The 144,179-nt window shown below is 37.7% G+C and overlaps 1 protein-coding gene and 1 non-coding gene across 6 annotated transcripts; one reads left to right on the top strand and one right to left on the bottom strand.

Moving 5' to 3' along the window:
• The first annotated feature begins 6,231 nt into the window (after window positions 1–6,231).
• Window positions 6,232–6,304, top strand: TRNAC-ACA (transfer RNA cysteine (anticodon ACA)). The gene has a single exon. It is a non-coding gene; the product is annotated as a tRNA-Cys (tRNA).
• Window positions 6,305–22,795: 16,491 nt separating this feature from the next.
• Window positions 22,796–98,446, bottom strand: MTX2 (metaxin 2). Of its 5 annotated transcripts, XM_070803059.1 has the most exons (11): window positions 74,602–75,195; window positions 65,209–65,256; window positions 63,961–64,007; window positions 41,340–41,417; window positions 38,415–38,487; window positions 35,633–35,709; window positions 33,674–33,766; window positions 33,149–33,187; window positions 32,670–32,795; window positions 31,601–31,677; window positions 22,796–23,257 (listed from the first exon to the last, which is right to left on the bottom strand). In XM_070803059.1, exons 5-11 carry the CDS (start codon window positions 38,473–38,475, stop codon window positions 23,083–23,085), a joined length of 648 nt encoding a protein of 215 aa, XP_070659160.1. In that variant the 5' UTR covers window positions 38,476–38,487; window positions 41,340–41,417; window positions 63,961–64,007; window positions 65,209–65,256; window positions 74,602–75,195; the 3' UTR covers window positions 22,796–23,082. The 5 variants fall into 5 exon arrangements, with proteins under 5 accessions (XP_070659160.1, XP_019825910.1, XP_019825919.1 ...); XM_019970351.2 differs by lacking the exons at window positions 41,340–41,417; window positions 74,602–75,195 and adding an exon at window positions 98,194–98,446; XM_019970360.2 differs by lacking the exons at window positions 41,340–41,417; window positions 74,602–75,195 and adding an exon at window positions 98,194–98,446 and having other exon boundaries at window positions 38,415–38,505.
• Window positions 98,447–144,179: the final 45,733 nt, after the last annotated feature.

Consider the following 144,179-nt stretch of genomic DNA (forward strand, 5'->3'; position numbering starts at 1 on the left):
TATAGTAAGAAACAAAGTCAATACTCTAAAAAATCACCTCACCAACTTGAAAAATGAAGTAAAGTTGACTAATGGTGTGGATGGAAAGGTTTATTTAACTACCGCCTCACTGAGACATGGAATGGAAGACTGCCTCAAGATCCCCATGCCACAGAAAGCACATTTTTATTTTTATCTAAGCAGTGTGCAGGATACAGTCCATGACTAAACATAATCCAATTTGATTTGTGTTGCCGTGGTTCTCCAAAGAACAAATCTGTAAAATTACAACATGTGAAAGCTTAACACAGTGATATAAAATGGCAGTGGCACGGTTCATATCTTAAACTGACAGACTGATGGTGATTATTGCAAGGACAATGCCCTGCATATGTCAAACGATTTGCAAATAATTTATGTCACCTTCCCCTCCATTATTGTTTTTGCAGAGGACATAAACTGTGTCACCAATATTAAACTGTCTGCAAAAAGAGCAGAGCTCAGCTCTCTCCTCTCTGAGAACGCAGAGCCATCTGCACCCAGACAAACATGCATATGGCCATCATTTGTCCAACATCTTACACAGTGTGAAGGTTTTTTACTTGAAATGCCAACCTGGGTGGCAGATGATGTATGTGTTTCCTCAGTCCTGTGATTACCGGGCCCGCGCCTCTGTGCCGCGCTCTCACCTCATCAGTTCCACAAGCTGCGCTCCAAGGTGGGTGAGGCATTTGCCGCAATATGGCTTCTGACACGCGCGCGGCGGAGGCGCTCTGGTGTGAATATCCGACTCCGGGTTTGTTCTAATCAGGGTCAAAGTCTGACCCGCAGAAATTAGTGTGGGTAGGGATTTAGGACTCAAAAACGGCAATTTGAAAACTGGAATGAATGTATTTTGATAAAGGGAAAAGTAAAGGGCACTTTGCCATCCCCTGGTTAACTGCTGTGCCAAATGCCTGGGAAAACGGCCTGTTTTGTTCCTTTGGAGGAGAACGCGGTGTAAGGCATACTTGAAATCACTGGTGGTACCGAACCAGCTCCACCTACAACCAGAAGGTGTTGTATTTGTCATTACTATAGACAGGAAGGAGAGGGAAGAATCATCCCTGCAAAATCACACACACACGCGCGCACAAGAATGAGATCATAAAACATAATTTCTGAACTATTAAGATATCTTTTCTTTTAAGAGCTCTCCAGAATCCAGACACTCGATTCAAGGTAGAATACAGCATTTTCCTCTGCTTTTATCAGGGAGGAAGAGGGAGCCATAGAGGAGAACTAAGAAGTTTAAAGATTGTCCCAAAGGGATCTATTTAGACATCAAATAGCTTTTACAAAACCACACATTTTGATGAGTTAACTGTAAGTTCATCAGAAACACATGGGTTTATTTTCCTATAAAATTCACATGGACATAAAATATCTCCCCAGCCTCCCTCTTTCAGTGAAGGGTGGGCAGCGGGGAGTGGGAGGGGCACTAAAAGAAGACATGACATTTAGTTCTCCTCCTTTACCATTTATCAGGCTTGGACATAAAAAGTCTGTGAACATGGACTTTGAAAATTCAACCAAAATACCTTTTAATTTAAAAAAACAATCTCTCACAATTAATTTATAAAACAAAAAAATCTGTGTACTTGCCAAAATGAAACATCCCCCTTAGGACCAGCTACGCTTATGGGAGTTCATGAAAGAGAAGCCATCAAGGCCATCTTCATAGTGACACAAATGATATGATTTCCAGAAACTGAATACTGTCTATTGAAAATAACAGGCAGTTAACAGAATTTCCATCAATATTTGCCACTTCTGATTACCTATAATTCTTTCCATTAATGACAAAATGGAAGAAAATGGAAACATACCTATGTTAATAATAAAATTATAGAAAACAAGCATGATGGAGTTTGTGAATTTACATTTGGGGAGTTTTTAAGATGTGGCCAGCAGCTCCTCAGGAGTTTATTCTGACAAGTTTAATTTGCATGTTTTAAAATGAGCATTGTCAAGGTTGGCAGAGCTAAATTATACCCAACTTACCCTTTCCCTAGCCCCAGGCTGTTTGTTCTCCTATACCCTAAAAATACCAAGGAAATAGTTATTAAATTTTTCTGTACATACAGAAGATTCTTCAAGAGATCCATTAAATTTGAATTGTAAATGTCTTTGTAAACTGCCTACTGGACACTTTCATCTGGATGTTCAGGGTACCAGACCTAAATTGACCTTCAAACTGTCAGCAACTCATGAGACTGCTTTCTAGAAACTATAACTTTTCTGCCATTGAGATGAAAAACCTTTGATGCTTTTTTTTTTCTCCACATCTGATTAGCTATCAGCCTTGTTAGCTTTTCCTTCTACATTTTTCTCAGATCTGCCCTCTGTTTCCTTTTACTTGGCGACCTTCCTAATCCAGGTCTCATTACCTCACTTTAAATTAATGAAACAGCCTTTCATTTTTGTCTCCTAGCTGCAGGAAGCATCTGACACCTCACTTCCTGATCAAACTTGCTCAACAGCCAATTTAATCATATTTTATTCTTCTCTCCAATAAAAATAACACTTTAGATTTGTGGAGTGCTTCATAATCCACAAAGCATTTTCACATTAATTAATTTGTTTGATCTTCATACCAAGGCTGGAGGTTGGCAGAAAAGGTATTCACATTTCCATTTTGTAAACCAGGAAACTAAAACTTGGAGAGGGAGTGACTTGCCTGAAACTATGTGCATAGCTACTACCTGAGGCCAAGAATCTAAATCAAATCTTTTGATTCCTAGCCTGGAGCAATTTCCATTACCTTCTGTGTAGGATCAGTGCAAGTTGCCTCAATGTTGAAATTTCTGAAGTGCACTCAAGACCTTTTATAATCTAGTCTAAATTTACATTTATTACTTCATCTTTCATGACTATCCCATAGAAATCTTCTGATCCAACCACATTTATTTACCTATTGTCCGCGAACTTGCTGGGTATTTTTGACTAATACTGTGACCTTCTAATGAGAGTTTCCACTCATTCAAAGTCTAGCATAATTTAGTTGACTTTATCCATGAATCTTTCTACAACCAACCCATTAATAACTTTTCACGTTTAAGCTGTGTCATTTTTAAATACTTAACTATATATAACCATGTCCCTTCTTAAATTGTTGCTTTTTTGTACTCTCATTTAACTTCACACATCTTTGTGTGATCTACCCATATAGATTACAATCTTCTTGATAGCAGAAGCTATGTCTACCTTTGTATCTCCTTAAGAACTTAATAAATGCAATATTAAAATGTTCAAATATTTTTAACTGAATTCATTTTGATTGAGTTTTGTTAGTAGATGGTTTTTAAATTTGGAATTTCCATTCTGGCATTAAAATAGGTCTCCATATTCAGATATCCTAACAACCCTCTCTTAAATGCTGTCGACTTGACATATTCTTTTACATTTTATTTTAAATACTATATATATTATTAATCATCATTAAATGAGGAGTTTAAAATAAAGTAACTTATTTCTTGGTCTCTTTTAGAAACCAAATTTTCTTGTGACATTATGTTCTAATTAGGTTTTACACAGAGATAGTGTTCACTGACTCCTGTTAGAAAACCACTTGTAACAACTTCTATAGGGGAAATGTGTCACTAATCAATAGTAATTATTAAATATATTATAAAGTTTTGATGGTACACCAAATGAAGAGGACATAAGCCTGCATTTTTATCTCTTTGCATATTTTTAATCATTTTAGGATAATTTTTAACACAAGCATAAAGTTCAGCATTTCAATTTACTATTCAGGATAATTTTCTTCTCCTATTGTTTAGAAATACAAATAACAAAATTTTCAAGGCTTTCTCTACTTATTAAAATGCATCTTCTGAAAAGTTAATCATATTTATCCTGCTTATTTGCACCGATTCAGTCCTTAGCACCTTTTCAAAGCTCTGCCATCAATTGTCAACCTAAAATAACACTTATTTTACATAACATTCTCTCATCTACCTTCTTGTATATAGGGAGTATAGGGATATGTTTATAATAACTATAACATCCTTGTGCACTAATACTGTCATCTGTGTCATTTCTGGGTCTATTTCTACTGACTAATATTTCTCACATTTCTTTGCATGCCTGGTAATTTTTTTTTTTTCTTGCATGCCTGACATTGTGAATTTTACATTATTGGGTGGTGGAGATATTTATGTTCCTTTAATATTTTAAGGTTTTGTTCTGGGATGCAGTTATTTGAAATTCAGTTCTTTTGAGGCTTGTTTTGAAGTTATATTAGGCAGGTCCACACAGCTTGGTCTGACCTTTCCACCCTGATCTGGTGGGAACACAAACTCTTCCCAATCCTCTAGGTGCTCCAAAGATTGCTCCGCTTGTTCTTTTCCATGTTCCCCCAACCCCACCCCGGAGTCTTGGTAGTTTCTTCATATGCATGTGGTGATCAACACTCAATTGGACACGAGAAGTGGAACCATCTCCAGCTCTCTAGAGTTCTCTTTCTGCAGTTGGCTTATCTCCAGCACTCTACTTTTGAATTCTAGCTACCTTGGCCTTCCTGAACTCTCAGCTCTTATCTTCTCAGTTCTGCTTGGCTCTGTTTGGATTCCTCTTTCCTTCATTGCAGCATGGAGATGTTTTCTAGGCAGAAACTGAGGCAACTGAGGGTCTCACCTGTGTTTCCCTTCATGCAAGGATCACTGTCCTAAACTATGTTTCATGTCTGAAAGCCATTGTTTCACCTATTTTGTCTGCTTTCTTTAGTTGTTTAAGTTAGGAGAATAAACCCAATCTCTCTTAGTCCCATTATGACTAGAAGCAGTAGCTCGTTGGTGGCATTAATGAAAGTTAAAGATTGCTTTAGAAGTCAGAGTCCAAGTGAGTCTTTCTTCTTTGGAATATGTTTTTTAAAAAAAGAAACCTAACCAATAGAGATGAAAATTTATTCTTTCTAAAATAAGCCCTTCAGAAATGGTATTTAGTTCAAAGTAGAAAAAGTAAAATATGTCGTCTTCTACGTATAAATTAAAAACCTTTAATTTATACATGTATGAGGAGATAATTCAACATTTAAAATGTAATTTACCTAACCTCTTTCAAAGTCACTTTAATTTCTTAAAGGTCACAAAAAACATTGCTGATGTACTATTCAAATATAAAGTATTTGTCCATTTGTGTTATTTGGTAGCAAAAATAAACAAAAAATATTGTGATTGGCTACGGAAGTCTGTTCATAGAAAAAAGAGAGAGAAAGAGAATGGGGAAAGAACAAGAAAGGAATGAAATAAACAGACAAACTGGCCTGAGCAAGCTGGTATATTTTTTTCTTACATGCCCCACTTTGTATTGGTAAGACCAGATAATGAGTAGCGCTTTTTCTTTGTAACAATTCATTAATCAGAGAAATGATCCTTGCTAGTGTTTAGATGTTTTACTTAATTTGGTACCTCTGGCCTGCTGCCCCACTAGTGCCAAAATTATTATTTCTCACCCAGCAGGTGATAAATAACAACTTCAGTGGTGATTAATACCATGAATCCTTCAACCTGACTAATGCAAAAAACTTGAGACCTACAGAACAAGTGGGTGATAATTGTTGTGAGAACTGTTGAAGCTCTGCTCAGCTTGTGAGGAAAGAAATCCATAGGAAATGATGCGTTTGCTAGCAGTCCAGCTGATCCTAAGAGGCTTCATTAAGCCCATCTCAGCGACATTCGCCATTTGAATACCAGGGCTGGATTTTCTCCCAAACGACACTAAGTTTTAAGTATCTTCAGAGAAAAGAAGCCACTAACTCATTTTTGCATACATTTAAATATTTATTGAATAAATGGATAAATGAATAATAAATGAGAAAATAGAATTCTTGCCCAAGTACTCACCATAGTAATATGAGTCATTTGAGAGCTGCATATGGTTATCTCTGCTTTTCAAGATGCTATCTATGGTTATCTCTTGTCATTTCTCTAATAATGCAATTGTGCCCAATGTAGTTTTGCTAAAACCCATAGCAAAATTAACATTCTCTGCTGGCAAAAGGAAAACTGTTAGTAATGGCCAGTAACTAAAGCTGCATGGGGCCATCAACTTGATTATTATCATTTAGCACTGAATACCAAGGTAGTCTACTAGTCACCCTCAATTAAGCAGATAGTAAGGGGAATATGTATTGTTTGAAAAGCTTTCCAGGATATTCCTTGTCTCCAAATTGAGAAACTTCTTTAAATGAAACCATATATTTGGGCTTCCCTGGTAGCTCAGACGGTAAAGTGTCTGCCTACAATGCAGGAGACCTGGGTTCAATCCCCAGGTCAGGAAGATCCCCTGGAGAGGGAAATGGCAACCCACTCTAGTACTTTTGCCTGGAAAACTCCATGGATGGAGGAGCCTGGTAGGCTACAGTCCATGGGATTGCAAAGAGTCGGACACAACTGAGCAACTTCACTGGTTCACTGATATATCTTAAGTCACAAGTCTATGGATTCATAATGGTGTCGATCTGTTGAACATGGTCTAAAAATATATTTGTTTGGCAGGCATGTTGTTTTAATTTTTTTATGTTATTTAAAGGCCTTAAGTAGAAGGATACATTCTTCAGTTTGGCACAGCCCCCACTATTCCCTATTGTCTTAATATCCTGTCTCTCTTCATTCTAACTTTTGAATTGAGTTTGTGATCCCTAGCTAAATGGAGAGATATAAATAATAACCAAGAAAAAAAAAAAAACAACTAAGAAAATGACTTGGATGAAAATATGTGGCTAAATATATCAATAGAGTTTTCAAGAATCACAAATTATCTAAGCATCAATTTCTTCAGTTAAGAAATATTCTATCTCTGTTGTATCTAAATAAGCAATGCCTGGCATGGTATCAAGATCTCTTGAAAACTGCTCAGTATTATAAGTGATATGGAAACACAGAAGAGGGGAATGTAACCCACTGTAGATCTCAGGATAACTCTAAAGAACAGTTTTAGCCAAGATTTGAAATAAATGGAGAAAAACAGAATGAAACAAGAACGCTCTTCACTCAGTAACCAAATATCTTACAATTTTTAATAAAAAGTGAAGAAAAGTACCTGGAATTGAAATTCTAGACTATTGATTTACCACTGATTTGCTCTTTGAGAGAAAAATCTAAATAAATTAATGACAAAAAATATAAATTGAATTGGTAGTCAAAAATCTACTCCACTCCCAAGTCTAATAAACTTTAAGAATAACAATCACTATATCATGTAAGTTGCAGAGAACAGAGTGTTATCGAATTCACCATTGTTGTTTAGTTGTTGTTGTTTAGTCACTAAGTCATGTCAAACTCTTACGACTCCATGGACTGTAGCCCACCAGGCTCCTCTGTCCATGGGACTTTCCCAGCAAGAATACTGGAGTGGGTTGTCATTTTCTTCTCCAGAGGATCCTCCTGACCCAGGGATTGAATCTGTGTCTCTTACATTGGCAGGCTGATTCTTTACCACTGAGCCACCAGGGAAGCCCCCATCTAATTCATTACTTTATATCAACTTTATCCAGGTATAACTTGCATAGGAAAAAAATAGTTTGGTGAGGTTTGACAAATGCATACAATTTACAAACAACATCATAATACAGAATTTTTTCATCCCTCCCAGAAGTTCTCTTGTGCCCCTCTGTATTCAATCAAAAAGAAAAACAAATACCCCTCAAAACCAAATTATCTCACCCCAGGTAACCATTGATCTGTTGTCACTATAAGTTAACTTCTCGTGTTCTAGAATTTCATTTATCCATACATAGAGTATATATTTTCACTTCTGGCCTCTTACCTTCAGCATAGGTAATGATACTGAGATTCATCAAGAGTGCTGCAAGTTATAGTACTTTGTCTCTTTTATTCCAAGTTGTATTCCATTGTTTGAATAAACCATAATTTTTATCTATTCATCTGTGGAGGGAATTTTGAGATTTTTTTTCAAATTCCATGCTATTATGAATTAAACTGCTGTGAACATTCACATACAAATCTTTAAATGGACATGGTTTCATTCCTCTAGGGCATACACTTAGAAGTGGATTTGCTTAGTCATATAGTAAATGTATATTTAAGAAACTTAGTTTTCCAAAATGCTTGCACCAATTTATATTCTCATGGCAACGCACTTCAGTATTCTTGCCTGGAGAATCCCCACGAATATAGGAGCCTGGAAGGCTACACCCCATGGGTTGCAAAGAGTTGGACACGACTGAGCAACTAAGCAAAGCACGTCAGTGTATGAGAATTCCAATTATTCCACATCTATTTATTTATTTACTTATTTTTAGCCACACTGTGCAGCAAGTGGAACCCTAGTTCCCTGGCCAGGAATCAAACCCATGCCCTCCACACTGGGAGGGCAGAGTCCCAACCACCGGACCACCAGCAAAGTGCCCTATTCCACATCTTTGTCAACACTTGATAATGTAAAACTTTCCAATTTTAGCCATTTTAATAGGTGTATAGTGGTATCTCATGGATTAATTTACTTTCACCTGATAACTAATGACATTAAGCTTGTTTTATGTATTTATTAGCCGTTTATATCCTCTCTTTTGTATAATGTCTGTGTATGTATTTTGTTCACTTTTTAATCTGGGTTGTCTTTTTATTAAATTCTAAGAGTTCTCTATCTGTTTTGGATGCAAGACTTTTAATAGATACATTATTACAAAATGGTTTCTCCATCTGTTGCAAGCCTTTTCATTTTACAAAGTCTCTTTAGAAGAGCAGAATTTTAAATGAAGTTCAATTTTTCAATATTTTCTTTTTTCATAAGTGCTTTCTCTGTCCTATCTATAAAACTGTTGCCTACCCAAGGACACAAAGATTCCTTCCTTCTAGAAGTGTTTTCTTCTAGTTTTAAACTTTTACATTTAGCTCTATAATACATTTTGGGTTAATTTTTGTGAATGATCAAAGTAATACTGGGTTGGTTTTTTTTCCATATGATATTGAGTTATTCCAGAATCATCTGTCTAAAACATCCATTCTCCCCTTTGGAAATGTCTAGGGTTTTGATTTTCTCCATTTCATCTGTTTTCTGGACTTACCTGGTAGCTCAGCTGGTAAAGAATCCACCTGCAATATAGGAGATCCTGGTTTGATTCCTGGGTCAGGAAGATCCCCTGGAGAAGGGATAGGCTACCCACTGCAGTGTTCTTGGGTTTCCCCAGTGGCTTAGATGGTAAAGAAACTGCCTTATATGTGGGAGAACTGGGTTTGACCCCTGTGTTGGGAAGATCTCCTGGAGGAGGGCATGACAGCCCATTCTAGTATTTGAACTGTCTATAGAGTTCTTTGATTTTCTGTATTTTGTCTCTGCTTTCTATGTCATTTTGGGTTTATTTTCTCTATTGTTTGCCCACTTCCTATATTATTGATTTTCACTGTTATTTCCTTCATTGTATTTATTGGGTGGGGGTTAATTGTTCTTCTTTTTTTCTGGATTCTAAAGGTAGAAGCTTAGATAACCGACTGAAAACTTTTTTCCTTTTCTAATATGAGAATGTAAACCCATAGTTTTCCCTCTACGCACTGCTTAAATTAAATGCCACAAGCGTGGGTATATTTTCATTATTCCTAAATTCAAAATATTTTCTAACATTCTTTGGATTTCTTCTTTGGCATGGATTATTTCTAAGTGCTCTGTTTAATTTCCAAGCATCAGGAGATCATCCGTGACCTAAATTTACTCAGTTACTATTTGCTGAGCACCTGCCATATATGCTCAACAAGTAATTAAGTGTCTGGAGGCAACAGGACAGGAAAACAGCAGATCTCTATCCAGACTACTTAACCTGGCACGGTACCTGGCAAATTAAAGGTGTTTACTGAATGAATGAATATAGCACTTTGGGGGATACGAAAATGAAATTTAATTAGAACTTAACTCTCAAGCGTATTCAGTTCAGTTCAGTTCAGTCGCTCAGCTGTGTCCGACTGTTTGCGACCCCATGAATTGCAGCACGCCAACTCCCGGAGTTCACTCAAACTCACGTCCATCGAGTCGGTGATGCCATCCAGCCATCTCATCCTCTGTCGTCCCCTTCTCCTCCTGCCCCCAATCCCTCCCAGCATCAAGGTCTTTTAGAATGAGTCAACTCTTCACATGAGGTGGCCAAAGTATTAGAGTTTCAGCTTCAACATCAGTCCTTCCAATGAACACCCAGGACTGATCTCCTTTAGGATGGACTGGTTGGATCTCCTTGCAGTCCATGGGATTCTCAAGTCTTCTCCAGCACCACAGGTCAAAAGCATCGATTCTTTGGCACTCAGCTTTCTTCACAGTCCAACTCTCACACTCATACATGACCACTGGAAAAACCATAGCCTTGACTAGATGGACCTTTGTCAGCAAAGTAGTATCTCTGCTTTTGAATATACTATCTAGGCTGGTCATAACTTTCCTTCCAAGGAGTAAGCATCTTTTAATTTCATGGCTGCAGCCACCATCTGCAGTGATTTTGGAGCCCAGAAAAATAAAGTCTGACACTGTTTCCACATCTATTTCCCATGAAGAGATGGGACCAGATGCCATGATCTTAGTTTTCTGAATGTTGAGCTTTAAGCAAACTTTTTCACTCTCCTCTTTCACTTTTATCAAGAGGCTTTTTAGTTCCTCTTCACTTTCTGCCATAAGGGTGGTGTCATCTGCATATCTGAGGTTATTGATATTTCTCCCGGCAATCTTGATTCCAGCTTGTGCTTCTTCCAGCCCAGCGTTTCTCATGATGTACTCTGCATATAAGTTAAATAAGCAGGGTGACAATATACAGCCTTGACGTACTCCTTTTCCTATTTGGAACCAGTCTGTTGTTCCATGTCCAGTTCTAACTGTTGCTTCCTGATCTGCATACAGGTTTCTCAAGAGGCAGGTCAGGTGGTCTGGTATTCCCATCTCTTTCAGAATTTTTCACAGTTTATTGTGGTCCACACAAAGGCTTTGGCAGTCAATAAAACAGAAGTAAATGTTTTTCTGGAACTCTCTTGCTTTTTCCATGATCCAGCGGATGTTGGCAATTTGATCTCTGGTTCCTCTGCCTTTTCTAAAACCAGCTTGAACATGTGGAAATTCACGGTTCACATACTGCTGAAGCCTGGCTTGTAGAATTTTGAGCATTACTTTACTAGTGTGTGAAACAAGTGCAATTGTGTGGCAGTTTGAGCATTCTTTAGTCTAGTGATAAACAATATGATTGATAACAAGGCATAAAGACTACTTGGGTATTTAAGAACTTGCCAAAATAATGCTTCCTGTGCTAATGAGAAATTCAGCACTTCTAAATTCTCCAAAAGAGAACAGATAAAGGATGCCTAATCTGTTATTTTCACCCTGCTTATTTAACTTATATGCAGAGTATGTCATGAGAAACGCTGGACTAGATGAAGCACAAGCTGGAATCAGATTGCCAGGAGAAATATCAATAACCTCAGACATGCAGATGATACTACCCTTATGGGAGAAAGTGAAGAAAAACTAAAGAGCCTCTTGATGAAAGTGAAAGAGGAGAGTGAAAAAGTTGGCTTAAAGCTCAACATTCAGAAAACTAAGATCATGGCATCTGGCCCCATCACTTCATGGCAAATAGGTGAGGAAACAGTGAAACAGTGTCAGACTTTATTTTTCTGGGCTCCAAAATCACTGCAGATGGTGGCTGCAGCCATGAAATTAAAAGATGCTTACTCCTTGGAAGGAAAGTTATGACCAACCTAGACAGCATATTAAAAAGCAGAGACATTACTTTGCCAACAAAGGTCTGTCTAGTCAAGGCTATGGTTTTTCCAGTAGTCATGTATGGTTGTAAGAGTTGGACTATAAAGAAAGCTGAGTGCAGAAGAATTGATGCTTCTGAACTGTGGTGTTGGAGAAGACTCTTGAGAGTCCCGTGGACTGCAAGGAGATCCAACCAGTCCATTCTAAAGGAGATCAGTCCTGGGGGTTCATTGGAAGGACTTATGTTGAAGCTGAAACTCCAATACTTTGGCCACCTGACGCGAAGAGCTGACTCATTTGAAAAGACCCTGATGCTGGGAAAAATTGAGGGCAGGAGGAGAAGGGGACAAGAGAGGGTAAGATGGTTGGATGGTATCACCGACTCAATGGATATGAGTTTGGGTAAACTCCGGGAGTTGGTGATGAACAGGGAGGCCTGGCGTGCTGCGGTTCATGGGGTTGCAAAGAGTTGGACGTGACTGAGTGACTGAACTGAACTGAATCTTATTGCTTTTAGTTAGAAAAAGCTTGTAACATCACATAGTCAAATGACTGTCAATAAATAATACCATGGATCCACCCAATATCGCTAGTGGGTTAAATTACTGTTTACACAATTTCAGGTTTATTTGCAAGAACATATCATAGATTGTTAACTAATTTTCCAGTCTATTTAAAAAATCAACTATCATAATAAACAACTAGCTAGAGAATTATCTTTCCTACTTTTTACATAGACATTTTAAAAATTCATTAATTTACTTAATTTCATTCATTAGCTTTGTCTTTTCAAAAAGACAAAAGAGTGTCTTTTGAAACTCCATACATGGTCAGTAATGAGACTGTCATATGTTTTTCCTCATGGTACATTCTACTTCTCTTTCAGTTTCCCTGTTTGTGATAAAAATTCTCAATAATATCCTTAAGTACATATCTTATTTAGTCCAACAGAAAAAAAGTCAATTCAACTGGGAATTCAAACTAAATATGTACAACAAAAAGCTAAAAATAGCAACATCTTTATTGTTTTTTCATTTCTTTCTGATTTTATAGGAATGAAACATTACATTGATGAAGTATATTATATTAAACTCAGTGAGCCAATGTTTCTGATTTAAAGGAAAAAAAATCACCATAAAATTAATCATTTTCCTGATCTAAGCTACACTGTAGTCTTTCATATATTAGCTTTAAAATAACTTTAGTTTTAAAACCTAGGCAATGAAAAACATGGAGCTAAACCCAAGAAACAACTTTGTACCTATGAATGGTATCTCTTTTAAATGTATGATTAAACCAAAATGAAATAATTACATGTTCAAAATGAACAAAATGCACATGTTATGTGGAGGCAGAGAGATTTAAATATGCTCTCTCCTCCAGAGTACAATTTCAACCCAGCAGTTACTGAAAGTGCATACATTACATATTTGCATATGAAACCCACATACTGAATAATATCTAACACATCAAACTTAAGACATTGATCTGATAGTCAGCATAGATCAACATCACCTAAGATATTAGGTAATATGTTAATTTGACATACTTTGTAAAAATTTTCAAAATACCTAGTAAATAAAAGGGTATGTTTTTTAACGTAAAGCCTTTTCTATCACTCATTAATGGAGGAAATTAGGAATCAGGAAGGATAAACACTGTTTTTCAAATTAGAATCAATATTTTATCCTCTAATATAATCTCATCAAGTAGGCAGGTGAGGATAAAATGAATACTATATACCTTTTGAGTTTAAATAGAATGTGAGCAAATCAAATAAGCTGTGTTTCAGAACTTCATAAAGATTAGTAATTATGATATAAACAAATATATCTATCATTCAAGCAATAAATGTTATCAATTGGCACTAAACTTCTTCATCCTAACTAATCTTAACAAAAACCATCTGAAGCATTACAATATCTTAAAATACTTTCTAATTCATTCTGAGTAATTAAAGTTATACCTGATGCTATTTCACTATTAATTACAATCTACTGCATTTTAATTATTTGAAAGCTGAAAACATATTAAAATAATTTTAACTTACTTCTGGAAAAAGAGAAAGCGAAAGTTGCTCAGCCATGTCCAACTCTTTGCGAACCCATGGACTGTAGCCTGTCAGGCTCCTCTGCCCATGGGAGTTTCCAGGCAAGAATACTGGAGTGGGTAGCTTATCCCTCCTCCAGGGGGTCTTCCCAACTCAGGGATCAAACCTGAGGGTCTCTTGCATTGCAGGAAAAATGAAGTCAAAAGTGAATGGCAAGCTGAGGACAAAGATCCACAGTCTCTATGAACACAGTGGGTTAATTTATGCATGATACAAAGATCACGTGTAAATCAATAAAGAAAAGAAACAATCCAATTGGCTACAGATAAAATCCAAGATTACAAATAACTAATAAAGATATGAAAATGTTTAATCTCACTTATATAAAGACACAAAGTCAAAAAGTTAATGAAATGTTACTTTTCACTTAGATTGGCAAATATTTAAGTGTTTCATGGTGAAACACAGTTTTGTGGGATGTAAACTGACTTAATTTAGCTATATAACCTTGAACAAATTTCTTAATTTCTCTGTAAGCCCTTAGTTTTCTCATCTCTAATATGGGGATAATATTACATCAGAGAGCTACTGTGATGAACATATTTTTAATATCAGTAAAGAACTTAGAATAATGCCTCAAAACTGCAAGTACTATAAGTCTTTACTCAATAAATACACTATTAAAAAATCAAAATAATTTTTTAGAGCAATTTTAGGTTCACAGCAAAACTGAAGAGAAAATACAAAGACTTCCCTTATACTCCCTGCCCCCACATATGCGTAGCTTCTCCCCCATTATCAACATCCCTCAACACAGTGGGGTACGATTGTTACAACTAATGAACCCACAATGACACATCGTAGTCACTCAGAGTCCACTGTTTGCAGTTCATTCTTGGTATTATATATTCTATGGGTTTGGACAAGTATACATTTTTTTTAGGATAATTTGACAATGTAAACTCTTAAAACTTACCAAAAGCAAGAACAACAAATTTCCACCATTAAAAATTAACACTTCAGAAATATTTACATATTTAAAGATATATGTTCAAGAATGTTTATTACACTATAACATATACAGTAAACCAAGTCCCTTATTAATGAGGGTGATAAACACTTACTATATGCCTTGATATAATGAACATGTAACTGCCAGCCATATGTCCATAATATTCTACCCAAAAGCCCACAAACTGTCAGAATATCAGATCAGATCAGTCGCTCAGTTGTGTCTGACTCTTTGTGACCCCATGAATCGCAGCACGCCAGGCCTCCCTGTCCATCACCAGCTCCCGGAGTTCACTCAGTCTCACGTCCATCAAGTCAGTGATGCCATCCAGCCATCTCATCCTCTGTCGTCCCCTTCTCCTCCTGCCCCCAATCCCTCCCAGCATCAGAGTCTTTTCCAATGAGTCAACTCTTCGCATGAGGTGGCCAAAGTACTGGAGTTTCAGCTTTAGCATCATTCCTTCCAAAGAAATCCCAGGGCTGATCTCCTTCAGAATGGACTGGTTGGATCTCCTGCAGTCCAAGGGGACTCTCAAGAGTCTACTCCAACACCACAGTTCAAAAGCATCAATTCTTCGGCGCTCAGCCTTCTACACAGTCCAACTCTCACATCCATACATGACCACAGGAAAAACCATAGCCTTGACTAGATGAACCTTGTATTTTAAAAGAATATATCTATAGCAACAGTGGAAAACAAACACACACAAAAGGGCTACTAAGGAGCACAAATTCTGAAGAATTTCTGATTAAAAAAATGATGCAGATGGCATAAAATTTATACAGAAATAAGTTTGGAGGAAACCAAAGCTCCAAGTCGAAGCAGAAAGTTATCTCAGAAAAATGGCAGGAATCTAAGGAAACTCCAGGCATCTTAAACTCCTGGCAGGTGGCACCTTAAACAAAGTGCAGGAAGGATTTTAGGGATTCAAGAGGTTAATTAGGAAAATGAATTCAGAGCAGTTGGGCTAGTGGGGCTCTCCTTCAACTTTGGCTAAGGAGCAAGTGCTCAACAGCAGTTGAGTATTTGCTCTCAGAATGATGTAGCGAGCACAGATCTGAGGTTAGAGACAGTGAGGCACACAAACAACTAATCCCAAGGAGGAGAAACAACACACTCACACACTGCCACCACACTCTATTTAGAAGCACATTGTGAAAATGAAAAGAACCAGATAAAGTAAGGTAACGAGCATCCACAAAGAAATGCATACCAATACTCAAAGACAGATAAGCAGACAACCAAGAACTGGCAAACATACAAAGAAAACCAATTCCATGGGAGAAAGACTCCAAAATTCAACAGAAAACCATCCCAGAACAGTGCTCACGAATATTCATTGAAATAAATAATCCAGGCCCTCAAAAGACAAAATTAACATTATCCAACATCAAAAAGTTACCAGATATGCAAAGAAGCAGGGAAATACAACCTGTAATAAGGGGGAAAATCAGTTTATATGCAGCAAGATATAAAACTTTCAAGAAGTACTTAAAAGAAAATTATAAATGAATGGAGATGTTTACCATGTTTTAAGAGCAGAAATAATATGTTTAAGCTTGTCAACTCCCATCTAATTTATCTACAAAAAAGGATATTCCATTTTTATTTAACATTAATGTAAGGTGCAGGTTACCACAATCTGACAAGTAAAAAACAAAAGTTTGAAAGAAATACAACTTCCATTATCTAGGAATTATATTATCTACAGAAAACCAAAAAGGATGCTTAGAAAGACCATTAGAATAAAAACATTCAACAAGATGACTGGATAGATTACATACAAAAATCATGAAGATTTTTTATATCAACAATTTGCATTTGGAATTATTTATAATGGCTAAAAACAGAAAGAGGGAGAGAGAACATAGAAACGAAATCAACAAAAGATTTTCAAAACCTCTATGAAGAAAACCTTACTGAAGGACATTAAAGAGATTTGTGGCAGCATGACATATTCATGAATATAAAAATTGAATTTCGTGATCCTTCCCAAAATAATTCAGAGATTCAATGTAAATGCAATCAAAATTTCACTTTTTGTTTTTGATGGAATTTTAAAAATTGATTCTAAAACTTACACTGACGTGCAAAGGTCCAACTTCAATTTATGAAGGTGAAGAAGAAAATGGGGGACTTGCCTTATCACATATCAAAATTTGACATAAAATATAGTAACTAAGAGAATTTGATTTTGTTGCCAAATAGGATAGCCATACATGGACTAGACCATGTAACAAAACAACCAAGAAACAATCCTATGTGCAAACTGATAATACAGTTGGGATTGTGGACCAGTAGGAAAAAGTCAAACCAGATAATAAAATCAGTAAATGATGCTAAGAAAATTAGTTATCCGTTTGAGACAAGAAAGAAATTAAACAGCCACCTCAATTAAAAAAGAATATTCCAGATACATTAAAAAATTTAGTATGAGAGGCAAAACTTGTATAGGAATATGATGGGGAGTAGTTTTATAAACTCCAGGGTGATGAATACAGTGTGGATTGGTGTTCAACATTCACGATATCACCCTTTCCTACAGAAGCTAGAAAGTTAAAACCTACATCTTCCAGACGCTTTACAAATAGGGTTTTGGATATTATTTAGAGTAAGCCAATCAGATGCATTTGTGAAAGATCTGAAAGGCAAAAGTGAGGTGAGAGGTACGATTCTACTCTTTCTCTGGTAGCATTATCATATAGGCTCTGTTTCTTTTGTAGTAGCATCAGTAGGGACTTCCCTTGTGGCTCAGCTGGTCAAGAATCCACCTGCAATTCAGGAGACCTGGGTTCGATCCCTGGGTTGGGAAGATCCCCTGGAGATGGGAATGGCTACCGACTCGAGTATTCTGGCTTGGAGAATTCCATGGACTGTATAGTCTGTGGGGTCGCAAAGAGTCTGACACGACGGAGCATCAGTAGAGGCTCTGGTATCTAGCCACTAGCTTTGTGAAGTTAAGAGGAAGGGTGTTAAGAAGCATCTGTTTTTGCTAACGCTTACTACAGCAAGCATTATCTGATTCTTGCTCAGAATGCTGCAGCAGTGACCAAAGCATTCCAATCATGGTAGCTTCTTGATCACAACAGTGAGAAATGGCTGTGGAGCCCGTGGCTTCCTGACCATAGAAGAGGCAAGAGCTTCACTGATGACCCAGTTCTGTGGAGTCGTTACTGCAAGTACAGCCTAGTGTTTCTTCAGTACTCTCAGTGATCCTGTAAGCCATTTAATACCTTACAATAAATGCTCTCCCGCTTGAACACTCTAAAGTGAATTCTGTTGGGATTTTTGTTTTTTAATGTTTTAGATTAATGGAGTCATCATAAATTATGCCAAAAAAGTCTACAGAACACAGGAGCCAGGTAGGCAGAGTTTAGATGGGCTTTTGTAGAAGTTCTTCAAGCTAACCAATCCCTGAGGAATTTAACTTTTTCTTTCTTTCAGGTTGAATATAGGAGTGCTGTGCAGGTGAGATTATACTTTTCTCAACATGTCTGCTGTCAGTTTCACATTGTCTTTCTCTACAAATTTTTACAAAAAGTAAACTGAATGTGCCTAGGAATTTCACAAAGTGTTCTTTTGGTGTTACTTTGACATCTTGTTTTTAACGTCTCCCCCTCTGTTGATGTAAGTAGGCAAGAACTTACAAGGGGAACACCAAAATAAGTTCACAGAAGTATTTTGTTTAACATCATACAATGGGTGGGTATAGTTTTCAGTTACCTGCTCCGTGATACTGAAATATACCATAACCATACTGGTTCCCAAGACTGTGTCCACTGGATTGATTAAAATACAGAAAATAAGCCCAGCACATGGACTCAGGAGTCACTTCCCATGGAAAGGAAATAAGGCAGTATTCTGGAGTCCCATGAATGACAGGACTGTAACACTGAAGCCTGACTCATATATAATGATTGGGAAGGATGTTCTGCATAAACACAGGACAAAAAGCTCAAATCATGAAGGTAAAGATTGATCATCACCGACTATATAAAAATTAAGAACTTCTGTACATTAGAATACATCATAAAGGGAGTGAAAAGACAACAAACTAGGAGATATCTATAACATTTATAATCAAGTAGACATTAATATCAATGATACAAATAGGATTCTGATAAGTCGTAAGAGTAGCAAACAACCCAATAGAAAAAGTCTCCAAAACTCTGGCCCCTGATGCGAAGAGCCAACTCACTGGAAAAGACCTTGTATGCTGGGAAGGATGGAGAGCAGAAGGGGATGACAGAGGATAAGCTGGTTGGATGGCATCACCGACTCGGTGGACATGAATTTGAGCAACCTCAGAGAGATGGTGAAGGCCAGGGAAGCCTGGCATGCTGCAGTCCACAGGGTCACAAAGAGTCAGACACGACTGAGTGACTGAACAGCAAGTAATCACTTCAAAAAAAAAAAGAAAATGCCCAATAAACACCGATGTAGGGGCTTCACTGCTGGCTCAGGGGCAAAGAATCCACCTGCCAATGCAGGAGACACAGGTTCGTTCCCTGATCCAGGAAGATTCCACATGCCTCGGAACAACTAAGCCTGTGTACCACAACCACTGAGCCTGTGCTCTAAAGCCTGGGAGCGGCAACTACTCAGCCCATGTGCCAAAACTACTGACGTCCATGAGCCCTAGAGCCTGTGCTCCACAAAAGAGAAGCCACAGAAACAAGAAGCCCACACACTGCAACTAGAGAGTAGCCTTCACAGCCAGGAAGACCCAGAACAGCTAAGAATAGATAAATAAACATAACTGTATCAACTCATTGATGTCACCTGGAAAATACTAATTAAAAACCAATTAGCGAAAAAAACTAATAATTCCAAATGTTTGCAAAGTAGCTAAGTGTAAGAGTGTAAACTGGCACAAATATTTAGGAAGACGATTTGGAATTACCTAGAGAAGTTAAACAGACACATACCTGACAACCCAGCGATTATATGCCTAAGTATATACCCTGGAAAACTTCATACATATTTATACCAGGACATATGCACAGAATTGTTCATAAGCAGCATTTTTTATAACAGCAAATTTCTGTAACAACCAAAATGTCCACTGACAAAAGAACACAGAAAAGAAGTGCTATGTTTGCATATAAAAGAATACTATGTAAAAAAGTTGGCTTAAAGCTCAACATTCAGAAAACTAAGATCATGGCATCTGGCCCCATCACTTCATGGCAAATAGGTGGGGAAACAGTGGAAACAGTGGCTGACTTTATTTTGGGGGGCTCCAAAATCACTGCAGATTGTGACTTCAGCCAAGAAATTAAAAGATGCTTACTCCTTGGAAGGAAAGTTATGACGAACCTAGACAGCATATTCAAAAGCAGAGATATTGCTTTGTCAAAGGTCCGTCTAGTCAAGGCTATGGTTTTTCCAGTAGTCATGTATGGATGTGAGAGTTGGACTATAAAGAAAGCTGAGTGCCAAAGAATTGACGCTTTCTAACTGTGGTGTTGGAGAAGACTCTTGACAGTCCCTTGGACTGCAAGGAGATCCAACCAGTCCATCCTAAAGGAGATCAGTCCTGGGGGTTCATTTGAAGGACTGATGTTGAAGCTGAAACTTCAATACTTTGGCCACCTGATGCAAAGAGCTGAATCATTTGAAAAGACCCTGATGCTGGGGAAGATTGAGGGCAGGAGGAGAAGGGGACAACAGAGGATGAGATGGTTGGATGGCATCACCGACTCAATGGACATGGATATGGGTAGACTCCAGCAGTTGGTGATGGACAGGGAGGCCTGGCGTGCTATGCTTCATGAGGTCGCAAAGAGTCGGACATGACTGAGCGACTGAACTGAACTGAACTGAACCACTGCTAGGTACAACAAAATGAGTGAAAATTTTAAATGTAATATTGTGTGAAAGAAACAAAACAGAAAATGCATAGATTGTGGTTCCATTTATATAAACATCAAAAGCAAAAAATTAAATCATGGGAATGGTTAACACAAAATTCACTATAATGGCAACTTTCAGTGGTAGAAAGGGACTGGGATTAGATGAACACAGTGTGAAATAACAAAGAAATATTTTTAAGAATTTGTTTCTATATTACATCTTCAAAAGCAGACTTATATGAACTTTTGTGCAACATATATTATAAAGCATATAAAAAAAAGCAATATATATTATAAAGCAACTGAGTTGCTAACTGTTGAAGTGAGGTAGGTTCATAGGTACATGGGAATTCTTTTTATTTTCTCATGTTTGAAATTTTTCATAATAAAGCCACTTTAAAAATTCAGCACTTTTAATTCTTAATGGGCATTTCTTACCTCAAGAATAAAAAGCAACCCAGATTCCCAGATTTCCCATTTCAGAATGTAAAGAAAAGCATTGCTCCCTGTCTTGTAATAATGATAAACACCATACAAAAATTCATTCTGGTTCTTGAACCCAGCCGAAAGCTGAGGTTGCAGGGCCAACTAACCCAAATCTAAGGAGAGAAGGGACATGAGCACCAGTTTACCTGAAAAAGATACTACTGGACAATAGTAACTTAGCTAATACTTTAATGACTAAAGGCAGAGTGTGAGCTAACAAAAGACCATCAAAACCTTGGAGGCCACAAACCAAGACGAATTCACATTTACTCACAGGATTTTCTCAAAGGACCTCAAAGGAAGTTCACCAAAAAAAAAAAAGGAAAAAGAAAAACAAAAAATGGGGGACATGGCAGGAAACTTAGAAACTGTCCCTTATGGTTCCTTGGAGAGAACAGCAGCATTTACAAGAATGCATTAATTTCCTTTAATAATGGTATTATTAAAAGAAAAGAATCTTATCCAGTATAAAAAAACCATACAAAAATACAGAGCCAAAAAACCTGTCATAAAAATTACACAAGAGCACACATAAATTGGAATTTTTTAAAATAATAATACAAATTACAAAATTAGTTCAGGAAAGCTATAATAAATAGTACTACAGTCAAACGGGAGAACCCAATGTTTATGTGGGACTTGGGTTAAGGAGAACCTAATACATTCCTTAAAAGGTATAAATCTATCATCTTAAAAAAATTATAGTGTTCTTTAAAAAAGCCAAACAGATGCCAAGACCGCCTGGGTCTGAATTCCAATTCTACCACTTACTAACTCCATGACTTTCTTATTCTTTTTGTGTCTCCATTTCCTCTTGTGTGAACTGGGAATAATAACCTTCATGGTTTTTGTAAGGATTAAATGAGTTAAAATGTCTGGTACATAAACATAAGAGTACTACTATTCTAGACTACTTTAAGAAACGATTTTTACATCTGACTCTTACAGCATCCCTGATTTTACATAAAATATTCAAAAAACTGAAAGAAATACAGCATATAATCCTAGTGTCTAGGTATAAATAAATACTTCTGTGAAAACTATCCTCAGAAAACAAAAGTATAAAGAAAGTGTTAGTCTCTCAGTTGTGTCGGACTCTTTCTAACCACCTGGAATGTAGCCAGCAGGCCCCTCTGTTCATGGAATTCTCCAGACAAGAATACTGACATGGGTTGCCACTTCCGACTGCAGGGGATCTTCCCGACCCAGGGATCAAATCTGGGTCTCCTGCATTGCAGGCAGACTCTTTACCATCTAAGCCTACAGGGAAGCCTCAACTTCACCACAAAAGGAATAAAACAGCAATATTAAAATATTCTATTCCAAAAGAAGTTTAAAAAAAACTTCTTAAACTTAAAAAAAGTTAAGTTCTTAAAACTATCTTTTTATCAAATGTAAATTATAGCTGCTCTGATAAAATGTTTTTAAGTTCAATAAAGTTGAGGTAAGAAAAATGCTCTTAAATCTGTTGCAGGATTTAAATGCTTTGTAATCATTTGCATTTTCTAAGTACACTGTTAAGAACGTATTTCCCATGACCAGGTTCATCATGTATCTAGTAATCTTGGGAGTATGGAACACAAATTACTGCCTTAGAAAAGACACTGCTTATTACACGTATAAAGCTCAAAGAGCAGCTTTTAGAAAGATGGAAAGTATTAATAAATACACCAGCCATATAGTTGTTTGAGCTTTATTTTTATATGCATACATGTGCCAAAAACACAAAAATTTCAAAGATATGGGGTACAACATATCAAATGAAATCATTTAAAATTATTTTAATGTATACACAAGGAACAGTATAAAGTACAGGTATATGATACATTATATAATTTGTTCTGAGGTTTTGAAAAGCAGTATTTGGGGCTTTGAATTCTGATACTATTATCTATTACATCATTCAAGAAACACATATTTCAAAAGTTTAAATTTTTTAATAATAACTAAATTAACAAATAACTCTAAGACAATCTGATAGATGAGCTGCCTTTGCCAAAATAGTGTTGTTCAATTCTTCTACAGAAAGCAAGGAGGTTGCTGTAGTTTTTCACCTTCTCAGAAAGTTCATCATTGGTCATTTGTGTAGTAAGAATGGTATACAGATGGCCGAACACCAGCGCGTCTAGTTCAGTAGGCCTAAGACAAAAGCAGAAATGAGAGCAACATGAACAGCGTTTAACTTACAAGGCAGAATATACACTATTTTTTTAAAAAACACTTTATTATATTTAAAAGAAAAAACTAACTTAAGAAATAAATCCTACCCCAACCTGATAGAATTTATTCTATTTTACTAGAGTTTCTGTTAAAAATTATGAAAACTTTTGAACCATGATTTGCTAGTTATGTGACTTGCTTTCTTAAATACTGTGTGTGTGCGTGTGTTAGTCACTCAGTTGTGTCCAACTCTTTGCGATCCCATGCACTGTAGCCCACCAGACTCCTCTGTCCATGAAATTCTCCAGGCAAGAACACTGGAGTGGGTTGCCATTCCCTTCTCCAGGAGATCTTCCCAACCCATCGATTTAACCCAGGTCTCCCATATTGTGGGAAGATTCTTTACCGTCTGAGCCACCAGAGAAGCCCAAAGTTGCTCAGTCATGTTCAACTCTTTACAACTCCATAGACTACACAATCCATGGAATTCTCTAGGCCAGAATACTGGAGTGGGTGGCCTTTTCCTTCTCGAGGGGATCTTCCCAACCCAGGGATCAAATCCAGGTCTCCCACACTGCAGGGGGTCCCACAGCTGAGCCACAGGGAAACCCAAGAATAATGGAGTGGGTAGCCTATCCCTTCTCCAGTGGATCTTCCTGACCCAGGAATCAAACTGGGGTCTCCCGCACTGCAGGCAGATTCTTTACCAACTGAGCTATCAGGGAAGCCCTTCTTAAATAGTAGTATCATTTAAATGTGTTAAAATAATACTAGTGTAAATAATCCCATTCATTTTATTAAGTTATTTACTAAACATACAACAGTTCTCCAATGAGCTAGTAACTGTGACAGATGCTAAAGATATAAAAAAGTAAGAAAGCAAGTTTACTTACCCTTTTTAAAATAAATTTAGCTTTCTGAAGGATATACAAGAATGGCTTCAACAAAAATTTTTCTAGGGTTTCCCCCCCCCTTTAATTAAATATTCCTAACAAAAAGATGAAATTTATCTACCTTGCTACCAATGGTCTATATATGGGATATCACAAATTTACATTATATGAAAACAATTACAGTAGACCTGTGAACAACACTGGCTGGAATTGTTGTTAAGGCCCACTTATATGCCAAGTTTTTTTTTTCAATAAATAGATACTACATTACTACACAATCCATGGTTGGTTGAATCAGTTTGTGGATGTGGAGCCACAGACACAAAGGCCTGACTCTAAAGTTATACATGGACTTTCAACTGTAGCAGAGGGTCAGCACCTCGAACCCTCTCATTATACTGCATTAGCACAATACTGGGCTTCCCTGGTGGCTCAGACGGTAAAGAATCTGCCTGCAATGGGGAAGACATGGGTTCAATCCCTGGGTCAGGAAGATTCCCTGGAGGAGGGCATGGCAACCCACTCCAGTATCCTTGCCTGGAGAATCCCCATGGACAGAGGAGCCTGGAGGGCTACAGTCCATGGGGTTGCACAGAGTCAAACACGACTGAGTGACTAAGCACAGCACAATATTACTAAAAGGAGAAAATACATCATTATATGCCATCAGTAATTATTGCTGTCAATCCTACAGTGGTAGTCCTAAATTATAGAGAAAACATGTTAATCCACCTGAAATGTAAAAATATGTTGCAGTAACCTGGTTTGGCAAAACAGACCTTTTTAGTTCAGTTCAGTCGCTCAGTCATGTCTGACTTCTTTGCGACCCAATGGACTGCAGCACACTGGCCCTCCCTGTCCATCACCAACTCCCGGAGTTTACTCAAACTCATGTCCATTGAGTTGGTGATCCCAACCAACCATCTCATCCTCTGTCATCTCATTCTCCTCCCACCTTTGGTCTTTTCCATCTTTCCCAGCATTAGGATCTTTTCAAATGAGTCAATTCTTCACATCAGGTGGCCAAAGTATTGGAGTTTCAGCTTCAGCATCAGTCTTCCAGTGAATATTCAGGACTGATCTTCTTTAGGATGGACTGGTTGGATCTCCTTGCAGTCCAAGGGACTCTCAAGAGTCTTCTCCAACACCACAGTTCAAAAGCATCAATTTTTCAGTGCTCAGCTTTCTTTCTAGTCTAACTCTCACATCCATACATGACTACTGAAAAAATCGTAGCTTTGACTAGACGGACCTTTGCTGGCAAAGTAATATCTCTGCTTTTTAATATGCTGTCTAGGTTGGTCATAACTTTTCTTCCAAGGAGCAAGTGTCTTTTAATATCATGGCTGCAGTTCACCATCTGCAGTGATTTTGGAGCCCCCCAAAATAAAGTCTGTCACTGTCTCCACTGTTTTCCCATCTAATTACCATGAAATGATGGGACCAGATGCCATGATCTTAGTTTTCTGAATGCTGAGTTTTAAGCCAACTTCTTCACTCTCCTCTTTCACTTTCATCAAAAGCCTCTTTAGTTCTTCGTTTTCTGCCATAAGGGTTATGTCATCTGCATATCTGAGGTTACTGATATTTCTCCCAGCAATGGGGTTCTGTCAAATCCTAATTCTGCCACTAACTTACTAGCTATGTAGCCTTGATCGCCACTCATGAACGACCTCTTGTAGTTGCATGGCTTTATATGTCTTCATGTCACTAATTCCTAAATATTTATCTCCAGCCTGAGTCTGTCCCCTGAAGTCCAGAATAATACGTTCAAATATCTCCACATGAATGTTCAATAAGGACCTCAAATCAGCTTGTCTCCTCATCTTCTCAAAATAAAAGTCTATATGCACCTATATGCACCACCTGTTCAAGCCAAAAATGTGAGCTCTGCTTGAGTTTTCTCTTATCCTCACATCTATTAGCAAGCCGGGTGAGACATAACCACCAAAATACATCCTGAATACCACCACTTATCTATTATTATCTCCTCCTCTGAGCCACCATCATCTCACCAAGACCACTGTACTACCTTCCTACTGTATCTCCCTGCTTCTACTTAACTGCTCTGCTACTTTTTAAAAAATATCACCAGCTCATACCACGCCAAGCATAAAACATTCCAATGAATTTCCACTCTACTTACACTAACATGCAAACTCTTTACCCAAAGCATACAAGTCTCAGATGATCTGGCTCTGGCTTACCTCTTCAGCCGTACCTCCTACCATTTTCAACACACAACCATAAATGGCTTTGCTTCTTCCATCTGAACATAAACTAGCCAATTTTAGGGACTTGACCCAACTGGCTCCTCCTTGTTTTTCAGAATACAGCTTAAATGTCACATCTGAAAGTCTCCCCTGACCATGCAAACTAAAGTGGGCATATAGTCACTTACTGTGATGTGATCCTATTTTAATTCTCTATATGGCACTTAAAACTTTCTCGTATTTGTTTTTAATCATCTGTCTCCTTCCACCAGGACACTGTCTACTTGTTTCCTGTTATGTCCCCATTATCTAGAACAACGCCTGGCCCAAAGTAAGTTCTCAATAAGTATGTGTTTAATGAATCAATAAAAAGGTGAAGTACTTTTCATACCACATTATAACTATTTACTTAATGTTTCCCTCTTATACTCTAAGTTCTCTAAAAGTAACAAAGCATATATCTTTATAACCCCAGTTTTTAGTAAGGAAATCTAAGGAACTGAATGGTTATATGCTGAATCAATAACGAAACAAAAAAGAAAGCATCCAAAGCTGTATAGGATGTTTAATTTTTCAATAGTAGTTATTCACATTCTTCCAAAGCCTTCCCTCTTTTGACACATTCATGAACTATTAATCAAAGTCAAATGTGCAATTTATGGCCATGTTTAAGAAGGTAGTCAACAGGATAGTTTTAAAAAAATCACAAGTGTGCTGGGACTTAATAGCACTATGATCTAACATCACAGATTAAGAATTAATAACAAATGAACACCTGAAAAAAACCAAAGATGCAGAAGGTAGATAAATGTAGAGCTGAGGCACTCTATGAGAAGTAATACGAACACCAATCCTTCCAGATGCCTAAACATATTTCTTAAAATGTGTATCTTACCAATTTAGGATTTAGTTTTCTAATCTTAGGATTAACTACCCTCTGTTTCTTGTACTAGAGCCTAAAAGAGATGAATATATTCTGTGACGCAACTTCTAGTAGTAGGGCATCTTTTATCAATAAATGAAGGCTCTGAATGAGCTTGGGTATGAAGTATGTTTAAACCAGAGTGGTCTAGTAGTATCCCTGAAGTGGTCAAAATGTCATCTGTTGCAAATGTAATCTATATAACTCAAAAGGTGCTGAATTATATACAGGTAACAAGCATATAAAAATTGATCTGATGTTTCCTAAAGACAGCAACTTCATGACCAATCACTTTTAGAACATCTAACAGGAAGTAGGATACACTACACTAAATCAAAACACACACATAACTTCCAATGCATATTTTTTGCAATCCTTCAGCAACTACTTACATTAGCTGACTCGACATATGTTATCAATTCCCACAATACTCTTTTTAAAGAGTACACTGTGTATGTGCTGTTACTCTTCTCTATTGTTTCTATTTCTCTTTCCTTTTTATGACTATTGAAATATTGATATTGTTAAAAAATAAACAGAGTACACTGTGGTAGTGGGACACAACCATAGAGCACTGCTATAACTCACAAAACTATATACACATAAAAGTGCCAATTCTACTTTTTGTAAATTATACCACAAACTTGACTTTTAAAAAAAAGCAATAAACTCAGAAAAATGTTTGCAACTCCTATGAGAGATCCAGTATTTCTATTGAATCATGTAATCAAGCCAAGATTTCACGTACCTCCAGCTTTAATTACCTTTTCTATATAATATGGAGAGAAAACATAACATTACTACCCTTCTGCCCACTAAGTAGTTTGTGGATTATAATTTGGATATAAATAGCAACCCCCCTCCTAAGACCTTTAACATCTTTCATAATGTTGCCTTCTCATCTTGCATTATCATTCTTTCTACTTTTCTGTTGGTTATCCACTATTCTTTTTTTTCCAGTTTTACTGAAAAATAATTAACATACATCACTGTATAAGTTTAAAGTTTACAGCATGATAGCTTGATTTACATATATTATAAAATTGCTATCAATAGGTTCCACTAATGAGCATCAGTTACCTACTAGTCTTTCATTTGCATATCAAAATAAAAACAGTAGCATAAAATATGAATGTTTTCCTAACCTTTCCCATTAAAAAATTTTGCACTCATCCTTTTCATTTTCTTCAATTGTTATGGTTCCACATTTCTTTCTTTCTGATACCTTTCATAGTCTAGTTTCGAAAACATTAATTTTGTCTGAGTGTTCTCTAATTTTTCTTTCTAAAAACATTAATTTTGTCTGGGTATTTCCTTATTTTTCTTTCCTGTTATACTATTACTTTGTCATTTCTTCATACTAACAGAAATAATTTACATATCCTTTCTTTATATCAATCACTGATCTTTAGGACTATCACTCAAATTTGTAAATCAAGCTTCTTGCCATTAACTTTGCTATATTTTGCCTTTGGGTATTTTGCCTGTGGGTATTTTTGAGCAATTTCTCCTTAATTTTCTTAGCTGGTGATTTCTTAATTTAAAAAACCTCAATGAAATCCTACTTCCCCCTGAAATTTTTCTTAAGGTTCCCAAGTATAATTTTTGCATTTCCAATCTGTATATGAAGGTATAATTTTCAAATTTTACCATTTACTTAATGGTTAACAGAAGTATTTTTTTCTTTTTCAAATCTAACTCTTTTTCAATTTATCATTCAATTTAATCTAGTTTTAACCAACATCTACTGAGCTTCCTCTAACATTTTATTTGGAAAACACTTAGACCTGCAAGGAGCTCCTAAATGCTTTACAGCAGTGTAACTCTTACTATCCTGATTACATTTCTAAAAACTACTTTTTTTCTACTTCTTCTTCCTCTTTATTAAAAAGTAAAAGGAAAATATCACTTTAAGAAAACTTTTAGGTTTTTATTTCAAATCCACTCACCAGGTGAAAGGGAACAAATGACTCAGTCTTTGTATAAGTGTCTTAACAGGTATCACATCAGCAAGGTTGTGTGTATACAACAGATAGCACAGATTTTGACTTTCATTTTAGAAATATGAATTTCCCTGGTGGCTCAGATGGTAAAGAATCTGCCTGCAATGCAGGAGACCCCTGCATTGCAGGGTTCAATCTCTGGGTTGGGAGGATCTCCTGGAAAAGGGCATGGCAACCCATTCCAGTTTTCTTGCCTGGAGAATCGCCATGGACAAAGGGGCCTGCCGGGCTACAGTCCATGGGGTCCAAAGAGTTGGACACGACTGAGAGACTAAGCACACAGCAACACTATGTATCATGAAGGATAAAAAGGCCAACAATCATGAGTATCTACTTTGTATTATTTCTAATTTGTTTTCAAATTCACTATCCTTTTTCCTTTCCACCATTGAGCTTCTTTGTCTCCTTTTCCCAATTACTATTCTTGCTGCAGGGCTTCCCTGGTAGCTCCATGGTAAAGAATCCGTCTGCAATGCATGAGACGCAGGTTCAATCCCTGGGTCAGGAAGATCCCCTGGAGAAGGAAATGGCAACCCACTCCAATCTTCCTGCCTGGAGAATCCCATGAACCAGAGGAGCCTGATGGGCTACAGTCCATGGGGTCGCAAAAGAGTCAGATACAATCTAGCACTAAACAGCAACACCAAATTCTCGCAAGATCTCCCTCAACTCTCTTTCTCTTTCTTCTCAAGAGTGACTGAGTTTCTTTCATGAGGCCTCTCAACATGTCCAGTACGTAAGCTAGAAGAAAAGCTGATTCTAATTTTAGAGGGTAAGCAGAGGATTCACAGGGAAATAAATTTTAATATTATTAAACAATTGTGTAAAATTAAATTAAACCAATTCTATACTTCAAAAATAAAAATGTTTAAGTCTCATATAAGATAAAATTATTTCAAAAACCTAAATCTTAATACCAGTTACACAGTTTCTCAGTTACAAATCTTATTTTTACACCTATTCTAAACTTTGAATTTTCAATTACAAGTTTAAAAATAATTACACCCTAGTAAAGTAACGCTCAAAATTCTCCAGGCCAGGATTCAACATTATACAAACTGTGAACTTCCAGATGTTCAAGCTGGATTAATAAAATACACCCTTTTTGAGCTTTTCAGCTCCTATGAATTCCTGTATCAGAGAGAAAAGGAACTACATAATAGTAACATTTTGATACATTTCTTTTGTATTAGAGACTAAACAACTAGAATCAGTATAGCAAACATCACTAGAAATAAGAACATATAGAAGCTTCACCTACCAGGATTTCACGGTTTGAACACTATGACATTTTCTGCTTCAAAGATCAACAGACTCCAATTTTATTTGAATATCAATTGTATAGCATATACATTAATATAACTTAAATATTTCCAAGCTATCATCATTGTCATTTTTGCTACAAATATTAATATCTCTACCAAAAGATGTTTGATATAGCTACAGATGAATGCCTATAAAGATATAATAAATAATAGCAAATAAATCTTTTTAAAAATTATCAATCTAAAAGTCAAGGGATTTTTATTAAAGCTAAAAAAAGATTCGATTCCAAGCAAACCACTGAGGTTAAAATGCTTATTGAAACCCATCTTAAACTAGATCACAGGATAACTGATTCTGATATAGTAAAATAGTAACTTTTAAAAAAAAAGGAAAAATTCATTCTTTGCCAACATTAGATATTATTTTCCAAATTACAAGAAATTCTATCTTAATGAAACATGAAATACTCAATTCACATATATACATACATATTTTAAATCTATATCCTTCACAATCATTTCTATGCTTTACAAATATTTTCATTAAATTTTAAAAAGAGAAGTTTCTAATAATGTTTGTCCATCCAACAATATTTTTTACTGTTTAGTTTTATTCACTTTTCTAGTCCTCGGGGAATTATCCTATACAGACAATGGCTACACTTCATGTTTTAATAGTACTTTGCAAGCTCAGAATTTTAAGATATCATAGTTCCATACAAAGCACCTTGATGTGTTTCTAGTAGAACCTCTATACCATTCTATAATGACAGGTTTACACGTCTGCTTTCAGGAGAAAATTCTTAACGGCTAGCACCACATTTAAAAAATCTTAGTCTCCCAGAAGCTAGTTCTGTGCCTGATACTCAAGAAATTAAATGTTTAATGAATGCAAAAATAAATTTTAATGTAACTGTTTTCATAAATATTTCTTGATAAAACAATTCTCTATGACAAAATGATATTACATATATGATAAAATAACAATATAGAAAAGAAACTAACTAAAAAGAATAAAATCCTTACTGTTTATTGAAGAAATATGGCTGTGTTCCCAGTCTTTGAGAAAGAGCTTGACAGCACTGGTCTACATCTTCTAAGACCTAACACAAGCAACAGACCCCAAAGAAAAACATTTAAATTAGCAAGCAATAAAATGTGTCTAAAACTTCATTTGTAACATAGCTTATAATAAATTTAGGTAAAGAGACCACATAGAGAGCATAAGTAATACTTTCTATATAAGAAATAGGAAAATTTGAGAACAAATTTCCTTTCGTAAGGATTATGATCAAGAAAGTTTTTATCTCAATACTCTACTCCCTATAAAAGTTTTCCTGAATCCGTATAATCAAATGATTTCACATATATTAAAAAATCTGCTTCATAAAGATGACACTACTCATCTACCATGAATAAGAAGCATTTGAGTTGTTTTCCACTAGTGGAAACGTTTTATTTCCTCTGTTCCTTTCAATTACCCAATCCTCCTCATGGCCAGTGGCACAAATCAATGGTTGGCTTGCTAGGACTAGGGGGATCCTTGAAAGAGAGACATTAATAAGCTTAATGATACTCAAACTCATATTTTTATAATTTTTCTACTTCAGTAAATTTAAGACCAAAGAAAAGTGGGCATTTTAAGCACTGCATTTAACAGGGTTTTGTTTTTTTTAAAGCCCTGATGCTGCAGATCTATATTTACTGGCATAAAAAATGCTCACAGTGTATTGTTGAATGGAAAAAAAATTAGGTTAGAGAGTGGCAAGTATAATATGATTCCACTTTTTAAAAATGTTATTAAGAGACATCTAGAAGAATGTTCTTCACATAGTTAACAGTGGCAATTTCTAGGTGGTAGGATCCAAAGCAATTTTTACTGCCTTTTTGAAGTCTTCTGTATTACATAATTTGTCTTACAATAAGCATGTGTGATTTTTACAAAACAATACACTACTTCCTATCAGACAAAATAAGAACAAATGTTTTGTTAATTTTATTATGTTGGGATTTTTTTTAAGGATTATGAACTTAAAAAATTCTTTTTCTTTATGCATTAAAGTTGAGGGTTTTATCATCTTCAACCTGAACTGACCTGGTCCAGAGTCTTGTTACCCCATCCAATAGCTTTCATCTTACGTTTGACTTCCCACTGTTTCTGATAGGCCAAAATATGATTCAGAGGCCAAGGGTAAGGAGATCCATACCTAGCATGAGTGATCTAAAGCAAAAAGATTATGTTAAAATTGCGGTCCTAAAAATATTTTCACAAATAGATTTCTAAAGGAAATATATTTTCAGAGAAACACAAACATAGCTTGCAATCTTAAAATTAAAATTTTAAACGATTCCCTTTAAAAATATATAAACTTTTATGTACTTTGCAACCAGTTATATCAAACAACACATAGCTTCCCTAAAATGTATGTGCAAGCAAAATTAAAGTTAAGTGAAAAACTATATCACTAATGGTACAAACCACAATGTTTCATTTATGAGCAGGGACTTATGATTCTGAGCAAAAGTGTTTTTTCATTAAATTTTAATTAAGATAAATGCTGCAGAACCACTCACCTCTCCTACAGTAGCATCATCACACCACTGAAGATACAGCTAGGAAAAAAAAAAAAGTCACCAAAACTTTAGACTATCAAAGAGAAAATGGATAAAGTAAGTTATTTCTTGCCAGAGTAATTTTTATAAACCAATATCATAGAAGTCATATATGTGAGCATTTCCCCCCACCCCTTGGCTAATGTTCTACATAGAATTATTAAGCTTAATGATAGTACCTAAAAAATATTTTTTATTCATAAAATATATCTCTAAATGCCATTAGAGTATTTTATGGATATTATTTAAGAAAACTTCACAAGACCAAAATAAAATGATCACTCCTGTTTACAAAAAGAAAAAACTAGAAATGAAAAAACAGGCAACTTATTCAAACATAATGACCAAATAATCTGGGTAACCATACTAGCCCTAGAGTTTACTTGACTATTTTCTTTTATTTCAGTAACTTTAAAATAAGCCATAAGAAAGATAGTCTTTTATGAGAGAAAAAGCATATTTTCAAGGCCTATTATCTTGTTATACCTCTGCAGTCAACAGCATATTGTTGACTAATTCCATGTAGGCTTTCATTTCTGCTTTCTGGACTTCATCCAGCCCATCACTAAGAGAATGGCCCTAAAGGGAATTTAAAAAAATTTTAAAGAGCATCATATTAAACATACAAAAACTTTCAGTTATCTTACTACCAAGTAATAAACATCAATGTTTTACTGCAGATGTCCAAAGGATTAGTTTTCAAAATGCCCCTAAAACATGATTATTTTATGTGAAAATTATGAAAAAATAATACTTTGCTATGACTACAAAATATTAATAAGAAGTATTTACTTGTCATTATAAAAATGTATCATTCAAGAGATAAAATTTATTATTTCACCAAAAAAGAAAACAAGGATGGTCAGTAAACTGTTTTTTTAAGACACTAAACCTTAGTAATAAAATAAATTCTAAAAGATTGACATGTGTTACTTATAAAGTAGTCAAAGATTTTTTTTAAGTGTTATTAGTAAAGGATAGGGAAATAGACACTAATTTTTAAATTCTAATATACTACAGTAATGAGTAGACTTATAAAATAGTATAAACTTTAGTTCAATCTGATGATGTTATAAAATTTTTAAAATGTATACCCTGTAACACTGTAATATCACTCTTAGGAATTTATGCTAAGGAGATAATTTAACAAGTGTACAAAGGTGTATATAAAAGAATACTTATCTTGGCACTCAATAACAGCAAAAAGTTGCCAACAACTTAAACTGAAAACTGATGTCGCTCAGTCGTGTCCGACTCTTTGCGATGCCATGGACTGTAGCCTACCAGGCTCCTCAGTCCATGGAATTGTCCAGGCAGGAGTACTGGAGTGGGTTGCCATTGCCTTCTCCAGGGGATCTTCCCAACCCAGGGATCAAACCCTGGTCTCCTGCACTGCAGGCAGACACTTTACCGTCTGAGCCACAAACAATTTAAATGTCCATCAATAAAGAATTAAGTAAAAAAATTCTAATACAAAAGATGCTTTTGAATTGTGGTGTTGGAGAAGACTCTTCAGAGTTCCTTGGACGGGAAGGAGATCCAACCAGTCCATCCTAAAGGAAATCAGTCCTAAATAGTCATTGGAAAGACTGATGCTGAAGCTGAAACTCCAATACTTTGGCCACCTGATGCGAAGAACTGACTCACTGGAAAAGAACCTGATGTTGGGAAAGATTGAAGGCAGAAGAAAAAGGGGACGACAGAGGATGAGATGGTTGGATGGCATCACCGACTCAATGGACATAGGTTTGAGTAGACTCTGGGAGTTGGTGATGGACAGGGAAGCCTGGCGTGCTACAGTCCATGGGGTTGCAAAGAGTCAGACACGACCGAGGGACTGAACTGAACTGAATACAAAAGAATACTATACAACAATTTAAAAGGATAATACATATCTATAGTCATTAACATGGAAGAATTTCTAAACATAATGATGATCTATATAATGATGATCTTAAAAGGCAGGTTTCAAAATAATACTAATAGTATTACCTATATTTTTCTACATATGCAAAAAAAATTCTAGATGGATGTCCCCCAAAATGTTAATAGAGGTTGTTCTTTGATAACTATTAAAATCTACACTGAATAACGGGTAAAGGAGTACATTCAACTTGTAAACATTCTATAACTCCCTTCTCAAAAGTTAACCTGATATTTTACAACAACCTAATTGTTTTCATTTGTGACCAAAATTTCTCATAAACATGAGTGAGAAAATTATCTCATTTTGTAAAGATCAAACAGCCTCTTTTGCCATTGATTTACATTATAAAAGGAAAAAAAAAAAAAACTTACACTTTAGAAATATTTCTCCAGTAGTTTATTATCATCATTTTATAAAACTAGGTTAAAATCAATGTAAATGCTACAACACTCTAAAGATGATGAATGATCTATTTAAGAGTAACTGGGATCAAATCCATTTAATATCTTTTTTATTACCTTGGCTTTAACGAATTGGACTATTGGACCAAGTTCTGATACTACTTGATTTCCTACATGAATAAAAGGTACTTTACCTGTGGAAGGGGAAAAACAATGTGAGAACATGACCAGTAAATTAAAGTTTGTGCTAAAAAGGAAATCAACACAAAACTTGTTATGTCTTATTAATACAGAGTTTTGTAACATTATGACTTTTTAAAATTACAGTTAAGCATGTATATTAAATTCTAAAAATTTTCTAACATTAATTACTAATTTTAAAATAAAAGAAAGAAACAAGATTCATTTCTAGAGCTCTCACTTGCATATAATAACATAATACTCCCTTTTCAGAGCTAACACTAACAAATCACTATGCAGCAGTAAATACTAATTATTCAAATTATATGAACTAAGCCTGGACATTGTTTCATGACTGATAGATTTTTAAAACTTTAACTAGGCCTTCCCTTCAGATTACAATAAATCAACCTGTATGTAAACAATATTTATAAAGACTTTTTTTTTTTTACATGTACTACTTTCATATCTCAGACAACCATTGAGGTCAATTGTTTAAGCACATAATGGTGCATTAATGAATGTATCTGACTCAAAAAATATCAGGAATTAAGTGAATAACAATCTTTGAAGGTATGCTAACTTATGAATTATAACACAAAGTTTGCTCCCAACACATGTGGGAAAAAAAGAATAAATAGTATGCTTATAAAAACTGGCTTCTCCACTGTTTACTATAGCCAGGACATGGAAGCAACCTAGATGTCCATTGGCAGACGAATGGATAAGAAAGCTGTGGTACATATACACAACGGAATATTACTCAGCTATTAAAAAGAATGCATTTGAATCAGTTCTAATGAGGTGGATGAAACTGGAGCCTATTATACAGAGTGAAGTAAGTCAGAAAGAAAAACACCAATACAGTATATTAACGCATATAGGTAGAATTTAGAAAGATGGTAACGATGACCCTATATGCGAGACAGCAAGAGAGACAGATGTAAAGAATAGTATTTTGGACTCTGTGGGAGAAGGCAAGGGTAGGATGATTTGAGAAAATAGCATTGAAACATGTATATTACCATATGTGAAATAGATCACTAGTCCAGGTTTGATGCTTGAGACAGGATGCTCAGGGCTGGTGCACTGGGATGACCCAGAGGGATGGGATGGGGAGGGAGGTGGGAGGGGGGTTCAGGATGGGGAACACATGTATACCCATGGCTGATTCATGTCAATGTATGGCAAAAACCACTACAATATTGTAAAGTAATTAGCCTCCAATTAAAATAAATAATTTAATTTAAAGAAAAACTGACTTCTCTGAGTAAATATCACATTAAAGAGTAATATTTTAATTTTATAAATACTAATAACTGGTGAAATTATCAGAGATGACAATCTCCAAATAGTAATAAAGTCTACCTCAAATGCTAGAGGATGAAACTCTGTCAGACCTAGTTCAAATAGAGTTCACACTAACAGCGAGCTTCTTCATGGTCCTTTTCAATAGATTCACTCCTCTCCGGCTCAGACAGACTGAGGGTAATGGATGAGGTGCACTGCACCAACAAAAGCTTCATCTGCATCCATAGGATAACATTACAAAGGAAACACAGGCCTTTTGGAATACAACTCAGCAAATGAATTTAGAAGACATTTCCATTTACCAATATAAAAACACTGAATTCTGCATTCTTTTTTTCTACTGCTTTATAAATCTTGCAAAAGAGAAAAAAAAATCTTATCTGCACAAGCATTAGATCACACTCTTTTTTTAACTTGGGATAAAATCTTTACAACTACTATACTGCTAGAAATAGTGCAGGTCCTCTGAGATAATATGATTACAGAATGAAAAATACTTGTGAATGAATGTCCAGACTGAAGAGTATTTTGGGGGGGTACATTTTGAGAGCAAAGTGTTATTTCGCATTTCCAATATCCAGTCTGGAGTTCTTGGAAGAGTTTCTATGTACCTCATCTTACTGCACTTTCATTGCGCTTTGCAAATACTGAGCAGTTTTACAGCAGCAACCCTGCACTAAGTACACTGGTGCCATTTTCCCAACAGCATTTGCTTACTTTATGTCTCTGTATCACATTTTAGTAATTTTCACAATAATTCAAACATTTTTATTATTGTTCTGTTATAAAACTTTAAAGGATGAAGAGCTGCTGCTTATAGATGAGCAAAGAAAGCAGTTTCTTGAAATGGAATATACTCTTTAGTGAAGATGTTGTGAAGACTGTTGAAATGACAATAAAGGAGTGAGAATACTACATAAACTTAGTTTATAAAGGAGCACCAGGATTTGAGAAGACTGACTCCAGCTCTGAAAGAAGCTCTACTGTGGGGTAAAATGCTATCAAACAGCACTACATGCTACAGAGAAATGGTTTGTGAAAGGAAGTCAATCAATGAGGCAAACTTCAGTGTTGCCTTACTTTGAGAAATGGACACAGCTAACCCAGCCTTTAGCAACCACCACCCTGATCAGTTAGCAGCCATCAACACGGAGGAAAGATCCTCCACCAGCAAAAAGGTTTTGACTCATGAAAGGCTCAGACAATGGTTAGCACTTTTTTTTAGCAATAAAGTATTTCTAATTGAAATATGTATATTGTTTTTCTTAGCCACAATGCTATTATACACTTAACAAACTACAGGATAATGTAGGCATTTTTTTTTAAAAATCTAGGTACAAATTGGACTATCACTGCAATTTTATCAATGCAGAGTATTAACAGAGGAGGGAAAAAAAAAAACACTTACCAGATGGAGACATATATTCTGCATTTGCCCTGCAGACCACTTTGATAGGCAGATTACACATTTGCAAAAAGGCCTGTCAATCAAAAGAAATCTAATGAAAGTCTAATGAAAGTATATGCATATTAGAACACAACGTTTTATTTCTTTTCTAAACTTAAGTAAAGCTCAGGAAAAGGAAAAGAATAAATCAATTTAAAGTGAAAGATTTGTACTCTAAAACAAAAATAAAATGTCATTTCAATACTAAAAGATCAATACATATGACTCAGACTCAAATAAATGTATGAAGCTTAACGCATTTATATACTCAAATGTAAGTTATCCACATTTTACTGCATTAGTTTAGGTAAGTCAGCAATACTGTGTATTTCTTTAATTTTCTACAACAGATGACTAAAAGTCCAAACTTTGTAAGTTATTACTTAATTCCACTACTCTCTTAGGATTCTTATCTTCGTCTTAGGCAGAAACTCTCAAACTTATTTTTTTACTACTTCAAAGTTCTCTCCAATAATACTCAATATCTTAACATGTAGCTTTTATGCTCACTAATTGACTTTTTAAAGACAGAGAATTGTTTATTTTTACTTTGTTTATAGCAACAAAAATTTTATAAGGGACTTTATTTTCTTGGGCTCCAAAATCCCTGTGGATAGTGACTGCAGCCATGAATTTAAAAGATGCTTGCTCCTTGGAAGAAAAGTTATGACAAACCTAGACAGTGTATTAAAAAGCAGAGATGTGACTTTGCAGACAAAGCTCCATAGAGTCAAAGCTATGGTTTTTCCAGTAGTCACATACGGATATGAGAGCTGGATCATAAAGAAGGCTGAGCACCAAAGAATTGATGCCTTTGAACTGTGGTTCTGGAGAAGACTCTTGAGAGTCCCTTAGACTGCAAGGAGATCAAACTAGTCAATCCTAAGGGCAATCAACCCTGAATACTCATTGGAAGGACTGATGCTGAAACTGAAGCTCCAATACTTTCGTCACCTAATGCGAAGAGCCAACTCACTGGAAAAGACCCTGATGTTGGGAAAGATTGAGGGCAGGAGGAAAAGGGAGCGGCAGAGGATGAGATGGTTAGATGGCATCATCGACTCAATGGACATGAGTCTGAGCAAACTCCAGGAGACAGTGAAGGACAGGAAAGCCTGGCGTGCTGCAGTACATGGGGTCGCAAGGAGTAGGACATGATGGAGCAACTGAACAACAAAAATAGCAACAAAAATTTTATAAGCAACTTAACTGTCTAACAACAGGGAATTGGTAAATCATTTACGGTAAATGCAAACCACATAATGCTATACAATTTTTTAAATCATTAATTATATTTTCACACAAGGCTGCCTGAAATAACAACTTTATTTCCAAAGCTTCCTTACAACTGGGTGTGACCAGTGTCTAAATTCTGGCTTATGGAGCTTAAAGTCTGGGCAACTGCCTGTGAAGTGTCTTTAAAAAGAAGAGATATGACCACTCCTCTTTTTCCTTCATGCTGACTAGAATGTGAAAAGGCTGATCAGCCACAGTAGCCAAACTGAATCACACCAGAAGCTGTGTTGAAGGTGGTAGAGCAACAATAAGAGTAAAGAAGCTTAAGTCTTTGAAAATCATGCAGTCACCAAACCTGGATTACTTGTATTAAAAAAGAAAGAGAGAAAGAGAAAGAAAGAAAGAATCCTCTTTTTTAAGCCACTGCTATTTTGGGCTTTCCAAAACTAACAGCCAAACTTAATCCTACCTAATTGACCAACAATTAACTGCTTCCAGGTTTAAAGAACAACTCATCCAACCATAGACTCTCTCTGTCTATATAAGTATACATTAACAGTCCTCTAAAAACTATAACCTATGCTCCCAATTTATAACAATAATAGTGAGTTTCTTGGTTAATTCACAAGTATGGACTGCAGGCAGTGGTTCTCACGCTTCAGTGTGCATCACAATCATGCGGAAGGCTTGTTAAAACACAGACTGCTAAGGAAAGAATTAAAATAAGTATAAAGAGATCTTTTGAGAAGACTGAGAAAAAAAGGGAGAAAGGAATTAAGAAGGATCAACTCTCTTCATTACATATGTATCTGTACCCAATGATACAAAAAAGTTGAGCTCATTAAACCATATATAGCAGGAAAAAACAGTGGAAATAGGCTGAAATGACAAGAACCAGGTAATAACTGATATACAAGTAACAGAAGATAAAACGTAGTGAATTAAGAGCATAGGTGGAAACATCTTTTTTGCGCCTCCAGGAAACAGGACACTTTTTCACTGTACTTGCAAGGGGTGGTCAGAATCAGCGATGATGACTATAAGCTGATAAGTGAGGATGGGAAAATGAGGGAGTGCCACATTCTGTGAAATGGGAGGAGAATCTGTCTGAGAATGAAGGACCTGGAGGAGTTTTAGGCTTCAGAAGAACAAAAAGAACTGGAAAGAACTGCTTGAAGTATCTTCTTGAAGATTATAATAAATATTCAGTTGTTACTTAGGTCATGAAAGTGAGAGTCGCTCAGTCGTGTACGACTTCTTGCAACCCCATGGACTATACAGCCCATGGAGTTCTCTAGGCCAGAATACTGGAGTGGGTAGCCTTTCCCTTCTCCAAGGGATCTCCCCAACCCAGGTATTGAACCCAGGTCTCCTGCATTGCAGGCAAATTCTTTACCAGCTGATCCACAAGGGAAGCCACAGTCATAATACTATATAAAATAGCAAATACAGTATATTTTGCTAACCTCCATGTATTATATTGGTAACTATACTAATCATTATTCCAAAAAGTTCTGTTTCACCAGAAAAAGGTTAAGCAAAACTGTAATGCTCTACAATCAAAGCCATGTTTTCAGTCTTATGAAATTTTTACTGCTTTACTAAAAAATAACTGACTTAATTTTGACCAATTTAACAATATTAACTTACCACAGACCTCAACTGATGCCAAAATTCTACTTAGCCAAAGATTAATGTTATAGCATTCACTGCGATTATTCTTCATCCCTGATTCAAAAGAAATTTTCTGAATTAATCTGAATTAATCACAAAGACATCTGAGGTCATAAACACAGTATTTTCATCTAAACATTAAAAATGCAAAACAAAACATTACCATGACTGTCTTTAAGAATATAAAAACTCTAAATCCAAACCAGACTTTGATTCAGCAGTATTTCTCCTTTCTCTTGCAGGCTAGGAGAAAAATCTCTGAGGTTTCAAAACAGTACTTTCACCTTTCACTTGCATTTTCAATCTCTTATCTCACCTCAAATACTCCAAATAAAACAAGCATGACACACCAACCTAAAACACATTTTATTTTAAATTCTGAAATAGCAATCTGCATATTTTTATTCTTATGTAAATCCAAAGAAAAATGTAGTTCCAATAATAATAAGGAAAGTCAGGATAACTCAGTCAACTCCTATTCCTCTGTTGGAAACATTATTCCAAACTAATTCAAGTGACTGACAACATAAAATAACTTAAATCAAAAAGTTAGCACATCCTATAAGAACAATGACTTATAACTGTGCTGTCTAATATGGAAGCCACTAGTCACCTGTGGCTATTTAACATAAATTTAAATTGACTAAAGTTGAAAAGTTTATTTCAGATCCCCAATTGTACTAGCCATTTCATGTGCTCAACAGCTACATGTGGCTAGTGGCTATCACACTTATTGAACAGTATAAATAACAGAACATTTCCATCATTACAGAAAGTTCTATTGGACAGCATGGGTCTATTGCAATGGCAATCAGTGCATAAAAGACATCTAAGCAAAAGAGGCTGACATCATCTGAGAGAGATTAGGCTAAATATTATTAAAACAGGCTGCATAGTATTACAGTGTCCACAAATCCTGCAAGTGATCAATCACCTTTTGATGACAGTGACACATTAAATACCATAATATTTTCAATTTCAGAAAGACCTAGTATAGGGTTTACTCATTTGCTGAGCAATCCCAATTGACAAAATGGTCAGGTAAGTTTATTACAAAGTGAAAACTAAGACTTTAGAATGAATAAATTAAATAAAACCACGGCTATTAAATGTATTAATTCTTTGAATATAAATTTACTGAGTGTCTGAACACATGACATAGTAGGAATTTTTTAACACACACACACACACAATACCCAGCACCTAACTGCTGAGACCCTGAAATTTAATAAGCTTGATGTAGTTTCAACATATTGAATGAATTAATTAAATTCATAACACAAAAAAAAATTCATTGAAGGGGTAGAGTGTTGGTATATTTTTTTATTTCTGAAAAAAACTCAAAGGAAAAAGTAACACTAGATCATCGATAATCAGTTAAATATGAAGGATTGAACTTCTATATTTATCTCTTCAACCTTTCAAAAAACTCCAGTGAAATAACAGTGAAGAATCAGAAAGCATACAAACTCAGAAAAACACGAAGAATGGAAGAGGAGACCAAAGCAGACCAGAGATGTCAACCCGTTTTTGTAAGACGAAAAGCAGACTTAGCAGGGCAGAGGAAGCTGAAACCTAAGAGCACAAAGAGGAGAAAAGCAATACATTTGCATCACAGAAACTAGGAAGACTCCAAAACTGGAGGCCAAGTACCACAGAAGGCAGAGGTGAGATAAAGCAGTAAAAACAGGAGAACTGCATCAAAGTCATCAGCCAGCCAGCCCATCCCCAATCTGGCAAAATTCACAGGTTCATCCTCCGGAAGAACTAAACCAGAGACTCCACTCAGAATCCAAGCAAAGCAGATGGCCCTGAGTGGCGAGAAACAATGAAAATAAAGTGAAGGGAAAGTATGTACACTGAAGGTAGAGACCCACAGTGTCCCTCTCTCTCTAAGCTCCCAAACACTGGCAGCCAAATTTAGTCCTTATAGACTATCTCTCCATAGACACACACACACAGAAGTCGCTCAGTCGTGTCCGACTCTTTGCGACCCCATGGATTGTAGCCCACCAGGCTCCTCGGGCACCTGCAAATACTGATGGGTAGGTGGCCATTTAAGGTAATGGCCAAAAAAATAGTAGCTAACTGTGCAATCAGTCTACAATGAAGCCCACATGTCAAAAATCCCCCATCAGCTTTTTAGTGCCTCACTCTTATATATAAATTGTTAGCAGAGATCAAGAGATATTTGAGAATAGCCTCAAACATACAGAGCCAAAACAAACCACAAAAAAAGGAGGGGAGAAGAAACAGAAAATGCAGAAAGCAGAAAGCAACTTCAAAAAAAATTTATAATGGTTAATATTTATTGAGTGTTTACTATGTCCCAGGTACTTACATAAAAGCTTTCCTCTATGGGGTATATATAAAAAAAAAAAAATCCCTATTTTAAGATAAGAAAACAGAAGTACAGCGAGATTAAGGAATCTACTTAAGGCATATAGGTAGAAAGGAAAGGAGGGAGGGAGGGAAGAAAGAAGAAAAAAAGGAAAAGGAAAAAAGGAAACAAAGAAAAGGAGGGAAAAAGAAAAAAAGCAAAGCATACACGGGACTGAGATGACACTGAATATCTTAACAGCAATTCCAAATGCTGGAAGATGACAAAAGGCCTTCCAAATTCTAAGGGAAAACCTTGCCAACCTAAAATTCTCCATGTGGCTAAGGTATCAATCGAGTGTGGATAGAATAAAAACAACACAAGCAAGGTCTTTTAAAAAGCCAAAATAAAAATAATAAACCAAGAAAAAATGAGCACAGAATGCAGAAAATTAGGGGATCCAACATTAAAAAAAAAAAAAGGAAAAGAGAATTCCCTGAATGATAATGAATAGCAGTCATAGGAAAACATTTCTGAAGCCTACCAAGAAAGGAACCATTCCATTTAAAGTAGAAAGGTAATATTTCCAAGAAATAAATAAATAAAAGACATGATGTGTTTGACTACTGTGAGGGAAAGTTTTACAGTTCAAAGAGTATAAGAGAGAAAATTACCCAAATGAATTAGACAAAGCAATTATTTACTCAAAGGAAAAAAAATCATATAGAAAGAATATGTCCATTGTACACCAAGCCACTCAGCTAGGATCAATATTTACATTCCAATTATAATATAAACTACTGAATATTAATTTAACCCCAAAGTTAGAGAACTATTGGGAAGATGGGACAGAGTTGTAAAAGGGAAATTAAATTTCACAGTGAAATTCAATAGATAAATTTAAATTAAAAAATGAAATAGGAACATGTCAGGGAATAGTTAACAGGAAGATTCCTACCTGCTGTTTTTCATAAATCCTCTGTTCCTTATCAGTTTCTATTACCAGAAACCAGTGGAATGGCAAGCCACTCCCAGGACTAAGGTCATAGGATGAGACAGGCTTGAATCTCCTTCAGTAAACATTCTCCTTACGACAAAACTGCTTAGTCTCGATCCTCTTTCTTGAGATATGGATTGTCTCCTGATCGATCCTCTTTCTTGAGATATGGATTGTCTCCTGACTTTGTGACCATTATTAATCCCTTGTTCCGTTGGTAACGGTTGCTGTACGTTTGGTTTTCTGATCTTTATCATTGTCGAAAGAAATTTCTTGTACAACAGCCTACATATACTCACAGAAACATCATTAAAGCACCTCTGCTCCATCAGAGCTTGGGTCCCCGTGTCTTGCTTTCTTTCTCTCTTTCTCTCTCTCCCCCCTTCCCTCCCTCCAGCTCTCTCACTTTCTTATCAATGACTCTGGACCACCAGGTTCCGATACATTAAAGGACCCCAAGAAGTGGGCCCGAACAGCAACAGATAAAAACCATTTAAAAAGGGACTGCCCTAAGAAGGCAAATAAAAAAACCTACAAAAATCTGCCCTCATTGTCATAGAGGAATGCATTGGGCCAAAGATTGTAAATCTAAATTTGATATTGAAAGAAAACCTATTCCAGGAAACTCCAAGCAGGGGACCCCCAGGTCCCCTTCAACAAAAACCAGGGGCAAATGCTATATTTTCCCTCACACCCTCAACATCCGGCAGTGCTGCCGTCGATATACCAGCCCTAAATGATTTTTTCCTTTACCCTCAAGCAGTCCCTTCTAAAATACCTTCTGGACTTTCTGGACCCCTGCCCCCACAAACCTTCGGTCTTTTACTTGGCCAATCTAGTTTGACTTCTAAAGGAATTACTGTTCACCCTGGAATAATTGATTCAAATTATAAAGAGAGATTCAAATTATGACGTCATCTCAGATTCTATGACAATTCAAAAAAGGGGACAAAATTGCTCAATTACTTCTTTTACCTTACGTCTCTATTAACTCCTCTAAGTGTACGGACAGGTGGATTCGGCAGTACAGATCAAAAACAATCCTTATGGACATCATTGGTATCTGAATACGCCCGACCAAATATAAATATCAACATTAATGGTAAAAGATTTTCTGGTCTCCTCAACACTGGATCTAATATTAATATAACTATTATTTCCAAACACTTATGGCCCACATCCTGGCCTATACAAAAAATCTCTTGCCAAATTGCAGGAATTTCTCAAACCAAAGTACAAGAAATTTATCAAAATGTTCAAATCTACCCATGTGAAGGACCAAAAGGCCAGTCTGCAACATTAAGACCTTATGTGATAGATGCACCCCTTAATCTAATAGGAAGGGACTTACTTATGCAATGGCAAACTCAGAAATACATTTCACATTTTTCCTAAGGGCCACTGCTCATTTAACAAACAAAGCAATTATTAAAATAACTTGGAAGAATGACAAGCCTATTTGGACAGAGCAATGGCCCCTTACAAAAGAAAAATTATAGGCTACTAAAGAACTTATAGACACACAATTAGAATTAAAACATATTGAGAAATCTTGCTCTCCTTGGAACTCTCCTATTTTTGTTATAAAAAAGAAATCTAACAAATGGCATCTCTTAACAGACCTTAGAAAAGTTAATGCATCTATGAAACCTATGGGTGCATTACAACCAGGGATCCCATCACCTACTATTCCTCAAAATTGGTACATTATTATTACTGATTTACAAGATTGCTTTTTTAATATACCTTTGCACCCTTTAGACTGGGAGAGATTCACTTTCTCTCTCCCTTATTCTAATCATATCGGGCCTCATAAAAGATTTCAATAGACTGTGTTACTCAAGGTATGCTTAATAGTCCTACTATTTGTCAAAATTTTGTAGCCAAGGCTTTACATCCAATGTGACAGCAATGCCCTCATGCATATATCATTAATAATATACTGTAACTACAAAAAGGAGAAATGATGTTTCTGACACTGAATGGCCATGATATTCTTTAGACTCCAGAGAAAACTGACTAAAATAAAATCTTTTCTGAAATTGCAAAACTAGTTCTTCTTACACGTGCAGTAAGGAAAAGGTTAACTTCTTAAAATACTTTTTTGGAGCTCCAATTCTGCCTGGGAAACAAAAAATGCCTAAGAAAAAAACCTCAAGTTAACTCTTATCATGTCCTTGGGATACACAGCCCACTCTATCTGGGACTCCAGCCATAAACAAATTGGTGGAACTCAGGAAAAAAAAATATATATATATATATACATATATAAAAGATATTTTAAACTTCAAGCAGAAAACTATATCTGTTTATCTAAAATTATCTATGTCTCAATGTATGTCTTTGTTTTTGGATAATATGAAGTTAATGAACTCTATTTAAATTCAACTTCACGTGACCTGAAAAATATTCAATATTAAACATGTTTATTTAAATATAAATATAATTTAAATATAATTGTTTGCTAATCTAATTAACTCATGTCTTAAATCATCAACATTACATAATACTTTCATCGTGCCTAGATTTAAGGTAAACTAAATTTGTCAACAAAAAAGTAACTCTATATATATATATAAATATCAGATCAGATCAGTCGCTCAGTCATGTCCGACTCTTTGCGACCCCATGAATATATATATAAATATATAAAAGAGGAAAATCTAGATAAACTCTATTAAAAATAATTGTATTTTTTAAAATGTCTATCTAAAATAATCTCGTAGGATTGGGGTAACTTAAATTTCTAGAATTGTACTAAACTAAATGATAAAAGTTTATTAAATAGCTAGGTCATTTCCAAGTAAACTAAGATTTTAAAACATTAATTACTGAATACTAACTTCCTCTTACAAAAAGTTTTTCTTACAGAAAAACTAAAGAGATTTTAGACTATTAATAAATATATATATTATTAAGAAATATATAATATATATAATATAATAAATATATTCACCAATCTAGAAAATGCTAATATGCAAGACACTTCATAGTTGCTAAAGAAAAGATATATGCTTTAATAAAAAGATATAAGAAATAGCAAATAAAATGATGAATACAGAAATATAAAGAAGGTTTATGACAAATGAAAGAGAATTTTATGGCAAATGGATGTAACTCATTGCCCTGAACTTTCTTCCTCTTCCTTCTTACATGTCTTGATGGATACAAATTCTTCTTTTATATGGGCCACACCTCTCCGAGGTGAAACCACACAACATGTTATAACCCACCTGTTAGCTTACTTTGCAATAATGAGAACACCTAATTCTATAACAGAAAATGGCCCTGCCTATACTTCTAAGCAGTTCAGACAATTTTTACTTTCATTCTCTATTAAACAGATTACAGACATTCCTTATAATCCACAAACACAAGACATAATTAAACAAACACATTACACACTGAAACTACAAATAAAAAATTAAATAAGGGAGAATACACAGGAACACTTTTATCTTCCTTATCCAGAGCAGACTTTACTAGATTCCAACGCAAATATTCTTTAAGCCTATAGCTATTGTTAATATAGCCTCATCTGTTTTAAATTTTTTAAGCTTACCACAAGGAGATATTTTCACAAAAGCAGAAAAACATTCAAGACATTGAAGGACACCTCCCTTCCTTTGCCCATTTGGTATCAGGACGGGTTAACTAATCAATGGAAATCTAGGAAACTAATCTTACAGGGAAAGGGGTATGCTTGTATTTCTCCAGATGGATCCAACAAACTCACATGGCTTCCTCTTTGGAAGATTTAACCTAAGGGGGCCCCCGCATCCCAAGAGGAAGAAATTCCAATACAAGCCATGGTGGCTTTAAGAATTTCCAAAAAACGCCGCACTCATCATCAACCTTATGATCTCCCTATTTGGGGACAGATAAAAACCCTTACTAAAGGCCTGGCGTGCTGCAATTCATGGGGTCACAAAGAGTCAGTCACGACTGAGCGACTGAACTGAACTGAACTGAATCAAGCTGAAAATCTGATTTCTCAACAGGGAATGCCTCCGAATCCTGAAAATATTTTTTCGCTATGCTTGCTTTGTTTGCTTTTGCTTCCCCCACTCAGACTCACTTGATTGATCACACTTATTGGGCTTATATACCTAACCCCTCCCCCCTTTTATTGTAGGTTATAGAATGGACAGATATAGGACCAATCATATCCACTAATGACTCAACACATATGCCCCCTCCTTGGAGCTTGGAGGGGACCTCTCATTCTGACGAAGACGACTAATTAACATTTCTCTAGGCTATGAAATCCTTCCTTTATGCATGGGCCCAACAAAATTATGTATTAATGTTAGTCGACAAACATGGGCTTTCGTCCTGCCTCCAAAAAGGAACTTCCACACATTGCTTGGACCGTTTACTGCCCTGTCCTTTTATAAAAACCATGTCAATACTACCAAAACTCTAGGGAAAGGACAAAAGTTAAAATGTAAGGGGTTTACTTATAAAAACTTTAAATATACTTCTGTTTATTGAGATGAATGTCAAGCTAAATTAGGGAAATTAATGTTTACAGCCAATTACACCATTGTTGACTGGGGACCCACGGTATGTGGGTATGTACCTGCTCAGATGATATTAACAGCACTATGTGTGACTATGCTACTCAAGTAGCATCAGTTCAGTTCAGTTCAGTTGCTCAGTCGTGTCTGACTCTTTGCGACCCCATAAATCACAGCACGCCAGGCCTCCCTGTCTATCACCAACTCCCAGAGTTCACTCAAACTCATGTCCATCGAGTCAGTGATGCCATTAAGTCATCTCATCCTCTGTCGTCCCCTTCTCCTCCTGCCCCCAATCCCTCCCAGCATCAGAGTCTTTTCCAATGAGTCAACTCTTCGTATGAGGTGGCCAAAGTATTAGAGTTTCAGCTTTAGCATTATTCCTTCCAAAGAACACCCAGGACTGATCTCCTTTAGTATGGACTGGTTGGATCTCCTTGCAGTCCAAGGGACTCTTAAGAGTCTTCTCCAACACCACAATTCAAAAGCATCAATTCTTCGGCGCTCAGCTTTCTTCACAGTCCAATTCTCATATCCATACATGACCACTGAAAAAACCATAGCCTTGACTAGACGGACCTTTGCTGGCAAAGTAATGTCTTGCTTTTAATATGCTATCTAGGTTGGTCATAATTTTTCTTCCAAGGAGTAAGCATCTTTTAATTTCATGGCTGCAATCACCATCTGCAGTGATTTTGGAGCCCCAAAAAATAAATTCTGAACCTGTTTCCACTGTTTCCCCATCTATTTCCCATGAAGTGATGGGACCGGATGCCATGATCTTCATTTTCTGAATGTTGAGCTTTAAGCAAACTTTTTCACTCTCCTCTTTCACTTTCATCAAGAGGCTTTTTAGTTCCTCTTCACTTTCTGCCATAAGGGTGGTGTCATCTGCATATCTGAGGTTATTAATATTTCTCCCGGCAATCTTGATTCCAGCTTGTGCTTCCTCCAGCCCAGCATTTCTCATGATGTACTCTGCATATAAGTTAAATAAACAGGGTGACAATATACAGCCTTGACGTACTCCTTTTCCTATTTGGAACCAGTCTGTTGTCCCATGTCCGGTTCTAACTGTTGCTTCCTGACCTATATATAGGTTTCTCAAGAGGCAGGTCAAGTAGCATAGAAGGTTACTAACACTACAACGGAGCATTACCATGACAAAGGACTTCTTGGGTGGCTTGATGCTGGAATGGCCCCCCTTCGTCCTTGAATCATCCTCGATAAACACATTGGGCCTGAACAATGGGACATCTGGAAACTTGCTTCGAGCACCAAAGAACTTGGGACTTGGACTGGACATTTCACAGGAACCAATCATAGTCACAGAAACTATTTCTTTCATTATAATCAATCATATTTCATACAAGCTTGTGTTCCCCTTCCTTTTGTTCTAGCTATAGGAAGTTTACAATTCAATAAGACTTTACGTTCTGTAACTTGTATAAATTGCAAATTATATACTCGTCTAAACTCTTCTGTTTCCTTAAGAAATGAATCCCTTTTGATTCTTTGATCTCGAAGTAGTCTGTGATTACCAATAAATCTCCAGTGGCCCTGGGAAGAAGGTCCCATGGCTGGATTTGCTTCCCAGTTACTTACTAAATTGCTCCAGCGATCTTAACGATTCACTGGATGGGTGATTTTTGGCATTCTGGGATTAATAGCTATTTGCACCACTGCTGCCGTCACTGGCGTTGCTTTACAAACCTCAATTCAAACACACAATTTTATCCAAAATTGGACTAAAGACGCTCATACTATGTGGGCCACTCAGGCTCAGATAGATGAGGATATTCAAGATGAAATACAGGAACTAAAAACAGCCATCAAATGGGCTGGAGATCAATTAACAGATTTACAAAAACAGGTGATGCTAAAATGTGATTGGAATTCTACTCTTGTTCAATTCAATAATAGTGCCTACAACTGGGAACAAATCAAATTTCATTTATAAAACATACATGATAATGCCTCATTATTACAAAAAGAAATCTTTGAAACCTCTTCTAAAAATCTGTCCTCTTCCACTAATTTGAAAACTTTAGCGGAACAACTACCTGATCAATTATCTAGGCTAGACCCACATGGATGGTTTCAAAGCATTACTCACAGCATTGGGTCTGGAACTGTAATTTTGGTGATTGTCTTGACAATTATATTTGTCATTTACCGTTGCCTTCATGCAAAAATTGTTAAAACTAAACAAACTCAAAAGGTGAGAACCCTTTTTACAAATATTATAAATAAATAAGGGGGAATTGTCAGGGAATGTTCAACAGGTGGATTCCTATGCTGTTTCTCATAAATCCTCTGTTCCTTACCAGTTTCTGTTGCCAGAAACCAGTGGAACGGCAAGCCGCTCCCAGGACTGAGGTCGTAAGATGAGACAGGCTTGAATCTCCTTCAGTAAACATTCTCCTTATGACAAAACTGCTTAGTCTCAATCCTCTTTCTTGAGATATGGATTGTCTCCTGACCTTGTGACCATTATTAATCCCTTGTTCCGTTGGTAATGGTTGCTGTACGTTTGGTTTTCTGATCTTTATCATTGTCGAAAGAAATTTCTTGTACAACAGCCTACACATACTCACAGAAACATCGTTAAAGCACCTCTGCTCCATCAGAGCTTGGGTCCCCATGTCTTTCTTTCTTTTTCTCTCTCTCTCTCCCTCCCTCTGGCTCTCTCTTTTACTTTCTTATCATCGACTTCGGACCACCAGGTTCCGGTCCATTAAAGGACCCCAACAGGAACACAAACATCTTACTTCGAAATTATAGCAGTAAATACCCAAGGGAAAAAATACAGCTAAAAGAACTGAAAGATGTTGTCTCTGGGTATCAGGATTTGGGGTAGGGTGGGACAGTATACATTTTTTGTGTGATAGGCCTCCCATACATTGCTGGTGGGAGTATAAATGAGTCACTTTGATCTGTTTAGTAATACTGACTACTAAGCAGATGCCTACTCTATCAGCCAACAATCCCCCTCCCCAGAAATATACCAAAAAGGAGGCATAGAGCCACTAACATACAAGGATGCTCCTAGCAACTTCATCCATGCAATCAAATGACAGGAACTCAAATACCCACTAACATGAGCAGCAACTCCAAAATTTCTAATTCCAAGCTAAAAAGGATATATGTCACCAACTGCTATTACAAAAAAGGGAAAAGTAAAGATAAAAAGGTTATACATTTTTCTTAACTCTAAAATTTTTTAGAAATAGCATTCATTGGGAACTTAAATAAGAGAAATTCTAGAAACAGTCCCAGAAGATGACACCTATGATATTCGATGAAGATTTTAAACTCTATTTCTTCAGTAATTACTTCTGAATCATACCTTTTGGGAACTACAGCTCAGATACTTTATAAAAAAAATAACTCTGTGGAATAAAATATATTTCATTTACATACAATTAAAATTAAGGCCAAGAGTCTAAAGAAATAAGAACAATCTGTTACCGATCAATTTGACCCTTACAAATATCTTAAATCCTATATTCAAAAGTTGCTATTGTAGATAACAATGCAACTGCTTTGATTAGATGATAAAACTAGAGGCTTAAATGTTGGGGAAAAACCTAACACACACTGCAGATAAAAGAATGGCAATAGAGGACAGATTGGAGAAGGCAATGGCAACCCACTCTTGCCTGGAAAATCCCATGGACAGAGGAGCCTGGTAGGCTGCAGTCCATGGAGTCTCAAAGAGTCGGACATGACTGAGTGACTTTACTTTCACTTTTCACTTTCATGCATTGGAAAAGGAAATGCAACCCACTCCAGTGTTCTTGCCTGGAGAATCCCATGGACAGGGAGCCTGGTGGGCTGCCATCTATGGGATCGCACAGTGTTGGACATGACTGAAGCGACTTAGCAGCAGCAGCAGAGGACAGATTTGTGGTTGACAACAGGCTGGGGGCAAGGAGGGGGTATTGATTAGGAGTTTAGGATTAACAGATGTAAACTATTATATACACAATGGATAAACAATAAGGTCCTACTGTATAGCATACGGAACTATATTCAATATCCTGTGATAAACCATAATGGAAAAAGAAAAAGAATATATATATACATAACTGAATCACTCTACTGTACAATAGAAATGAACACACTGTAAATCAACTACGCCATGCCTTCGTGCTTAGTTGTGTCTGATTCTTTGCAACCCTTTGGACTGTAGCCCGTCAGGCTCCTCTGTCCGTGGGGTTTTCCAGGCAAGAATACTGGAACAGGTTGCCATTTCCTTCTCCAGGGGATCTTCCCGACCCAGGGACCGAACCTGTGTCTCCCGTGTCTCCTGTACTGCAGGAAGATTCTTTACCCACTGAGCCACTGGGGAAGCCCATAAATCAACTACACTTCAATAAAATAAATTTTTTTTTAAAAAGAGCATCAGGAATATAGACGGATTCTATAACAGCAATTCTTCAGTAACATGGTGGCAAGGCTTCTGGTAAGATAATTTAAAATACTCAGTTTATGAAATGGTGAAAAGGGCTCAACCCTGGTTGAATGGAAACATAGCCAGCCAACAACAGGCCCACACTTGTTGCTGCATCTGCACAGGGAAGATGCTCCCTCATTGAGATGCTGTCCTTATCATCATTTAAAGTAATTTGACTTGCTGCTGCTGACTCATAAGCCATACCACTCTTATAACCCAGCTACTATTAGCACACTCCCACTCCTTTGTCACTGGTTAAGTGCGGCAGCAGAACCTAATGGATCCTAACAGAGTAGAGATTTAAGAAGCAAGCTGTTTAAGTGGAAGACGAGAGTGTCTTTTAAAACAATGGAAACTTCTGCATTAGTCTTTTAAGAGTCAATACAGAACAGTAAGAGTTAACAGCAGAAGCCTCCCAGTGAGCCATCTCAGAGAAGAATCTTGATGCCTGTGTTAGTCTGAGAAAGTTTCTTTACCTCATAAGCTTCCCCATTTCTAAAAGGAAGACAATTTATTAGGCAGATTAACTGAGGTGTTGTATGTGAAACACTTTACACATCAGCTGGCACACAGTATTTTAATAAATATATTATTATTAAAATTAGTAGTAATAATATTAGTAATAATAAATACTTATAGATCTATCTGTGGGGAAAAAAAGACTTCTCAACCTTGGTGATTTCAAAAGAAAACTTTACCTATTAACATCTCCTTAAGAGAAAAGGGTAAATAAATAATGATTATATACTGTAACTATTTATAATCAAAATAGAAAAACTGTATACTAAGATAAAAACCTCTAAGTAGATATTAAAAGAATAAAGAGAATATAACCAAAAGCCTATACAATACATACTCGATTCAACAAAGCAAAAATAAGAATGAAGATATTTTAATACTGACATAAACTTCTACTTTACAAATAACTTTTCAAAGTCACACGCACTGATGAAACTGAAAAAAGGCCTCCCCCTCCAGAACATTAGCTCCATTAATACAAAATGACCATGCCTGTCCTGTTCACTACTTTATCCTCGGCACACCATAGATTCTCAATAAACATCTGCGTAATGAATAAGACACAGATATCCATAAAAATAAAAACATACCCAAGTTCACAGAAAATGAGTAAGCTACAACACAGATTAGCATTTCATGATTTTATAGTACCAAAGCTCACTGCATTAAAAAGATCAATGTGATTCCTATTAAAATCAGAAGTATTTAAACAAGTAATGTTTTAGAAAAACACTAACAGGAATTCAACTTTTTAAAAAATTAGCTATGCAGAAATCATCAGAAACTACAATTCAATACACACAAAAAGTTTTAAACAGAGAAACTTTGTTACCAAAAACAAGAAATGCTACTGGGAGCACATATGAGACAGATCACATAAAAGAGGACCTTCCTAATTAACACAACTCTCACCTGAATACCACTCTTGGAATATCTGACTCAAGTTTAGATATACCCATACCTGATAGCTGTAGAAAAAAATCAAGTTCAGAAAGAAAGCAACAAAAAAACACGACCATAACAAGAAAAGGTATAAACTTTCCCTGTTAGAATTAAATATAAGTAAATGTAAACTCTAGAGTCAAAATTTAAGTAAAAGAGTTATAAAGTAAAGATTCAGAAGCAACTCTTGTAACCCAAGAACCTAATAAAATACCAGTCACATAACTGGCATTCAATGAACAATCTGGGCCTAATGACAAGAAACTACTTTTTTCTAAGCTCCTATGAATGTTGTGAAGTTCCATGATTCACAGATAAAATAAATATTCCAACTGAGAAAAATAACAATAACAACAACAACAACAAACCCACTAAATTTAAAATTCTTGGATAAACTAAGTGGTAGATGGCAGCAATATAAAATGTATTCATTTCATTTTTTAACCTAATGATAAACTCAATACTGAATCATTTACCAATGAACAACACAATTAATTTCCTTCCCCTTCTTTAGCCCCAAAACAGAAGGAATATTTGTCTTATAAATTAAATACAAAACAATACTCTTTAATTGCACTTAAGCAAAAAATCAACATTGCTTGCCAATAAAAACATTAAAATAACTCAAAATTTTAAAGAATTGTCTTTAATAAATTTTTAAAACTTATTACACTGCTTGACACTGATTAACACTGTGGAATTTAAGAGACTGTTAACATAGTTTCTAAATGTATATAAATTTAAAATTTACAAAATTATCCAAATTCTAAATAGAGAAAATCCATTTTCAGCTCAGCTGTTACCAGTTATCCACAGACAGCAGACCTCAGGTTTTCCTCTTTAGGACAAAGCTTCTATTCATTTCGTAATTAAATTTGAAATATTTTAGGTAAGAACTCACTAAGGACTCTTCTAAATCATGCAATGCCATTTTCAGGGCACAAAATTAAAATGATTCCAAATTTTAATTCATATCTTGTTTCACCAGGACACAAAGGAAAATCTGTGACAATTGAAGGATTATTTTCCACCTTACCAAGAGACATGTTTTAAAATTAAAAACCAAGAACAAATTTTAAAATAATTCATTTTTTACATCAAACAACTGTAGACCCTATAATTGAAATAATGTATCTAAAGGTTACAAATGAAAAGTGTTAGGTATCATTCTTAAAGTGACAGATTAAGTTCCTAATCCAGTTAAAGCAATAGCCACATTTGTAGTTAACATAAATTAAGACCTTAATTATATTTGTGACTATTTTAGACAAAATAACAAATTCCTTTGTACCTGGGAATGTAATTTATAGCAAAGCCAGGTTCATTTTCCAAACCAATCTATTTCACACTGCAGAAATACTCTGGTATAATGGTATAATGTAATTCTTGTTGTAGAATGTTGAAAGAGTAGATTCACTAAAAGCACAGAAGAGGTTTGAAGATAAATGAAGATGCTATTCATTCAAGGGTAATTTCATCTTAGAACTATATGAAAGATGTTTCACTCACATGGGGTAGTGTATGACCTCAAATTTAAGTGTATTTTCAGCTCAAATATAATGCTACTAGATTGATTATGTTGATACTGTGTATCTAATAATGAAGAATTCTAGCCTTTTTCTGTTTAAGAAAACAGACTGTCATTTTTTCCATCTTACTGCTATGTCTTTATTGTTCTGTTTAATAGCAACAAATTTTAAAATTCTGCTTGCTGTTTATTTCTTAAACAGAAAAAGTCTATGGTTGTTATTCTAATTTGTAATCTCTCAGAACTACAGGAGTGTAAATTTTTTGCTAAGTTAGGTAGATACTGATATTAGCAAACTATTACCCTGTGTAACCATTTTACATTATTTCACTAATTACTAATAATGACAACCCTAATATCCATCTAATTCTGTTTTGAATATACTTCATTTTCACAAATTTTGTAAGATTAATTTAAATGTTTTACATATACCACACCATTTATGTGTTGAGGGATTAATACTGAGAATTTTTTTAATCTGCTAAATTCTATTTGCAATTTAAGCTCACAGTTATCTTTTTTAAAGGTCACGTTTTGTACATTTAAATCATTACAGGTGCTATAAGCATATATCACCAAAATACTTTGTAATACTTCTGAGATTAAAAAGGTAACCTAATGTAACATTCAATCTGAAGAATTTAAATCAAGGAAACATCTGCAGCCTGCATTTTGCTCATTTTAGAATACTGAAAAGGATTCACTGAATTCTCTCCACCCCTTAGCTTTCCTTCTCATCCTGAAAGGGAACACAGGAGCCTCATTTTGCAGAAAATGATTAAAGTGGAAAGGATAAACATACTTTAAAAAACTAAAATTGTATCCTTTATGAAATTTTAAGAAAGTTGTATCAATTTTAAAATGTTTTACATAAAATAGCATTCTATTACTTCTCTATTAAAATAATTGCACTGGTGCATTCCTACCTGTTGTATTTATATCAGGGTTTTTTTTTTAATTTTATTTTATTTAACTTTACAATATTGTATTGGTTTTGCCTTATATCAAAATGAATCTGCCACAGGTATACATGTGTTCCCCATCCTGAACCCTCCTCTCCTCCCTCCCCATACTCTCCCTCTGGGTCGTCCCAGTGCACCAGCCCCAAGCATCCAGTATCGTGCATCGAACCTGGACTGGCGACTCGTTTCATATATGATATTATACATATTTCAATGCCATTCTCCCAAATCATCCCACCCAACTCCCTCTCCCACAGAGTCCAAAAGACTGTTCTATACATCAGTGTCTTTTTTGCTGTCTCGTATACAGGGTTATTGTTACCATCTTTCTAAATTCCATATATATGTGTTAGTATACTGTATTGGTGTTTTTCTTTCTGGCTTACTTCACTCTGTATAATAGGCTCCAGTTTCATCCACCTCATTAGAACTGATTCAAATGTATTCTTTTTATGGCTGAGTAATACTCCATTGTGTATATGTACCACAGCTTTCTTATCCATTCATCTGCTGAAGGACATCTAGGTTGCTTCCATGTCCTGGCTATTATAAACAGTGCTGCTATGAACATTGGGGTACACGTGTCTCTTTCCCTTCTGGTTTCCTCAGTGTGTATGCCCAGCAGTGGGATTTCTGGAGCATAAGGCAGTTTTAAACTGACACTTGGAAACTGCACGTAACCAGCAAACCAAAAAATGTATTAAAACAAATTGAAAATTCAAAATCATTTCCTCTAAAATTCTGCAGGTAAGCTGTCCACTGTGACCATCTGAATGATACAACAAGTTTACAGGGCTGTAATTTCTTAACCACAGTTGTTTCCCCACACAACTGACCTGCAGTCTCAAAGAAAAGAGATACTCCTCTCTTCTGCTCTTCCCCAATCACAACATCAGGATATCATTACCATTTAACCTCAAATTAATATGTCCACCTAAAAGGCATCATTTGCAAAAAAGGAAAAAGCAAGTGTCAGCTATTTATCAGCATATCTAACTAACACATTAGTGTTTGTGGTCCAGTATTAATGCAGCCTATAAAAATGCTGACTTTTTAAATGATTAAAACACATTCAACAGAAAGAATACAGTGTTTTTCTGTTGTGTTCCCTTTCATTTTTAGAGATTAAGTATTTATTCACAAAGGATAGGAAAAAATAATAATATTAAGTAAAATAGGGACACTTCCCTTAACCTGAGCTTAAATGTTATTCCTACTGGAAGTAAGTAAAAACTGCAGAAGTAAAAAGTAAGACTACTTTTTCATGCAGCATTCTACTAATCAGTTTGAGACACTGTCTAAAAAATAAATTCAATAATTAAACTTTTACAGTATTCAGATTAAGCCATACAAAAAAGGGAAATAGTTTTATTTTTAAATTGGTTTCATATATATGAAACAAAATCCTTTCTAGAATAGAATTTTGTAATCCTATTCTTTCTAATAAACTTACTAGAAATAACATTTTATTATACATTCACAAAATATGCACAAATCCTTGAGAAACAGGCACTAATTCAGGCAACATCATCTTGTAATTATACTGCTTTCACCTCTTTCAAAACAATTTCTCATTACCTACCTTGAACTTCATAATAACCCATAATATAGGTAAGACTACCTTCCTCACATTTTAGAGATCCAAAAGCTGCAATACAGCTTTCACATCTTAATGTAATCCATAAATTGTTATATATAATTTTCTAGGAAATGTCAGAAATGATTTTTGAATTAAGTTATCTACCTATTTTTAGATAAAACTCCAAAGATCTGTATCACACACTGAACTGGTATGCAGCGAAGTGTTACAAGCATAGACTTGACCCAGACTCCCTGAGTTTGCACTCCAGCTCTGTCAAGTACTAATTATATAAGTTTGGGCCAACTGCTTAACTTTTCTGCCTCAACTTCCTAATCTGTAAAATGATAATAATAATGCTACTTACCTCATATGGTGGCTGCATGTGAGGATTATCTATGATACCTAAAGTATATATAATAAGACCTGGCACATGGAGTAAGTACAGTATAAATTTTAGCTATAGTTATTATTGTTGTTCTATTAGTATTATCTGCAGAAGGGGGATTTTAACAGCACTGACTTCATACAGTTATTATAAGGATTAAGTGAGTTCCTAAGAATTAAATGCTCAGCACAGTGATTAGCATGCAGCAGGCACTCAGCCAATGCTGCTGGTGTCTCTTTACCTCCACAATTTATGGACTCTATGACCTTGGCCAGACTTTTCCTGCGCTTCAGTTTCCACATATTTAAAAATGAGCTTAATAACAAGTACCATACACTTGGGTCATGGTAATGATTGAATAAGATGTCTCTCAGAAAAGCTCTTTAAAAAGAGTGCCTTAAACAACAAAAGCATTCAATACTTAATTCTAAAACAGGCCTTATTTAGTAAATACTATTAAAATAATATTTTGTTTGATCAAAGCAATCTACACTAACAACTTTTAGGCATACAATGGAAGAATGATTAGAAAAATTATTAATGTTCTTATAGATTTAAATACATCCAAAAATAATTCTTAGACCTAACATTTGCTTTAATCACTTTATGTATTACAAAGCCTGCAAGCTTTCATTCCTGCTGCTGACACTGATAATGTGTACTTCTGTCAAAGAACCAGGGAAGAAGGAAATAACCAACATTCACCGCATGTTTATAATATGCCAGGTGCTCTTCTAAGTGCTTTAATGTTTATGCACATTTCATATATTTTTTAACACATTCAATCTTCATGACATCCAGTAGGACAGCTTCTATTATACCGGCATTTTAAAGATGAGGAAACTTAAACAGTAATGTTTGAGGTATCCGAGATTATTTGAGGAACAGAGATTATTTACTCATTTCACTTGTGGAATCTGCTATAAAAGATGAGATACTGAATTCGTAAAGACATAAATTTCTTGAAGAAAAATCAAATAAAGTATTTTCTGCAGAAAACTTTGAAGTTCATATATATTTGCTTATACAGTATTTCTAGACATGTGCTGTACAATATGAGAGCTGTCAGCTACATATGGCTATCGAGTACTTGAAATGTGGCTGGCACAAACTGAGATGTGTAAAACACACATCAGATTTTGAACTTAACATAAAAAAAAAAAGGAAAAACATCCTGTTAATAAATTTTATATTATGTTAAAATGATAATATTTGACAATATTAAATAAAATATATTTATTAAAATTGATTTCACATTTCTTTTTACTTCTTTTAGTGTGGCTACTAGAAAATTTTAAACTATTATACATATGTGAGTGGGCTTCCCTGGTGGCTTAGTGGTAAACAATCCACTTGTAATGCAGGAGACCACTTGCAACACAGGAGAAGCTGGTTCAATCCCTGGGTCGGGAAGATCCCCTGGAGAAGGAAATAGCAACCCACTCCGATATTCTTGCCTGTCCATTCTTGCATGGACAGAGAAGCCTAGCGGGCTACAGTCCATGGGGTCAGAAGAGTCAGACATGACTTAGTGACTAAACAACGGCCACCACCTTACATTTATGTGGGCAACATTATATATATTATGTATCTATCGGGCAGTTGGTTTAGGGGATGAAAGGATAGTAACAGAGAATTGTTATCAAAGTTCTTTTCCAATCAATACAAGCTTCAAAGTGGAAGTAATACTATGAAATGGAAGATTTCTCTCCCTAATGTTTGTGTATGTATAACACTGTTCGCACTGCCATATATGTGTATGTGTACACACACACACACACACAGTACTGCTTGTGAGAACCAGAGGGACACACTACTCTAATACTTCGTAATATTCAACATACAAGATTATTTTATGACTAGGCAAACACTTCAGGTAATAACAATACTCTGTGGATGAAAGAAGGAAAGCAAATCTAAGACAAAAATAACAGCCATAGGGGAAAATTTTTTTAATTTTGTTTTAAACTGAAATCATAAAGAGGTTTCTTTAATCAAAAAAAAAAACAACAAAAAAAAAAAACTCTAACCATTTAGTTCCGGAACATAATAAATGCAAAGCCTATGTGGTATGTAAAATTTAAATTTCCTGATGGCTTAGGTGGCTAACTACTAAAGTATCTAATGCTTAATATCTGGTATTTTCTAGGAAATATCCAGCTTATGGATACCTGTCACACTGTTAGATCAATTTTATACATTTAACTGATTCTTCCAAATGAATACTTATCCACTATATAGAAGAAAATTACTCCATAAAGTTTACATCAGATATCTGGAAAAGTCACATTTATAGTCATGGCTACTATCAGCTGTCAAGTCAAAGAATATTGAAGAAAACCAAGAATTTTTAATATATGCTGGTTAATTCATCATCTAAGTGACATGTGTAGGATAACAAAAAATTAAAATATTTATGCAAAATTCTGCATTTTAAAAGATTCTTATTTTCTGGTCTTAGCTTTAATTGCAACTATGATTTGAGATGAATGTTGAGAAAATAAATCAATAAGAACCATAAAAACAGAATTACTAAAGAAGGTACACACTGAGATTTCTTTTTTCTTTCCTTCTCCAGGTTATTTAAAATGTTAAACTTTTTAACGGTAATATACCGATATCTTGGTTTATGCCAAAAACTAGTTAAGCCATCTATTCTAGGGTTTCTTAACACTGACACCATTTACATTTAGGGTGGGATAATTCTTTCTGGGGCGGGACTGTCTCGTGCACTGTTTCACAGAATCCCTGGCATCTACCCAACAGATGCCAAAAACAGCCTCCCCAACAGCTGTGACCATCAGAAATGTCTAAACACTGTCAGATGTTCTCTGGGGGTCTGAAACCCTCCCTCAGCTAAGAACCACTGGTCTACTCTTACCCAAAATAACATTCCTACTAGTGAAAATTACTGTAGTACTTCCTAAACTAATATTCTTCAGTTTTAGAGGCTCTTCATACAGGATACCCAGAGAGCTTCAGCTGGGAGATCAATAAACCTCCTCATACCATATGCAGAATTGCCTAGGTATGTCTATATCTGTGTGTGTTGCAATGTTTTCTGGAAAAATATCCCATAGCTTCATGAGACTGAAAGAATTATCCCCAAAATGGCAACTAAAACAGGGTTAAGAATTAGTGCTTCAACTAAAATATTCACTGTGCCCTGAAGCTATCTTCTCAAAAATATAAAGACTGAAGACATTATTTCATACATAACAAATAATTTACTTGTGTTATCAGTTATCAAGGAAGACTGCTTCTACCCCACTTGTAAACCATTCATTCAACAAGTATTTACTGAGCACACTTTATATGCTAGGCACTACATTATTAGTATTTGAAAACTAAACAAACTCCAACTTCCTTATGCCCCCTGCCAAAAAGGAAGTATAAAGTACTTATTTATTAAATATAACCAACCGAGAATTTCTGCTTCTCAAAGATTAACACAAGAAAATACACTAGTTATAGTACTAGTGCCTAAAGATAAACGTAAGTAAATAAAATTTATATTCTTGGTAAAAATATACAAATCTTCTAAAAGAAGTAAAAAAACTTGAAACTTAAAAATACTCATACTCATACAAATATTGTTCAAACACATTTCCTTCTATCTTTTCCTTCTTTCTCCAACTTAAAAGTAAAATGTACTGAATGACATACTATGGCTGTGTAACAGTCATAGTTATTATGTCCAGAAGATACCTAGTTGTGTTGAAAACACAAGATGCCCAAGTGCCTAGCACCATGCCTAAAATGCAACAAAAGCAGTCCCTCTTTCTTTTCTTTATGTCCTCCAGAAGCTCACAATCTCATTTCCAACAAATGGCATGTCTTAAATTCCTAAGTTATCTTTTAGGTGCTACTCATTAAAATACTCTTTGTGATTCAAACTATGCAAGCTAACCAAACAAAGAGCAGCTAAATATGCAAAATGTTTCAATATTTGTAATTCCATAATCTACATAAACATTTCTCTTTTCTTTAAAAGCAAACAATCCCCAAGTATCCTATTCTTCCTATAGTGCAGTTTAAAGTTTACAGGGCCACAAATCTTTTGGATTACACAACCATGATATAAAACTCCAAGAGCTATTATGTTCAATAAGTGGTCTGGGGATAATAGGCACTAATGTAATCAATAAATATATAAGGCGTCGCTGAAGAAAAATATGTCTGCTTCGTAACCACCACATGGATTAAGGCTAGAATGAGTACAATGAGAGAGTGACACTTAAATACGTAGTGAATAAATCTTTACAAGTAAGTTAGAAAATAGGTTTGTGCCTATAAATGAAGAAATCAACCCAAATAATCAATACTAGCATATTTAACCAAAAGCAAAAAGTAAAAAAAATACTGCACTATTTACATATTTACCTGCACAGCAAGAGAAGCTGCATTGTCAGAAAGCAAAATTTGCTCCCCTGTAGAAATACAATGAAAGGTCTGAGTCAAAAGCGTAACTACTAAACAAGTAAAATACACGTATAAATGTTTTTTATTTTAAAAAACTATTCCTATTTCTAAAAAGAAAGCGCAATCATCAAGTTCTATATCAATGTTACAAGATTATAATTTGGATTAAAGTATTTTATGTAAATAACAACGAAGACTATTTCCTCTAAATCTATTTGATCACTTATTATATTTTATCAGCAATATGTATGTAAAACTGCTTACTTAAAAACGAAAGGTTTCTTCAAGTTTTTAAGAAATAATCCCTTTCATTAAGTAAAATAGCATCTCTGTTCAAACCTCTCTAGTTAAAAGCATTCAAACTCGTATAAAACCAGCTTACAGTTAATATTGCACAGTGTGTCTAGATCTGTCACACAAAAGAAAGATGACAAGTTCACTGCAATAAAAATTCCATGCTTAGAAGACGAGGGCTGCTGCCTATTAGTCTTCATTACTTTGCAGTCTTCTGACAACTGTAGCAGGCTGCTGAGCCCCAAATGGGGTCCATAATGTGATCTGATGATATATGAAGAGCTGCTAAAGGGAGGCTGAACCATCCTAGCCTATACATTTTAACAGTTCCTTTTTACTGAGAGCCCACTTTACCACAGGACTTCAAAAATCTGCTGTGTCAGCTATTGGCGCAGTAAATCTGCCAACTACTCCTGCAACCACATCATACTACCCTGCCTGCAGCAGCCAGTATAATGAGTCAATAATAAACTAAGCGCCTTACAGACCATGAAGAGTTGGTTTACACTGGCACATACAAGTTTAGGTAAAATCTCCTAGACAAATTATATAAGGGAATTCCTTCTTTATGTTTCATGTTCTCTTTGCATTAAATTGCATTATCAATGGGTGTTTTTTGTAATAAATATATTTTGATATGTTTGATATGTATTTGATATACCTGGGATTCCCAGGTGGTTCAGTGGTAAAGAATCCACCTGTCAATGCAGAAGTCACAGGAGATGCAGGTCTGATTCCTGAGTTGAGAAGATGCCCTAAAGGAGGAAATTAGCAACCCACTCCAGTATTCTTGCCTGGAGAATCCCATGGACAGAGGAGCCTCAGGCTACAGTCCGTGGGGTCACAAAGAGTCAGACATGACTGAACACACATATTTTGATATGAAGCCATTTTTAATGGGGAATAAGCACCTACCTTTCAGTTGCTGATATAATGTAGCATTTTCAGGCCAAGGTTCTGCAGCTGTGGAAACAGGTACACAGGGAAAAAATATATCAATAACCAACCAAATTAATAAACACATACATTTGCCTAGAGCATTTAATGTCAAGCATAAACTGCCAAGGATTAAATTACCAAGGATACCTTAAATATGGCAACCAGTCACATTACTGTAGATTCTATGAGAATCTATATAAGCAGGTTAGATAATTTCATTTAAATGAATGTTTGGTGGCAGTTTAATTTTTTATGGGGAGGAAATGGAAGACATTTTGCCCAATCAAAAGTGAAAATTAAAAAACTTAAACTGCTTATATGCTACTATTCTTTAGTCTTCTTCAAACACAGACATATCCAAAATTACATTCATACATATAAAAAGACACTGAATTTCAGCTCACTATCAAAAAGAAAAATAGTGAAACAGTATTTATATTTTACTGTAAACTTTTAACTAAGTAAATTTTCAGAAGACACTTTATGAAAGAATCAAATCTATGCATATCAGGCTGTGCATCTTTCTTTATAACCTGGTAGTATTTAAACAGGGGAATCCTGTTGTCTACGTTTAATTGCCTTGAACCCAACATCATCATCTCACAAAAACAGAGAATACGATGAAGCAGTACCTATCAAAACAATGTGAAATAAAGCTGGTGAAGCTCATTTTAGGCCTAATAGGCTTGACCTTGACTCTTAACCTCTCATCTAGCAAAGACTCCAGCAACAAAGAATATTAGCAACCTACCAGTGCTTGGAAAAAGCCCTAGATTTGAATTTGTCTAATCAACTGCATATAAGAAGCAATGCCTCCACAGACAGAATATTCAGGATATTATTTGCTGAATTCTTTGTAAAATCCATAAAACATCAAAATCACCAATTCTAACACACTAACTATATTTGCTGTCAGCAAGAAAGTCAGTCAAATATATGAAATTTGATTAACTTTTCTTATGGTGTTTAAACTAATGCAGTCTCTGTGACACAGCAACAAATTATTTTTTAATATATACTTCCAGCTGGTTTTTTAAAAAAGAAATTTATACACATGAAGCATTTTTTCTTTTAAGAATGATCACTTAAGATGTATTCACTTAGTCTTAGGAGGGGGTAGGAGGTGGACACCTTAATTTGCTTTTACTTCTACTTTAGAATGAAAAGAAAAAGTGTAGTAATTATTATAAACTGTAAAATTTGGTTTGGTCTGTGCTACACAAAATTATACTTAGGGACACCATGAAATCACCAAGCAAATAATTAATAGTTTTGTACAGTTATCTACAATATTACAGACCTTCCTCAACTTACCGTGAGTTATAAACTGTAACTTGAAAATGCATTTAAGATACCGCACCTACCAAACATTATAGCCTAGCCTAGCCTACCTTAATGGAGAAGGCAATGGCACCCCACTCCAGTACTCTTGCCTGGAAAATCCCATGGATGGAGGAGCCTGGTAGGCTGCAGTCCATGGGGTCGCTAGGAGTAGGACACTTTTCACTTTCATGCATTGGAGAAGGAAATGGCAACCCACTCCAGTGTTCTTGCCTGGAGAATCCCAGGTATGGGGAGCCTGGTGGGCTGCCGTCTATGGGAGTCGGACACGACTGAAGTGACTTAGCAGCAGCAGCCTACCTTAAATGTGCTCAGAACACTTACATTAGCTTACAGATGGGCGAAATCACCTAACACAAAGCCTGTTTCATAATAAAGTATTGATAATATCTCATGTCATTTATGGAATACTGTACTGAAAGTGACAACAGAAAGATTTTATAGGTATAAAATTATTTTAAGTGTCCCAGTTGTTCACCCTTGAGATTTCAGGCTGACTGGGAACTCCAGCTCCTTGTAGCTGCCCAGCATCAAGATAAGAGTATCTCACTACACACCACTAGCCCAGGCAAAGATCAAAATTCACAATTTGAAGTACAGTTTCTACTGAATGCATATCACTTTTGCACTGTTGTCAAGTCAGAAAATTCTAAGTCAAACCATTGTTAAGTTGGAGACTGTCTGTATACATATATATAAAAGCTTCAACTCACATACCAAAAAGGCAGCGCAATTAAATACTTACTACGTTACTGTAAACCTTTTAACAAAGTAAAATTTCAATTAAGAATCCAATTTACCAGTGTTAACAGTTTTAAAAATAAAAGGTAGGGAAACAAAAACAAGCTGACATCTGCAAACTACTCAAAAATAACCTTTTAGGATAAACTGTATGGTCAGCATACCTACACCATACATTCATATGAGAACAATACTGTGAGGTTCATTTGTGAGGTGAATGAATGTGAATGAATGAATGAATGAATCATCAAAGATTCAATTATATGCATTTATTAATCTTATTAAAGCAATAAAGCAAAGGAATAAAATTTACAGAAGTTCCAAAGACACTGAAATTAAGTTCCTTGAGGGCAAAAATGTGTCACATGCATTGTGTATGCCACACTGTGCCAAGCTTTGCATACAGTTGGTGTTCATTAATCATGCATGGAAAGAAAACGGATACTAAGCTTATCACTCAATTCCCTAAACATTCTGGCTAATCAAAGTTTTACTGATCAATATGTTAAAGTACTGCTGCTGCTGCTAAGTCACTTCAGTCGTGCTCGACTCTGTACGACCCCACAGACAGCAGCCCACCAGGCTCCCCCGTCCCTGGGATTCTCCAGGCAAGAATACTGGAGTGGGTTGCCATTTCCCTCTCTAATGCATGAAAGTGAAAAGTGAAAGTGAAGTCGCTCAGTTGTGTCAGACCCTTAGCGACCCCATGGATTGCAGCCCACCAGGCTCCACCATCCATGGGATTTTCCAGGCAAGAGTACTGGAGTGGGTTGCCATTGCCTTCTCCGGTTAAGGTACTAGGGTGCTCTAATTAAATATTCTGATAATTTTAATTTTTGATTAGCTATTTTGTGTACATACGAGACCATGGATTACAAATTTTCAAAACACAGTAACATACATTTAGCATTAAATGTATGCTGAATGTAAGTGAAGTGTTCTTTAATAAATCAGAAGCTAAAGCCACTACTCTGCAATACCAGAGGTCTCATAAAAACAGGAACTTATATGTTTAGCTAAATGAAATTTTAACTAAAAATTTTTAGTTAAAAATTCATTTATCATCACTGGCCCCACTCCCATTCTCCTGATCTAATACAACCAGCATATTTAAAAGAAATCTTGTAACATATTCAGTTCAGTCGCTCAGTTGTGTTCAACTCTTTGCGACCCCATGAATCGCAGCACACCAGGCCTCCCTGTCCATCACCGACTCCCGGACTTCACCCAAACTCTTGTGCATTGATTTGGTGATGCCATCCAGCCATCTCATCCTCTGTCGTCCCCTTCTCCTCCTGCCCCCAATCACTCCCAGCATCATGGTCTTTTCCAATGAGTCAACTCTTCGCATGAGGTGGCCAAAGTATTTACTCAACCACAAATAAGAATAAAGGAGTTGAACTGGGCTTCCCTGGTGGCTCAGGGGTAAAGAATCTGCCTGCCAATGCAGGACACATGGGTTTGATTCCTGGTTCGGGAAGATTCCACATGCCACGGAGCAACTAAGCTTATATGCCACAACTACTCAGCCCGGGAACCACAACTACTGAAGCCAACGTGCTACAGATGCAGAGTTAATGCTCCACAAAAAGAGAAGCCACCGCAATGAGAAACCCATGCACCACAACAAAGGGTAGCCCCGCTCACAGCAAGCAGAGAAAAGCCCACGCGGCAACGAAGACCCAGCAAATCCAAAGATAAAGAAAGGAAGAAAAGAAAATTATGTTTTTGAAGTTGTTATTAAGAACCTAAAGCGAAAATGGGGTTGGCAGAGTATATTTTCCTTTATCTAATTTCTGCTCTAACTCAGAAACTATTACTGAAAATAAATTCTCAGAAAGTAACTCTGCCAAAACATTTGATGTTGTCTTCACAAACAGAAAAAAGAAACAAGAGAAAGTGAAGTTGCTCAGTCGTGTCTGACTCTTTGCAACCCGGTGGACTGTAGCCTACCAGGCTCCTCAGTCCATGGGATTCTCCAGGCAAGAATACTGGAGTGGGTCACAAACAGAACATTTCATTTAAAAAGGGAAGGCAAGCTGATATAAACCTATATAACCATGCTATTTCAACAGCTTGGAATTCCAGTACGCCCACAGACCAGAAGGCAAGAAATGGCAGAGTATGCAGGGAATGATCTCACCCATGAGAAGTTCAGAAAATATAAACATCATTGATTTAAGTGCATCACCTATGTGAATCTGCTCACATTTTAAGCATGACATGGGAGAAGAAACGACTGGTGTGTTATTCAATAGACAACAGCGAAAATCCTAAATTGTGTGGCATGGCATTGGATCTACAAATCAACCATGTAGCTATCTTTCTAGGAAATAAGCCTTCATAATAAGTAAGTCTAGGAATCATAAACATTATACACACATAACGAAGTACAAAGCCTATTTCTTGGTTTGGGTAATATTATATAAAGCCTTTTCATTAAGAATGCCCATTATGTGAAAGACAAAGTCCCAAAATACGATTATTCCCCACTCCTCTTTCCAAAGGTCAGGCAAGTCAATACCCACCCTTGCCCTTGATCATGTATAAAAGAGAGGGAGATGAAAAATTCAAAATCATAGTGCTGATAAAAGCCTTAAATATCTCAGCATTTAAAATCAAAAATCTTTTTAAAACAATATTAAAACATTTTCATCTCTTACTAGTTTTACCTCAGTCAACCTAAAATGTTTTAGACCACACTAATCCAACAGAGAATAAAATTTCACAACTCATCCTACTTTCAAGTTCTACCACCAAAAGCTCTCCCTGATGTGAAGAGCCTTTTTAGACTTGCCTTAAGGAAGGACCAGCCTTAGAATATAGAAGGTGAGACTAAAAGTTTCTGGAAAGGAGACTGATTAAAAAATGGGGACTGAGAGAGAACATTGTCCAAGGCTGTCAGGATACAAGATACTGGTATAATTACCATATCAAAAGTAGACTTTATGCTTAATACACCTCAACGGTTCTGTGGCTTCTGGAATAAAGATCAACTGGACCTTACACATCACTCTCTCTACCTCTCAGGCCTCATCATTCTTTTCCAACCACTCTGTACATCAGCCACACTAGCCTTCACCCAGTTTCTGAATGCATCATGTTTCTTCCTGCGTCGGAAATTCATTTAAGCTGTTTCCTTTGTTGTTGTTGTCGTTCAGTTGCTCAGTGGTGTCCAACTCTTTGCGACCCCATGGACTGCAGCACGCCAGGCCTCCCTGTCCTTCACCATCTCCTGGAGTTTGCTCAAGTTCATGTTCATTGCATCAGTGATGCTGTCCAGCCATCTCATCCTCCGACACCCCCTACTCTTTCTGCCCTCAATCTTTCCCAGCATCAGAGACTTTTCCAATGAGTCATCTGTTCACACCAGATGACCAAAATATTGGAGCTTCAGCTTCAGCATCAGTCCTTCTAGTGAATATTCAAGGTTGATCTCCCTTAAGATTGACTGGTTTGATCTCCTTGCTGTCCACAGGACTTTCAGGAGTCTTCTCCAGCACCACAGTTCAAAAGATTTTTTTATGGTCCAGCCCTCACAACCACACATGACCACTAGAAAGACCATAGCCTCGACTATGTGAACCTTTGTCGGCAGAGTAATGTCTCTGCTTTTCAACACACTGTCTAGGTTTGTAATGGCTTTCCTGCCAAGAAGTAATCATCTTCTAACTTCATGGCTGCAGTCACCATCCACAGTGATTTTGGAGCCCAAGAAGAGGAAATCTGTCACTACTTCCACCTTTTCCCTTTCTATTTGCCATGCAGTAATGGGGCCAGGTGCCATGACCTTAGTTTTTTTTTAATATTTAGTCTTTAGCCAGCTCTTTCACTCTCCTCCTTCACCCTCATCAAGAGGCTCTTTCTGCCATTAGAGTGTTTCCCTTACCCTGGAGCAATCTTCCCCTCCCACCGTGTCCTTACATCTCAGCAAAAACATCACTTCCTTACACTGGTCCAGCTTCATGGACATACAACCTGAGCAGCTGCACAGGGCTGGTACTTGAAGGGTTCTACTCTCAGTTTATCAGCCTACTATGGCAGTCCTAGAATTCTTTTAAACAAGGGGGCTCCACATTTTTATCTAGCACTGGGCCCTACAATTATGTAGCTGGTCCTGTCCTCAGGGAAGACTTCAGTGACCTCTAGAATAATTCAAACCCTCTCTTTTCCAAGCTTAAATAGCATGTACACTCCTTTGTACCACTTACCATATGTTGACAATCCCTGTCAACATTTTCACAGGGATTTGAGGACTATTTGTTTATCTCCCCCACTAGAATGTAAGCCCCATGAATTCAGTGTTCAGTTCTGATTTTTGCTTACCACTTCATTCCTAGAGGGCTTTCCTGGTGGCTCATAGGTTAAAGCGTCTGCCTGCAATGTGGGAGACTCGGGTTCGATCCCTGGGTCGGGAAGATCCCCCGGAGAAGGAAATGTCAACCCACTCCAGTATTCTTGCCTGGGAAATCACATGGATGGAGGAGCCTGATGGCCTATAGTCCACGGGGTAGCAAAGAGTTGGACACGACTGAGCAACTTCACTTTCACTTTCATTCCTAGAACCCAGTGCCAAATAGGCAATCAGTAAATGTTAGTTGAATAAATGTTTGTTTTTACTATTACTGCTATCATTATTGTTAATGATTCTGTACTGTTTAGGCTAAAAATGCAGCAGAAAAGACAAGAAAACTATACAAAATGGCCAAAAAAGGTAAATTTTTATCCCTGGTGGCTCAGATGGTAAAGAATCTACCTGCAATGCAAGAGATCCAGATTTGATCCCTGGGTCGGAAAGATCCTCTAGAGAAGGAGGTCGCAAAGAGTCAGATATGACTGAGAGACTAACACACACTTTGGGGTTCTCTGGATAAAGTGAAAGTGTAAGTCGCTCTTATCTGACCCTACGATTGTAGACTGTAGACTATAGTTCTACAGTCCCCCATGGACTGTAGTTCACCAGGCTTCTCCGTCCATGGAATTCTTCAGGTAAGAATACTGGGATGGGTTGCCATTTCCTTCTCTAGGAGATCTTCCTGACCTGGGTCTCCTGTATTGCAGGCAGATTCTTTACCAACTGAGCCCCCAAGGAAGCCCCAGAGAACTCCAACTCTAAAGCCAATAACACAACTATAAAAATATTAAACGGCTCCCTGATATAGCTGGCAGAATCTAATCCTGTAAACTTACCCTAAAACTGGAAATCTGTTTCTGTTTTATATCAAATACATAATGTCCATTGGATATTACTGTTGCAATACTCCTAAGACCATCACCGATGCCCTCAACCATCTGACAAGTCATCTCACTATTCCCCTGTCCATATTCTTTAACTCTAACCTAGCAATTACCACTTTTTAAAATCTCTCATCCCCATCAATAAAATATTTGAGTAGCATACCCAAATAGATTTGGAAATCATATGGCTGGTATTCCTAACCTAGTGAATCATGCACATTATAAAACACACTAAAAAAGAAAACAGTTGAAAAAAGTTGAAACCTAAATTCCAATATTTCTTTTCCATACTTGAAAGGATTATCTAGTACAAAACCCCTGTATATACACCTAACCCCACTTTAGAAAACACGGTTCAAATTAAATAACTACTTATTTGAAGTTTCATCAGGGAACTCAGCCATTCACATATCCTTGATCAAAGACAAGTCCTCCTCTATTCTACTGAAATCATCTCTTTGACCACAAAAAAAGCTTGGAAAGAACACACTCAAATTAATGTGGGGTGGGGGGGATACCTGACTACCCAACCATCTAATAATAGGACCCTTGCATTCTACCAGAGTATTTAAAATTTCCCCCATACACTATACTTTCTCACCTCAGAGACTTTGCTTAAACTGTTACCCTCTACCCAGAATATTTCTTCCCACTGCATGCCCAAATCCTACACCTTTTTCAAGACCAAGCTTAAAATGCTACCTCCATCAAGAAGGCTTCTGTAACTAAACAAATCTAATTTCTCCTTTATCTATACTGCTCATAGCAGTTTGCACTTGTCTTATATCATATATTGCTTTCTACTCTATTCTATTATTATGTCAATATCTTATCTTCCTTTCTAGGCAGTAAGTTCCTAGAATGTGAAAATTCCCATGATCCTTAGAGTATTTATTAAAGACTCAGCTTCTCAACTGCCCCAAACTGAATACAATATTAATAACAATATATACAATATATGGAAAAACATGAAATTCAAATTAAGCAATATTTAAATTATTTTGGTCTAAGTATCATTTAAAAACTAATCTTTATCACATGAGTTCCAAAGTAAAATTACCCACCTTTCAGAAATTAATTCTTTTACAATCAGAAACTACTATCTCATTTTCATATCAAAGAAATAACTTACACTAAGACATTCTTAGTGACCTATATTAATTCATTTTTAAACATTACAATGATGTCCCATTCCCTAGCAAAAGATCCATGAAAATGTTTATCATTTTTATAAAGAAGAAATATACTATTTTATAGGCATAAATTTAAAACATCTAGAAATAAAGCAAATATTGGAGCACCTCAGCACTTCCTATTCCAATAACACTATTAGAAGTCTTTTAACCCCTTTGTCCTTTACTGTCTTTCCAATTTTATCTAGGTAAAATTATCTTGAGAATTTTACACTAATGTCTCTTTCACTAGGAGCAAAGCTGATTCCTCTTAAAGTTGCAACCTTTAGTGAGATACAGGGCTTTTTTATGGAAATAAATTTCAAAGCTTTTCATAGATAGTTTCTATCTCCTATAAGTATTTAGGTTGGAGGAGAAGCAAGTTTAGAAAGAGAGAGAATACACACTCTTGGACTTGTGAAAACCTTAACTTAAAATAAATAACGTCTAAACAAACAAATTTATGCTAGAAATGCATACACGGTAAAATAATTCTCATAGCCCCCCAAAATACACATTTGATTCTCATTCTCTTTAAGGTACCTACTACTTTTAAGTTTTATCAACCCCCGGGTGGCTCAGAGGTTAAAGCATCTGCCTGGAATGATGGAGACCCAGGTTCGATCCCTGAGTCAGGAAGATCCCCTGGAAAAGGAAATGGCAACCCACTCCAGTACTCTTGCCTGGAGAATCCCATGGAGGGAGGAGCCTGGTAGGCTACAGTCCATGGGGTTGCAAAGAGTCGGACACGACTGAGCAACTTCACAACAAAAACACCAACATTCTTTACTATTAATCCATTACAACTTTTAGAGAAATGACTACTGCCAACAAATTAACATGTATACACCTAAGATTCTTAAATACTCCATTTTACCTGCAGTATTCTCTCAAGTATCAAGTTGGGTGATAAGTATTTCTGGTGCCAGATGGTCTGTCTATTCCACTCAATTCAGGGTATTCCACTCATTTCACAGCATGAAAGTGCTATGACCTAATAAACAAGTCTAGTTCCAAAGTCCACCTCTTGATGATCTAATCTAAAAGGACAAGAAAAGGGCAGTGAAAAGAGATGCCCTGTTGTTGATTTTTTTTTTAAGTTCTGCATTCTTCATGTACAACATGACTCCTCTGGCATATGAATATAGGTGAAGACATAATTTGTAGAATAATAGGCACTAATAATACATGCTGCTTCAGTACTGTCATATTTCCAATCCATCAAATTGATTAATGCTATAATAACTCTACACAAACCTATCAGTGCACTAATGAAGTCAAACCCAGTTTATCCTTAGGCAACTACACTCCAAAAGCCCATAGATGTCATCTCTTCAGCTTCCAAAGACTATTTAGACAGTGTAATACAAAAGGAGTAAGAAACACATGTAACCTGTCTCTAAATTTGGATGTCTTTCTGCCAAAGGTGTAAATGCAAATACTACTAATATAACAAAATGCTCAAAGAACATCTGGCAGCTCTTAAACATGGACAAGTTGCTGCAAGACACACAGAGAAAAGGAAATATATTTACTAGTTTGACATAAATACTATACTGATGATCTCAGTGATATCAACATAGCCACTAAGTTCAAAACCTGGTAAGTTTTAGGAAGTTATGATATGAAGCCTTCATTTAAAACAGATTTTCAAGATATTTAGACTTAAAATATAATGACATGTAACCTTATCAAAACTAGAATTTTAAGAACTATTAAACCTGCAATTCAATTTTCAAATTATAGTACAATTCAAAGATAATACTATATCCCAGATAATAGTGATCATGAAATGATTAAATGACAATGTCCCTGAGGCACTGTCTCTTAGGGGATGTTTAATGATACTACAGAGGATGTGTAAGCAGGAAGTGACTCTTCACCTAACAGGAGTTTAAAACCATTCTCCAATCACCTCAACAGTCAGAGATCAATGTTCAACATGTGGGACAGTGGTCCATGTATTTTACAACTCAGGGAATAGAGCCAATACTTGATAATAATTATTAGTGGAGTACAACCTTTAAAAATGTGAATCACTATGTTGTACACCTGTAACTTATACAGTATTGCACATCAGCTATATTTCAATTTTTAAGAAAATTTAAAAAGAATGGAGAGGTGCAATGTCATGCTGTCATTTCCATAAACCTAAAGTACTGACAGGCAGTATTCGGTAACACAGTGGTAAGGTTACTCTCTTAGTCCAGTTGGGCTACTATAACAAATACCATAGACTGAGTGGCTCGCAAACAACAGAAATTTACTTCTCACAGTTCTGGAAGCTCAAAGTCCAAAATCAGGGTGCAGGCACGGTTGGGTTCAGGTAAAAGACTTCTTCCAGGTCACTGACTACTGACTTCCTGCCAGCTCCTCACATGGTGGAAGGGGCGAGGGAGCTCTCTGGGATCTCTTTTATAATGGCACTAATTCCTAATCACCTCCCAATGGCCCCATATTCTAATAACATCACCTTGGGGATTAGGATTTCAACACATGAGTAGGGGGAAGGGGGACACATTCATAGGAGCCACTTAAAAAATAAACTGCAAGGAAGTACAGATAAAAAATTAAAGACTACCTTAGATTGAAATAAGGGCCCTGAAGCAAGAAGCAGACATTCTAAGACAGACTGGAGAAGTGTAAGATAAATACAGAGGGACTGCAGCTGCTGCTAAGTCGCTTCAGTCGTGTCCGACTCTGCGCGACCCCATAGACAGCAGCCCACCAGGCTCCCCCGTCCCTGGGATTCTCCAGGCAAGAACACTGGAGTGGGTTGCCATTTCCTTCTCCAATGCATGAAAGTGAAAAGTGAAAGGGAAGTCACTCAGTCGTGTCCGACTCTTAGTGACCCCATGGACTGCAGCCTACCAGGCTCCTCCATCCATGGGATTTTCCAGGCAAGAGTACTGGAGTGGGGTGCCACTGCCTTCTCCAACAAAGGGACTGCCAAACTCTAAAAGAAGATCCACACTAGAACCATTTCCTTGGCTTGATCCATCAGTCCTTAAGGAGAAAAAACTTGTTGACTGACATCAAAATTCACTGAATATTCTTTATTGCTTGTTGTATATATGTAGTAAACTGTATGTAGTTTTCATTTTAGAAAGTAAATTTAGCTACATTCTACAAATCTGTTTTATCAGTCATTCAACATATATTCACAGAACACACACACATATTTTATATATATACTTATATATATAAAAAATATACCCTCCCCCAAATATAATGTACCAGGCACCAGTCTAAGAACTTAAGGATAAAATTATAAAGAAAACCAAGTACCTGCCTTTAAGGTACTTAGACTTCAGTGGTACCATATGGCCCATCTCCATATTTTTTATAATACTCGAGCCCATCTGAAGATAACAATAAGGATTACCTGATACGGCTCAGTGATAAAGAATATACCTGCTAATGCAGGAGTTGCAGTAGACACGGGTTCGATCCCTGGGTTGGAAAGATTCCAACCTGAAGGAGGAAATGGCAACCCACTCCAGTATTCTTGCCAGGATAATCCCATGGACAGAGGAGCCTGGCAGGCTACAGTCCATGGGGTCACAGAGTAGAACACAACTGAGCAACTGAGCATGCATGCACACATGATACACTCATAACAAGTCTTAACTCTATCAACATGTTACAGACAACTAAGAACTACATACCACAGTGCACAATCTACAGAATGCCGAAGGAATGCCAATTTACTGAGCCCACAGCAGATAAATCATCAGTCTCACCAACCCATCATCAATATCTCCAACCACCTACTCATTTGTAACAAAGTGGTAAACAAAAGACTAAAAACACTCAAAGTGAGGATATATGACTGAGTGATGCATTAGATAAATGGGTTCTAATACCCTGACATTCAGGAAGCAGAGGAAGAAAAGCAAAACTGATTAAAAATTCAGGAAAACTAGTAAGGGGCAGAACTTCCTCCTTACAACCAAAATGGGGGCCCAAATGAAACTAGAGAACAATAAAAATCTCCTTCTGGTCAAAATCTACCTAGAAAGAGAACAAGACGGCAGAGGAGTAGGTGGACGTGGAGCACATCTCTCTCCACGGATACATCAGGAATATATCTTCAGACACAGAAGTGCATGCAGAACGCTGGCTGAGAGTGGACAGGAGTACCTGACCAGTGGAAAAGAATATATGAAACCATGCAAAACTCGGTAGGATGAAGGAACTAGGGGGAAAAACAGGTTAGAAGGACTAAACAGGGGTCCAATCCCCACATCGGGGCAATTGTCTAAGTCAGAGGAGAAACATTTGAGGCTGAGAGTGAAACAGCTGATCTGTGGTAGCCTAAATGGAATGAGAATCAGACAGTCCTTGCTGCAGCCACACATACCCCGGACAGGGACGCAAGTCCTCTAGAAAGCGCAGCAGCTGGGAGCTGGAGTTTAGCAACTGTGGAGCAATCCCAGGGTGAGGGCTGCTGTTGGCTGCGAAGAGACGGGATCGAGGGGATATGAGGGAGGAGATTATGGTGGGAAATGCCTGTGGAGGAAAGCCAGGCAGCCATGGAAGCAAGGCAATACTGCTGAGTCATGTGTAGGGGTTAAGCCATCACCATAGCCTCTCTCACCCCACACACCAGCATCAGCACCTGAACAATAGAGAGGCTGGCCCATCAAATGCCTGATGCACTGAACTACAGGGTAGGACCCCACCCAGGGTGCCCCTTTAAGTGACTGACCCACGGATCTACAGAGTAGGGCTCCAACCAGGGGGGCCCTTCTATGTGCCCAATGCACCAAACAACAGAGAAGGACCCCAGGCAAGGGAGCCCTCTCAGTGCCTGAACAGGCAGAGCTACATAGAAAGACTGGCCAAAGAGGCCTTCTGATTGCCAACTCCAAGAGGCTCAAAAAAACTCTGATAGGGCCATAACTCCTGCAGCGGAGGCAGTCTGTGTCCCTGCACACTTGGCATCGCCAGAGTCCCCGCAAGCCAAGCAGCTGCGCCACCTTCACACTCAACTCTCACTAGGGCAGAGCTGCCATAGGCAAGAAAAGTCTTGCATCTATGCGCACAGGGTTGCTTCGGTAGTGTCCGACTCTGCAACCCTGTAGACTGTGGCCTGCCAGGCTTCTCTGTCAGGGAGCGGGGTTCTCCAGGCAAGAATACTGGAACATATGGGCCAATACTGCATACCCTTCTAGAGCACTGTATTTCCTTCTGCTCTAGCCGCCAACTCCCCTGAGTACCTGGTGCCGTCAGAACCCCTGCAACCCAAGCAGCTGCACCACCTCAACTGGCCCTCACAGAGGCAAACCCAAGTCCTCCAGGGCAGCCTCAGGAGCAAATCCCAGTGGACAACCCACATGCAGAGGTGGAAATAAAACTACAATTGAAACCCAGGGGCAGTGTAGCTAAGGAAGAAGAACCAAAACCTTCCCACCAGCTGTACAAGCTGCAGATTAAATCCACACAATCAACTAGGCAGACTCTATGTCTATGGAATATATAAAAGGTCATTGAGAGCTCCCACAAAAGAGAACACACTAGTTCTGACAGCTGTGGACACTGGAGGCAAGAAAACACAGGAGTTGGACCAGATTAGAATCTGAGCTGCCCCCACAGCAGGTCCAGAGATCAGCACAGTGTTGAAGGGCATCCTAGGGAGGTGAGGGGGACTGTGACTCCCAGCGAGGGAAAGGATTCTGACAGCAGTGACTCAAGAAAAACATTTACTGTTCTTAACGCAAGAGTTTTGATTTGTTCTCTAGATTCTTTTGGATTTTTTTCCTTTTTTTCACCCGCTTTGTTGTAGTTGTCAATTTTATTGGCATTATGAAATCTAATTAAGCTTTTGTGCTTTTTTGCTTTTTTATGTCACATTTTTTTATAGTTGTTATAAACCTTTGCCTCTCTGTTGAGCTTTTGCATTTCTGCAGAGTTTTCCTTTTTTCTCTTTTTTTAAATTTAATTTTTAAAACCTATTATGTTTTCTACATTTATTCCTTTTTTTGCTTTTCCTACTGTCCTTTTCCCCTTGCAGTTAATCCTTAATGTGTATAAATCTTCTTTATCTATCTATATTTAACTTTGCATATCTATTCTTTCTTTCCTTTCTTTCCTCAACATATTTGTTAGTTTTATTTTCATTGCTTTATTCCCCGATTGGCACCTTGCTTTAGTTTTGTTTTCTATTTTCTCTTTTTTATAATTTTAATTTTTAATATTTTTAAACCTATTGTAATTTTTCTACTTTTATCCCTTTGTTTACCTTTCCTACTGTTCTTTTCCCCTTGCAGTTAATCTTTAATGCATATAAACCTCCTTCATCTACCTCTATTTAACTTTGCATATCTATTCTTTCTTTTCTTTCTTTCCTCTCAACATATTTGTTACTTTTATTTTCATTGCATTATTCCCCAATTGGCACCTTGCTTTAGTTTTGTTTTCCAGTTTTTGCTTTAGTTAGTTTTGTCTGGGAGATATAATTTTTGGTTTTCTTTGTTTGCTGGGTCAATCTGTTGTACTTTATTTTTCTTGGACTGTTTTGATTTTGCTTATGGGTATATATGTATATGTGTATATTCAGTCACAATTTTTATTGATGTTATAAACCTCTGCCTCTACATTGGGCTTTTACAGTTCTGTGGAGTTTTCCTTTTTTTTCTTTTCCTTTTTTCTTTCTTCTTCCTTTTTTTCTTTTCTTTTTTATAATTTTAATTTTTAATTTTTTAAATATTTTTTTAATTTTTAATTTTTTTACATTTATTCCCTTCTTTGCCTTTCCTACTGTTCTTTTCTCCTAGCAGTTAATCTTTAATGTATATAAACCTTCTTCATCTACCTCTATTTAACTTGGCATATCTATTCTTTCTTAGAAAACTTCAATCTTCTAAGACTCAACCAAGTTCAGTTCAGTTCAGTCACTCAGTCGTATCCGACTCTTTGCAACCCCATGAACCGCAGCATGCCTCCCTGTCCATCACCAACACAGGCCTCCCTGTCCATCACTAACTCCCGGAATCCACCCAAACCCATGTCCATTGAGTCAGTGACATCATCCAACCATCTCACCCTCTGTCATCCCCTTCTCCTCCTGCCCTCAATCTTTCCCAGCATCAGGGTCTTTTCAAATGAGTCAGCTCTTCGCATCAGGTGGCCCACGTATTGGAGTTTCAGCTTCAACATCAGTCCCTCCAATGAACACCCAGAACTGAACTCCTTTAGGATGGACTGGTTGGATCTCCTTGCAGTCCAAGGGATTCTCAAGAGCCTTCTCCAACACCACAGTTCAAATGCTTCAATTCTTCTGCACTCACCTTTCCCAAGAAGAAATAGAAGTTATGAACACTCCAATTACAAGCACTGAAATTGAAGCTGTGATCAAAAATCTCCCAAAAAACAAAAGCCCAGGACCAGATGGCTTCACAGGAGAATTCTATCAAACATTTAAAGAGCTAATGCCTATCCTTCTAAAACTCTTTTTCAAAATTACAGAGGAAGGAACACTTCCAAACTCATTGTACGAGGCCAGTGTCACCCTGATACCAAAACCACACAAAAACAACACAAAAAAAGAAAACTACAGGCCAATATCACTGATGAACATAGATGCAAAAATCCTCAACAAAATTTTAGCAAACAGAATTCAGCAACACATCAAAAAGCTCATACACCATGATCAAGTTGGGTGTATTTCAGGGATGCAAGGATTCTTCAATATACGCAAATCAATCAATGTGATACACCATATTAACAAATTGAAAGACAAACATGTCTTTCAATTTGTTAATTTGATAATCTCAATAGATGCAGAAAAAGCCGTTGACAAAATTCAGCACCCATTTATGATTAAAACTCTTTAAAAAAATGGGCATAGAAGGAACCTCTCAACATAGTAAAGGCCATATATGATAAGCCTACAGCAAACATTATTCTCAATGGTGAAAAACTGAAAGCATTTCCCCTAAGACCAGGAACTAGACAAGGGTATCTCTTTTGCCACTATTATTCAACATAGTTCTGGAAGTCCTAGCTACAGCAATCAGAGAAGAAAAAGAAATAAAAGGAATCCAGATCAGAAAAGAAGTAAAGGTCTCACTGTTTGCAGATGACATGATACTGTACATAGAAAACCTTAAAGATAGTATCAGAAAATACTAGAGCTAATCAGTGAATTTAGCAAGGTTGCAGGATACAAAATCAACACACAGAAATCACTTGCATTTCTATACACTAACAATGAAAAATCAGAAAGAGAAATTAAGGAATCAATCCCATCCACCACTGCAACAAAAAGAATTAAATACCTAGGAATAAACTTACCTAAGGAGACAAAAGAACTGTACACAGAAAATTATAACATACTAATGAAAGAAATCAAAGATGACATAAACAGATGGAGAGATATTCCATGTTCCTGGGTAGGAAGAAGCAATACTGTGAAAATGACTATATTGCCAAATGCAATCAACAGATTCAATGTGATCCGTATCAAATGACCAATGGCATTTTTCACAGAACTAGAAAAAAATTTCACAATTCCTATGGAAACACAAAAGACTCCAAATAGCCAAAGAAGTCTTGAGAAAGAAGAATAGAGAAGGAAGAATCAACCTTCCTGACTTCAGATTATACTACAAAACTACAGTCATCATGAGAGTATGGCACTAGCATAGAAACAGAAATATAGGCCAATGGAACAAGATAGAAAGCCCAGAAATAAACCCATGCACTTATGGGTACCTTATTTTTGACAAAGGAGACAAGAATATGCAGTGGGGCAAAGACAGCCTCTTCAATAAATGGTGCTGGGAAAACTGGACAGCTACATGTAAAAGAATGAAAGTAGATCACTTCCTAACACCATACACAAAGATAAACTCAGAATGGATTAAAGACCTAAATGTAAGACCAGAAACTTTGAAACTCTTAGAGGAAAACATAGGCAGAACACTTGATGACATAAATTAAAGCAAGATCCTCTACGACCCACCTCCTAGAGTAATGGAAATAAAAACAAAAGTATAAAAGTAAAGTATAAGTATAAAAGCATAAACAAGCAGGACTTGATTAAACTTAAAAGCTTTTGCACAGCAAAGGAAACTATAAGCAAGGTGAAAAGACAACCCTCAGAATGGGAGAAAATAATAGCAAATGAAACAACTGACAAAGGATTAATTTCTAAAATATACAAGCAGTCATACAACTCAATGCCAGAAAAATCAAACAACCCAATCAAAAAGTGGGGAAAAGACTTAACAGACATTTCTCCAAAGAAGACATCCAGATGGCTAACAAACACATGAAAAGATGCTCAATATCACTCATTGTTAGAGAAATGCAAATCAAAACTACGATGAGATATCACCTTATACCGGTCAGAATGGCCATCATCAAAAAGTCTACAAACAATAATTGCTGGAGAGGGTGTGGAGAAAAGGGAACACTCTTGCACTGCTGGTGGGAATATAAATTGATACAGCCACTATGGAAGACGGTATGGAGATTCCTCAAAAAACTAAGAATAAAACCACCATATGACCCAGCAATCTCACTCCTAGGCATATACACAGAGGGAACCAAAATTGAAAAAGACACATGTATCCCATTGTTCACTGCAGCTCTATTTACAAAAGCTAGAACATAGAAGCAACCTAGATGTTCATCACCAGATAAATGGATAAAGAAGTACGGTACATATACACAATGGAATGTTACTCAGCCATAAAACGAAATGCATTTGAGTCAGTTCTAATGAGGTGGATGAACCTGGAATCTATTATACAGAGTGAAATGAGTCAGAAAGAGAAAGATGAATATCGTATTCTAACACATATATACAGGATCTAGAAGAATGGTACTCAAGAACTTATTTACAGGGCAGCAATAGAGAAACAGACATAGAGAACAGACTTATGGACATGGGGACAGAAGAGGAGAGGGTGAGATGGATGGAAAGAGTAACACGGAAACTTATATTACCGTATGTAAAATAGATAGCCAATGGGAACTTGCTGTATGGCTCAGGAAACTCAAACAGGGGCTCTGTATCAACCTAGTGGGGTGGGATGGGGAGGAAGATGGGAGGGAGGTTCAAAAGGGAGGGGATATATGTATACCTATGGCTGATTCATGCTGAGGTTTGACAGAAAACAACAAAATTCTGTAAAGCAATTATCGTTCAATAAAAAAATTAATTAAAAAAAATGAGACTTCTACTTTCGCAGATGATGATGGTAGTGGTGGTGGCGGTGATGGCGACAGCAGTTAAGATTCCTCAAGAATTTTACAGCTAATATCTAGCATATATTTTAAAATGCTTACAAGTCAGTAATAAAGATGACAACTCAGTCTTTTCAATGAGCATAGGATATGAATAGATATTTCTCCATGAATGGCCAACAAGCACATGAAAAAATCCTCAATATCATGAGTCACTAGGGAGACACAATTCAAAACCACAGGGAGATGCCACTTCAGAGCCACTAAAATGACTATAATTAACAAGACAGACAGTAACAAATATTTAAAGGCTATGGAGCATTTGGAATTCTCACACAGTGCTGGGGGGGATATAAAATGTTTAGTGGTTTCTGAAAATTACCATTATGACTCAGAATTCCACTCTTAGGATTTCACCCATGTGAAATGGGAAAACATATGCACATACAGATTTGTACAAGAAAGTTCACAGCAGCATTATTCATAATAATCAAATGGTGGAAGCAACCTCAATGACCATCAGCTGATGAGTAAACAAAATGTGGTATACCCATACCACAGAACACTATTTGGCAATAAAAAAGAATCAAGTAGAATACCTGATGGATGCAACATAGATGAATTTCAAAAGCATTATTCCCAGTGAAAAAAGCCATGCTAAAGAATACACACTGTATGATTCCATTTATACAAGATATTCAGAAGAGGCAAATCTACAGACAAAGTAGGTTAGTGGTAGACTAGGCGGGTCTGGGAAGAGAAATGATTGTATATAGGCAAGAAATTTCTTTTGGGGGTGAAGAAAATGTTTGTCCTACAACTGGATTATGGTAATAATCACATCTCTATAAATATACTAAATTTTTTTAAATTTTACATTTAAAAAGGTATATAAATTATAGATCATAAATAGATCTTAAAACACTTCTTGCATTTATTGTGCACTTAAGTGCTTGACATAGAAACCATTTCACAACTTTATGAGGTGCGTGTGTGCTAAGTCGCTTCCATCGTGTCTGACTCTTCGCGACACTATGGACTATAGCCCACCAGGCTCCTCTATCCATGGGTTTCTCCAGGCAAGAATACTGGAGTGGGTTGCTGTGCTCTCCTCCAGGGGATCTTCCTGACCCAAGGACTGAACCCATGTCTCTTATGTTTCCTGCATTGGCAGGCAAGTTCTTCAGCACTGGCGCCACCTGGGAAGCCCTTGATGAGGTAGACACTACTATTATCCCTATTTTACTGTAAGAAAACTAAGGCACATCCACAAATAATTTGCCGAAGTCAGTGCTAATCAGTAACAAGGGCTAGGGTTTGTCAGGTAGTGGCTCCCGCGTCAATGAACACACAACTGTATTAGCTAACCTCTTACAGAACCCACAAATCAACATACTTGGGTAATAATTATTATAACTAATTACAATTAAAGCAATTATAATCATTCTACAACAATGGTTCTCAACCCTTAATATACAAGAATCCCCTAAAAAACTTCATAAAAATGTATTTCCATCAAACCCTAAACTCAGAGATTCTGATACTATAGAAATGAAGGCCAAGAATCCAAACTTGCCACAGGCATGCCCAGTAAATCTGATGAAGATGGTCTGTGACCACCAAAAAAAAAAAAAAAAAAGACTGTCCAGAGGGCATGGAGTACACCTGAAATAAGAGTAAGTTCTTTTCACCCCTTTCATTCACTTGCCTCATTAAAGACTGGCAGTAAGGATCTGTGTAGATTAATTTTATTCAAGAAGATTTTTGCCCATCTTATTCTACTTAAGTATTTGTGGATATGGCTTAAAGCCATGTTTTAAAACATGCTTTAGTTAACATGTTGCAACTTTACAGTGTTCCAGAATAAGCTTTTAAGATTAATGAACTGAGGCCGCACTTGTTCTGGAAACAGAAAGTGGTTAAATGATAGTTTTTCCATTAGATGTAATCAATAAGGAAAGTAAAATTAAGTTAGTAGTTATGAGATTTGAATGTGAGCCATTTGAACCTATCTATTTGAAAGTAGAGATCAATTTCAAAAAGTTACTCAAGGATCAATTTCATAAAACAGACAAATTTCTGGAGGTTAACAAGGGTGAAGAAAACAAATTCATAGCATCATCAAGCCAATAACCCAGACTACAGTGAATACAAGCTAAAACTGAAAACGTTCCATTCTTATTCAGTAAGGATTCATATGTCATCCTCTCAAAGGGTTATGTTTAGACTCTGTCTCATTATAAACATGATCCATCATTTTTCATTAATTTCCAATAAAAAGCTGGCCAACTCCAAGTGACTATGAATAGATATGAAACTTGTAGCTAGGGCTCAAAATGTGAATTTTGTTTTTAAAAATGGTAATCTGGAATTCATAAAAGAGGACACACTGACACCACGTCTGAGCTTTTCTCAGAAACAAAGATGAATATGTGATCAATAGCAGAGCTATACAAAAACAGCTGGTTTAGATTAAAAGCACAATATCTGGCCAAAAAACTGAGAAAAGACAGTCCCACACAAATATCAGACCTCAACACTGCTAACAATGTTAACCTCCAAGATGTAATGGTTTTCTAAATCTAATCCTAGTAAATGTAAAATAAATGTCCCTTCAACTAAGAAGCAATCCTCCCCACCACTGTAAACTCATTACAATCATTGTAATAATAGAATCTGTTATTTTAAGTATCTACTATGTTCTAATACTAGACATAGATTAACTCTCTATCAAGCTAGGTAACCAGAGAACTCTCTATTTCTCCTGCCTCACTCCTCTCTGGTAGCCATGAGACAAATGATTTCCTACAGAGGATTTGATCTGTTATATCTCCAGAAATCCTAGCAGAACTGCAAGATTCCCCAAGAACAACAACAAAAACAAAAAGACAAAATAAACAGGAAATAAGATAATACAGCCTAAACATCACAGAATCCCTTCATGAACAAGGAACGCAGGGAAAGAAAATCCTCAGAGAGGCAGAAAAAAATATATTAAAGCCTTTAACTGAACTACCACAGGTTATTAAACTTGCAAAATGTACCAAAGTGAAAGTGAAGTCGCTCAGTCGTGTCCGACTCTTTGCGACCCCATGGAATGTAGCCCACCAGGCTCCTCCATCCACGGGATTCTCCAGGCAAGAACACTGGAGTGGGTTGCCATTGCCTTCTCCAATGCATGAAAGTGAAAAGTGAAAGTGAAGTCGCTCAGTCGTGTCCAACTCCTAGCGACCCCATGGACTGCAGCCCACCAGGCTCCTCCATCCATGGGATTTTCCAGGCAAGAGTACTGGAGTGGGGTGCCATTGCCTTCTCCGAAAATGTACCAAGGACTATGATAAATAGACAAAGATTAATATAAAACTGCCACTGTTCTCTAGGATCTAATTTTGTTGAGTAGGTGGGGGGCACAGAACAGGGGGAGTGAGAAGAGGTGACTGAGATACACATAAGCATTTACAATACAATAAACAATACGGGGGAGTCGGGGGAAACACAGGCCTTGAAGTGAGACATGGCTGGGTTCCCCTCCCAATTCTACAACTTATCGCCTAAGTGACCTAGGCCAAGTTGTGTAATCTTTCTTGCCTCATTTACCTCATCTGTAAAAAGAGGAAAATGACCCACCTTTAAGGCTGTTGGAAGAATAAAACTAGATAAACTATGTAAATGCCATATACAATCTCTAAGCTCACAGAATGTATTCAGTAACATTAATATAAGCATCAGACCAGAGGTTTGTATAAAGCACTATAGGAATCTTCTCGAAGAAATAACCTGCTTGAGGAAGACAGGAAAGAATTCACAAGAGGAGATGAAATCTGAACTGAGTAAAAACACAAATAATAATAATCACAAGTGCGCCAGACAGAGGGTGAGGGTGCAGGGAGAGGAGTTCAGATGTTCACTAAACATCTAACACCCCTAACTCGGTTTGAGAGAAGAGAGGTAAAAGACTCAGTAAAGACTTCCTAAATTAGCGTCTGTATTCTAGGATATACCACTTTGTATTCAAATTATCAGTTTTGGTGGATGTGTCCCACACAAGGATGTTAAGTTCATCAAAAGCAACAACTGTTCCCCAGTTTTGTACCCCAGCACCTAGCAGGGCACACAGCACAAACTAGATACTCAGCTTAAAAATATATTATATGGAAAATACAAGCAGGTCTTTTGCTATCTAAAGCCTAAAAGATAATTGACAGCAAAAAATGGCTGTAAGTCTGGAAATAAAACCATCTAACCAAATTAACATCTCAGGTTAAGTCATGAAGTAACTTCTTCGGCTTATAAAAGTTCTCAGAGATAAAAATATATAATCAGCACAAAAACAGAGCTAAGTGTATAAGCATAATGAAATGCTTTTTATGGTTTCTATTTTGCTAAAGCAGTTACAGTTAATGGGAATTGCCATGACAAAATGATTGTTTTTATGAAAAGAACCTTCTTTATTACTAACCAATCAAATTTCATTTTTATTACTGATGTAGAAAAGTTCAAAACCATGATTCATTTATAAAGCGTACAAAAATAAGAAAAGTGTTCAAGAATAGAGTACAGGATCATTTACAAAGCAATAAAAAATTAAACATGCATTTCTCTTACTGCCAAGGCAGATACTTCTACACATAAATGTCTGTAGCTAGATTTGCTGAATATAACTTCTGTCTTTGAACAAAAAATGAGAAGCCTGAATTTAATATCTCATCTCCAGTTGACATCTTCAGTCCATCTGATAACTGCTTATCAAGAAATATCAAAAACGTTTGAAAAATGTTAAGTTTGATGATGTGTTCTTTCAATTTTCACTCAAATATGAAAGGCTTGAGCTAACATTAATAACTCAGAAGTTCTCACAGAAGAGAGACTGACAAATTGTATGGGGCACCAAAATCTCTTAAGCTAAAAATGAAAAGTCAAGTAATTTCAGAGTACAAATTGTTAATAAAGCATACAACAGTAGCAAAATTCATGTTATGCTTAATACAGACTATTACAAGGTCAAAAACAAGTCTCTCATGTGATCTTCACAGCATACCAAAGTTTTCTAAAATGAAACAAATTATTGGCTCTAAGAATTTGGTTTCCAACCTATTCATGAATACAAACATGTAAAAGAAAATAGATCACACTGATGTCAATAAATTGTGTTTTGCCTCTAATGTGAAGTATAACCTATTCTGTCTTTGTTTTTGCATCTGCCCCTTCAATATCTACTTCACAGGTGCCAAGGTGATAAGCACTACAGTTAGAGACTATTTCTACAATGAACACAAATGAAAAAAGATTCTCTGCAATGTTATGGCCGATTCAGTAACTTCTTATTAATCCTTCAGTGCCTTCCTCAATACTGGAAAATCCTCAGAATGCAGTTTACAAATAACTAACAAACCTTTATTTTCAATAACAAAGAAATTTAACGTATTTTTTCAAATATCTGTTGCAATGATTATTAGATATTCGATATACAGATGTAAGAGCCCTGACTATCATTTCTTTATTCTCAATAAACCTTGTGACCAACAGCATCACTTCTATTATACAAAGGACTTTTAACCCATAGTTTCCACTTCACTGAGCCTCTAGAATCCTCCTGAAATGCTCTAAGTCCAGATTTCCCAGTATTCATGTGAAAGAAAGATGGAATAAAAAAGTTTATTACTGATATCAAAACAAAATTTGTAAACATGTCTGTACTTATTACACTTAACTTCATGTTTACATAAGGATGTCACTGGAACTGTAAAACTACTTTCCGAGATGATACCATAAAGTAATGTTACTGCTAGAAGGAAATTATTAACACATTTAAATAATCAAACACCTGCATACCCACAATGAGATAAATGAAATATCCCAAGTCTTCTTTTTCATCCTTTACGTACTTTACGGAGCTTCTAAATAAAGAACAGAACAGACATTGCCCTGATTTCAAAAGATTATTAACTGTGCTATGATGAAATTGACTAATATGCTTAAAATATATCAACACATTAGTGAAGTACTAGTCACTAACTCAGAAAAGATGGTATAGTTAATAAAAATAAAGACACTTGGGATATTTTGGTGTCCAAAATATTAAGAGGATATTACAATGGTAACATCCTCAAAGGCACCAGGAAAACACAGGAATAACAGAAACTACCATGTACTAAACATACCATGTAGCGCCCTAAGTGAGGTGCTTACCATACTTTATAAAATATACTGTCACCCTTTCACAAATACGGAAACTGGCCTATTAAGGTCTGCCCAAGATTATTAAACAAAAGGCTTAGAACTCAGTTCTATCTTACTCCAGTGCCCTTGTTTTTATACAAGTTTCAATTTCCTTATCCATAAAACAAAAACAACACCTAAAAGGATCAAATTGTTAGTATCAGCAGCTATGTATTATCTAGCACAGTAGGTCAAAAATGGACACTTACTCTTATCATCAACCAGATACATAACAACTAATTTTTTAAGGCTAAAACTTTTCAGCAAAACCTCATAAATAAACCACTACTGAAAAAGCCTCAAAGTATCTACCCCTATGACCTATACTGAAGATTCAATTATATAATGAAGATAAATATGGCTGAAACTTATCAAAGGTATAATCTTGAAACAAATATCAGAATAATTCGTTATAGGAGTAACTTTAATAAATGTAATAACTGTTTACAGATGTTTTATATTATTGAAATAAATTATGTATTCTATCTAAAAGTAATTTTAAAAGTTTTACCAAACTTGTATTTTTACACAAGAGGACAGAGGCAAAGTCCAGTGAGAGAGAAAAACTGATAGGTAAATGAGCCAAAAATAACATTCAGTTCAGTTCAGTTCAGTCGCTCAGTTGTGTCTGACTCGTTGCAACCCCTTGAATCGCAGCACACCAGGCCTTCCTGTCCATCACCAACTCCCGGAGTTCACCCAAACTCATGTCCATCCAGTCAGTGATGCCATCCAGCCATCTCATCCTCTGTCGTCCCCTTCTCCTCCTGCCCCCAATCCCTCCCAGCATCAGAGTCTTTTCCAATGAGTCAACTCTTCGCATGAGGTGGCCAAAGTATTGGAGTTTTAGCTTTAGCATCAGTCCTTCCACAGAACACCCAGGACTGACCTCCTTTAGAATGGACTGGTTGGATCTCCTTGCAGTCCAAGGGACTCTCAAGAGTCTTCTCCAACACCACAGAAAATAACATAAATGAACACTTATTGAGCACTTACTATGTGCCAGACACAATGCCAAACATTTTCTATTTTTTATCTAATCCTTAAATAATTACAATTATCTTTACCAATTTGCAAATAAGAAACCTGAAGCTTAAAAAGGCAAGTGACTTGCCTAAGGTCACACTTTTAGCAAGTAGCTGAATAAGAACCCAGGTCTGACTCTCACTTCCAAGTCCACAAGGAGAAAGCAAGGAGAAGGAAGTGATCAGCACTGTAGAAGATTCCTGCAGTTTAAATTCAGTATCTCTCTAGCTTTTTCCATGTATCTGATGACAGTGTGGAACCCTAAAAGCTGGAGCAGAGATAGGTACATAGGTCTCTCCTGGTACAGAGATAGGCTAATGAGTCAGCCCTTTCCTGTCACAGTATTCCATCCCTTTGACTACTACAGTGACCACACCAAATGTGGTCACACAACCCAAATGCGAATACTGAATCATTCCCCAGGATATGTTCATACCCAACTATCTGTAAAAACTAATTTTTTAACCTGAAACTCAAGTAATGTGTTGAAAATCTTGCCAGTTTAAAAAAAAACCAAGTGAAAATTTAAAATACACAGGCTGTTATAAAAGATTCTGAAAACCATTCAATATCCAGACTATTTATCCTCCTTTTACAGTTCTTAATCTAGCACGTCCTTATCTAGAGATTCAAACTTTAGTTCAAAAATCGTAAGTTACCATTCCTTTAAACATCACTAAGTTAAAAGAAAAATTCAAAATTCTCTCCTTAAAAAAACTATCCAAATAAACTATTCAGTTAGATACACAAATATGTATTTGCCAAGTACCATTTATATCAGCAAATTCATATACACCTGTGATGGCTCTGAAGTCCATTAAACTGGTGAGACTACCTTTGCCAGAATACCCTTTCTACTGTGTCTTACTAGGGTGAGCTACAAGGGACATCCTCCAGCAGGTGTTGGGAACACAGAGGGAAGACAGCCACTTTGTAGCAAATACCTCCCAGTTATTCAAATACTACTCTAGGCAAGCTGGGAAGGAATTTTGCTGACATAATTAAAGCAAGCCCGAATGAGCTGACTTTATGTTAATCAAAACAGAGATTATCCTGGGTGGGCCTAACTTACTAACAAACAAAGCTCAGGCTCTGCAAGCAGCTGCACCTGCTCTCTTCTCCTGGAGCCCCTTCAGGGCTATCTACATTGTGGCCTTAGCATCTGGTTGGCCAACCTCCACCAGAACATATGCCTGTGTGTGTGTCTATGTGTCTGTCTGTCTGTGTGTGTTTGTATGTGTGTCTCCCTATCCACAGGGATCCCTATCCATTATCAGGCCTCCCTGTCCATCAACTCCCAGAGTTTACCCAAACTCATGTCCATTGAGTCGGTGATGCCATCCAACCATCTCATCCTCGGTCATCCCCTTCTCTTCCTGTCTTCAATCTTTCCCAGCATCAGGGTCTTTTCCAATTAGTCAGTTCTTTGCATCAGGTGGCCAAAGGATTGGAGTTTCAGCTTCAGAATCAGCCCTTCCAATGAATATTTAGGACTGATTTCCTTTAGGATGGACTGGTTGGATCTCCTTGCAGTCCAAGGGACTCTCAAGAGTCTTCTCCAACGTTTAAAAGCATCAATTCTTTGGCGCTCAGCTTTCTTTATAGTCCAACTCTCACATCCATACATGACTACTGGAAAAACCATAGCCTTGACTAGACGGACCTTTGTTGGCAAAGTAATGTCTCTGCTTTTTAATATGCTGTCTAGGTTGGTCATAACTTTTTTTTCAAGGAATAAGTGTCTTTTAATTTCATGGCTGCAATCACCATCTGCAGTGACTTGGGAGCCCCCAAAAATAAAGTCTGACACTGTTTCCACTGTTTCCCCAACTATTTGCTATGGAATGATGGGACCAGATGCCATGATCTTAGTTTTCTGAATGTTGAGCTTTAAGCCAACTTTTTCACTCTCCTCTTTCACCTGCATCAAGAGGCTCTTTAGTTCTTCACTTTCTGCCATAAGGCTGGTGTCATCTGTTTACCTGAGGTTATTGATATTTCTCCCAGCAATCTAGATTCCAGCTTGTGCTTCCTCCAGCCCAGTGTTTCTCACGATGTACTCTGCATAGAAGTTAAATAAGCAGGGTGACAATATACAACCTTGACATACTCCTTTTCCTATTTGGAACCAGTCTGCCGTTCCATGTCCAGTTCTAACTGTTGCTTCCTGACCTGCATACAGGTTTCTCAAGGGGCAGGTCAGGTGGTCTGGTATTCCTATCTCTTTCAGAATTTTCCACAGTTTATTGTGATCCACACAAAGGCTTTGGCATAGTCAATAAAGCAGAAATAGAAGTTTTTCTGGAACTCTCTTGCTTTTTTGATGATCCAGCAGATGTTGGCAACTTGGATCTCTGGTTCCTCTGCCTGTTCTAAAACCAGCTTGAACATCTAGAAGTTCACAGTTCACGTGAACTATTGTTGAAGATTGGCTTGGAGACTTTTGAGCATTACTTTACTAGCATGTGAGATGAGTGCAAACGCGCGGTAGTATGAGCATTCTTTGGCATTGCCTTTCTTTGGGACTGGAATGAAAACTGACATTTCCAGTCCTGTGGCCACTGCTGAGTTTTCCAAATTTGCTGGCATATTGAGTGCAGCACTTTCACAGCATCATCTTTCAGGATCTGAAATAGCTCAACTGGAATTCCACCACCTCCACTAGCTTTTTTGTAGTGATGCTTCCTAAGGGCCACTTGACTTCGCATTCCAGGATGTCTGGCTCTAGGTGAGTGATCACACCTTTGTGATTATCTGGGTCATGAAGATCTTTTTTGTATAGTTCTTCTGTGTAATCTTGCCACTTCTTCTTAATGTCTTCTGCTTCTGTTAGGTCCATACCATTTCTGTCCTTTATTGAGCCCATCTTTGCATGAAATATTCCCTTGATATCTCTGATTTTCTTGAAGAGATCTCTAGTCTTTCCCATTCTATTGCTTTCCTCTATTTCTTTGCACTGATCACTGAGGAAGCCTTTCTTATCTCTCCTTGCTATTCTTTTAAACTCTGCATTCAAATGGGTATATCTTTCCTTTTCTCCTTTGCTTTTCACTTCTCTTTTCACAGCTATTTGTGAAAATTTGGCCTTGGAGTACAGAATGAAGCAGAGCAAAGGCTAATAGAGTTCTGCCAAGAGAACGCACTGGTCATAGGAAACACCCTCTTCCAACAACACAAGAGAAGACTCTACACATGGACATCACCAGATGGCCAACACTTTAATCAGACTGATTATATTCTTTGCAGCCAAAGATGTAGCAGATCTATAAAGTCAGCAAAAACAAGACTGGGAGCTGACTGTGGCTCAGATCATGAACTCCTTATTGCCAAATTCAGACTTAAATTGAAGAAAGTAGGGAAAACCACTAGACCATTCAGGTATAACCTAAATCAAATCCCTTACGATTATACAGTGTGAGAAATAGATTTAAGGGACTAGATCTGATAGACAAGAGTGCCTGATGAACTATGGATGGAGGTTCGTGACATTGTACGGGAGGCAGGGATCAAGACCACCCCTAAGAAAAAGAAATGCAAAAAAGCAAAATGGCTGTCTGAGGAGGTCTTACAAATAGCTGTGACAAGAAGCAGAATACTGTAAATAGTTGCTGAATAGTCACACTTACTAGTGAAATACAAGGTTTCATATAAATTATGTTAGCCATCATTTTTTTTGCTGTTGCCAAAATATAATCTTCCAAATTTTTATAATTACAACCATTTAAATTTAAAAGTAAAATATTCTCACTCCACCAACACACTATCCTTATTACTCTGAAATTACTAGTTAAAATTGAGTATTCTCCTACATTTTTTTGCTTACATATACCTATTTACACAGAATTCATTTATTTAAATAGTTCATACTATATATATATACACTATATATATATAGTTCATACTCTATATATATAGTTTCATACTACATATATATATATATATAGTTTTAAACTTGTTTTTATTAATATTTAAGATAATCAGAGTCTTCAGCCAATATGCTTAACAGCTATGTTGCTATTGTTGTTTAGTCACTAAGTCGTGTCTGACTCTTTCGCAACCCCACGGACTGCAGCCCATCAGGTTCCTCTGTCCATGGGATTTCCAAGTCAAGAATACTGGAGTGGGTTGCCATTTCCTTCTCCAGGGGATTTCCCCAACCCAGGGATTGAATCCATGTCTCCAGCATTGGCAGGTAGATTCTTTACCAATGAGCCACCAGGAAAGCTTAACAGCTATACTTCTATATTTTTAGTATCTGTAATAATGTGGCATGCTATAACTATACCCTCCCACGTGGCACAGTGATAAAGACTCTGCCTGCCAATTCAGGGGACACAAGAGATGTGGGTTAGATCCCTGGATGAGGGAATTCCCCTGGAGTAGGAAATGGCAACCCACTCCAGTATTCCTGCCTGGAAAAGCTCACGAACAGAGGAGTCTGGCAGGCTATGAGGTCACAAAGAGTCAGACACAACTGACCACGCATGCTGTAACTTAACATATATTTAAGATGTCTCTGGGTTTTTGCTATTACAGATAATACTACAATTACTACAGTTGTATATTTCTTTAAATACTGGCCCTTATATTTCTATCAGATAAATCCCATAAAGAATTTCTGAGTTAATTCAGTTCAGTTCAGTCGCTCAGTCGTGTCCGACTCTTTGCAACCCCATGAATCGTAGCACGCCAGGCCTCCCTGTCTGTCACAAACTTCCGGAGTTCACTCAGACTCACATCCATCGAGTCGGTGATGCCATCCAGCCATCTCATCCTTTGTCGTCCCCTTCTCCTCCTGCCCCCAATCCCTCCCAGCATCAGGGTCTTTTCCAGTGAGTCAACTCTTCACATGAGGTGGCCAAAGTATTGGAGTTTCAGCTTTAGCATCAGTCCTTCCAATAAACATCCAGGACTGATCTCCTTTAGAATGGACTGGTTGGATCTCCTTGCAGTCCAATGGACTCTCAAAAGTCTTCTCCAACACCACAGTTCAAAAGCATCAATTCTTCAGCGCTCAGCTTTCTTCACAGTCCAACTCTCACATCCATACATGACTATTGGAAAAACCATAGCCTTGACTAGACGGACCTTTGTTGGCAAAGTAATGTCTCTCCTTTTTAATATGCTATCTAGGTTGGTCATAACTTTCCTTCCAAGGAGTAAGCGTCTTTTAATTTCATGGTTGCAATCACCATCTGCAGTAGCATTTAAATAACTATTGCTATGTTAAGTTCCCCAAAAGCAGCTGTTTCTTACAGACTCCCCAATACTTTGAGGGCAACTGTTTTCCCCATGCCAGTGTCAGTACTAAAAATTATAGTATTCATTTCTGCCCATCTGACTGGGTGGAAATTAGTGATGGAGGGCATCTTTTCATATATTCACTGCTGATTTGCATTTCCCCTTTAGTTAACTGCCTGTTCTTATTCTTTATCTTTGATTCTGTTGGTCTGCCTTTTTCTTATTAATTTGTAGAAACTTATGTGCCTCATCATACGAAGCTTTTAAAATGTATCTGCAAAAATTCTATTAATTTTTTCTTCCATGCACTCTGAACTCTGTCTTGCTTAGGCATCCTACACTATATCACCTATATTTTTCCTAATTATTTTATTACAATTTGGTTTCTGTTCTTATTTTACACTTAAATTTTTAATCCATCTAGAATTTATTCTTGCAGTGTCATAACGTAGGAGCTGTCCCAACACGACTTATTAAATTATCCATCTATAAATGCCTCCTCCTAGAGTGATCACCCCAAATAGCTAAGATGGCAGACTGATCAAATTCATAGAAACTCCTAAATTTCAGGAACTGAAGCAAAGTTCCAAATTGATTAAAAGATATTCATTTTTTCCTTAAGAAATCACACATTAGGGTACATGTACACTGTATACCAATATCAGCATACACTATGAAATATTTTAATATAGCAATCTACATTCATGATCTAACTTTTTAAAAAACATGAACAGTAAAAACAAATAATCATTGCTTGAAATCTCAAGATTATTCATTGATTCAGGTCACGAATACTTATTGAGCACCAACTGACAGGTCCTCAAGATACTAGAAACAATGTAAGTATCATTCCTGCCTTCAAGAAGCTTGCAATCTAGTGGGGGCTTCCCTCACTTTTAGAAGACAATATCTTTGAGTGAGAAAAAGAAAAGAGAAATGAATTTTAACACAAATGTAATGAAAAACATTTGGCAAATTCCATGACATTCAATACTTTTCATTTCAAAAATACTACCTTATTGCAAAGGTACCTAAGTATCCTGGTTTCTGAATATTTACCGTACTCAATGAAAATACTTCTAGGACGTTTAAGACTAACTCCATTTAAAGATTAACCCATCAACCTATACCTACAATAGTCTCTCACTTTCTGAACAATATTTAATATCTTTCACTACAGTAAATAAGAACCTCGATAACAGAAATATATTCAATAACAGAAAATTTCAAAATATATTGTAAATCTATTTACAACAGTCATGTTCAGTCCGTCGAGTCAAAGGTGTTTCAAAAAATTCATGCAGCCTTAAAACTGGGTCAGTGAATGCTGGAGACCTAGCAAATGGCAATATTGTGCTGCTCATTGGCCTCTCAAATGACAATGGCGACTCATTAGTGACAAGCACCTTAAACTTCAGGTCCCACACCGAGGCTGCCCCAACACTTAACTCTGAAGCTCTCGGATATGGCCACGCCTCCCACCTTAATTCCAGCCCACAGCGTTCTCCACTTATCCCAACACAGACCCAATGGGTAGCTGGACAAAGCACTGCCCAGGAAAAACGGATGGGATTCCCACTCCTCCAGGCTGACCTTAGCCAAGTTTCTCCCCCTGTTTTCTCATCCAGGAGATAGTAGTCAGTGCCCGCCTCTATCCCGAAGCTTGGGTTCAGCGTCTAATGCTGCAAAGCTGGAGGAAAGCTGCAGTGCTTAAAGCCGCACTGCTCCCTATGACTACCCCAGGACGGCCCCCGCCTCCGTCCGGGTCCGCGGCCACACACGCTACCTGCGATCTGGGAGACTAAGGCTTCCGCAACTAGAGACATGTCGGCTGGGCGGCCCTGCGCCCGCAGTTCCTGCTCCCCGAGATCCTCAGCGAACTCCCGCGCAACCCCGGCGGCTCCTGGATCCTAACAGGCCTGGCTCCGGCAGAGGCTTGGACTCCCAAAGCCCACCCCTGCGGCGACGGCGGCGGCAGCACCACCGGCTCAGACTCCAAGGTTACCGCCAGGCCTGGCCAGGAACTTCCGGCGCAGCTGACAGCGGCGCGCGAGCGCTTCCGCTGGCCCCGCCTCCGCCTTCTTTGGCATTTCCTGTCCCCGGGCTCCCGGCCACTGGGGGCCACCCCAGAAAGGGAGAGGGAGAAGAGAAGGGTATTTGATTCCCGACTCTGGCGTACAGGGTGGGCGGGTGTACCCCAGAAGTTTTCAGTTTCCTTTCCAAGCGAAATTTTTGTAAGCAAATACGTTTGTTTTGTTTTGTTTTATTTTTTTGTTAAAGTGATTTCAAACAAGAGGCAGTTGTTTGCCCATGATTCTATGTGCTCACTTAGTTGTGTCCGACTCTTTGCAACCCCATTAGCTGTAGCCCGCCAGGCTCCTTTATCCATGGGATTTTCCAGACAAGATGACTGGAGTGGGTTGCCATTTCCTTTAAATTTTATGTTTATACAATTTTTAAAGGTTAAACTCCATTTACATTACAAAATATTGGCTATATCCCCTGTGTTGTGCTTATCCCCTGTAGCGTATCTTACATCAGTAGTTTCTATCTCCCACACTCCCACTCCTGTATTGCCCCTTCCTCCTCCTCATTTGTAACCATTAATTTGTTCTCTGTATCTGTGAGTCTTTTTTTTGTTACATTCACTACTGGGTTGTATTTTTTAGATTTCACGTATTAGTGATATGATAAAGGCAAGTAGCATTCCTAAGCGTCCACTGAATACCAGACTTAAAATATATATACAGTATTCTATTTCATTTCATCCTCTATAAACAACCCGGTGAGATCTTATTGCCCTTTTACAGGTAAAGAAACAGGCTGAGGAATGTTAAACTGCCTGCCCAGGGAGTCCGCTCAAGCCCAGATTTCAAATCCACATTAATTTCCTTTATTCAGCTACTGTTGATTGGTCCATGGACAGACATTAATGTTTAATTATTTCTTCACTCAACCATGTTTGCCAGAGAGAACGTAGCTGGAGCAAATAAGAAAGTGAAAGTCACTCAGTCCTGTTGGACTCTTTGCGACCCGTTGGACTATACAGTCCATGGAATTCTTCTCCAGCCCAGAATGCTAGAGTGGATAGCCATTCTCTTTTCCAAGGGATCTTCCCAACCCAGGGATCAAACCCAGGCCTTCAGCATTGCAGGCGAATTCTTTACTAGCTCTCCACCAGGGAATCCTGAGGCTTAAAAACGTAAGTGGTTTGTCCAAGGTAACAATATATAGGTACACCGTATGTATACACATACAAAGGGATATTATTCAGCCATAGAAAATAATGAAATAATGCCATTGCAACAACATAGATGGACCTTGGGGGCATGATCCTAACTTAAATAGGTCACAGAAAGACAAATACCATATGATCTCACTTATACATGAAACCTAAAAAAAAAAAAAAAACCACACACACAAGAAGAAATGAAAGCTTATAGTTACAGAGAACAGATTGGTGGGTGACAGAGGCAAGGTGTAAGAAATGGGTGAAAGAAATAAAAAGGTACAAACTTCTCTAGTTATAAAATAAGTCAAGAGTATATAATGCACAGCACAGCAACTATAGGTAATAATGTGTTGCATATTTAAAAGTTGCTAAGAGAATAAACTTTGCCAACAAAGGTCCATCTGGTCAAGGCTATGGTTTTTCCAGTGGTCATGTATGGATGTGAGAGTTGGACTGTGAAGAAAGCTGAGTGCCGAAGAATTGATGATTTTGAACTGTGGTGTTGGAGAAGACTCTTGAGAGTCCCTTGGACTGCAAGGAGATCCCAGTCCATTCTCAAGGAGATCAGCCCTGGGTGTTCTTTGGAAGGAATGATGCTAAAGCTGAAACTCCAGTACTTTGGCCACCTCATGCAAAGAGTTGACTCATTGGAAAAGACTCTGATGCTGGGAAGGATTAGGGGCAGGAAGAAAAAGGGATGACAGAGGGTGAGATGGCTGGATGACATCACCGACTTAATGGACGGGAGTCTGAGTGAACTCCGGGAGCTGGTGATGGACAGGGAGGCCTGGCGTGCTGCAATTCATGGGGTCGCAAAGAGTCAGACACAACTGAGCGACTGAACTGAACTGAAGAGAATAAATCCTACAAGTTTACATCACAAGAAACACTTCTGTAACTACGTAGAATGACAAATGTTAACTAGATGTATTGTGGTGATCATTTCACAATACATACAAATTTTGAATCTTTATGCTGTACATCTGAAACTAATATAATGTTGTATGTCAATCATAGAGCTTCCCTCGTAGCTAGGACAGTAAAGAATCTGCCTGCAATGCAGGAGACCAGGGTTTGCCCCTTGGGTTGGGAAGATCCCGTGGAGAAAGGAATGGCAACCCACTCCAGTATTCTTACCTGGAGAATCCCATGGACAGAGGAGCCTGGTGGGCTCCATGGGGTTGCAAAGAGTCAGACACAAATGATCAACTAACACTACTACTACTATGTCAATCATACCTCAATTTAAAAAAATCACATTTAATTTAAAAGTCAGATAGCTTACTAAGTTTCTGCAAAGAAACATGATGTTCTGAGAATTACTGTCCATGACATTTAGAAAGCAACGTCTTCTTTCTTTATGCTTCCATAGCTCTATTACAGTTTTTGGTCCATAGTTCTGTTTCTTTAACTAGTATATTAGTTTCACAACGTATAACCATAAATCGAGTGGCTAAAAACAATAGAAATTTATTCTCTCAAATATGTGGAGGCTAGAAGTCTGAAATCAGTGTCATCAGAACCATGCTTTCTCTCCAAGCTGCCGAGAAGAATTCTTCCCTGCTTCTTTGTAGCTTTTAGGGGCTGTCAGCTATCCTTGGCCTTCTCTGGCTTGTAGACACATCACTCAAATCACCACCTCCCATCATCATATGCATTTTTGCTGTGTGTCTCAGTTCAGTTCAGTAACACGGTCATGTCCGACTCTGCAACCCCATGGACTGCAGCACACCAGGCTTCCCCGTCCATCACCAACTCCCAAAGCTTGCTCAAACTCATGTCCAATGAGTCAGTGATGCCATGAAACCATCTCATCCTCTGTCATCCCCTTCTCCTTCTGCCTTCAGTATTTCCCAGCATCAGGGTCTTTTCAAATTAGTCAGTTCTTCGCATCAGGTGGCCAAAGGATTGGGGTTTCAGCTTCAGCATCAGCCCTTCCAATGAATATTTAGGACTGATTTCCTTTAGGATGGACTGGTTGGATCTCCTTGCAGTCCAAGGGACTCTCAAGAGTCTTCTCCAACACCACAGTTTAAAAGCATCAATTCTTTGGCGCTCAGCTTTCTTTATAGTCCAACTCTCAGATCCATACATGACTACTGGAAAAACCATAGCTTTGACTAGACGGAATTTATTGGCAAAGGAATGTCTCTGCTTTTTAATATGCTGTCTAGGTTTGTCATAGCTTTTCTTCCAAGGAGAAAGAGTCTTAATTTCATGGCTGCAGTCCCTATCTGCGGTGATTTTGGAGCCCAATAAAATAGTGTGTCACTATTTCCATTGTTTCCCCATCTATTTGTCATGAAGTGGTGGGACTGGATGCCACCCAATTTATGGTTATATGTTATGGTTATATGTTTTTTGAATGTTGAGTTTTAAGCCAGCTTTCTCACTCTCCTCTCTCACTTTCATCAATAGGCAAGAGGCTGTGTGTCTATGTGGGCATATTTCCCTCTTCTTATAAGGGCACCAGTCATTGGATTAGGGCCCACCTCATTTAAGATGACCTCATCTTAATTTGATTTCATCTGCAAAGACCGTATTTCCAAATAAGATCACAGGTATCAGAGATCAGAAATTTACCTATCTTATTGTGGGAGAGAAGGGACACAATTTTACTCACTACAGTAGATGATTTTTTTAAGGATAAAGCAACATTTGTGGGCTTTCCCCATGGCTCAATGGTAAAGAATCCACCTGCAATGTAGGAGATGTAGGAGATGTGGGTTCAATCCCTAGGTCAGGAAGATCCCCTGGAGGAGGGCATGAGAACCCACTCTGGTATCCTTGCCTGAAGAATCCCATGGACAGAGGAGTCTGGTGACTTACAGTCCATAGAGTCACAAAGAATAGGACATGACTGAAGCGACTGACATGACTGAAGCGACTGACAGAGAAGGCAATGGCACCCCACTCCAGTACTCTTACCTGGAAAATCCCATGGATGGAGGAGCCTGGTGGGCTGCAGTCCATGGGGTCACTAAGAGTCGGACACAACTGAGCGACTTCACTTTCACTTTTCACTTTCATACATTGGAGGAGGAAATGGCAACCCACTCCAGTGTTCTTGCCTGGAGAATCCCAGGGACGGGGGAGCCTGGTGGGCTGCCATCTATGGGGTTGCACAGAGTTGGACACGACTGAAGCGACTTAACAGTAGCAGGAACAACTGAGCACACACATACACACACATCAATATCACCCTCTGCAACCAGGAAACTTGCTAAACTAAATTTCAACTTACCAAAAACTCACGTGGACATAAACATAGCAGTGTTTAAGAAGCAGCAGCATCTTGCTGGCTGAGATTCAGAATTGCCAAGAAGTAGAGATAATAGGTTTATCTCTTGGGTTTCCTGCATAGCTCAGTCACTAAAGCATCTGCCCGCAATGCGCAAGACCTGGGTTCAAGTCCCGGGTTGGGAAGATCCCTTGGAAAAGGAAATGGCAACCCACTCCAGTATTCTTGCCTGGAGAATCCCATGGGCAGAGGAGCCTGGCGGGCTACAGTTTGTGGGATCATAAGAGTTGGACACGACTTAGCGCTATCTTTTTCTTTCTTTCTTTCTTTCTTTCTTTCTCTTGTGCTGAGGGAATAAACACTGATAATAAAGTGTATGCTATTCCCAGTTTCCTCCTCCTCATCCCATGAGTGACACTGACCAAGAGAAATGAACTGTTCCAGGTACTTAAGTGTCAATTGAAAGAAAATCTTTCGGTTCCTGTCTGTTCTCTGTACAGCAGAGAATTATATATAACTTTTAAAAGTGAAGAATATCCATCATCTATTCAAGTTCTATTACCAGGTTTAGTTTGTCACCTTTAAAGCTGAAGATAGAATGTTTTGACTGCTTTTTGACACAATGATTTTTTTTTTTAAAGATTTCTCCATATTATAGACCTTGTTTAGGAACCTGAACCAAAGTCCTGAGAAAGCACTAAGAATTTGGACGGGCAAAAATGAATCCACAAGGCATAAGTGAGCCCCAAAATGAAAGAGTATGGTGAGAGCCAGGGACTGGGCATGCATATAAGAGAAACAGAAGTATTAGAGGAAGGAGAATTCGCCCTTGAAATTTCAGTTAGGTGTCTATGGCTAGATACACGGTACATGGATTAGCTGGGCTAGCTAAAAGGCTTTGGGTTGGGACTGACACCAATCTTGTAGCAAGCTTTTGGGGAGAAAAAAAAAAAAGATCTGCTGGGGGAAACTGTCTATACTCAACTCTTTCTTCACTGTAGCCAGAGAAACTGAATCATTGGTGCCATATGGATTCACTTTTTCTCCCTGACTGATGGTTCTTTGCTTCCCACACAGGCTAATTTGGGCTGGAAAGAATCTATAATGTGGGAGGTCTTTATTACTGAAAATTAAATCCAATAAAATGCAGATGTCCTGACAATGCCCACAAACAAGTTGTCTTTGTAATAAATAGCCAACTGGATAAAATATACTTATGCATCTGTATTAGAACACTGGCAGATTTAAAACTGAAGATCTGTTTAAGATCACCATGATTAAGAAAAATACAAGAAAACAAGCCACTGGAATTTTTAAGAATGAGGTTTAAAAAAAGTGCTAAGGAATTCATATGTTACTAAAAGTTTAATCACGTAATTGTTTAAAATAAAGTATTAATGCATGACACTAACAGCCTTATTGTTTGCTCTAATAAAATCACTTTTCTTGAAAAACTGTTCTGTCATGTAATTTTCATGTCTCTAATCTGAATTTTATATTATCATGTTAAATAAAAAATACATGGTAATCATAGTGAATATATGCTTTATTAAGATTAAAGTACTAAAGCACTTTATCCTCATTTTTATGTAATAGAATGTTAATAGGAGAAGGCAATGGCATCCCACTCCAATACTCTTGCCTGGAGAATCCCATGGACCGGGGAGCCTGGTGGGCTGCCGTCTATGGAGTCGCACAGAGTCAGACACGGCTGAGGGACTTTACTTTCACTTTTCACTTTCATGCATTGGAGAAGGAAATGGCAACCCACTCCAGTGTTCTTGCCTGGAGAATCCCAGGCACGGGGGAGCCTGGTGGGCTGCCGTCTATGGGGTCGCACAGAGTAAGACACGACTGATGCAACTTAGCAGCAGCAGCAGAATGTTAATATTTTAAATATAAACATTTTCTTTTATCAAAAATGCCTGTAAGAAAAAATGGGGGGCTGAGATTTCTTCAAAATTATACTATTTACAATGATTTCATAAATTCAGGCCTTTTTTATCAAGTTAGTTCCCCCCAATCCCATCAACAGAATTAACTATGATTAATCAATCAACTTTAATACAGTTAAAAAAAACCACTAAGGTACCCATGTTATGCCCCAGAGCTTTTCTATTCATCTGTTAACAAATTCATTCTTTAAAAACAATGGGACTGTAGACCACTATAAGCAATCTGATATATTACAAAGACATTTTTTAAAGGGTACAGAAATGTGACAGCCGTTGGTTCTTATCGTTCTCAATCCCTCTTTCCCCCACTTTATTTCCTAAGAAATCATGACCAATCCAGTACTATTAAATTCTTAACTTTTTCTCACTTTCTGATCCCACCCTTTTACATTTTAAGTTAGCACACCCTCACATGAACTGCAAGTCTATAAAACTACACTTCGGGAAATAACTCCATTATTAACTCTAACGGGCCTGGATTCTACAAACATTAACTGATTATCAAAAGAAATTAAAATGTTTAATTTCCAAAAAATTCTGCAGAATATGTACGTTTCTTCACTTTCACGTGCTCAGTCTTGTTGGACTCTTTTGGACCCAACAGACCCTAGCCTGCCAGGCTCCTCTGTCCATGGGACTTCACATTCAAGAATACTGGAGTTGGTTGCCATTTCCTCTTCCATAGTATCTTCCCAACCCAGGAATCGAACTGTTGTCTCGTTTCCTGCATCGGCAGGCAGATTCTTTACCACTGAGCCACCTGGGAAGCCCCTACCTCACTTTCATAGCTTTTTGTTATTATTGGGAGCTGAGTCTTTTCATCGTATCTACTGAAAGTACTCTTATGGTGGATAAATGTCTTACCTATGGTTACAGAAACTGAGTTAGGACTTTTCTGGTTCTGAGTTATATAAACACAATTAAACCTAACATAAGAAAGATAAAATATTTTGCTTCATAGTGGCAAAAAAGATGCAAGGGTAATTCCGATAACTGAATGAAGAGCTATAGGAGCCAGGAACTTAGTGTTTCAGCTTTCTGTCTCACCACCTCTCATCTATGTTCAGCTTAATTTTTTTAATTGAAGACACACCTCACAGATGGCAGGAAAAATAGCTGCCAGCAGCACTAACATGACATCTTCCTGGTTTGGCAGCTCCAACTTCCATATGCTAATTCCAGGAAAGAATGATAATTGTTTGTATGTTCTCTGATAGATCAGTCGGTGAAGAATCTGCTTGGAATGCTGGAGACCCCGGTTTGATTCCTGGGTTGAGAAGGTCTGCTGAAGAAGGGATAGGCTACCCACGCCAGTATTCTTGGGCTTCCCTGGTGGCTCAGCTGGTAAAGAATTTGCCTGCAGTGCGGAAGACCTGGACTTGATCCCTGGGTTGAGAAGATCCCCTGGAAAAGGGAAAGGCTACCCACTCCAGTATTCTGGCCTGGAGAATCTCATGGACTCTATAGTCCATGGGGTCGCAAAGAGGCGGACACGACTGAGTGACTTTCACTTGCACTTTCTTTCTCATCTCTGGATTAAATGTTCTGTCCGGGTGAATGGGTTCAATGATCAATCAGGCCAGGGAGAAATGGGACCTGTTACAAGAAGGCAAAATGGAAGAAAAGATGCCAGGAGCCAAAATCAGAGTACCACAGCCTACAGTAAGACCCAAGAGTCCTATGCTGCGGCTGCCACTGCTAGTGTTAAAACTAGAAAAGTCATTTAAGCTCTTTGGTAATTTTTATTTCTGCAAAGGGGATAATAAAATGTAATGATGCCTTAACTACAGCCTCTGAGGTGAGGGAAGGGGAGAGAAATTCAGATGATTGTGTTAACTAAAAGGAAGAGCTGAGGAAACTGTCAACAATTTATGTTTATTATTTATATAATTTATCATGACATTATTATATTTACGTGAAAGTAGTGATTACTTTCACGTAAATGTAATAAGCTAACTCAGTCCTAAATTACTGTAACCATAAACTTCACTCGCTTGCTCTCGAAGTCGCCTCAGTCCTGTCCAACTCTGTGAGCTTCTATGGACTGTAGCCTGCCAGGCTCCTCTGTCCATGGGATTCTCCAGGCAAGAATACTCAAGTGGGTGCATTTCCTTCTCTAGGGGATCTTCCCCACGCAGGGATCGAACTCAGTTCTCCCACATTGCAGGCAGATTTACATTCTGAGCCACCAGGGAAGCCCCTTATTGTGAATCCCATTGTGTAAAAATATGTACCAAAAAAAAAAAACTGGCTGGGATTTCTTAAATGTAATAAAGCTGTCGTAACAAAGGGATGGTATTTTGATTTTTTTTCTATACTTTTAGCCACTTTTACCACTTAGAAAAATAAGTACTTTTATCACACTGAGTAGAACTTTTTTAAAGGTGGCTAATATGGCAAGCCCTCTGACCTGTCTACATCCAGGCCTCACATGGCATAGGTCTCCGGAGCCTTAATTATACTGTTGAGAACCTGCCTTGAACCAGCCCCTTTTTCCATAGCAGAGACTCACTCCTGTGGTAATGAGAGAAGAATACATGCAGACAGAATAATGTCCAAAATACATTAGGGAGGAGCCAAGATGGCGGAGGAGTAGGACGGGGAGACCACTTTCTCCCCCACAAATTCATCAAAAGAGCATTTAAACGTCGAGTAAATTCCACAAAACAACTTCTGAATGCCTGCAGAGGACATCAGGCACCCAGAAAAGCAATCCAACTCTTCGAAAGGAGCGCGACTGAACAAAGAGAAGAAACACAGCTCCACCCATCAGGACACCGACACAAGCTTCCCTAACCAGGAAACCTTGACAAGCCACCTGTACAAACTCACACACAGCGAGGAAAAGCCACAATAAAGAGAACTCCACAAACTGCCAGAATACAGAAAGGACACCCCAAACTCAGCAATTTAAACAAGATGAAGAGACAGAGGAATAGCCAGCAGATAAAGGAACAGGATAAATGCCCACCAAACCAAACAAAAGAGGAAGAGATAGGGAATCTACCTGATAAAGAATTCCGAATAATGATAGTGAAATTGATCCAAAATCTTGAAATTAAAATGGAATCACAGATAAATAGCTTGGAGACAAGGATTGAGAAGATGCAAAATACATTATTGTTTGGTTGTGTGTCCTTGGTCAATGCTGTATACACCTGGGCAAGACATATCTCAATGTGTGACTCCTGTTGTCAAATACTGATTTATATGTTGAACAGAGAAAAACTAGCAAACTTTGTAGACCAATTATAGACACTCTTGCTTTTGATGATGGTTTGGCATTGATTTTAAACTTTACCTGAGTTATCACATTTTACCTTATAATTCTTAAGCAAAGCTGAAGAGTTGACGATGGTGATTAAGGAGACTGAAGCCAGTGTGTCTACAACACATGTGTCACCAACAACTGGTAAAGAGAGGGGCCTAAGACAGCAGACAATTTAAAAGGACCCCTGAACAGTTGGAGACACTTTGGAAAAAAGGTTCCCACGGTGGAAAAATAGGTCACCTCTGACACACATTTGGCATCTATAAGATTATGTCAATCAACACGGCCACCACTATTCTCCTTTGCCTTTTTGTCAAATCAGAATCTCTGTTACAGAGTGAGATTTAGTCACTCATTCATGAGATTTAGCCACTCATCAGGTAATTATTGGACCTTATTTTGTAATGTTAGGCCCTAAACAAGATCACAGAGATACCATGGTGAACAAGATTCAGAGTCTGCTCTGAATTACAGCCTAATTGAGATGGACCCAGCTGAGACAATGGACAAACAAACAAGCCATTTCAACACAGTGTAATAAGCATTATGAGTGACCAAACCCATTCAAAGTTATAGGCAAGAAATGTTACCTAAGAAATGTTTTATGTCGGTGTTGCCATAGCTACCACAACTCTTCAGGGTAAGTGAAATGAGGCCCTTACCAGGATATCGAATGTCTTTCTGAAATTAGATGTCTGAAAAAAAATAACTACCCAGGCTGGTATAAAGTGCACCTTCAGTAATCTTAAAGCTTATCGAATAGCTTTTGCAGGGGTAATGAACAATCTTTATTTTGGCATATGCTTGAACTTCACAGTCCTAGGGGCACAACGTGCTTCTCTTCATAGGAATTCATTATATTTTTCCTTTCTAGATAAAGTGAAAACATTTCAAAATTAAAAGCAACCATGTTAAGCTGTTGGTCAGTTCAAATTTCAGCAGAAAACATTTGATATCTTACCAGCTTCCCCTTTTTAAAAACAGTATTCCAGAAATAAAACACAGGAACTCAAAAGGAACAAAAAAACTGATATTGGAAAGCAGCACTTCTCCCCAATCATGGCAGTGTTTCCCATTTTCTCTCTGCAAAGTTTTTTTTGAATATTTCTCTCTTTGCCACTGAGCCCAGTCGTTCACATGAACCCACATGAACTTTGCTGAGATCTTCTATTTAGTTTTGTCCGTACTTTTTGCCATGCCTTCCTTCAGGGGATATTCTTGACCCAGGGACTGAACCCGCATCTCTTATGTCTCCTGCACTTGCAGGCGGGTTCAGGCGGGTTCGTTACCACTAGCACCATCTGGGACTCTATTCATTTCTATTGTTAATTTAGTTCTAATGTTAATATCTTATGGTAAAAGATAATTTTGTATTTTATGTACATGCAAAATTATATTTGCAAATGTTATATATTTGCAAAATGTATGTGCATTTGTAAATGTAAAATAAATCATAAAATTACTGAAACCAAGAAATTAACACGGTGATGTAATACCATTAGCTAATCTACAGATCTATACTAATTTCTCCAATTTTCCTACTAACCTCCTTTTTCTGGTCCAGGATCTCACCCGCATTTAGTTGTCATATCTCTAGTCTCCTCCAGTGTGTGCCAGCTTCTCTGGTTTCTTTGTCTTCCATGACATTGACACTTCTGAAAAATACTCACCAGTTATCTTGTAGAATGTCTCTCAATTTGAGTTTCTCTGATATTTCCATGATAAACTGAGGTTATGTGTTTTTGGCAAGAATTGCCCAGAACTGATGCTGTGTCTTTTTCAGTACATCATATCAGGGGTACACATCAATACATCTTATTACTAGTCATCTTCAGTTTGATCACTTGGTTAAGATACTATCTGTGAGTTTTCTCCACTATACAGTTACATTTTTTGCAATTAATAAGTACATTGTGGAAGATACTTTGAGACTCTACAAAATTCTGTCTCTATTTTTGATATCTATTGATTGTTCTTGCCTGCAAAGATTATTACTTTGATCTTTGCCTAGTAATGATTTTCTGGTTTTATTTTCCCTCCCACATTTGTAAATAGCATCCTACTTCAGGAAAGAGCTGTGGTAAGTCAGAAAGAGAAAGATAAATATCGTATTCTAACACATATATACGGGATCTAGGAAAATGGGATTGAAGAATTTACTTACAGGGCAGCAGTGGAGAAACAGACATAGATTTGTGGACATGCGGAGCAGGGAGGAGGGGGTGAGATGCATGGAGAGAGTAACATGGAAATTTACGTGACCTTATGTAAAATAGATAGCCAATGGGAACTTGCTGTATGGCTAAGAAACTCAAACAGGGACTCTGTATCAACCTAAAGGGGTGGGATGGGGAGGGAGATGGGAGGGAGGTTCAAAAGGGAGGGAATATATGTATACCTATGGCTGATTCAGGTTGAGGTTTGACAGAAAACAACAGAATTCTGTAAAGCAATTATCCTTCAATTAAAAAAAAATTTTTTTTAAGAAAGTAAGGAATAAACATTTTCATTTTCTGGAAAAAAAAAAGAAAGCTGTGCTTTCTCTCCTTTTACTTACTCAATTTTTCATCTTTATCAGTATAGATTTGTGAATATTAATTTTATTCTAAAATTCAAGCTATCGTTGTTTGTTTTGTCGCTCAAATTTCCCCAGATTTGGCTATTGGTAAATCTTTCAAGTTGATTCCTGTGTCTTTTTTCAAAATGCCTCTATCAATTTTTTCCCTTGTGACTTAGCTGGTAAAGAATCCACCTACAACGTGGGAGATCTAGGTTCAATCCCTGGGTTGGGAAGATCCCCTAGAGAAGGGAAAGGCTACCCACTCCAGTATTCTGGCCTGGAGAATTCCCTGACTGTATAGTCCATGGGGTTGCATAGAGTCGGACACAACTGAGTGACTTTCACTTTCACTTACTATCAATTTTTGAACATTTCCTTATTTTCAAGAGCTAGATGTCCCAGGCTCATTTTGCATTTTTCCTGCTCCAGTCATAGAATCAATAATTTCCCAAGAAATCCTGATCCCTTTTAGTGGAGTGGTAATTAGAAACCAGCATCTGGTTGCTACGTATGCCCAATACTACCGAGCCATTATTGCTTTCAGACCCATTCGGTGGACAGAGGTAGGAAATAAATACGTGTATAGTAATACTGCTGCTGCTGCTGCTGCCAAGTCGCTTCAGTCATGTCCAACTCTGTGCGACCCCATAGACGTCAGCCCACCAGGCTCCCCCGTCCCTGGGATTCTCCAGGCAAGAACACTGGAGTGGGTTGCCATTTCCTTCTCCAATGCATGAAAGTGAAAAGTGAAAGTGAAGTCGCTCAGTCATGTCTGACTCTTAGCGACCCCATGGACTATAGTCTACCAGGCTCCTCCACCCATGGGATTTTCCAGGCACACACCTATATTTATTTCTAAAACTATTCATTTTATTATATATATATATATATATAGAGATAGAGAGAGAGAGAGAGACTATATATATAGTCTATGTGCTATGTTCTTAGTTACTCAGTCATGTCTGACTCTTTGCTACCCCATGGACTGTAGCCTGCCAGGCTCCTCTGTCCATGGGATTCTCCAGACAAGAATACTGGAATGGTTTCCATGCCCTCCTCCAGCAGATCTTCCCAACCCAGGGATAGAGCCCAGGTCTCTTGCATTGCAGGTGGACTCTACCGTCTGAGTCACCAGGGAAGCCCATATACAATCTATATATATATATATAGTCAAAGCTATGGTTTTTCCAGTGGTCATGTATGGATGTGAGAGTTGGACTGTGAAGAAAGCTGAGTGCTGAAGAATTGATGCTTTTGAACTGTGGTGTTGGAGAAGACTCTTGAGAGTCCCTTGGACTGCAAGGAGATCCAACCAGTCCATCCTAAAGGTCAGTCCTGAATATACATTGGAAGGACTGATGCTGAAGCTGAAGCTCCAATGCTTTGGCCACCTGATGTGAAGAACTGACTCATTAGAAAACACTCTGATTCTGAGAAAGATTGAAGGCAGGAAGAGAAGGGGATGACAAAGGATGAGATGGTTGGATGGCATCACCAACTCAATGGACATGAGTTTGAGCATGGAGATGGTGACAGACAGGGAAGCCCAGCATGCTGCAGTCTATAGGGTCCTACTCTTTGGAGTAGGACATGACTGAGCGACAGAGTAACAAACAGCAAATATATATATTCTACCCTTAAAACAAAAGGGTTAGTGATTTAGCCCGAAAAGTCAAGTTTATTAAGGAATAGCAGAGGAATTGCATTCAGGACATGCAAACCATGGAGAACCATAGGCAAGTCTAGAGAACACAGTAGAGGCCATCTTCTTTTACAGTGCAAAGGAGGAGGTTAGGAGGGGTTGTTTGCCACACAGGTTTATTGGAGGAGAGCAGAAGTTCAGGGTGGTGGTAGCTTCTTCTTGGCTGGGGGTGGTGGTTTCTCATTGGCTAGCCTGTTGCTAGGAAAAGAGAAAAATCTTTCCACCTTCTGCTGAGGTGTAAAGCAAGCTTCTTGTTGGCATCTTGCAAGGAATGGCAAATGATAGTGTATGAGAGCTCCCTCACAACCATTTAAAATAAGGTTTCCTTTATTTTCACAATGCATATGTATATATATATTAAATATATATATATTATATATATATAAAACCATGAGTTCATACGGATACCTTCAAGTTTAATCCAAATTTCATTTTAGCCTATCACCCTTTCCTTATTTGTTTGGCCAAGCCCCACAGCATGTGGGCTCTTAGCTCTCCAACCAGGGATCAAATCCACACTCCCTGCACTGGAAGTGCAGAGTCTTAACCACCAGACCACCAGGAAGGTTCCTCCAACCCCCACCCCATTCCCCACTGTCCTTATTTATAACATCCTTATCTGACATGGAGAAGTCTGGCTCTCATTATCTGCAATATATTTTCTTGTTTGTTCAATCATAGTGTATATATCCCTGGAGAAGAGCATGGCAACCCACTCCAGTATTCTTGCCTGGAGACTTCCATGGACAGACAAGCCTGGCTGGCTACAGTCCATGGGGTCTCAAACAGTCGGACACGACTAGCAACTACCATACACACAGACACAGTGCACGTATAAAGTGCTTTCTGAATTGCAAACCATATCCCCATGGGAAATAAATTCACTAAGTTGAGTACAACATTTCTGTGCAGGACTTTTGGCTTAAGCATTATAGTTTATAGCCAAAAAACTATTTTTCCAAGATTAATTAGGTTAGTTCTTTTCTTCATTTAATACACTTAGTTTCACTTATTGCTCTTCATGTTCTATTTGAGGTTATCCCCAAGTCTTGGCTTATTTCAATTATTTGTTTTGGGAAGGGACGAGCTTGTGAAGCATTACCATGGTTATAAGAGTCACAGAAATATAAAAGGATGTCACAGAGAAATGTCAGCTCCTCTCATTCATAGTACACATTGTCTCTACTCACTTTCATCCACTCCTTGTATCTCATTATTTCTGATTTATCCTTCCTATATTTCTTTTGTACAAGTTAGCAGATAAATGTTTATTTTCTTAAAATCTCCTTCCTTTTTACACCAAGTAGTTCATCTTCATCAATGTCTTTCTTTTCTCATAAACTTGGAATGTTACCCTGTACATTCTTTCATGTTTATTTTTCCACATGAACTTTAGTATCAACTTATATTGTTTCATAAAAAAAAGCTTGTTGGTATTTTTATTGGAATTGCATTAAATCTATAAACTGATTTAAGGAGAGCTGACATCTTTATAATGTTGAGTCATCCTATCCAGAAACAGAGAATGTCTTTCCATTTGTTCAAGTCTACATTTTTGGCTTTCAGGTGTGTTTTAAACTTTTCACATCTAGGTTATGCACATTTCTTATTATGTTTATTCCTGAGTATTTAATCTTGTTTATTGCTATTAAAAATGGGATTTTCTCTAAATTTATAGTCTGTAACTGGTTATTATTTGTGTATATACATAGAAAGGGACTTGTATTACAGGAAGAGAAGTGGGGAAACATGTTGAATTTTAGGTGGTAGAACAATATTCAAGGGAAATATTCTGGAGGCATTTTGAGGTACAGGACTAAGGCTAAGAGAAATAATTATGGACTGATTTTTTAATCTATATGTGCTTGATGATTGTAATATAAAGAAATGTTTATAATGTAATATATATATAATGTAATATAAATGTAATGTGTTTATTATATAAAATGTAAATATAAATATATATATATATAATAATAATTACATAATAAATATAAAATAATTACCTAATAAATATAAAATGTAAATATAAATAAATGTAAAATAATTACATAATAATATAAAATGTAAATATAGATATTAAATGTAATACAAATATAAAGTGTGATATGTAATGTTTATAATGTAATATAAATGTAATATAAGGAATTTACAGAGGAAATGTAATAAAAGAGGAAGAGAGTTATTTAAAAGGAAAGGGTCAGGGAGAAGAAGAAGAAGAAAAAGAACTGAGAGCTGAAGCCTGAACCGTGAAGAATATCCAGGCTTAGGACACAGAGTGGAGATAGGAGGAACATCAGAATAAGGGAAGTCACAGAGGCCAAGAAAGAACAGTTCAGTTCAGTTCAGTTCAGTTCAGTCACTCAGTCGTGTCCGACTCTCTGCGACCCCCATGAATCGCAGCACGCCAGGCCTCCCTGTCCATCACCAACTCCCGGAGTTCACTCAGACTCATGTCCATAGAGTCAGTGATGCCATCCAGCCGTCTCATCCTCTGTCGTCCCCTTCTCCTCCTGCCCCCAATCCCTCCCAGCATCAGAGTCTTTTCCAATGAGTCAACTCTTCGCATGAGGTGGCCAAAGTACTGGAGTTTCAGCTTTAGCATCATTCCTTCCAAAGAAATCCCAGGGCTTATCTCCTTCAGAATGGACTGGTTGGATCTCCTTGCAGTCCAAGGGACTCTCAAGAGTCTTCTCCAACACCACAGTTCAAAAGCATCAATTCTTCGGCGCTCAGCCTTCTTCACAGTCCAACTCTCACATCCATACATGACCACTGGAAAAACCATAGCCTTGACTAGACGGACTTTTGTTGGCAAAGTAAGAAAGAACAGTCCAGAGTAAAAGTGGGCCTCTCTGCAAAAGCTGTAAAGTCAATGAGACCTAAGCAAATGCCATTAGATGCAGGTAATTCTAATCTTTTCCAAAGCTGAGTTCCTAGCATTCTAGTTCCTTCAGATCAGATCAGATCAGATCAGTCGCTCAGTCGTGTCCGATTCTTTGCGACCCCATGAATCGCAGCACGCCAGGCCTCCCTGTCCATCACCAACTCCCGGAGTTCACTCAGACTCACGTCCATAGAGTCAGTGATGCTACATCCAGCCATCTCATCCTCTGTTGTCTCCTTCTCCTCTTGCCCCCAATCCCTCCCAGCATTAGAGTCTTTTCCAATGAGTCAAATCTTCCCATGAGGCGGCCAAAGTATTGGAGTTTCAGCTTTAGCATCATTCCTTCCAAAGAAATCCCAGGGCTTATCTCCTTCAGAATGGACTGGTTGGATCTCCTTGCAGTCCAAGGGACTCTCAAGAGTCTTCTCCAACACCACAGTTCAAAAGCATCAATTCTTCGGCGCTCAGCCTTCTTCACAGTCCGACTCTCACATCCATACATGACCACAGGAAAAACCATAGCCTTGACCAGATGAACCTTTGTTGGCAAAGTAATGTCTCTGCTTTTGAATATGCTATCTAGGTTGGTCATAACTTTCCTTCCAAGGAGTAAGTGTCTTTTAATTTCATGGCTGCAGTCACCATCTGCAGTGATTTTGGAGCCCATAAAAATAAAGTCTGACACTGTTTCCACTCTTTCCCCATCTATTTCCCATGAAATGATGGGACCGGATGCCATGATCTTCGTTTTCTGAATGTTGAGCTTTAAGCAAACTTTTTCACTCTCCACTTTCACTTTCATCAAGAGGCTTTTTCGTTCCTCTTCACTTTCTGCCATAAGGGTGGTGTCATCTGCATATCTGAGGTTATTGATATTTCTCCCTGCAATCTTGATTCCAGCTTGTGTTTCTCCTGATGTACTCTGCATAGAAGTTAAATAAACAAGGTGACAATACATAGCCTTGACATACTCCTTTTCCTATTTGGAACCAGTCCGTTGTTCCATGTCCAGTTCTAACTGTTGCTTCCTGACCTGCATACAAATTTCTCAAGAGGCAGATCAGGTGGTCTGATATTCCCATCTCTTTCAGAATTTTTCACAGTTTATTGTGGTCCACACAGTCAAAGGCTTTGGCATAGTCAATAAAGCAGAAATAGATGTTTTTCTGGAACTCTCTTGCTTTTTCCATGATTCAGCGGATGTTGGCAATTTGATCTCTGGTTCCTCTGCCTTTTCTAAAACCAGATTGAACATCAGGAAGTTCACGGTTCACATATTGCTGAAGCCTGGCTTGGAGAATTCTGAGCATTACTTTACTAGTGTGTGAGATGAGTGCAATTGTGCGGTAGTTTGAACCTTCTTTGGCATTGCCTTTCTTTGGGATTGGAATGAAAACTGACCTTTTCCAGTCCTGTGGCCACTGCTGAGTTTTCCAAATTTATTGGCATATTGAGTGCAGCACTTTCACAGCATCATCTTTCAGGATTTGGAATAGCTCAACTGGAATTCTATCACCTCCACTAGCTTTGTTCATAGTGATGCTTTCTAAGGCCCACTTGATTTCACATTCCAGCATGTCTGGCTCTAGGTGAGTGATCACACCATTGTGATTATCTGGGTCGTGAAGATCTTTTTTGTACAGTTCTTCTGTGTATTCTTGCCATCTCTTCTTAATATCTTCTGCTTCTGTTAGGTCCATACTATTTCTGTCCTTTATTGAGCCCATCTTTGCATGAAATGTTCCTTTGGTATCTCTGATTTTCTTGAAGAGATCTCTAGTCTTTCCCATTCTGTTGTTTTCCTCTATTTCTTTGCATTGATTCCTTCAGAATAGGTATTATTCAAAAAACATTATGGAGATCAAAAAGTTTTGAAAAACATTGGATTAATCAAAATCAAATAAGACTTCTCAGAGCTGTTAGCATGCTGCCATGGATTATGAATTCCCACAAGAGACAGCAGTATGCAGATTTCTACACTTTTTTTTTCTAACCAACTAAAGGTTAATGAAGTTATAGCAATAGTGGAAGCCAGATAACAAAGAGCTAGATGGGTTTGCCATAAATCTATTCATTGAGAAGTAGCATTCAACAGAACTTATACTATGTGCAAAAAGAAATATTTTGCATAATGTTTTATATCAAATTAACCTAATCATGCCTTAAAACATTTTTTTCCAAAAAAGATTCTCAGGACAAGATGTATCTTGGAATACACTTTGGAAATTTTAGACCACGCCATAAATCAGTTTTCTTCAGCCTCCTCTCTGCCTTCAAAGTCAAAAACAGAATCTAGGAATTTTATTTTTATTTTACAGGAAACAGAACTTTCCTACCCTGGAATATTGCCACAGAGTACTCGCGGTGTTGACACACCGCAGCCCCAGCTGAACAGCGTGCTGCGAATTACTCTGAAGCAGGCACCTGAGAGCTGGGGGGAACAGGAGGGTGCTTTGAGGAAGAGAGGGGCTCTGTGAGGGCAGAGAGAACACCAAGCCAATGGAATCAAAAGGCCCAAGAATATTTGGAAACTCACATGCAATCTGGTAGCACAGTTCCCAAGAGGTTTGATGCCAGAGAGCCAGAAAGACTGGTTCTCAGAAGCAGATCCTCAATGCTGGGAGTCTGGCTTTTTCCAGAAGTGAGCAGCTCCTGACACAGCCTGTCCAGATAGAGCCAACCAACATGGTAGGCAGTTAGGGTGGGCACAGGGCTTACTGGAATTTCCCCTTGCAAACAAAATATTCTAAATTCACTCATTTAAAATGTTATTTTAAATTTTCTAAAACAAAAAAATCACTCCTCAAAAGATACTTTATCATCAAAGGAAAAAACATTTCTCTAGTAAACACCAAAAAAGAAGTTCTAGTGACAGTGGAAGCCAGATAAAAAAGAGTTGGATGAATTTATGATAAATCTGTTCATGAAGATGTTCCTTGTTGCTTAGTCACTAAGCCGTGTCTGACTCCTTTGTGACTCCATGGACTGTAGCCCTCTAACCACGGGATTTCCTGTAGCCTGTAGCCAGGCTCTGTCCATGGGCTTTCCCAGGCAAGAATACTAGAATTCACTTAAATAGAGACTATATTGTGTGCAAAAGGAATATTTGTATATTTTTTTAGTAAATTAAAGAGGAAGACAATTGCTTTATTACCCAATGCTAATGTAAGAATCTTCATTTTTTAAGTCCTAAGGACATTGGATAAGTGGGTATATAAATACAATCAGATGTATTCATGCCTGTCTCATGGACTTTCATTCAGTTTTAGGTCTTAAATTTGCTTAAGTTCTCATCAAGTCTTAACCAAGCCTGGCAGCATATTGGAAACCTCATTCCCATAAGTATGTGGGCTCTGGAATTAGTCTTGTTGATTGAAGTCTGGTAGCCTGGACACCAGTAGTCCAAATCCTGAATGTGTCGTGTCTTCCCTACCCCCTGTCTTGTTTGTGCACATCTAACCTGCATTACAGGACTTCTTTTCCAGTTTGTTTTGTAGCTCATTCCTCTCCTAGGATATACATCTACCCTAAACTCAAGCCCTCTTGACTGGGGTCTTGACAATCACCCTAGTGTCAGCGGGTTGACATGCTTAATCCTCCACCACTCACTCTAATCCCTTAGGCACCACCATCACCACCACCACTATTCCTGTGCTCTACCTGATGGCTGGGGTCTGGCTCCCAGCTGGATAGAAATCCCACAACCACTATTTATTATTCGACTAAAATTAGCCCTACTTCATGGAGATCCCTACCACTAAGCCTCAGCCAAAATGTCTCGCATTTTAAATATCAACATTAAATAAATAGGATGGAACCTCATACCAGGACTTATGAAACAGACTCTTAACTGATTTTACCATTTCCAGTCTCCCTCAATTGCAAATCATGCCACAGATAATCACCAGATTAATCCTCCTAAAAAGCTGCTCTTGTAGAGACATGCTTCTTATCTCTCATACTTCCTTACACAACTTAGATATTTACTCACTAACCACCCTGTACTCCTTGTTAATTCTTGCTTTGTTCATAATTTTATTCTCATCTAGAATGTCCTTCTTCCTTCTCTATTCCTTTCCAACCCCTGCCCATTTTTAAAGTTTCTGTTTAAACCTTTCATCTTGAAAAGTTCTCTCATCTACCCCTTGGAAATATCTTGCCCTTTTGAGCATTCCATTAGTGTTTAGCAGCTGAAATACTCACTTATTGTCACATATAATAAAGAGAATCCCCAATTTACAAATAAGTTTGGAAAAGGTATCTTTATAAAGTGGTTGCTTAACAGTGTATTTTGAGTGGGTCTACTTTGTTGGTCATTGTTTAATAAAATTGAACATTTAGGTAACTTTTGGTAATGGGAAGGCAAAAATTAGATACTCCATTACTGCACTACTTTGGCCACCTCATGCGAAGAGTTGACTCATTGGAAAAGACTCTGATGCTGGGAGGGATTGGGGGCAGGAGGAGAAGGGGACGACAGAGGATGAGATGGCTGGATGGCATCACTGACTCGATGGACGTGAGTCTCAGTGAACTCCGGGAGTTGGTGATGGACAGGGAGGCCTGGCATGCTGCAATTCATTGGGTCGCAAAGAGTTGGACACGACTGAGCAATTGATCTGATCTGATCTGATCTGATGCAGTTCAAAAAATGCTCAGTAATATTTGGTTGATTTTTGCATTATTGTGATTTAATTAAATACTAAAAAATAATAAAGTGGCTCTGAATACCATCTCCCTCAGAAGTCAGATTATAAATGATAGTTAGATTGCTTTTTACATTCTATTTTATAGTGGAGTATAGTTGATGAACAATGTTCTGTTAGTTTCAGGGTAGAGCAAAGTGATTCAGTTATACATATATATGTATCTATTGTTTTTCAAATTCTATTCCCATTTCGGTTGTTACATAATATTGAGCAGAGTTCCCTGTGCTTTACAAAGGACCTTGTTGTTTATGCATTTTAGATACAGCAGTGTATACATGTCCATCCCAAACTCCCTAGCTATTCCTCCCCTCCTCAACCCACCTTCCACCTCCTCCAGTAACCATAAGTTTGTTCACTAAGTCTGTGAATCTGTTTCTGTTTTGTAAATAAGTTCATTTGTATCTGGTTAGATTCTGAAGCTAGCTCACAGAAATCTAAGGCCTTTAAGGAAACTGAACTCAAGTGCTCAGTACCAGTTCAAAAATCTGTGCGTCGAAATGTTATGCTGTTCAGAAAAAGCAATAGTATAAATATTAACTCCTCCCCTTTGACAAAGCAATAATTTCTTCTCTTGGGCAACTTTCTACTTAATTTAACAAACATTTATTAGACAATTACTAAGTGACAAGTACTGTAGAAACACAGTAATTAAGACAAACATATCCTTTGGCCTCATAATGGATACTTTCCCTACCCCCTTTCTGTATGCTGTACTCCTTCATCTCATCAACCATTCTTCCACAGGCCCAAATTTCAGACCTAGTGACTGGGTTATTGGAAGCAGTGCCATTCACCGAGGTGGGACTTGCCAGTGAAAAGATGAGTTTGGATATATTTGGTTTGGAGTTTTTTGGTGTTTGTTTTTTTATGATAGCATCGAAACTTGCTTCTGTCACCAGTCCCATCCACAACTGGGTGTTATTTTTGCTTCTGTGTTTTGCTTAGAAGAAATGGAGTAGCCATAATAGTCAACAAAAGAATCCGATATACAGTACTTGGATGCAGTCTCAAAAATGACAGAATGATCTCTGTTCATTTCCAAGTCAAACCATTCAACATCATGATTATCCAAGTCTCTGTTCCGACTAGCAATGCTGAAGAAGCTGAAGCTGAACAGTTCTATGAAGACCTACAAGACCTTCTAGAACTAACACCCAAAAAAGATGTCCTTTTCATTATAGGGGACTGGAATGCAAAAGTAGGAAGTCAAGAAACACCTGGGGTAACAGGCAAATTTGGCCTTGGAGTACAGAATGAAGCAGGGCAAAGTCTAATAGAGTTCTGCCAAGAGAATGCACTGGTCATAGCAAACACCCTCTTCCAACAACACAAGAGAAGACTCTACACATGGACATCACCAGATGATCAACACTGAAAGCTGATTGATTATATTTTTTGCAGCCAAAGATGGAGAAGCTCTATACAGTCAGCAAAAAGAAGACTTGGGGCTAACTGTGGCTCAGATCATCAACTCTTTATTGCCAGATTCAGACTGAAATTGAAGAAAGTGGGGAACACCACTAGACCATTTAGGTATGACCTAAATCAAATCCCTTATGATTATACAGTGGAAGTGAGAAATAGATTTAAGAGACTAGATCTGATAGACAGGGTGCCTGATGAACTGTGGACAAAGGTTTGTGACATTGTACAGGAGAGAGGGATCAAGACCATCTCCAGGAAAAAGAAATGCAAAAAAGCAACATGGCTGTCTGAGGAGGCCTTACAAATAGCTGTGAAAAGAAGAGAAGCAAAAAGCAAAGGAGAAAAGGAAATATATACCCATCTGAATGCAGAGTTCCAAAGAATAGCAAGGAGAGATAAGAAAGCCTTCCTCAGTGATCAATGCAAAGAAATAGAGGAAAACAACAGAATGGGAAAGACTAGAGATCTCTTCAAGAAAATTAGAGATACCAAGGGAATATTTCATGCAAAGATGGGCTCAATAAAGGACAAAAATGGTATGGACCTAACAGAAGCAGAAGATATTAAGAAGAAGTGGCAAGAATACACAGAAGAACTGTACAAAAAAGATCTTCACAACCCAGATAATCACAATGGTGTGATCACTCACCTAAGCCAGACATCCCAGAATGTGAAGTCAAGTGGCACTTAGGAAGCATCACTATGAACAAAGCTAGTGGAGGTGATGGAATTCCAGTTGAGCTATTTCAAATCCTAAAAGGTGATGCTGTGAAAGTGCTGCACTCAATATGCCAATAAATTTGGAAAACTCAGCAGTGGCCACAGGACTGGAAAAGGTCAGTTTTCATTCCAATCCCAAAGAAAGGCAATGCCAAAGAATGCTCCAACTACCATACAATTGCACTCATCTCACATGCTAGTAAAGTAATACTCAAAATTCTCCAAGCCAGGCTTCAGCAATACGTGAACCGTGAACTTCCAGCTGTTCAAGCTGGTTTTAGAACAGGCAGAGGAACCAGAGATCAAATTGCCAACATCCATTGAACCATCGAAAAAGCAAGGGAGTTCCAGAAAAACATCTGTTTCTGCTTTATTGACTATGCCAAAGCCTTTGACTGTGTGGATCACAATAAACTGTGAAAAATTCTGAAAGAGATGAGAATACCAGACCACCTGACCTGCCTCTTGAGAAATCTGTATGCAGGCCAGAAGCAACAGTTAGAACTGGACACGGAACAACAGACTGGTTCCAAATAGGAAAAGGAGTATGTCAAGGCTGTATATTGTCACCCTGTTTATTTGACTTATATGCAGAGTACATCATGAGAAACGCTGGACTGGAAGAAGCACAAGCTGGAATCAAGATTGCAGGGAGAAATATCAATAACCTCAGATATGCAGATGACACCACCCTTATGGCAGAAAGAGAAGAGGAACGAAAAAGCCTCTTGATGAAAGTGAAAGAAGAGAGTGGAAAAGTTGGCTTAAAGCTCAACATTCAGAAAATGAAGATCATGGCATCCGGTCCCATCACTTCATGGGAAATAGATGGGGAAAGAGTGGAAACAGTGTCAGACTTTATTTTGGGGGGCTCCAAAATCACTGCAGATGGTGACTGCAGCCATGAAATTAAAAGACACTTACTCCTTGGAAGGAAAGTTATGACCAACCTATATAGCATATTCAAAAGTAGAGACATTACTTTGCCAACAAAGGTCCGTCTAGTCAAGGCTGTGGTTTTTCCAGTGGTCATGTATGGATGTGAGAGTTGGACTGTGAAGAAGGCTGAGCGCCGAAGAATTGATGCTTTTGAACTGTGGTGTTGGAGAAGACTCTTGAGAGTCCCTTGGACTGCAAGGAGATCCAACCAGTCCATTCTGAAGGAGATCAGTCCTGGGTGTTCTTTGGAAGGAATGATGCTAAAGCTGAAACTCCAGTACTTTGGCCACCTCATGCGAAGAGCTGACTCACTGGAAAAGACTCTGATGCTGGGAGGGATTAAGGGCAGGAGGAAAAGGAGACGACAGAGGATGAGATGGCTGGGTGGCATCACCGACTCAATGGACATGGGTTTGAGTGGACTCCGGGAGTTGGTGACAGACAGGGAGGCCTGGTGTGCTGCGATTGATGGGGTCGCAAAGAGTCAGACACGACTGAGCAACTGAACTGAACTGAACTTTTTATGATAGCAGTGGCCATGGAATTGGTTTCTGTTTTTGTTATATGTTGTTTAGAAGAGAGATGATACACTGAGGAAAGAGGATTATGTATACTATAGGAGATTAAAATTTGGCATGCTTGCAAGATATCACGTAAAGATCTGCAAAGTGAAAAAAAATAAAGGGCATGCTGTTTCAGAACTTATGTGGATAAGAAGTGTCTTGGAATTTCCTGGCAGTCCAGTGGTTAGGGCTCTGCTCTTGCACTTTCACTGCTAATGGCCCAGGGTTCAATCCCTGGTCATGGAACTAAGACAAGCCACAAAATGAGGCCAAAAAAAAAAAAAAATAACAAAGTGACTTGGGCCACAGCTAGAGGTTTAGTCTGATCAGTGTAGTAAGATAATCATTCTCAACATGGGCATGATTAAGATTATTTTTCTAAGTACAGTTGGCTTGAAGGTTTTTTTTTTTAAAGGTTTTTTTTTTTTTTAAGTGTTAAATGCGCTGTATGGTCTTGGATTTTATTTTGCTTTTTCCTTGAGGGCATTTTATAACAGCCACTAGTCTTCTCCATTAGGGCCAGAAACTGTCCAATCCAGCTTTACACCCCATGAAGACTTGCACACTATATGGATTCAATAAGTATTTTTCAGTTGTTCCACTGTGTCCATGTTAGATTCTGAGACACATCAATAATTTCCCTAGGGTTAATAAAAGTAATTGTGAACAGTTGGATAGTCTGCTATACTACAGACTGGCTAAATATAGCAATAATAGCTACCACATTTGCTAAAATAACAGCTAAGCTGCTATACACAATTTGGGATTAAAAACTCATTAAATAATAACACAATTCTTTCCAGTAAAACTGGCCTATACATTATTCCAAGACAGGCATTAAATATCCCTGCTTCCATATTCCCAATTACTCTCTTTATCCCACCTAGAAAGATCTTATCACTCCTTTCCACAGGTCCACCCTCTTCTGCTTTGTTAACCTCTCTCCAGTCCCATCTGTGAAGGCCTTCCTCAACACTCTGGCCCTGGAGCATCATTCCCAACCAGTACACGTTATTCTATTCCCAAATTTCTATCCGTGTAACCTCTCTTCCCAACCAGGCTGAAGAGGAATCTTTCAAAAGTTTTAGTATCCTCCTAGCCTTGCCCAATATGGTAAAATAATAGGCACCCCATAACACATTGTTGTTGAAGATGATTGAAGGATAAGCACCAAATAAGTCATAGGCCCATGGACTGCTAGAGTTGGAAGGAAACTGAAAACCCCATGATCCTAGCCTAACATCTAACAGATACTGTGCCTTAGTCCTCAGATTGACTGCATAAGTGAATTAGAGGTTCCCAACTAGGACTCCTCTGACAACTGCTGAAATGAGATACTCTGATGATGAAGCAGGGCAGAAAAATTGGTCTAACTTAACTTTCTTATTTTTAAAATAGAGAAACATAGTTCCAAAGAGTTGACATTATTTTTCCGAGGTCGCACAACCAGCTCGTGTTAGAATGTAGACACCTCATTTCCAGATCTGTACCTTGAAAGCTTTTGCCTAACGCCAAAGTACTTAGAGAATGGTACATTAGCTGTGTTATTTTTATAAAGAATATACCTACTTGACAACTTTCCCCTTCCCCTTTCTATAATGATATTTTGAGTTCAAAATCTATTGAATAATTGAACGAGATAGTGACTGGATAAAAATTGTCCTTTGGGTTAACCAAAATAATTTTGCACTTAAAAAAAATGTCCTTTATGGTTATTATCACTGAGTTTCAACTCCAAATGGAGTTAAGTAGGAGAAAGCTTCCAGAATGAAACTGCTGCTACTATTTTATCCCTGCTACCAACTCCAACAAGGACAAGGGACCTTACAAATTACTAAACTCTCCAAAATACTTCTATAATATAGGTACAACTTTCTGATGTTGTAAATCACCATGCTTTATTTTGTTTTGAACATCTACTAAACTCTCCAAAATACTTCTATAATATAGGTACAACTTTCTGATGTTGTAAATCACCATGCTTTATTTTGTTTTGAACATCTTAGATAAAATTTGTCTTAAAATACAGGAAGCTTTAAAAATAGAGTATACTATAATATGGTCAGTACCTCAGCAAGAGAACTTATTAAGTAAATGAACATATTTGGTTTCCACTGCTTCCTTTCAAAGCAGGGTAATAGGAATAATTGATGCCAAAATAAAAAACTATTCATTTCATATCAATAATATTAAGAATTTGCTTATAACTTTGATAAGAAAAAATATCATTTAATAGAGAAATTTGTTTTCTTACTTTTTCCCTTCCCCCACCTTTTAAACTACCAATAAAAAAAGAAATATGAATTTTACTTTTCAGACAATTTATTCAGTCTTGCTCTTGTTATATCTCTGGGGACTAGATTTACATTTCGAAAAAACACCACAATGCACAAATGTGCATACCCTGCTCAGCCAACATATCATAGATACTGTATAATAACATCTGGGAATATTAAACTTTGCCTTTACTGGCAACCCAATTGGCATCTTTAATTTACAATGCAGATGTTTTATACTGATGTGTTTTGGAAATATTTGAAGTATTCTCAAGACAGTATTCTGAGGTTTCTGCAGTGGTCCACTTTAGTCTTTTGAAGTTCTCTATACAATAGGATACATACATAGCTTTTCCAAAACATGCTTTGGTGGGAAAAAGAAAAAAAATGTTCAAGTTTTCATTATACAAGGTCTCCCTGAGTGGCCTGTACCTAATTCCTTTCGGGCACTGTTGTTTTGGCAGTTCATGAGCTTTATGACACCCGTCTGATAAAACTGTTCCTGTTCCAGACTGCTTTGTGGAATCCAAATCATTTTAATGCCTTGTATTTATGAAACACTTATATTTCTAAAGTACAGATATAAAATTTTAATTTTACCTCTGAGCACATCGTGTTTTGGCTGTGCATTATCCAGGAGGGGTGCCCAGTGAGAGCAATTACTGCCTCTGTGTGCAGAGAGAGCTGAGCAACCCCATGTAAGAGTGTGAGTCTGTCCACAGCCCTCCCACTGGGCAGTGCTCTTTCATTCATGGCCTCGGCCACTTCTCCTGGAACTCGCTCTGGTTCAGAGAACTGGCTTCTCAACTTAAGCGCAGTCTGGCTTCTGTCTAAAAGAAGTTGCCTTAACTGTCTATTGCTAGACAGTTAAGGACCCCCTCCCAGGGGTCCACTATTGTGTCATGTGCTTAAAACCTGGACTTCAGAGCATTTTAAAAGCAGAATTGACATCTCGCCTATTGCAGTGTGATGGGGCTAACAGGCAGGAAGCACATACGCTTTGGAGACACATTTGCTTAGATATAATCCCCAGCTCCATTGCTCACTAGCTACATGACTGGATGAGAATTCTACTCTGGCCGGCAACAAGGACCTACAACATAGCACAGGGAAGAACTATATTCAATATTATGTGATAACCTATAATGGGAAAGAATCTGAAAAAGAATATATAAATAAAACCAAAGGCTTCCCTGGTGGCTCAGATGATAAAGAATCCGCCTGCAATGCAGGAGTTTGGGGTTCAATCCCTAGGTCACAAGGTCCCCTGGACACAGGAATGGCTACCTACTCCAGTGTTCTTCCTAGCATAATTCCATGGAAAGAGAAGCCTGGAGGGCTATAGTCCTGGGGGTTGCAAAGAGTCGGACATGACTGAGCAACTAAGCACACACGTATAACCGAATCACCTTGCTGTACACCTGAAACTAACCCAACATTATAAACCAACCAAAAAGAAAAAAAAGAAAAAAAAAGAGCTAAAGAAACACTCTCTTTCAGTTCTCCTTCTTTGATAATGGAGATAGCTATACTTCCCTGATGAGGCTGAGTGAGGATTAAATAAGAAAAACTGAATAGAACCCTTTCCACAGCATCAGATCCTTATTAGGCTATGCCATGGACATTGTGAACTCACTTGAAATAGCAAGTGTTAAAATGCACACAGCTCCAATTTTGTATTGTGGTAAAAAATAAAAAACATAAAATGTATCATTTTAACCATTTTGAAGTGTTCAATTCAGTGGCGTGAATTACATTTACATTGTTGTTTAACCACCATCACCACCATCAATCTCCAGAATTTTTTCATCTTCCCCAACCCAAACTCTCTACCCATGAAACTCTAACTCCCCTCCCTCATCTCCTCCTTCAGCCGTTGGCAATCACCATTCTTTCTGTCCGTGTGAATTTGGCTACCCTAGGTATCTCATATAAGTGGAATCAATCATACAGCATTTGTCATTTTTCTTCCATTCTTATAGCTTAGCTACAACTTAGGACTTCATTATTGATTTCTTGGTCTTGGTATTAAACTATTAAGTTACCATGGCCACATGTACATTATATTTAAGGTGTTAGGATCGAACCCAATGTACCTATATGTATATGTATCCCTACTATTCTTCTGATAGGATATTAGAGTACTTAATGATGATGGTTGGAGTAGGCAATGGCAACCCAGTCCAGTTTCTTCCCTGGAGAATTCCACGGACAGAGGAGCCTAGCGGCTCCTCCTAGGTCACAGAGTCGGACACGACTGAGCGACTAACTCGATGATGGTGATGGTGATGACATAACCTCCCAGTTGTCTCCCATATCTTCTCTTTTGAGCCTTCTGGAACAGTAATTCTGCCATCAGCAAATTCCTCTCATCCTCAGGCTCCTCACAAAACCTGACTCATCTCTTGTCTGGGGAGAATCCCAGAACTTGCTGTGCCCCAGCAACCATTTGCAGCCTCTGGAGTGGGGGCTGCTCATTTTCCATCCCCATAGTCAATGCGCACAGAGGCTTTACATTCTCCTAGTATTTCTGTTTTGAAAAATAATACTCCTTCAGTATCATGTTTGTGACTGGCTTTAATGCCCAAAATGTTCTATCTTGCATTCATTGTATTTGCATTGCTTGCCTAACTCAAAGTAGTCACACTGATCTATGAGGTTAAGTCGCCTTTTGATATGATACTCATAAATAGTTTTAGATGTTTTACTATAAAGAAAACCTAAGGAAAATTATTTTTTTTAAGTGAACCAGAACAAATCACTCTATTAAAAAGTAATCCATAAGAATAGTTGTAGCCAGATCAGACTGCTAACAAGAGTGTTTGTAACTATTGATTTGCTGGCTAAAAGTGTTCCAGGAAATCATAGTAAGCTCAAAACATATACATAGGAGCATTTTTAAAATTTCCAAATAATTATGTATGCAACAGTAATGATCAAATTATGGGTGGCTTTGGGAAAGTTACATGAAGCTCAAATGTTAGAATTGAGTTTGGAAAATAAATTTGGTTTTCATTTAAAAAAAAGTATTATTTTTCAATCTTTATGCAAAAACTCTTCACATTTGGATAAACTGAGATAATTAATAAAACTCACTGAGGCATTAGATATAATGTGTGAGAAAAAGAGAAATGCCAGTAGTGATGCCAAAGTTTTAGCTTTGGGCAAATGGAGCTGCTATTAATTAAAATAGAGAGGACTAAAAAAGCATGTGGCGGCAGAAGGAAATATCTGGAGCCGTGTTTGGACATTTTAAGTTTGGGATGCTTGGATGCTCACTAGACACCCAATGAGAGATGATAAATAGGTGATTTGGAGTCCAGGGGAGAGGTTCCTGGAACCTAAGATTCATCAGCCTATAGATGGTATTTAAAATCATGAAGTTGAATAAGATCATGTAAAGAATAAGTAGAGACAGGAAAAGGGAGAAGTCCAAAGATTGGGTATTCAAACACTACCAAAGGAAACTGAAATGGAAAGGTCAGAAAAGTCAGAGGAAAAACAAGCTAGAATGGTTTCCTGGAAGACTGCAAAAAGTGTTCCAAGGAACGGAATCATCAGCTGTCAAATGATGCTAATTGGTCAAGGAAGGTGAGGACTGAGAAATGACTACTGGTTTGGAAATGTGAATGCCATTGGTGATGTTAAAAAAAAGGAGCAGTTTTCACACAGTGCTGGGGTGAAAATATGCCTAAAGTGGGTCCAAGAGAGAATTAGGGGAAAAAATTGGAGATGGTTGATATAAATATCTAATTCAAGGAGTTTTGCAAGAAAGGGACAGAGAGGTCAGTGTGTAGCTGGACAGGAAGGGAGAGCCAAGGGAGGTTTTCTAAATGGCAGCAATAATAGTGTGATTGTATGCTGAAGGGAATGATGTATAGTGAGAGGGAGGCACAACCATGATGCAGAAGAGAGGGACAGAGTTGCCAGAGCAATGTCCTTGAATTGAGAAAGCATGACTTCAGGTATGGGTGAAAAGATTGGCCTTTCCTAGGAACATGGCAGTTCATCCTCAGTAACATGAGAAAGCACAGTGCATATGGACACAGATACAGGTAGATAACCAGATGTGGTGGTGAGAGTTTGGAAATTCCCTTTTGATTCCTTCAAGTGTACTCGTAAATAAAAGTCATCAGTTGAGAGTTTAAAAAGGCAAGGAGGTGCAGGCAGTTTGAGGAGAGAAGGTACAAAATAATCTAGACATTTACAGTGAAAGTGAAGTCGCTCAGTCATGTCTGACTCTTTGCGACCCCATGGACTGTAGCCTATTAGGCTGCTCTGTCCATGGGATTTTCCAGGACGTTGCCATAGTAGCACTACTCATAGTAAGAGACCAGTGCTTTCCTGCAAATTCTCTGTTACCTGTTCGTGAAAGGATATGTACAGAAATTAATAGTGAGCATTTAGAATCTTTTCTAGCAATTTGACAGAGTAATTTTTATATTTAAATTTAATAATAAAATTTTGGACTTGCATTTTACATGGTTTTGTTTTAATTTTTCTTGCAACTGATTTTAGTTACACTTTATAAAGTCATGTCCAACTCTTTGTGACCCCATGGACTGTTACCTACCAGGCTCTTCTGTCCATGAAATTCTCCAGGCCAGAATACTGGAGTAGTATCCATTGCCTTCTCCAGGGAATCATCCCAACCCAGGTCTCCCCCATTGCAGGTGGGTTCTTTACCATTTAAACCACCAGGGAAGCCTATATTTTATAAAAGTAACATTCTAAGATAAATTTTAAATTATAAGAAACTGGCCCTTCACCACAGTTTGAATAACCTTTGTTTAAAATATGGGAGAGACTGAGTAAGCAGTATAACTACTAAGAAGCATGAAGCATCCACTTGATGTTAGTAATCATGAATTTAAAATTTAAAATACATACAAAATAGCTTCTTCTATCTCATCTCTTTCAACAGTAGAGATAAGCTTTTATTGGCTGGAGAGTTGGATTTAAGCGGAGTTTGGGTTTCTCCAGCTGAGTACAATAAAGAGAGAAAGGAAAAGAGAACTGGGGTATAGCAAGGGATCAATTATAGAGTGACTATTTAGTCTGTCAAAACTCAACAAATGTAAACTTGAGATTTGGGCATTCCCTTATATGTAGATTTCACATCAAAAGAAGAAAACTGCAAACAAATGTTGAACTCAACTTAATGATATGCAAGCAGAAGAACTTAGAAAGTAGGGACATCTAATTTACTTTGAAATGCACGTTTAAAAGGATAAATTGAGAGATGAATAGAGAAATGACTAAGTGGATAAATATGGATAAAACTTAATGGTAGAATTCAAGTGAAAGAGATATGGCTGGTCACTGTAAAATTCTCCCCTTTTTACTATTTGCTTTACACTTTTCACTATAAATGTTGGGAAAATATGCCTTGAATTTTTTGTGATCATTTTCTCTTTCTAGCCAGATTATTGGTTCCCAAAGGAGAGAGGAAATTACATAAAGTTTAGTGGGCCCATGATTTTTTTTTCCACAGATGGAGAAACTGAGTCCTAAAGATGCTAATGACGTCATCAAAATCAGATGGCAAGTTAGAGGTATATCTGACTTCTATTTAGTTTCTTTCCAGTACATCCATAACTCATCCCAAGAGGACCCATGAAAGGGCTTCTGGAAAGCCCATGTTCTTGTTGTTGTTCAGTCACTAAGTCATGTCCAACTCTTTGTGACCCCAGCTCTTTGTGAACTGCAGCATGCCAGGCTTCTCTGTCCATCACTATCTCCCTGAGTTTGTTCAAACTTGTGTCCATTAAGTCAGTGATGCCATCCAACCATCTCATACTCTGTTGCCCTTCATCCTCTGTCACCCCCTTCTCCTCTTGCCCTCAATTTTTCCAGCATCAGGGTCTCTTCCAATGAGTCAGCTCTTCACATCAGGTGGCCAAAGTACCAGAGCTTCAGCTTCAGCATCAGTCCTTCCAATGAATATTCAAGGTTGATTTCCTTTAGGATTGACTGGTTTGATCTCCTTGCTATCCAAGAGTCGCTCAAGAGTCTTCTCCAGCACCACAGTTCAAAAGTGTCAGTTCTTCAGCCTTCAACTTTCTTTACGGTCTAACTCACACATCTGTACATAACTACTGAAAAAACCATAGCTTTGACTAGATGGACCTTTGTTGGCAAAGTGATGTCTCTGCTTTTTAATACTCTGTCTAGGTTTGTTATAGCTATTCTTCCAAAGAGCAAGGGTCTTTTAATTTCATGGCTGCAGTCACCATGTGCATTGATTTTGGAGCCCAAGAAAATGAAATCTGACACTGTTTCCACATTTTCCCCATCTATTTGCCATGAAGGGACAAGACTGGATGCCATGATCTTCGTTTTTTGAATGTTGAGTTTTAAGCCAGCTTTTTCACTCTCCTTTTTCATCTGCATCAAGAGGCTCCTTAGTTCCTCTTCACTTTCTGGAAAGCCCATAAAGCCCCCAAAACAATGTAAAATTTGAAGTGTATATTCAGATGTGCAATTTCCTGAGGAGAAAATTCATAGCTTTCAAATGATCCTTAAGAGAGAGTACTGTCTCTTTAAAAAGTTACGAGGACAAATTTCATCTGCCTTCCTCGGAAAAACTGAACACAGTGTTAAATCATTCAAGAAATATTTTTAAACCAATAGTGTATTATTGATGATCAGTGTTAAAACTGATACTATTTTAAACTGGTGATAATGATATTCAAGAAGGCTTTTTGTAGTTCCCAGATTGCAAGTATGCTTATAATGTAAGACACTCAAGCTTTTTATTGTTTTAAATTAGTGTTGAGCTTGTCCCTTAGAGACCCACATGAGGCTGACTACGCTCTGAAAAAAGAATTGCTTTTCTTTTTCTTTTCTACTTACCTGGCATTCACAGATCACTGTGTTGTTTAGCAAAATCCATCCAAAGATTTCAGTTCTTAATTTCCAGCAAAATACTTGATTATGTAACATCCTTCAAGTTCTGGCTGTAAGTTATCTTGTCTTTGTATGTGGGGTGAGTATGGGATTGCCTGTCAACATATAATTGGATTTGTGTGCTCTCATCTCTCCCATGAATTAGAGGAAAACCATCTTCCTGAGCTTTAGGATTTTTTTTTAATTTTTTGCCTATGAATTAATACTTCCTGAAGTAGGATACAATGTCTTGTCACTATTAAGTGAATTATTACTTTTAAAATAGTTTGAAGAATGTGAAACAACAAATAAGATATTACATTTGGTCAAACCACTGGGGGGAAAGATATAGATATAAATATAGAGACAGAGATATAGTTTGTAAGAAACCCAAGAAATTGTAAATTATCGACAAAATGAGTGATTTGGCAGAGCTGCTTCTATTTTGTGGGGGGATGGGGGGAATATTCCTCATCTCACATAAGTGACTATCCTCTACCTGTGCCTGTTTGCCATTCCACTATTTTTCTTATTTGTCAACTCAGTCCATGCCTATCTTGATCTCCTAAAGGCCACACTTGTTAAGTAAATATCACAAAAGCTTATAAATGCTAACTACGACAGATTTCTCCTGAGTCTCCCAAGGATAAATTGAATAGATAGGCCAGCATAGCTAAAACTGTAAATCTGCTTGGGCTGTCAAAAGAAAGAGAAGAATTGTGCAGGAAGTAAAAGAGTCAATGAGACAAATTAAAGGAAATAAAGAATTCTAGTGTGGCGTGAACTGACAAGCTCACGAATAAAATGATAAAGACCTTTAATCATGTCGGAAAGTCTATAAAACTATGTAAGTACAAGAACTAGAAAACATTAATAATAAACCTTATCCTGTTACATAAAAGACAAAATGAAACTGCCAAAACTTGAGAAAGGTCAACTCTATCAGATAGTATATCTGTATTGAATGCTCATATTGAAAACTAATCGGAAGCCTGATGAAGAATTTGCTAAGAAAGACTGATCTTTTTACTGAGTCAGGTCGTATCAAACACAGGAAGCTCTTGGACCGTCCCACTGGGCTTATACTGTCCCACTGGAGGCCATCCTATGTCAGACAGCTGGTTGACCAACTGGTGCGAGAACCCTAGATGAGCCCAGAAAAATCAGCCAGCCAAAGCCCAGCTGCGATCAATAGACTCGCCCAGCCAACCCCTGACTCAGTCCCCCTGGAAAATACCCTTTGTGGGGTGGGAGCAAGGGCAGAGTGGGGAGATCTACTGCAGTGCACTTTGCTGACAGCCCCTCAACTGCCAATCAAGGCTAACCTCACACAGAGACAACCGGGCCTTGTACACCTTCTGAGGGGATGCAGCAGTCAGTACACAACATTACCTATAAAGTAGTCTTCCCCAACAGTGGGAGCTGCTCTGACCAAGCAGCCAGATCTATCAGTTTACAAGACATGCAGGGGACAGAAAACATGCTAAATAATAATAGGGGCATGCAATCAGCAACATTCAGACTTTGGAAAACTCTATGGGACAAAGTACCTGGTTTCTTCCACAAATAAAGGGTGAGAAAAAATTAGAGATAAAATTCAGCTGGGAAAAAATACATTCATGCGACAAACAGGGAAAATTTAAGAATAACTGGATATTTAACAATAATAAGGAATTCCTGAGAATTTTTTAGATGTGATAATACATTGTGGTTACTTTTTTAAAAAGTCCTTGTAGGACTACATACTGAAATATTGATGGATGAAAAGATAGTATATTTGGCTTTGCTCCAAAATAACTCAGCTGGGAGAGGGGGTTATAAACAAAACAAGATTCTACATAAGTTGACCATTGCTGAAGTTGGGTGATGGATACATGGGGCCTCATTACTCTTACCTTTGTATATATCTGAATTTTTCTTTTTAAAAAAATGTTTTAATAGTATAAGAGCATATCATTTGCATACAACATATGACAAGAAAAAGTTCATGGATACTGCCCTTCCTTAAAAGAAGCCTTTCTATTGTAAAAAGTTCCTCTCCTTTGCCGATGCTTGTTCTTCTGGGGACCCCAATGACATTATTAATACAAAGATTCCCCCCAGGCTAGAGACTGACTGGAGCCAACCTAAAGGCATGAAGGCATACATGTAGAAACTTGTGCATTCCTTGTATGCCTGTTGACTGTATTTTAGTGTATACACACTGAAGGACTACTTCTGTTAATTAACCAGCTTTTAAATTATTAAAATAAAATCAAGTTTATGACAAAAACTCAAATAACATAGAATCTGGGGTAAAGGTAAAAAGTAAAATTCTTTCTCTCAACATCCAATCTCACTCCCAGAGGTGTGGAACCACATAATTACATATTCTTGAATGTCCTTCCAGAAATATTCAATCCATAGTCAAGTGTGTGTGTGTTTAGAAAAGTTATTTTTAAAGGATATTTGATGAAGCAAAAGAATAATCTGACTTTTGGTTAATTTTATTATAAAAATTATTAGTGAGTATATAATACATCTTTATTTTGCAGCAACACTTTAATATTCATAAAGCTGTATATCATACAGCTTAATCATTGCCCTCTTGTCACAAATGATTTCCCATATCATTCTAACATAGTTATTTATATTTTATAGATCATTTGAAAATAAAGCTGAATTCTTCATCCTAATATAAAACAACATACATTAAAATGAAAACAAATTAATGGCTTATTTATCATTGTTTTTTTAAACCCTTCAAGTTGAAAATGTTAGATGGATTTTCCTTTGAGGCTATTATGGTGCTGACTCTCATCAATAAAGTTACACAAAATTTTAGTGCATGAAAAGAACAAGATTGCTTATTCTTAAATCACCTTGCTGAATTAGAAGTAAAAATGATTGTTATAGAGAGATGCAATGAATTTTTCAAAATATATTAAAATTGTGAGAGTATCTCTTTAATACTACCACTTTATAATTTAAAACATTAGTTCCTAAAAGTTGTAAGATTTGCAGCAATAAACAACATTGTTTCAGACTTTAAAATGTTTTAATCCACTAATCGGCCACATAACTATGTAACTATTGCACTTCAGTCTCAGCTGAACTTTGCTTTCATGTGCTCGTTTTGTTTGTGCTCATCTTGTTTTGTGCCCTAGTGGATCAGACGGTAAAGAATTTGCCTGCAATACAGGAGATCCGGGTTCGACCCCTGGGTCAGGAAGATCCCCTGGAGAAGAGAATGGCTTCCCCGGCAAGCTACAGTCCAGGGAGTCTCAAAAAGTCAGACACAACTGAGTGACTAACACTTATGATTACTCATTTTTCAAATTATTAAAAAAGGGAGAGTAACTTTTACTTTGGTTACACGCAGAGCTGGCTTCATGGCTGTGTACCATGAAGGGCTCCACACTTAGTTTAATGCTCTACTGTCATTCTGTTGAAATTCATATTGATTTTATCTTTGAACTTGTGTTTTGTAAGTCAAGTCCAAAGGCGCATCGTAGCACAGCATGGCAGGTGTGCACAATACGTGTGCATCCATAGCTCCTGGCCAGCCTGTTTGCATCTATAGTCTTCCTGGTGCTGCAGAGACAGAATTCCAGTGGACCAAGCACGGAAGCTGAGCAGGACTCAGCAAATACAAGGTAAGCATTTTACAGAAACCATTGGCTTCTGTGGAATGTTGATAGAATGTTCATGTATCGAAAAGTGAAATAAAACACAGTTCAAGTTGTTTTTTCCAGTATTTCCAGTGTTCGACTAAGAACAAAATACATATACATGTAATAGCTACAAAATACAAATTGTGTAATTTCGGTGATTCCGCATGCAAGTTAAATGTTCTCATATTTACGTTTAAAACTAGAGTTCTACAATAAAAAGAGGAATGATAAAAATCATGTCAGTAATTTAAAATGTCTAATTCTTCTTTACTAGAATAAAATTAAGTAACAATAAAAAGCAATATAACAAGTCAAGAGAGGTGGTGGAAGAAAGGGAAAGGTTTTATATTTTAGTACCTTTAATACCACGTTTTTCCTGACTTTTCGACAAAGTCGCCCCCACATTTTCCTTTTGCACCCAGCCTCACAAACTCTGCAGCCAGTTCTGGTTACATGTTCTTTGTCTACCCCAGGAATCCTCCTGCAGGAAGCATCTGTCTTCCATTCTGAAGTCATTAGTTCACTCTCACAGCTGAGGTTTGGCTGGAAAAAGGACATCTTTATTTTGGCAAATGGGCAGAACTGGCAAACAGAAGTAGCAAAAGGAATAATCACGTGTCCTGAAATCTAGTATGGTAAAATGCTTAAGCTCTTATAGATTAGGTTTTCTTTGCTTCATTGTAGTTTACAGCTGTGGATTTTTCACACTGAAGAGCGGTTGTCAAACAAATATTTTTCCTTCATCACTTCTTTACAAAAGCTCAAGACTTCCCAGGGCTGACTTGCTGTGAATTTTCTTTTATCTTGGAAGTACTAAAAATGACCAAAGACTAATCAAGAGTTGTGTTGTTAAATTTTATTGTGTGCTTTTCTGTCAGTATCTCTGATGAACCATCTTCAGACTATTTCAACAAATGTTTACAGAGAGCTAGGTTTGTGAGAGCCACTGTGCTAGGCACTTGGTATGGCAAGTGAAAGATTCCCTAGCCCTGAGAGAGTTCGATCTAAAAGTTCTCCAGAGGGAACAAGTGAGGCCAGGTGTGATGGTGAGTGATCTGCTGATTCATAGGGAACATTCTTTTGGGTAATTTTTCAGGGTACATACATCATTCCTTCATAACAGATTAAGTACATAAAGTTAATTTAAGTACCCGGGATAAAGGGCTTCCCAGGTTGCGCTAGTGGTAAAGAACCCACCTGACAATGCAGGAGATAAAAGAGATTCAGGTTCAATCCCTAGGTCAGGAAGATCCCTTGGAGGTGGGCATGGCAATCCACACCTGTGTTCTTTCCTGGAGAATCCCCATGGACAGAGGAGCCTGGTGGGCTACAGTCCATAGAGTCTCAATTCCATTAGGTCTCAAAGAGACAGACATGACTGAAGCAGCTTAGCACACCCGAACCCTGGATAAATATAGTATTGCTTAGGGAAATAACAAGAAAGGACTGAAATTGACTCAAAAACTGGTATCCATTGGAGTGGAGATTTTAGTTTCTCTGATTTGAAAATCTAAGTACTAAATTGCTGACTGGGAAAATCTGACCCAAGTAAAACTCTCCAAGTCCCAAATCTGACTTAGAGGTACTCCTATGACGATGATCAAAATCATTCCTCACATTGTGATAGGCTGCTGTTAAACTGCGGGAGTCTCTTCATGCAATAGTCTCTGAGGTCTTTGTTTTCAACAGTGACTCACTCTTCTTCATTCTCCACACCTACATTAAGAGTTATAACTTGTGATGTGCTACAAACGCTCTTGAGAGTTGTACTGCAGCTCTGTATTAAAGTGTTCTTGAAAATGATTTAATGTCTATTTTAAATTATTTGCTTAATGTCGATGGCATCACTGACTCAACAGACATGAGTTTGAGCAATCTCCGGGAGATAGAGAGGGGCAGGGAAGCCTGGTGTGCTGTAGTACATGGGGTCACAGAGTTGGACACAAGCTAGTGACTGAACAACAATGTTGGAAGGCAAATATTCTTTGGGAGATTTTTCATAAGATGCTCATGGATCCTTTTACCCCCAACAGTCCCCAGGTATGTTGTTTTTATCTATTCCTCAACATCTTTCCTTCTTCCTTGCAATAGTACTGATTTTTAGCTGAGCATGTGGCCACCTGGTAAAAATCATTTCCCAGGTTCCCTAGCAGCTAAGTATGGCCATATGACTAAGTTATAGCTAATGTGATAGAAATAAGATATATGCATGTAATAGCTTTATTTCCTGTTGGCTGAAATGTGACAGCTGCAACTTTAGCAGCCACTTTGGGCCAGAAATGGAGTACTAAAGACAGTAAAGCCAAAATACAGGGGGAGCCTGAATCCCTGATGATTTCAAGGACTGCCTACAGAAGTAGACATCTAGAAATATTTCTACATGGAGAGAAATAAAGTTCCACGATGGTAAAGCCATTATTATTTTGGGTTTCTGTTACTTGCTGCAAGGTCTAATATTTTCTTATAGTGCATGCATGCATGCATGCTAAGTCACTTTAGTTGTGTCTGACTCTTTGTAACACCTGGACTATAGCTCACCAGGATCCTCTGTCTATGGGATTCTCCAGGCAACACTGGAGTGGGTTGCTGGGCCCTACTCATTTTCTGGTTTATTTCATCTTAGGTGATTTCAGTCTTAATACTTAAACTTTTATCTCCACTTTGGAAATCATTGCTCCTTCTGTTAGAGACTCCTTAAGGAAAGTTATGTTTTTCACAGATCTAGTTAATTCATCCTAGTTATAAAAAGGATTTAAACAGCAGAATAGCTGCAAATATTAAATAGCTGAAAATATCAGTTATTGGCTTTCTGTCATATTCTAATTCTACTAAAGCATGCTGTATTCTGTGTGTGTTTGTGTGTGTGTGTGTGTGTGTGTGTGTATTAGTCACTCAGTCATGTCCGACTCTTTGCAACCCCATGGACTGTGGCTCACCAGCCTCCTCTGTCCATAGGATTCTCCAGGCAAGAATACTGGAGTGGGTAGCCATTCCCTTCTCCAGGGGGATCTTCCCAGCCCAGGGATTGAACCCAGGTCTCCCAGACTGTGGACAAATTCTTTACCATCTGAGCCACCAGGGAACCCCCAAATGCTATCTTCTCATTCTATCTAAAGCATTCAGCTCTAACCCCAACTTTAGGTAGGTTTCTGATCCTATCCATCCTACCAGCTTCCACAATACAACGTTTAATTAGCAAAATTTTTTTTTTAAAGAACAGGGCATCTGGTTCAACCTCAAGCCTGGGAGAAGTCTGAAGGAAACATCATTTCCCTTGGTATGTGGGGGTTGGGGGAGCATTTTCTGTGGTAGCCACTGAAGTTATTGCTGGAATGGGGAAGTTAGGGAATACAGAAGCTGTAAGCCAGAAGTCAATGGAACACTTCCAATCCCAAGGTCAAGATGAGAACTAGATAGATAAATGATATATAATGAGTAAATGAGCTATAGTCACCTGTGGAGAAAATCTCAGTGGGGTGGGGGAGCATCAGATTGGGTGTAGAAGAGTAGCTGAGGATTTAGCCTAGCAGCAGAGTAAACAGCAGAGGAGCCCTCTACCTAGGAAGTGCCCTGTGGACAGTGATAGAAGTTCCAATGGCCTCCAAATTTAAAATAAAGCCTAATCTAGAAGACCTGAGCAGGCATTCTTCCAAAGAAGACATACAGATGGCTAGCAGGCATATGAAAAAATGCTCAACATCACTGTTCATCAGAGAAATGCAAATCAAAGCTATGAGACATCACCTCACACCAGAATAGAAGAGCTGTCATCAAACAGACCACAAATGACAAATGCTGGCCAGGACGTGGGGGAGAGGGAACCCCTTACACTGTCGATGGGAATGTAAACTGGGGCAGCCACTATGAAAAACAGTATGGAGCTTCCTCAAAAAACGAAAAATGGGACAATTATGTCATACAGCAATTCTATTCCTGGGCATATATCTGAAGAAAATGAAAACACTAATTCAAAAAGATATATGCACTTCAATGTTCGTAGCAGCATTATTTACAATAGCCAAGATATGGAGGAAACCTAAATGCCTATCAACAAATAAATGGATAAAGAAGATATGGCATGTGTGTGTGTGTGTGTGTGTATATATATATATATATATATATATATATATATATATATATATGAATGTTATTCAGTCATAAAAAAGAATGAAATTTTGCCATTTACAGAAGCATGGATGGATCTTGAAGGCATTTTGCTAAGTGAAATAAGTCAGACAGAGAAAGACAAACACCATGTTATCTCACGTGTGAAATCTAAGAAAAGAAAAAGCCAAGCTCATAGAAAAGCGATCAGACTTGTGAGAGGAGATCAAAGGAAACTGGTCAAAAGGTTAAAAGTTCCAGTTATAAGATAAGTACTAGGGAGGTAATGTACACTATAGCAAACCCTGCCGTGTGATATGTAGGAAAGTTAGAGTAAATACTAAGAGTTCCATTTAAAGAAGGAAAAAAATTTTTCCTTTCCTCTTTTTCTTCATTTTGTCTATATGAAAAGATGGATGTTAGCTGAACCTATTCACAATATATGAAAATCAAACTATGTTGCTGTATGCCTTAAACTTATACAGTGATATATGTCAATTATTTCTCAATAAAACTGGAAATACATACATACATAATAAAGCCCAAGGTCATGAACAAATAACTATAAATATAAGATACACATGTTTGCAGGTTAAATCACAATCTTAAATAAAAATCACAACTGGTTAAGATGAATGAAAATTAAGGTATGTGAGTAATAACTTCATAAAAATAAAATTTTATAGAATGTTATGAATGTAATTATTACTATAACTGATTTAACTCTTTAATTTGAATTTTATTTGTCTTTAATTTGATCTAGATGGAAGGGGTATTATTAATACCAAATGATACTGACCAATATCTACTGTCCATTTAAAACCACTCAGTTTGGAAATAACCTTGCTTGCAAAGAACCATTTCCATCTTGCAAATCCTGATGCATTTAACAAATTCATTTTCATTAAAAGTTTAAAAATATCAAGAATGTTGGTTAGAAAATAAAGAATGTTGGAAATCAAATTAGTAGTTGAAACAAACCATTCCCAAACAATCTTAGAATGTTACTCAGAATAATTAGGCTTTAGTTCCTAAAAGAGCAACAGCAAAATACATCAAGCAGTGGCAATAAATATCCAGAATTTAGCCAGAAACCAAAGTGAAAGATAGTGGCTGAACTCCAGTGAGCCTCACATAGAGCCTTTCCTTTCCCCTTTCTTACAGTGAAGTCATTTGGAGAACAGCTTCTTATCCCTGAGAGATGAAACTGGTTTAGCTACAGAGTTTGTTGTCCTTTCCTCGTTCTTCTTTTCCTTACTGGAAAACAGTTCTTCCCACTGGGATGGGGAGGCTCATAAGTAAGGGAATCACCTGTGCCTCCAGGAAGGCCTAGAACGGCAGTTGGCCGGGTCTAGCAGACACCCAGAGTGGGCTAATCTCATTTGACACCTTTCCCAGAGTGTTCAGGGAGGGATGCGGAAGCACCAGTTCCCAGTCTCAGTCTGATTTCCTTCTTTGCCTGGAGGCCAGCTCTGATGCCTTTGGCAACAAAGCATACAGAATAACAAACTTTGAACTATTCGCAGAAAATGTTTTATATAAAGCAAAGTATTTAGTGAATGTTACTATATACCTGATACTTGATGGATACAAAACAGTAGGTATATAAGTTTAAGCTTACAATAAACTTGCAAAACAAGGAACAAATGTGTTATTATCTATTCATGTATCTGTGTCCTCCACTAGACTATGAATTTTAGGACAGTAGAGATGATATTCATTATATTCACAGCTGCCCATGATGGCCCAGTCTCTACCCACCCAATAAATATTGAATAAATAAATGAGCATACATCATCAAAGTAACAACAAAAGGTAGCCTCTACACAGTTGGGTACTAAAGTGAGGGGTAGCAAATTAAAGTTTGAAGCAGTTAGAGAAGGGAAGTTAGCTAAATGACAGTCAATGGGTTTGGAGATAAGGTTAGAAATGGGGCCTTCCCATTTCATGCAGAGTAAAAGAAGCTCTCCTAGCTAGAGCCTAGCAGCTTTGGGGACCGTGTCCTATTGAAAGTGAAAGTTGCTCAGTCATGCCCCACTCTTTTCAACCCCATGGACTATACACTCCATGGAATTCTCCAGGCCAGAATACTGGAGTGGGTAGCATTTCTCCAGGGGATTCTCCCAACCCAGGGATCGAACCCAGATCTCCTGCATTGCGGGTGAATTCTTTACCAGCTGAGTCGCCAGAGAAGCCCAAGAATACTGGAGTAGGTAGCCTATCCCTTCTTCAGGGGATCTTCCCAACCCAGGAATTGAACTGAGGTTTCCTGCATTGCAGGCGGATTTTTTACCAACTGAGCTATGAGGGAAGCCCATTGAGACATTCCCAAAAGAAGGCATAAGGAAGCAACTCCAATGTAAAACTGCCATCCCTGTATGGGACAACAGTGGTGTTATGGTAGGAGTTCCCAGGACAGTCTCTTCTCTTGGGTCTAGAGACCGCCAAACAAATGACTGTCTTTGGTCACTAGACTATTCCTTAAAGCATCCAAAGCCTGAAAGTCTTAAATACAAAGCTTGATTGTGATATTTTAATTTAGGTGTCAGTGATAGGTCTGAAATGTAAGGATTCAGTTGCCTCTTAGCTTCATGACTTTTAAGAACAAGCAGATGCTTAGGCAACCCAGCCCCTGATTGCCAGGCCACTCTAGACAAGGCTGTCTCCAGAGGTGGGACTTCATGGCCATCTCTCCATGACAGCCCAGAGCAACAGGACACCTCCTGATCCAGGCCTCTCTTCTTGATCTGGTGAGACTCCACTGATAGAAATGGAGCATTTCCTTTGACTGGAAGAGCAAGGATCCATAGCTATTGGAATAACTCTCCTCCCCTCCCTTTACCCTCTGCACGTACCAATCCCAGTCTGGAGTGGTAAGAAACTAGATCCCTCTTAGGCTAGGTCACCTCCTTTTTCTTCCCCAAAAGTTCTGGTTGGTAACAATAAAACTCATGTATCTGTTGGAATCTCAGCAGAAAACTGATAGTATGGAATAGTTGGGGGAAATTTTGGTAAAAGGACTGTTTAAAAGGGCATGATCAGAGTATAAGGAATCAACAAGGAATAGTACGGTGGTGCCCCGGGGCTGTTTTCACCCTGCAAAAACAAGGTATAGAGGTTATCGAAAACTGAAGATTGAGAGGTTGTGCCCAGAGGGATGCTGAACAGGAACCAGGACACAGCTAGCTTAATGAAAGCCCTCAGGGAGGAAACTGGAAGGATAATACTCTCATCCCTCCAGTCTCTTTGGTCAAAGCCAACAGGAAGTTGGAGACCAAGAGAGAGCCCTTTAATGCAACCTCTGCCCGTGGCTTCTGATGCAGGGAACAAGATGGAGAAGGGTAGGCAGGGATGTCAGGGGACAAATGGCAGCTCTCTGGCTCAGCTGTGCTCTCTGTGAGTCTCCATTCTCCAAGATTCTGTGCCTTTGTAAAGATTCACTTATTTCAAGTAAAAAGGACCTCTTCTTGAAATCAATCTTTAGTCAGTGAGCCAGAGGCAAATGGAATCATGGGACTGGGGGCCTAAATTCTAATCAGCCAATAAATGGCTGTGTGATATTGGAAAAAGTAAGCTTTTCTGTATTTGGCTTAATCACCCTTCACTGTCTCATGAGTGTACTGTGAAGATATTAGTAGGACTCAGTC

Source organism: Bos indicus, chromosome 2 (assembly GCF_029378745.1).
Source record: "Bos indicus isolate NIAB-ARS_2022 breed Sahiwal x Tharparkar chromosome 2, NIAB-ARS_B.indTharparkar_mat_pri_1.0, whole genome shotgun sequence".
Lineage (NCBI taxonomy): Eukaryota > Metazoa > Chordata > Mammalia > Artiodactyla > Bovidae > Bos > Bos indicus.

What these genes read in the sequence shown, in the direction of transcription:
- MTX2 (XM_019970351.2), bottom strand. Translation starts at nt 98,233, where the DNA reads ATGTCTCTAGTTGCGGAAGCCTTAGTCTCCCAGATCGCAG. An exon ending in CAGCTTCTCTTGCTGTGCAG is followed by an intron (nt 38,488 to 63,960) that starts GTAAATATGTAA and finishes TTTGATTGACAG; the next exon opens with GCCTTTTTGCAAATGTGTAA. An exon ending in TCCAATTCGTTAAAGCCAAG is followed by an intron (nt 33,767 to 35,632) that starts GTAATAAAAAAG and finishes AATTCCCTTTAG; the next exon opens with GGCCATTCTCTTAGTGATGG.